The sequence below is a fragment of the Lutra lutra genome, chromosome 6 (genome assembly GCF_902655055.1).
Source record: "Lutra lutra chromosome 6, mLutLut1.2, whole genome shotgun sequence".
NCBI lineage: Eukaryota > Metazoa > Chordata > Mammalia > Carnivora > Mustelidae > Lutra > Lutra lutra.
In genome coordinates, this window is record NC_062283.1 from 144,697,818 (window position 1) to 144,811,981 (window position 114,164).

At 41.0% G+C, this 114,164-nt stretch overlaps 2 protein-coding genes and 1 pseudogene across 11 annotated transcripts; 1 reads left to right on the forward strand and 2 right to left on the reverse strand.

Annotated features, from left to right (window-relative positions):
* Positions 1 to 1,883: 1,883 nt before the first annotated feature.
* Positions 1,884 to 2,815, reverse strand: LOC125103081 (60S ribosomal protein L36-like; annotated as a pseudogene).
* A 7,165-nt stretch (positions 2,816 to 9,980) lies between these two features.
* On the reverse strand, positions 9,981 to 68,731 carry SERAC1 (serine active site containing 1). 8 transcript variants are annotated; one of them, XM_047733920.1, is made up of 18 exons: positions 55,009 to 55,068; positions 54,558 to 54,700; positions 53,902 to 53,993; positions 51,293 to 51,329; positions 48,446 to 48,582; positions 47,195 to 47,284; positions 45,520 to 45,651; positions 43,004 to 43,125; positions 41,835 to 41,963; positions 30,891 to 31,004; positions 28,085 to 28,247; positions 20,006 to 20,156; positions 18,258 to 18,399; positions 16,932 to 17,026; positions 15,592 to 15,689; positions 14,011 to 14,193; positions 12,789 to 12,932; positions 9,981 to 11,037 (listed from the first exon to the last, which is right to left on the reverse strand). In XM_047733920.1, exons 2-18 carry the CDS (start codon positions 54,608 to 54,610, stop codon positions 10,901 to 10,903), a joined length of 2,019 nt encoding a protein of 672 aa, XP_047589876.1. In that variant the 5' UTR covers positions 54,611 to 54,700; positions 55,009 to 55,068; the 3' UTR covers positions 9,981 to 10,900. The 8 variants fall into 8 exon arrangements, with proteins under 8 accessions (XP_047589876.1, XP_047589879.1, XP_047589875.1 ...); XM_047733923.1 differs by lacking the exon at positions 54,558 to 54,700 and adding an exon at positions 54,729 to 54,846 and having other exon boundaries at positions 55,009 to 55,067; XM_047733919.1 differs by having other exon boundaries at positions 54,558 to 54,846; positions 55,009 to 55,067.
* Positions 68,732 to 68,800: 69 nt separating this feature from the next.
* On the forward strand, positions 68,801 to 79,796 carry GTF2H5 (general transcription factor IIH subunit 5). 3 transcript variants are annotated; one of them, XM_047734470.1, is made up of 3 exons: positions 68,801 to 68,924; positions 69,657 to 69,729; positions 79,399 to 79,796. In XM_047734470.1, the coding sequence occupies exons 2-3, from the start codon at positions 69,695 to 69,697 to the stop codon at positions 79,577 to 79,579; spliced, it is 216 nt and encodes a 71-aa protein (XP_047590426.1). In that variant the 5' UTR covers positions 68,801 to 68,924; positions 69,657 to 69,694; the 3' UTR covers positions 79,580 to 79,796. The 3 variants fall into 3 exon arrangements, with proteins under 3 accessions (XP_047590426.1, XP_047590428.1, XP_047590427.1); XM_047734472.1 differs by having other exon boundaries at positions 68,825 to 68,915; XM_047734471.1 differs by having other exon boundaries at positions 68,831 to 68,882.
* The last annotated feature ends 34,368 nt before the right edge of the window (positions 79,797 to 114,164 follow it).

Sequence of the window (114,164 nt, forward strand, 5' to 3'; positions counted from 1 at the left end):
GTTTTCTCCTTATCTTGGTTATTGAGAGTAATCCTGTAATGAACATGGGAATGCAGATATCTCTTTGATATCCTGTTTTCATTTGTTTTGGATATTTACAAAGAAAGGGGATTGCTGGATCATATGGTAGTTTTTAGGTTTTTTTAGGAACCTCCATATTGTCTTATATAGTGGCCACACCAATTTACATTCCCACCAGCAATGCACAACTGTTCCCTTTCCTCCACACACTTGCCAACCCCTCTTATCTCTCATCTCATCAATGATGATAACCATTCTAATAGATGTGAAAAGATATCTCATTGTGGTTTTGAATTCGATTTGAACTGATGATTAGAGACATTGAGTATGTTTTCATGTACCTGTTAGCCATTTGTATGTCTTCCTTGGAAAAATGCTCATTCTAAAATCAAATTGTTTTGATACTTACTATTAAGTTGTATGTATTCTTATATATTTTAGATATGAATCCCACATCAAATATATGATTTGCAAGTATTTCCTCCTATCCAGTAGCCTACCTTTTAGTTGATGGTTCCTTTACTATGTAGCTTTTTAGTTTAATAATATTCCAATTTTTATGTTACTGCTTCTGTTGCCTTTGGTTTTGCTGTCACATCCAAAAAATCATTGCCAAGACTAATGTCAAGGTACTTATCAGCTGTGTTTCCTTCTAGGATTTTTATGGTTTAAGGTCTTAATGTTCAAGTCTTTCATCTATTTTGAGTTGGTTTTTATGTATGGTATACATAGTTCAGTTCCATTCTGTTGCATGTGGCTATCTGGTTTTCCCAACACCATTCACTAAAGAGACCATCCTTTCCCAACAATACATTCTTGGCTCCTTTTCCATAATTTGACCAAATATGTACCAGTTTATTTCTGGGCTCTCTATACGGTTCTATTGATTTATTGTCCTTTTATGCCAATATCATACTGTTTTGGTTACTGAATCTTTGTAATATAGTTTGAAATTGGGAAATGTGCTGACTTGTGTTTTCTTTCTGAAAATTGCTTTGGCTCTTTGGGGTCTTTTCTGGTTCCACAAAAATTTTAGGATTGTTTCTTCTATTTCTGAGAATAAATGCCATTTGAATTTTGATACACTGAATCTCTAGATTGCTTAGGATAGTATGGACATTTTAACAATATTAGATGTTCCAGCCCATAAACATGGAATACCTTTCCACTTATTTCTATTTCTTTTATCAATGTCTTAGTTTTTGGTGTACAGGTCATTCACCTCCTTTTTAAAATTTAGTCCTAGGTATTTTTTGATGCAGTTGTAAATGGGATTGTTTTCTTAATTTCTTTCTAATAGCTTGTTATTAGTGTAATAGAAACCTAATTTTATATGTTGATTTTGTATCCTGCAACTTTACTGAATTCATTTATTCTAAGTTTTTTGGTGGAGTCCTTTGAGCTCTCTAAATACAATGTAGTCTGCCAGTAGAAACAGTTTTACTTCTTCCTTTACACTTTGAATAACTGTTCTTTTTCTTGCCTAATTGTTCTGGTTAAGCCATCCAATACTATGCTGAATAAAAAGTGGAAAAGAAAAACCATGAGATTATGGGCACTCTTGTTCCTGATTGTAGAGGAAATGCTTTTAGCTCTTCACCTTTTCATGATGTCAGCTGTGGGCTTGTCATATTGAGGTACTTTCCTTCTATACCCACTTTGCTGAGAGTTTTTAACATGAATTAATGTTGAATTTTGTCAAATGCTTTTTCTTCCTTCATTTTGTTAATGTGTATCACAGTGATTGATTTGCTGATGTTGGACCATCTTAAATCCCTAGAATGAATCCCACTTGATCATGGTGTATTATCTTTCTAATGTACTGTTGAATTCAGTTGGCCATTATTTTGCTGAGCATTTTTACATCTATTTCATCAGAGATGTTGAGTCCTTGTCAGGTTTTATTTCAGGGTAACCCTGGGCTCATAAAATGAGTTTCAAAGTATTCCCTCCTCTTCTGCTTTTTGGAAGATTGAGAAGGATTAGTATTAATTCTTCTTTAAATATTTGGTAGAATTCACCAGTGAAATGATCTGGTCTGGGACTTTTCTTTGTTGGATTTTTTGACTACCAATTCAATCTCCTTACTAATAATTGGACTGTGCAGATTTTCTATGTCTTCACAATTCAGTTTGGTAGATTGTATGTGTAGGATTTTATCCATTTCTTCTGGGTTGTACACTTCATTGGCAAATAATTGTTCCTATTCTCTTACGATTCTCAGTATTCGTGTGTTGTTAGTTCTAAGTTTCTTCCTCCTCCTCATCCCTCCTCCTTTTTTTCTTTTAAGTTCCAAAAAGGCTTTATTACTCAGAGGGAAGGGGTTCAGTCTTTCTTGGCTACCACTTTTATCATAAGCTGCCAAGATGTTACTCAGCTCCTCTCTCTTCCCCTTGGCATGGATGTGTGTTCCCACCCTTTTCTTGATGAAACTAGAGGGGTGTGCTTGTCCTCGGAGACCTTGAGCAGCTCCACAGGATGCCACTCATATGTGGTGATGCCACACACTTCTTGGATTTGGTCCACACGAACCCGATGTGCTTGGTGAGCCACCTGCCACAGGAGCTGTGCCTCTGCTTGCTCACATTCATTTGGTGGACCTTGTTGAGGCCTATGGCCATAAGGTAGCATGGAGCCATGGCTGCTGCTCTTCAGTAGCTCCCCTGGAGGAAGGGCCTCCTCTTTCATTTATAATTTTATTTGTCCTCTCCCTTTTGTCTTGGTATGAGTAGCTGAAGTTTTGTCTATTTTGTTTATCTTTTCAAAAAACAGCTCTTAGTTTCCTTGGTCTTTTCTATTATTTATTATTTTATAAAGTAGGTTCCATGGCTAGCGTGGACCCCAGTGTGGGGCTTGAACTCATGACCCTGAGATCAAGACCCAGGCTGATATCAAGAGTCAAACACTTAAACAACTGAGCTACCCAGGTGCCCCTCTATTATCTTTTTTTTTTCCCCTCTATTATCTTTTAAGAATCTATTTCCTTTATTTCCACTCTGATCTTCATTTCTTTCTTTCTGCTAACTTGGGGCATAGTTTGTTTTTTCTAGCTACTTAAGATATAAAGTCAGGTTGTTTGAAATCTTTTTTTCTTAATGTAGGTATTTGTGCTAAAAACTTCCCTCTTAGAACTGCTTTTGGTACATCCCTTAAGTTTTGGTATGCTGTATTTCCATTCTGATTTGTCTGAAGGTATTTTTTATTTTGATTTCTTCTTTCATCCATTGCTCATTCAGTTGCATGTTTAATCTCCACATATTTGTGAACTTTCCAGTTTTCTTCTTTTCATACCATTTGATTTCTAGTTTCATACCATTGAGGTCAGTAAAGATGCTTGATAGATTTGTCTTTTTAATTTTATTGACTTGTTTTGTGGCCTAATGTATGACTTATCCTGGAGAATGTTCTGTGTGCACTTGAGAACAATGTGTATTCTGCTACTGTTGGATGGAAGATTTGTAGTAATCTATTAAGTCCATCTGGTCTAACATGTCATTAAGTCCAATGTTTATTGAGTTCTGTCTGAATGATGTATACATTGTTGAAAAGGAGGGTACTGAAGTCCTTGCTACTTTTATATTGCTGTATATTTTACTCTTCAGGTGTGATAATATGTTTCATATATTTAGGTGCTATGTTGGGTGTGTAAATATTTATGTTATTTTCTCTTGATGAATTAACCTTTTTATCATTATGTAATAACCTTCTCTGTCCCTTATTAGTCTGGCTTTAAGTCTACTGTATAGTAGTATATACATATATATATTTTATCATTATTGTTTTTGTTTTATCATAGCTGGCAAATATTCTTTAAGTCTTAAACTTCCGCACTTAAATTATTGGAATGAAGGATCACTAATGAATATGTTTGTATCAGTCATAATACTCTAAGAACTGTCAATGCCCAAGAGTCAGTGGGAAGTTTTTAATCCAGATTTTTAATCAGATAACCAAGTACATCTACATGTTGAACAGGGGATGTCTGTACTATTTTTTAATAGTAATCCATATATATGCATAAAGTTATAATTTTATTACTAATAATATTGATATATAAACTGCTAAGTATTCAAACATGAATTTTTATTTTCTAAAAAGGACTTAAATTAATGTCATCTAGACAAAAAAATTATGGATGTCATAGTCGCTAATCAATTATCAGCAATTCAAATAAATCCCTTAAAAAAAGAGACAGAACTTATGTTCATGCAGCCGTGTTTAACCATATAGCTAAAAATTTTAAGGTCACATGTCGTGTATAAGATTCCAGGGAGACTGGTCAAAGTTCACATTTACATCAAAAGGTTTTTCTTGAAACAGCCACAATGATAGAAAAGGGAACAATTCTATTTTTATATTTGCACTCAAAAATGGCTAGACACAAAGAATGATTCATTTTCAACAACATATGTGAATCGCTCCTAAAATCACTATATCACATCACATCATTTCCACTAAATAGCTCTATAATTTGTCAAAATCTATTATTCTGTTTGGTTTATATCTGATTAGTAATGAACACAGCCTTTACTCTTCATTAGATTAATTAGCATTTGTGTGTAGTAGTATATTAAGTAGACTTCTAAGTAGACTTAAATACAGCTACCCCTGCTTTCTGGTTTCCATTTGCATGGACTATCTCTTCCCATCTTCTCACTTGCAGTCTGTGTGTGTCCTTAAAGCTGAAGCGAGTTTCTTATAGCTAGCATATAGTTTGTTTTTTTTTTTTAAATCCACTCAGTGACACTTTTCTTTGGATTAGAGAATTCAGTCCATTCAAAGTAACGATTAATGAAATGGCAATACTAAGTCCATGTCTAATTGTTTTCTTTTCTCTTTCTCTTTTGTGTATTTACTCTAAGTTGTTGCATTGAGGTCATTGTGAAGCTTACGTAAAACATATTTATGTCATTTTAAACTAACAACTTTCCAGATGTCTACCTAAGCTGTTTTTACTCTTCCCATTTTGTTCTCAATGTCACAAATTACATATTTTTACCTTGTATATCCAGTAACAAATTGTAGTTATTTTTAGTACTTTTTGTCTTTTAACCTTCATACTAGATTTGTGTTTACCCACCATTACATTAGCATGTTCTGAATTTATATATTTACACTTACCAGTGAGATTTATACTTTTGTATGTTTTCCTGTTACTAATTAGCATCCTGTTACTAATTAGCATCCTTTCATTTCAGCTTGAAGGATTCCCCTGAACATTTCATGTGGGACTGGTCTAGTGGTGATGAACCCCTTCAGTTTTTGCTTGTCCGGAAAACTCTACCGCTTCTTCAATCCTGAAGAACTTTGCCAGGTATTCTTGATTGCCAATTTTTTCTTTCAGCACTTTGACTCTATTATCCCATTTTTCTGGCCTATAAAGTTTCTGCTAAAAAATCTGCCAATAGTATTATGGATTTCTCTTGTACATAACCATTTGTTTTTCTCTTGCTACTCTTAAGATTCTCTGACCTTTAACTTTTGGAAATTTAATTATAATGTGTCTTGGTGTGGATATATTTGGATTCATGTTATTTGGTATTCTCTGGGCTTCCTGGTTGGGGGAGAATTCAGCCATTATTTCTTTGAATAAGCTTTCTGCCCCTTTCTCTTTTCCTTCAAAGAGACCTATAATGCAATGATATCCCCCAAGTCCCTTAAGCTATCTTCATTCTATCTTCACTCTTTTGTCTTTTTGGTTCTCTGACTGGATGAATTCCACTGCCATCTTTAAATCTGCTGATCCTTTCTTTCACACAATCCAGTCTGTCATTGAAACTCTATTGAGTTTTTCAGTTTATTTTCCAGCTTTATGATTTGTTTGGTATTTGCTTATATTTTCTAGGTCTGTGTTGAAATTCTCAATTTGCTCATGCATTATTCTTCTGACTTTGGTGACAATCTCTATTTTGAACTCTATCAGGTCACTTATCTCCATATATAAGGTTTATTTCTCAAGTTTTATCTTCTATAGTCCTCTGTTTACTCATTTTTCTCAACACTCTGTTGATTTCTGTGCATTATGTAAAACAGCCACCTCTCCCAATCTTGACAGAGTGTCTTATTTAGGAGATGAATCTTGTCGTTCAGTCTGCTGAGCTCTTGGTTCTCTCTCAAACCTTTGTGACTATCCAAGCCCCCTTCTTTGTTCTTAGTGTCTGCCACCAGTTGAGGGTCTGCCAAAACCTGTCAGTGTTCCAAAGTGGAGGTGGATTTGTCAGTACCCAGAAGCAGGCTGACTGGAAGCTGGACTTTTAAAGTATGTAAACAGACTTCTTGGAAGATGGGTGTTTCTGCCTGCTATCTCCGTGCTATGCCCTGAATGGCTTGTTTTCTACAGTCCTGAGGGACCTGCAAACACAAGCTCTGCTGGCCACCAGAGCCAGGCAATGGAGGTGTGCATTCCCTGCATAGCAGCCACAAAAGCCAGGGCATAAGACATGCATAAACTTCTTCCACAGAGACACCAGTGACCTGGAATGTACCAGAAGGAGAATGCACTTATGGCTCCCTTCTGCCTCCCCAGTCTCCATGGAGAATCAGTCTCTAGATGTGTGTTAAATTAGAAGCCTAAGCCTCAGGCTGCAGCTTTTAAGATATGCAAATAGGCATCCATTAGCTAGTACTTACTGTTAGTTAACTTAGTGCGGTTAGCTAATGGTTACATTCACTGTATCTACATACTAAAACGAGTGGCTAAGTCACTTGTTAGGTCGGTGCATAATTAAGTGGGGCTGATAGGCTTTAGGGGTGATCTCAGTTTACCTTCAGACACTATACTCCAGTTTCAGCTTTGATGATCCCATTCTACAAATGTCTACCATCTTCAAAAGCTAAAGACACAACCCAGCAATTACACTCTTAGTCTATATCCAAGAGAATGGAAAACATGTCCACTTAAAAAAACTTGTACATAAATGTTTATAGCTCCATTATTCATAATAGCCAAAAAAACGAAAAGAACCTAAATACCCATCAGCTGATGAATGCATCAACAAATGTGGTGTATCTCCACACAACTGACTGACTGGCCATAAACAGGAATGAAGTACTGATACCTGCTACATCAGGCTAAGAAAAAGAAGCCAGACACTAAAAGGCCACGCATTGTATGATTTCATTTATATGAACTGTCCATAACAGGCCAGACCCATAGAGAGAGGAAGTAGATTAGTGTCTGCCAGGAGCTAGGGGAAAGGTGAGGAGTGATTGCTAATAAGTACAGAGTTAATTTTAGGGATGATGAAATGTTCTGAAATTAGATAGTGGGGAGGGTTGTACAACACTGTATATTTAAAAGGGTGAATTTTATGGTATGTGATTTTTAAAATTTTTAAATAAACATATAATGTATTTTTAGCTCCAGGGGTATAGGTCTGTGAATTACCAGGTTTACACATTTCACAGCACTCACCATAGCATAAACCCTCCCCAATGTCCATAACCCCACCACCCTCTCCCGAACCCCCTCCCCCCAGCAACCCTTAGTTTGTTTTGTGAGATTAAGAGTCTCTTATGGTTTGTCTCCCTCCCGCTCCCATCTTGTTTCATTCTTTTCCTACCCCCCAAACCCCCCATGTTGCTTCTCCACTTCCTCATATCAGGGAGATCATATGATAGTCATCTTTCTCCAACTGACTTATTTCGCTAAGCATAATACTCTCTAGTTCCATCCACATCGTCGCAAATGGCAAGATTTCATTTCTTTTGATGGCTGCATAGTATTCCATCATATATATATACCACGTCTTCTTTATCCCTTCATCTGTCGATGGACATATAGGTTCTTTCCATAGTTTGGCTATTGTGGACACTGCATAACACAACATAAACGTAAATAACATAAACATAACATAAACATTCGGGTGCACGTGCCCCTTCAGATCACTATGTTTGTATCTTTAGGGTAAATACCCAGCAGTGCAATTGCTGGGTTATAGGGTAGCTCTAGTTTCAACTCTCTGAGGAACCTCCATGCTGTTTTCCAGAGTGGTTGCACCAGCTTGCATTCCCACCAACAGTGTAGGAGAGTTCCCCTTTTTCTGCATCCTTGCCAGCATCTGTCATTTCCTGACTTGTTAATTTTAGCCATTCTGACTGGTGTGAGGTGGTATCTCATTGTGGTTTTGATTTGTATTTCCCTAATGCCGAGTGATGTGGAGCATTTTTTCATTTGTCTGTTGGCCATCTGGATGTCTTCTTTGCAGAAATGTCTGTTCATGTCCTCTGCCCATTTCTTGATTAGATTATTTGTTCTTTGGTGTTGTTTGCTAAGCTCTTTATAGATTTTGGATACTAGCCCTTTATCTGATATGTTGTTTGCAAATATCTTCTCCCATTCTGTCAGTTGTCTTTTGGTTTTGTTAACTGTTTCCTTTGCTGTGCAAAAGCTTTTGATCTTGATGAAATACCAATAGTTCATTTTTGCCCTTGCTTCCCTTGCCTTTGGCAATGTTCCTAGAAGTTATTGCTGAGGCTGAGGTTGAAGAGGTTGTTGCCTGTGTTCTCCTCAAGGATTTTGATGGAATCCTTTCTCACATTGAGGTCCTTCATCCATTGAGTCTATTTTCATGTGTAGTGTAAGGAAACGGTCCAATTTTTTGTAGTGTAAGGAAACGGTCCTCATTTTTCTGCATGTGGCTGTCCAATTTTCCCGACACCATTTGTTGAAGAGGCTTTTTTCCATTGGACATTGTTTCCTGCTTTGTCGAAGATTAGTTGACCATAGAGTTGAGGGTTATTTCTGGGCTCTCAATTCTGTTCCATTGATCTGTGTGTCTGCTTTTGTGCCAGTGCCATGCTGTCTTGATGATGACAGCTTTGTAATAGAGCTTGAAGTCCGGAATTGTGATGCCACCAACTTTGGCTTTCTTTTTCAATATTCCTTTGGCTATTCGAGGTCTTTTCTGGTTCCATATAAATTTTAGGATTATTTGTTCCATTTCTTTGAAAAAAATGGATGGGATTTTGATAGGGATTGCATTAAATGTGTAGATTGCTTTAGGTAGCATAGACATTTTCACAATATTTGTTCTTCCAATCCAGGAGCATGGAACATTTTTCCATTTCTTTGTGTCTTCCTCAATTTCTTTCATGAGTACTTTATAGTTTTCCAGGTATAGATTCTTTGCCTCTTTGGTTAGGTTTATTCCTAGGTATCTTATGGTTTTGGGTGCAACTATAAATGGGATTGACTCCTTAATTTCTCTTTTTTCTGTCTTGTTGTTGGTGTAAAGAAATGCAACTGATTTCTGTGCATTGATTTTATATCCTGACACTTTATAAGTTCTAGCAGTTTGGGAGTGGAGTCTTGGGTTTTCCACATATAGTATCATATCATCTGCAAAGAGTGAGTTTGACTTCTTCTTTGCCACTTTGGATACCTTTAATTTCTTTTTGTTGTTTGATTGCTGAGGCTAGGACTTCTAGTACTACGTTGAATAGCAGTTGTGATAATGGACATCCCTACCATGTTCCTGACCTTAGCGGAAAAGCTTTCAGTTTTTCTCCATTGAGAATGATATTTGTGGTGGGTTTTTCATAGATGGCTTTGATAATACTGAGGTATGTGCCCTCTATCCCTACACTTTGAAGAGTTTTGATCAGGAAGGGATGCTGTACTTTGTCAAATGCTTTTTCAGCATCTATTAAGAGTATCATATGGTTCTTGTTCTTTCTTTTATTAATATATTGTATCACATTGATTTGCAGATGTTGAACCAACCTTGCAGCCCTGGAATAAATCCCACTTGGTCATGGTGAATAATCCTTTTAATGTGCTGTTGGATCCTATTGGCTAGTATTTTGGTGAGAATTTTCACATCTGTGTTCATCAAGGATATTGGTCTGTAATTCTCTTTTTTGATGGGATCCTGGTATGTGATTTCTTTCTTAACAATGCTGTTATTTAAAAATAAAAAGTCAACATGATTTCCTAGTTTTTTTTTTTTTTTTTAAGATTTTATTTTTAAGCAATCTCTACACCCAATGTGGGGCTAGAACTCACGACCCCGAGATCAAGAGTCACATGCTCTACCAACTGAGCCAGATACATGATTTCCTATTTCTCACATGCTCAAGGTCAACTGATGCAACTTTCAAATGAGCATAAAAGAAAGGTATACATTGTTTAGCTAAAGAGAATCTTGATACTAAGTACTGTTAGTATATATAATAGTTTAGGATAGTTTTATTTCATACTCTGATCAATAATGGATTAGCTACATTATCCTTATCCAGGAAAAATTACAAGTATAGGTAGCTACAGTCTGAAAAGAATTACTATAAGCTATAATTCTTTTAAAAAAGAGAAGCATTTGTTCTCAACAATATGGAAATAAAAACTTATAAGGAACTGACCCATGGATGACAACGGGTCTAACAAAGTTAACATGTGAGACAAGGTTTACATCAGTATATATTTTTTAAAATTTAGAGCACATGGAAACCCAGAACAAAAAGTCTTATATTCTAGTTCAGTCTCCTCTCTAGTCTAGGAACTTTCTGAGTGGTATTTTTATGGAAGGTGATGATTGTTCTCCCTTTAGAAACCATCAGTGTTCCTCCTCATGTGAGCTGGAGACCGTCGCAGATGACAAAAGGCATTTTCTATCCCTAGCAGCTTGTTCCTGTACCAGGGACAACATGGCACAACATAAGCTGGCACACACAGAATTTCTTTTAAATCAAAAGAATCCAGTGAGGCCCTTCAATCTTTGCCACTCTGGGCTTTAGAGTGCAGGAACTGAGAACCATATTCCATTGCCTGCAACATGCTGCAGACCAGGTCGATGCCACAGAGACCATGTTCACATGATTGCACAGAGCTTAAAAAGAGAAACAGAACACCAAGTTTCTTGCAAAATGGAAGAAAGATAACTCAGTTTTCAAGGTCTTTGGCTAAAGTTTCACAGATGAATTGTAAGGTACGCTGGTATAAAAAAGCATCCTTTTTCTTTGGCTTACAGATGTTCAAATGGTCAACGTCCACAGGAATTAGATCTCCAATGCCTAAATCTGAAGAAAACAAAAATGTCAACAAAATCTAAGTAAAAATCTAGATCCCCCCCCCCTTGTACTAAGGGACTTTAAAAAGATACAGGAAGGGGCACCTGGGTGGCTCAGTGGGTTAAAGCCTCTGCCTTTGGCTCAGGTCATGATCCCAGGGTCTTGGGATCGAGCCCCACATCGAGCTCTCTGCTCAGCAAGAAGCCTGCTTCCCCCCTCTCTCTGCCTGCCTCTCTGCCTACTTGTGATCTATGTCTGTCAAATAAATAAAATTAAAAAAAAAAAAAAGATACAGGAACTGGAGGTTTGATCATAGCAAAGCTACATGTGACTAATCACATGAGAATGGGTTCTCAGTAGGTACAATTTTAAGCTTTCATAAACTCTTCGTATGTGTTTTGGCCTACTTCCTAATTGATTAGTGAACAGAACCTGAGCAGCAGCAGCATCAAAATCTTTATTCCAATGCATGATACTACTGAATTATTCCATACTTCTTTTAACCACCTCTTTTTCTAGAGTTTATGTTATTAAGCTCCCCTGTCCTGATGACAGGAATGGGAATATCTCACACAGGATCCATTCTTCACCCTGCCAGGTGGAAGGTGATCTAGTGCTTGAGAGCTGTAGCTGAGTTTCTGATGTTTCAGCCTAACAAAGTGCACCTAGATGCAAGTGACAAGAGGTCCCGGTGAGGACTGCAGGGTAAGGAACGAAGGTGGTGGTTAGGAAGGAAGACAAACCTCCTCGTGATCCCAAAGAAAAGGCAGACAGAATTTTGACAAGGCTCTAAAGCTACAAACAGTTGATCCACAGTATTACTTTTACTTTTGCTTCAAGCTTCCACAAAGTCCTTTTTTAAGTTCTTCAACTACTTAAGTTCTTACCATACCAAAGTTCTTACTTTTTTAAGTTCTTCAACTACTTAAGTTCTTACCATACAGCACATTTACTTGGTAAAGCCTCTTTAGGTTCTACTATGGAGTATTACGTCTTTCATTTTCTTCAGATATATACAATGGAGTTAGGCCAAAACTTCTCTTACAGGTTGAAGAACCATCTGGCAGGCTCTCCAGCTTCCTGTCCCTGAGAGCTCTCAGGAGGGCCAAGTGCCACTAAGCACTGAACTCTGCCTCAGAATTCACCAGGTTAGCCAGTTGAGAGAAAAGCATTTCAAGGAGGGAAATGTGTGGGTTATCTACTACATACTGAGTAATAAGGAGTCAGTAAAGTGAATTAAGATTCGGGCCCTACCTTAAAAAGCCTGTAATACATTATAATACACCACAGTAATAGGTATTGACCAGTTCCTCCAACCCCAGGGCTATAAAAGAAATTGGTGCTTAAATATTCCCCATCTAAGATTCCACTGGAAAAAAGTGATGTTAAAAAAAATCTTTCTTTTATTAAAGCTTCCACACCTTTAGCTGCACTATATGCAGCTTTAAAAAATCAAAGATCAGTCTATTAAATGCCCCTTTTGCTGTAGCCGATAGAAGGACTTTGAATTCTTACTACAACAGAGCTCACTGGGGCAGCCAATTAACCTCTGCCAGCTAAAGGAAGGGAGGGAGGAGTAATGCCACGGTTGTATGTCGGCAAAGAAACTGTAATCTATAGCTGAAAGGAACAGACTCTAGATCTTCACATAACTGTCTCCTAAAACTGAGAACCTGAATATACAAATGGGTTGTTTATGATTAACTATAGGTACCACCAACCAGCATCTAATAGCAAACAAACGTCAAATGAAGGAATACCTGCTGACTCCACGGGTACCACGTGCAGTTTAATCATGCTACCGATGTAAGTTGGCAGTGTTTCGACAAAATTCAGCACCTGGAAATTCTTGTCTTTAGCAAATTCCAGAAAGTCATCTTGTAGTGTTTTAAGTGCAGGAGAATCTGTAGAATTACAGGAAACAAGACTGTGACAAATTCTATTTAGCCAATTCATAATAAAATGTACTAAAGAGAAAATTAGGGTTCTAGTTCAAAATAGTAACTTATTTTCTCTCCTTCCTAAGAAGTTGTTAAGATGAGTGAACAGTTAAAGTCACACCAGAAATGATAGAGGCCAGCAGGCCGAGGGAGAGGCCCCACATGTTACTGGCTATGTGGGACCTGGGTCCCTCAGGGTGTTGGCCGGCACCTTCACCCTAAAGCACAGCCTCCCATTGACAAGACCTGTCTATAATCAGAGGGCCTGGTCCCCCATCCTCAACTAGAAAAAGGCAACCGAGACATACCAGACCTTAGAGGATAGCTTATAACCCAAGAGAGACAGACCCAGTGAGTAAACAAAACACCTGCGCACGGAAGACACAGAACCCAGTAAAGAAACAGAAAGGAACTTTAAGAAGAAACTCCAGTTAATATTGTTAAAATGATTCAAAAGAATCAGAGAAGAAGAAAGAGATTCTGGGAAATAAAACTTGACTGCAAAAAAATAAAGTTCAATAGAAGGTTTAGAAGATAAAGTAACTCTCCATAAAGCAGAAGAAAGAGAAAATACGAACAAAAAGACAACTAGCATATTAAAGGCTCAGCCCTGGCCTCCAAATTGATTAACAGGTGTTCCAGAAACAGAGAAAATGTTTATTAATCAAAATAAGTAATAATTAAGATTTTCAGGATATTAAGTTTGTTTATATTTTACCAGTTGATTTTCCAAACTCATGGAAAAAAAGCAGTTCATTGGCAATTTGGAATAATCCTTAAAACATTATATAACTTAAAAGTTTAAGTATTTAAGATAGCATTAAAATTGTTATATATGAGCAAATAATGGCTTAAGGAAAGGTATAAAAGAAAAATCAAGCCCAAACTAAAAATTTTCCATGATAATCTAAACACAATTTATACACAAATAATAAAATGGGATAATATAGCCAAGTTAGAAACCGTCTTCTTTTTCTCCTTCTCTGTATAACTGATATTAATACAATCCCAATTCCCCTTCATGACAGAATACAAATATTACCCTTGCTGAGCTCTTTGACTTCCAAAGAGGGAAAGAGAAGATAGCGAATATTAACAGAGTATTCAGCCAGATGGGATCCATGATGAGGGACGCTATAAAAAATTATTCCTCTGGTATTGTTTATAACAGTACTCATTTCTGGCTTCTTGGAGGCTTCCAACAGCATCTTTTTGACAAGAAGACCTAGCCGCACAAAGAAAATGTGTAAGGTGTTTTTCGTCCCTCCATTATTCTAAAACAAGAGGGGGTAGGGAGCAAATAATAAGAAAGATGTTTTCTTTAAAGTTTAAATAATTCTCTAGAGTCCAACAGACAGGCCTTAAAATACTAGCACTTGGTAATACTGCTGATCTAGAATCCAGTGGAGCCTTGAACAGCATGGTTTGAATGGTACAGGTGCACTTACACACATGGATTTTGTACAGTACTATTATCTGATGATTTTCTTTATTGTAAGAATACATACACAAAACATGTTAATTGAGATCAGTAAAGCTTCTGACCAACAGTAGGCTATTAGTAGCTAAATTGGGGGCAAGTCAAAAGTTATATGCAGATTTCTGACTGCACAGGGTAGTCAGTACCCCTAATCCCCATGCTGTCTCAGGGCCAACTGTATATAATACAAGCCTACAAACAGGTAAGATTCTAGAAAGGCAGATCTTATATTAAAGAATACTCTATCCCACAGAAGGAGCATGCAGCATTGCTATGTTGCATGTCTGTCAATGAAGTAAATATGCAGCACCATGTCTCCCCAGCCTGCCTCCAGTGGCCCACGAATGACCACACCAATAGACAGTACTAAGATTAAAAAAAGACAGTCCCATAAAGTTTATCCACCAGGGAAAACAAAGTTTCTGTAGGCAAACGCACGTAGGAAGGCCCCATCTCTTGGGCCTGAAGTTGATAATACAACCCAGAGGTCACTTCCATGGTAACCATGGATCTCTGTGGGCACAAAGGGCTACATCTATCTCCCTCCCTCTCGCAACTAAAAGCCTTAACTCTGTAGTCTGCAGTCCTGAGCGTTTCATCAGATGAACTAGGCCTGGGGCTGTACCAAGGCAGATGGTGACAACTCCCATGAGCAATGGGCTGGGGAGTGGGCCGAGAAGAACAGACGACAGTTAGCAAGCACACACCAGGACCCAAAGAGCAGACATCTACCATCGCACCGCCTCCTCAGCAAGCTTGGGGCTGTGGGCTCTGCGATGCTTGGGGATGCAGGGAGGAAAGGGGAGCGCAGGGACCAGCCAGGAATGCTGAGGGACAGGCACAAGTCAGGCTCATACAACCCACAGAAAGCTTCTGATGTTTACTGATTATCACTACGTGAAAGCATGACGTTGCCAACCACATGTTCCTTTGATATGGTTTGTTACTAGAGGTCCCCTTGTGGAAAAACAATTAGGATGGAAGGAAAGTATAATTTAAAAACTCTTAGCTATAGCCAAAAGCATTAATTTAGAGGGAAAGGGGGCCAGTATTAAGTGAACCAGGCAGCTCTGGTAACAGGTGAGCCCCACTAGCTGATGATAACCTCCCAGTGCTGGCTTCACAAAAATGCAACATACTCACCTCCCATGCTGTGTGATACCCAAATGACTGGCCTGTCCCCAACGCCAGCAGCTCTGAGCTTCCTTAGAAGTTCGTTGCTCCTGAATGCAATGGACTTTCTGAACAAAATGAAAACAGCAGGCATTTTATGAAGCTATTGATTCTGTACCCCCCCGCCACCGCCAAATTTTACTATCCAAGTTTTTAAGGCAAGAACTTTTATTGGGCCAATACTACACACCACATTTGAGGGTCAGGAGTCCACTACTCTGTTTGATTTCTACAACTGCTCATTCCCCACTTCTAACGAAGTCACAGTGGTATGACTGGGAATACGTAGGCCCAGAACAAGCCACTCACTCCCTAAACAAGCAGGGTGAGAGCACCTATTACGCATCTGGCAATTTTTACAAGTTGGATCTCACACCAGCTGCCCCCACCACCGAGGATGTGTGTCCTTGTTATGATGCGGCCTGAAGATAATGCCGTGTTGTCTGCTGTGAGCTCACCGACTTAGTTCTACTTGTATTATGATGCAGAAATTAAGTTTTCATCATTTTGGTTTATTTGGAAATTCCAGAAAGCTATGAATCTTTGAGTCAGAAAATTCAAAGTAATTTTCAGGCTAAGGGAACTTTGAAACTACCAGAGTTGATAGTTTTGAACTGTTTATCTATAAAATCCTTTCCTTGCAATAAAGATTTGTCAGAGCTCCTCTTGGTGCAATGGGGAAAGACCCCGGGGCTTTGGCCCACTGGCCCTGAGAACACTGCCTCGGCACCTACAAGGAGGCTGCTCAGAGGCGACGCTCAGCTTATTAACACTGATTCAGACCAACACTCTCAGTCTACAGACCAAGCTTCCCAGCAAGTTAAAGACTGAAGACCGCACAGTGGGTCAAAGGGAGAGTCAGGTACCATCCAGGTCCCAGAGTCTAGCAGTCCAGGGCTCCTCCTCCTGTATATACAATCAGCACGTATGACGTACAAGTGACAGAGGTGGACTACATTGCTCAGCATCTTCTCCTTTGCTTCCTGCAGCCAATATACTTGCAGACACAAAAGCAAAAAGCCTCACGTTTGCTTCTGGGAGTAAAGGAGATTTTGCTATAGAACGCATGGTCCTTAGTACCAGAATAGTTATGAATGAACCACTTTAGGAACCCAAGACTGACACTCTATCTAAGCCTTCCCCCAGTTCATTGTTTATATATGACTAACTCCTTCTAGAAGGAAGAGAAAAGAGGTTAGGTTTTCATTTAAAAAATTCTGTCTGTAGCAAGAAAAGATAAAGCTCCCTTCAGTCCCTGAGGGTGCTGGGCCCCAGCCCTTCCTCCCTGTCCACGGTGTCCCCTCTGTCACCTCTCCACAGGACACCTCGTTCTCCAGTCGCTAAGGCTGGTGTCATACTCCACAGATATAATTCGGAGAGCAGGACAGTCCCTTGCCAACCATGTCTATGCAAAACAGAAGGTACAAAAGAACACACATGAATTTCCACCACTCCCAAGGTCTGCTGGTGATTGCCACCTGTAACTAAAGGCCACTGCAATACGACTATAAAACATCACATTAGAATAAAGTTAAAAGGTAACTAGGAAACCAGTTCCAGCATTTTATCTTTTTATGTTTCTGGTCACAAGGAGGCATCAAGATTTATAGCATAAAGCCGCTGCTAGTTTCAAGAGAATGTTCTCAGTTTTAGTGTGCTACAGCCAAAAGGGAGAAGGTTTTTAGAGTCCGGATCAAATGGACTTTTAGAAAGCATTTTATGGAAAGTGGAGATCTCAGGACAGACAGTACAGTCTGATGTTTGGAGGTTCGAGCTGAGAACACAGAGATTCTGATTACAGTCCTGGTTCCACTGTGGCCCCAGGGCCACTTGTCCCCTCCTACATCAGTGTTGCCAGAGACCAAGTGCAAACCATTCATTTTGCAGGCTAAGCCTCCATGAGGCGAAGAAGCTCCGGTGGGACAAAGCTCCAGCAACTACACACGTGTCTGTCTTCGCAGAGCTTCGGGTACATTGAAGGCAGTGCGTTCAGCCCAGAGTTAAGGCTCTTAGAAGAGATATCACCAAGGAAATCCAAAGTAGAATTATTTCTTCCAATTATTTCTATTTTTATAATTATTAAAGTCATAGAACTAGCCAACTATTATGAACGTATTGTTCGTTGTATTTTTTTTTTTTAAGATTTTATTTATTTATTTGACAGACAGAGATCACAAGTAGGCAAAGAGGCAGGCAGAGGGAGAGAGGAGGAAGCAGGCTCCTCAGCAAGCAGAGAGCCCGATGCGGGGCTCGATCCCAGGACCCTGGGATCATGACCTGAGCCGAAGGCAGAGGCTTTAACCCACTGAGCCACCCAGGCGCCCCTTGTTCATTGTATTTCTAAAAGAAGGGAACAAATACTGGTCCTTGCCCATTTTTTACTCAATGAACTATTCTTTGAGAGTTCTAGCTCACACCCTAACCAGAAATGACCCAACAGAAGGCAGGGTGACAAGCCCAGCTGCTCAGGAACGTCCTACAAGTGCCCCTAAGGGGAAAAAAACTGCACGGTAGAAGACTCCCAGGAAAAAGAGGAAAATAAGCAAATCAGAATGCGGCCTTCAGCAGCCAGCGATGCTGTGAGGTTCCCCCAGGAAGGGGCGCCCCCCCCCCTGCCAGAGGCAGTGCTCCCTTACCTTGGGCCAACACGTGGTATACCTGGCTTCGTCCTCTAAAATCTTTTCAGTTAAAATCTGCTCGCTGTCCTGCTGGCGCCACGTTTTGAACGCTGCTCCCATAAGGCCATGAATAAAAAGGACATCTGCTTTAATGGGCTGACTGACGGGGGAGAGAGTTTTAAAAAGAAGCAGAATAAATGCATTACTGCTTTGGTCAGAGTCTACCTAGTATTCTGTGGAAGGCGCTTAGTAAGTTTACATGCAGGAAACAAAACCGTGAGGGCCAGCTGTCCCGGCACGGGTGCGGCAGAGGTGTACACGGAGTGTGCTCGCTGCTCTCTCCATAAAAACAGAGACGGATCTAGCCCGAGCCAACTAGACCAGCCAAACTCAACCGTAAAGAGTTTAATAACCAGTGAGATGACACAGGTCATAGACTGCACTCTATTCTATTTCATGGGAATATTCCACAAATCAATAAAAGTGTTTAAGATATTAACTCAGAAAATGCTAGTGTAGTTTTCAATTGAGTGTGCATGAGAGATTTTTAAGAACTTATCAAGGAAATAAATGTTTATCAGAAATGAGATTTTAAGGGCGCCTGGGTGCCTCAGTTGGTTGTGTCCAACTCTTGATTTCAGCTCCGGTCATGACCTCAGGGTGGAGGGATCGAGCCCCACATTGGGCTCCAGCGGGGATTCTGCCTGAGATTCTCTCTCCCCCCCCCCTCCTCCTCCCCCCAGCTCACTCATTCGCTCTCTCAAACACATAAATCTTTAAAAAAAAAAAATTTTAAAGTAATCCATAGTCTTTAGATATGACTTTTTTTTTTTTAATATGAGGGCAGGGGCAGTGGGAGAGAGAATCTTAAGCAGGCTCCATGCCCACCACAGAACCTGACATAGGGCTCGATCTGATGACCCTGAGATGATGACCTGAGCCGAAATCAAGAGTTGGACGCTTAACCAACTGAGCCACCCAAATGTTCCTAGATATGATATTTTTAAAAACTGTAGATAGCAAATGACTTGTAAGCTATTTACAGGACACACACAATTTATGCAACATATACAAAATACATTTCCATATTATTTTGTTTATAAATTGGAATTAACCACGCAATCCATTTTTCAACTAAATGATTTTGCTATTTTCTGAGGTATTAAAGTACCCGAGAAAAATCCAAGAAATACCTAATTTTTTCATTGTGGTCCTTCCTATATTTGTTATCTCAGCAATGATACAACTGGAAACAGTGACCAGAAATAATCTTAAGAAGGAGCATAAGTTTATTACAGCTTACTCCTTCCAGTGCACGATTTTATATATGGCATAAACTTTGTCCAGTCCTTCTGAGTTCTAAAACCAGGCTAATATAATATGGTCTCCTACATAGGATGTCCTATCTCCTCCCATCCAGAACAACCTCTACAATCTGAATTGGCTATTAACTCAGATCTACAGGAAACAGTCATGAAACAAAGAACTATGCGTTACAAAGTGTAAGGGGGGACACATTACAAGAGGTGAACGTGATCTTACTGAAGGTCAGCCCTTGGTGCAAAATCACACTGATTAATTTAGCTAGTTCCACACTCCCATGACAGCTCGCAATTCTTCTCAGGTGATTACGGACAAACTGTGTCAGGAGATAAGGTTCCCGGGATTATTTGTAAGGTATTTAATGATGGAGAAATAAAGTAAAGTAAGAAGCTCCCCAGGCTTTCCATCCCCTCGGGAGACACGGCGACGGTCCGCTTGCTCACCTCGTGCGGTACTGGGGGTGCAGCACGTACACGCCGTCGTGGTATTTTTCTCGCATTGTCTCTACGTCTAGATTAGCCAGGGTCCTGGCGGCATGTGAGGCCTCCATGATGCGCGGGGACTTCATTGCCTCTGCCAGTATGGAAACCCACCCTGGGGAAGAGAACAAGCCCCTCAGTCCCACACCACTTCATGGGAGACTGTGAGCGGTCTCTGACTGAACACGGCAAGGAGAAAGGCAGACTCCAGAGTCTGTCTCACAGAAAAGGAAGAACACTCCAACTCCGTTCTGTCCCAAGGTCCTCCACATCCCACGGTGCAGGATGTCCCAAGCCAGGCACCCTGTATGGGCGGTTCAAAGAAGGTAGCAGGGATTTAAGAGCCTTTTCCTTTATTTAGAAAATCTAACAAAAGTTGCGATTACTAGAGATGTCGTCAATAATAATACGATATTCTGCTTTTAGCAAGAATTCCTAAACTCATTTTTTTTAAAAAGATTTTTATATATTTGACAGAGAGAGAGACCACAAGTAGGCAGAGAGGCAGGCAGGGAGGTTTGGGGGGCGGGGAGCAGGCTCCCTGCTAAGCAGAGAGCCCGATGCAGGGCTCGATCCAAGGACCCTGAGATCATGACCTGAGCTGAAGGCAGAGGCCCAACCCACTGGGCCATCCAGGAGCCCCTAAACACATTAAATTTTAATATTAGTTATTTCATCCTGATTATCAGACATATTGGCAGCCTTTAATGCACATAAGAAATGATTTCTTAATAATGAGCTTGCTTAGAAATAACAAGTAACAGCAAGGGTGCGGAAAAAAAGGAACTGCTGGTGGGAATGCATAGTCATTGTGGAAAACAATATGGAGATTCCTCAAAAAATTGAAAATATTAGTACCATATTATCTAGTAATGAGAAATGAAAGAAAGAGAAGACACTAATTAAAAAAGATATATGCACCCCTCTATTTACTGCAGCATTATTTACAACACGGAAGAGCAAGATAGGGAAACAACCTCAGTGCCCAACCACAGATAAATGAATAAGGATGTGATATATATGTGCAGCAGAATATGGCTCAGCCTTAAAAAATAATGGTATCTTGCCATTTGTAACAACATGGATGGATCTAGAAAATATTAAAGACTTAAAAAAAAAAAAGAAAAGGGTGCCTGGGTGGCTCAGTTGGTTAAGTGTCTGCCTTTAGCTCAGGTCAAAATCCCGGGGTCCTGATATCGAGCCTTGCTGCTGGCTCCATGCTCAGTGGGGAGCCTGCTTCTCCCCACATCTGCCGCTCTTCCTGCTTGTGCTCTCTCTCTGTGTCAAATAAATAAATAAAATCTTTTTTTAAGAAAAAGATGGGTCTAACTTTTTTGTGTATCTATGTTCTCTGAAGTATTTACCATGAGAATCTATTCCCACGTTATTTATAGAACTTAAAATAATACAACATGGGCCTTGAGTCTAGAGACTTGGGCTCAAAATGTCTGTCCCCTACTTAATTACTGTGGAACTTCGGCCAAGTTAGTTGGCTCCCTGGGCTGGAAGAAGGTTCTAATAAATTAATCCATGTAAAAACTGCCCTTATGAAGCCCAGCAGGCACTCAGGACAAAGCAGCTATCCCCATGTCCTCCTGCCTTGCTCTGTGGCCAAAGTGTTGAACATCAGTGTGATGATAATCCAAAAGAAATCTCAGCCCCAATACTTCTTTAACAATATTCAAATTCGGGGGCACCTGGCTGGCTCAGTGGGTTAAAGCCTCTGCCTTTGGCTCGGGTCATGATCTCAGGATCCTGGGATCGAGTCCCACGTCGGGCTCTCTGCTTGGTGGGGAGCCTGCTTCCTCCTCTCTCTGCCTGCCTCTCTGCCTACTTGTGATCTTTCTCTGCATGTCAAATAAATAAATAAAATCTTTAAAAAAAAATTCAAATTTGTTATATCAAAAAATGTCCCTTTCGAATGTGTAAAGAAAGCTTTATGATAACAATATAATAATGTTTTAAAATTCTACCTATGGAGATAAATGGGTATACTACTAGTATACTAACAAAAACATGGCTTTATTTTTTTTTTAAAGATTTTTATTTATTTGACAGATCACAAGTAGGCAGAGAGGCAGGCAGAGAGAGAGAGGAGGAGGAGGCAGGCTCCCTGCTGAGCAGAGAGCCGGATGTGAGGCTCGATCCCAGGACCCTGGGATCATGACCTGAGCCGAAGGCAGAGGCTTTAACCACCCAGGGGCCCCCATGGCTTTATTTTTAATGGAGTCCCAAGGAAGGAAACACAAGAGTAATCACGGCACAAGCCACTTTTATGGCTTTTTTTAGTTGACCAAGTCTTCTCACAATGCCTTCTACAAAACACCAAATGCCCCTTGGAAACATGTCTTTCAGAGTCAGTGTTTTTAAATTATGTAACATCTGAATACATGATAATTATAAAAACAATTTTTAAAAAATAGCATTTCATAATCAAAGTCCCACTTCAGCACTCCCATCATTTCCCAGCTCCATTTATAGCCTCAGAAGTAACTAGAGTTCAAAGTTAGGTGGTGACCCTTCCAAACCTTCTCAAAAATTCAGTCCTATACCTATAACTTCTACATATACACTATACACTAAAGCGCTATATGCTTTTTTTTTTTTTTTTCCCTGCCTAGATGGAATCGTACTATTCCTACTGTTCTGTGACCAGTTCTGGTACTTTGGTATGGTGCCTTGGGATGCTCTCCGCATACATGAACTTTTCTTTTTAACTACAGCATGTGACACAGTTTGAGAATACCATTGTTTATTTACCATTATTCCTACTGGCAACATTTAGGTTGTTTCTATTTTTTCCATACTGCAAACACCAGTCCAATAAACATTTTTGTACACAAATCTTTAAGAACACACATGAGTATTTAGGTAGGAGAGAGTCCCAGTAGTAGTCTTACTACGTCAATTGGTGTATATATTCTTTTAATAGATACTACTAAGTGCCTAAAAAAAAAAAAACCACTGTATCAATTTACATCCTCACCAACAATGTATGAAAGGAGCAGTTTTCATGCACCATCACCAGCAGTGGATATTACCAGTGTGTGTATATATATATATATATATATTTTTTTTTTTTTTTAAGATTTTATTTATTTATTTGACAGAGAGAGATCACAAGTAGACGGAGAGGCAGAGAGAGAGAGGGAGGGAAGCAGGCTTCTTGCTGAGCAGAGAGCCCGATGTGGGACTCGATCCCAGGACTCCGAGATCATGACCTGAGCCGAAGGCAGAGGCCTTAACCTACTAAGCCACCCAGGCGCCCAGTATATTTTTAACTTTTGTAAATCTGAATGGCAAAAAGTTAGACCTGAAACTATTAAGATGCATATATATACATACATACAGATATATATATATGTGTGTGTGTGTGCATGTGCGTGTGTGTACAGATATATAGTAAAGACAAAGGATACCTAAAGAAAAAATACAACAAGGTAAGGCAGCAGAATTCAAACTGAAATGCTCAGAAATAATGGGAGATGAGCAAAAAGAAGCATAGATAACTTTGAGAAGTTTAGACATAAAATGGAAAAGCAGAAGAGAAAGTGAAAAACCAGGGGGCTGTGATGTTGCGAATTTAGGTGGTTTTTCACACTGTCCCCTAATCTGTGTCGATCAAAGGATCCTGCTGAGAAGGAGCGCGTGACTACACAGATTAGAAAAGACAGGCAATTCCTGAGACAGTGAAAGGAGCCAGGGGCAAGGTGCAGCTGGAGGTCTCATGAGAGATGTCCCTGTTCCTATCATCAAGAGCAGAAAAGGAGAAGACCGGTTTGGTTTTGGTAGTGGGAAACGAGGGAAATTCCTTTCAGGGTCTTGGCTTCTCACTGCCATGGGAGAGGTCATCTGCTGAGAGGCAAGGAGTCTGGGGAAGGTTTGAAGAACATAGAGGAGGTTCGATCGTCATTGCTAGGAACAGTAAAGCACGCCGACCAGAGAAACAGGACTGCTGAGCTGAGCGATACAAAGCTGAGGACCAACCTGCAATGATTCTATGCTCAGCCACAGAAGCAAGACAGAGTAGGTTTTCTCTAGCGCCGGGGTCTTGACCAAGGATGTGCTCAGAGAATGGAAGAGAAAGGGAGTTCCAGGACACTGAAGAGAACGTCAGTGAAATGAGGAACCATGGAATACATAGACACTGCATCAGGAGGGGAGTGCAGATAAAGAGGACGAATGGATGGGGAGAAAATAACAGGGTCAGCAGATAAACTCCTGGAGAGAATAAAACTGGTCACCGTGGGAGCAGATGCAAAGACAAACTTGAACGAGAGGAGGATGTGCTCTGAGGGGCGAATTACTGATTCTGTAGGTGAAGTGGTTTCAGGCCATGACTAAATGCAGGTGTGGCATGGGAGTGGAGCACTAGACAATCAGGAGCAGAGAAGGAAGTCAACGGAGACGAGACGGTCAAGGAGCTGGAGACACCAAGGTGTTCAGTGGGCTGTCTGGTGGACACTGAAATCACCGAGAGGATAAAAGACTTGGGGTAAGAGCCAGGGTTCGGTTCAGGGAAGAGTGTTTTGTGGACTTTTCAAATAAAATACTGATTTGATCAAGGCTCTATCCCATTAAAGAAACCGAAGATAAGTCAACAAAAATTATCCAAAGTAAAACACAGAGGGAGAGAAAAATATTTGAAGAGAAATGAAAAGAGTCTCAATGACTTGTGGAACAGAACCAAGAGATCTAATATCAATGACTGAGGTCCCAATGGGAGAAAAGAGCAAATGGAGACAAGAAAAAGTCTTTTAAGATATACTTGCCGGAAATTCTCCAAATCTGATAAAAAAAAAAACCAAACACAACATCAGCCCACTGATTTAGTCAGCTCAGCAGACCCTGAGCAGCATAAATATAAAAAAGGAACCAAGCACTTCATAGCCAAACTGCTAAAAACCAAACATAAAAACCTTAAAAGAAGCCAGAGAGGAAATGACAAGATACATACAGGAGAACGAAAGCAGGAATTCGACACTTCTCATCAGGCAGCGGTGGTTGCGAGACAATGGAACAGCAGTTTTAAAAGCGCTGACATTAAAAAGAACACACTGTCATCACAGAATCCTTTATCCATGGAAAATCTCTTTCCTGGGATAATCAAAGGCAAAGTAAAGACTTTCAGAAAATGAAAAGTGAGAGAATTTGTCCAGCAAACCCAGGTCTTCAGCCTGAGGGGAAACGACGTCAGATGTAAACGAAGATAAACAGAACAGAAGGAAGAACGCTGCATACTATCAATGTGCAAATAAGAAAGACTTTTCTTCTTTTCTTACAGTCTTTCAATATCACTTGACTGAGTAACAACAGTGTATCACTAAGTCTATAACGTGTAGGAATAAAATACATTATGCCAATACCACAAAGGATGGCAAGGGGTGAAAAATTTCACACATCTCTCGGTAATTCACGCTGCTTAGAGTGACGTAAGCCTTCACTATCAAATGAACTAGACAAAACACAATGAAGACCTAGAGAAGATCTGAGCAACACTGTCAGCCAATGTGGTTTAATTGTTATAGGTTGAACACCTCACCTAACACCCACAGAGCATTCTTTCTTTTTAAGTGCACACAGAACACTCACCACGACAGATCATGCAACAGGCCATCAACTACGTCTCAATAAATTTCCAAAGATTAAAATCATATAGGATATGTTCTCTGAACACATGCAATATTAAATTAGAAATGAGAGACATAGGATATCTAGAAAACAGCATTTATAAACAACACAGCATACTTTTAGGTAACCCATGAGACAAAGAAAAAATTCACGAGAAAATTAGAAAATATGTCAAACTGAATAATGACAAAAATACAATATATCCAAAATGTGAGGGACGCATCTAAAGCAGGCTAGAGGAAATTTACTACTTTAAGTACTAAATTGCAGTGATCTGAAAACACGTCTTCAAATTCTTTGACACTATTGTCCATTAAGAGGTGATGAGTCTAGGGGCACCCGGATGGCTCAGTGGGTTAAGCCTCTGCCTTCAGCTCATGTCATGATCTCAGGGTCCTGGGATCGAGCCCCACGTCTGGGGTGGGGGGGTGTGTCTGCTCAGCAGGGAGCCTGGTTACCCCTCTCTGCCTGCCTCTCTGCCTACTTGTGATCTCTCTGTCAAATAAATAAAGAAAATCTTAAAAAAAAAAAAAAAAGAGGTGATGAGTCTAAAGCCCTTCCAAATCTCCTCCCCTTGGTTGCGAGCCGGCCGCAATGACTAGGTCCTATATCAACAGGCCGTGGCAGAAATGAGTTCCAATGCTTGATTACAAAAGGAAAGAGTTTATACCTGGCCCTCTCTGGGGACATTTGCCCTTTACACCTGGCCACCATGCTTAACAGAAGTTCAAGCTGAGTGCAGAGGCGCCGGGAGAAAGGAGCCAATGTCCCCAGGCCCAGCTGAGAGCCTGCACCAGTCTGCAAGCCAGGTAAGCGAGCAATGGTGGAAGTGAACCCTCCGTCCCACAGCTGAGCTGTCCAGCTGACGCTGCTTAGAGTGACGTAAGCCTTCACTACCAAATCTTGCCCAAGTTTCAGATTCATAAGGAAAACAGAGGATCACTATTTTAACCAATGAATTTTGTGTCTGATACACAGCAACAGGTAACTGAAACAAGAAAAGAGGTTAAAATCATGATCTAAGTTTCTACCTTAAGGATCTAAAAAGTCAGAACAAATAAAACCCATAGTAGGTAGTCCTTTATGGAAAAAGTTGGATGATCCCTGAATGAGACTTCATTAAATTAAAAACTTCTACTGATCAAAACTCTCTTAAATGTAAACCAAAAAACAAAGCAGAAACACAAGAAAAAATGTAAATTCATAGTTTCTAATAAATATGAACATATGGATGTATCTGATGAACACATACGTATGCATATTTGTGTGTGTGTGTATTTGCAGAGATCACCTTGCTTTTTCCACTGAAAGAGCCAAGAAGCAAAGACACTCCAGGACCAACAAGCACACCAAGCACCCAGATCCTGTTCCAGTCGATCTGCACTAAAATCTCTCCATTTCTCCCCAGAGAAATGAGCCCGGAACATGTTGTTATTCCAGATAGCAACGAATGCCTCCCAAAATGAGGTAGGCACATTGCAAGGACACAGGGAGCCAGTTTGTGGGGCTCCCACTAAACAAAACTGAGACAATCTGGCATCAAATGTTCAGTACAGTAGTAAGTTATAAACCATTAAAAAAAAACCAGGAATCTATGTGCCCATACTGATGGGGGGGGGGGGGGGAAGAGAGAGGCAAGAAGGAAGAAAGGAGGGGGACAGATGGAAGGAGAGAAAGAAGGGCTCTTGCTTGTAAGAAAATGCCAAATGCTGGGACGCCTGGGTGGCTCAGTTGGTTAAGCCACTGCCTTCGGCTCAGGTCATGATCCCAGCGTCCTGGGATCGAGTCCCACATCAGGCTCCTTGTTCTGTGGGGAGCCTGCTTCTCCCTCTGCCTCTGCCTGCCACTCTGTCTGCCTGTGCTTGCTCTCTCTCTCTCTCTCTCTGACAAATAAATAAATAAAATCTTAAAAAAAAAAAAAAAAGAAAATGCCAAATGCTGAAAAGCACACAGGGAAGGAGTGCTGCAGTTAGGAAACCACCATTCTGCAACCATCATGCTAAAGGCAAGATGAGGCGAGAATGTTCCATAGACGAGGAACAGGAATTTCCGCACGGTCTTAAGTATCTCCCCACCATCCGTTTATTAGTTGCAAGGCGGGGACATCACTATTTATACCCCGAGTACATCTCTTGGTTAACCAAATCATATCAAAGATGATGTAAACAATTAGACGGTCATGATGGCAAAAACTGCTCCCCCGTGACTGTCCCCGCACCGAGTATCTTAGATACGGGCCATCCACATGTCTCAAGCAACTCCATGCCCCTACAAAAATGACATGCTCTAAGGACCCATAAGCAATCCTAAGCAAAGTCTTAAATCTATTAAAAAATTAATGTATCATGAGGGGTGGAGGCGGGAGAAGAACAAAGGACCAAATCCAAAATACTCAGTACACAGAGGTGTTACCTGAGCGAACTATAGTAGAATGAAGATGTTCATTCAAAGCCATATTTCCAATGATACGCATTATATTTCTCTGTATTTTAGGACAATCCTTGTGAAGTTGGTACAGCCTCTGAAGTAGTTGCAAGCCTCCGTTTGCTTCAATTTGATCACAGTGTGTAGATACCTAGCAGAATAAATTAATGAAAGCTCACTGAACGTTGCAAAGTCACTAACCAGGTGACCCAACATGCTGAAGGCACAGCCAGGGAGCTCCTGGTCAAGGACAGAGACCTACCTGAAACTCTCATCTCTGCTGGCTGAAATAAATAAGCAAACCCTTATCTATGCGAGAGGTGCTTCAGAATCACTGAAAAAATTAAGGCATATATCACCAGGACTTCTGAAATTTTTATTCTTTTTTTTTTTTTAAAGATTTTATTTCTTTATTCCACAGAGAGAGACACAGTGAGAGAGGAAAGACAAGCAGGGAGAGTGGGAGAGGGAGAAGCAGGCTTTCCGCCGAGCATGGAGCCTGATGTGGGGCTTGATCCTAGGACCCCGGGATCATGACCTGAGCCGAAGGCAGATGCTTAACTGACTGAGCCACCCAGGCGCCCTGAAATTTTTATTCTTATTGTGTAGGCAGTGGTAAAATTCTCTTACTGCTTAGCTCTGGATGGGATATGTAACCTGACAATGTCATTATTATAGAATTGTTTCGATTAATAGTGATACTTTGGCTGGCTTGACCTTAAAAAGATTTTCTATGCTTGAGAAAGCTGCCACCTGATAACAGGAAGAAACACTCACTCGAAGTGGCCGAGTTTGCTTTACATCGAGAACTCTTGGAGATAAGCTCCATCTGTGGCCTCGCACCCTGCCCCACACAAGCCCACAGTGTTGGGGTTCTCCTAAAACTCAGGAGTCAGAACACATTTTTTTTTAAAGATTTTTATTTATTTATTTGACAGACAGAGACCACAATTAGGCAGAGAGGCAGGCAGAGAAAGGAAGGGAAGCAGACTCCCCACTGAGCAGAGAGCCCGGTGTGGGGCTCGATCCCAGGACCCTGAGATCATGACCTGAGCTGAAGGCAGAGGCTTTAACCCACTGAGCCACCTAGGCGCCCCCGGAACACATTTTTTAAAGAGAACGATCAAGTGGTGAAAATAAAAAAGAAAAAGGGGGAAAAAAAAGAAAAGAAAAAGGGATGTGAATTTTTAATGGAGAAATAAGAGAAAAGCCCAAGGAAATATGTAATACTATTGTTTAAGTCCTCACAATGTGCCAAGGTCACTGGCACAGCCTTGGCCTCCTCCCATCACTGGTTGGGACTCACTGATACGTCACATGTATGTAACAATTTCCACTCTTCAAATTTTTATTGAATTTTATGACATTTTAAGTGCATTTAAGAGTATGTCTTTTAGACACACATCAGTGAGCTATGTAATGACCTGAGAGGTTTCTGGAAAGCTATTCCACGCACTGTACTTTCCTGAAGATGCATCTATTGCCTTAGAAACTAGTCTTAAGCCACAAAAACTCCAGCTCATTTTCCTACATGCCCTTTTGAACTACAATGCTAATACCTCTACTTTGTACTTAATTCCTAACCCCACTGATGGAAACTAGAGATGACCAGACACTTCTGAGCCATGTTTAATGGTTCCCAAAATTAAATTGGAGAATATAAGAGCTCTAGAATGGGGTTTCTCATGATGTGGGATGGACCACTCCCGGAAGCCTCAACCAGGGATGCCTGTTAAAATGCAAATTTCTGGACACAACCCCGTATCTAAAGGTGACCACGAAACTTGCACTTTTAAGCATGCTTAAAAGTGATTTTTAGACATTCATGTTTGAGCACCACAAAGTTTGTTGTTTTTTTTCTTTTTAAAATCAAGAAGGCGGGGCGCCTGGGTGGCTCAGTGGGTTAAAGCCTCTGCCTTCGGCCCAGGTCATGGTCTCAGGGTCCTGGGATGGAGCCCTGTATCAGGCTCTCTGCTCAGCAGGGAGTTTGCTTCCCCCTCTCTCTCTGCCTGCCTCTCTGCCTACGTGTGATCTCTGTCAAATAAATAAATAAAATCTTTTAAAAAAATAAAATAAAATCAAGAAGGCACCAGGGGGCGCCTGGCTCAGTCAGGTGGGCATCCAACTCTTGATTTCAGCTCAGGTCATGATCTCAGGGTCCTGAGATCAAACCCCATGTAGGGCTCTGCTCTCAGCATGGAGTCTTGCTTGAGATTCTCTCTCTCCCTCTCTGTCTGCCCCTCTCCCTTCTCTTGCTCTAAAAATAAACAAAACCTTTAAAATAAATAAAAGTAAACAAATAAAATAAAAATATGATCATGACAGAAAAGTTGTCATAAATGCCAAAAAATTTAAAACCATTAATATATGCTCTGGTTAAAATTCAAGAGTATGGTCATCCAAATATTTACCTTTTTTCTATATGCTACATCTCTAGCAGATGTTTTACTACCTAGTAATATTATTTGGAAAAATGATCTGAGAAAGGCAGTAGAAGATAGCATAATTCAAAGGTCAATGCTATATTTTAGACAATGGATTGCTTTCTTTATGTGCAATTAAGATTAAATACATTTTTAGAAATGCTTGGCAAAAATGAAATATGTGTATTGGTGCTAAATTATGATTATCAATTCTAATAACTAAATGGGGGGGGAAGCAGAAATTTTAAAACAAGCAAAAAGCTTTTTTTTCTTCTACAAAAAATGAGGATTACTTCCCTTGAATGAGCCAACATGTACAATTTTTTCGTTGTGATCATAGAAACTAAACCGCATTTTAAAATGTAAGTTACCTCAGAATGTTTTACCAAAGCTTCTAAACAGAACATTTCCACTGTAGCTGAAGGAACTTCTCCAAAACTTTCAGCATAAGGAAGTCCATTTCCTCCAAAACACCATAAGCCACCCTGAAAGATAATTAAATGTTTACTGAAGAGAGTGACTCATATTTTTTGTTTGACAAAAAAAATCCCTGAGCTATTCTGGAAGCTGAAAGGGAACTGGTTATGCAAATTGTTGCTTACTAGAACAGAAAACATAAGGAATCATTTCTAGAAGAGGCAATCTTCATGTTTTTCTTCTTTCCTCTGTGTCCTCTTCTCTGAATGTAAGAAGACTAACACACAATTCTTTATCAAGTAAGAAAAGCCCAGGGTTGACCATATGTTCTACTGTAAGATGACGCTGGCAGAGTCTACCTGAAGTCTATTACTCAAAATAATAATAAAGAGAAAAGGCAGTACTGGGAAAGTTTAAAATGAAGATAACCGATGACAATGATCAGAGAGCTTTTAATTCTTCCTAAATTGAAATTCAAGTTCATATGGAAGAATAAACAGAAGAGCTAGGAAAACCATGAGACAGAACAGGGGTGTGTACTAGCCCTATAAAATAGCAAAATATAAGAATGAAGTGCGAAAAGAAAATTTCAACTCTTACTATAGATCGAATGCTAATGTCACTAGTACACAATACTCTCCTACAAATCAGTGGCAAAAATACCAGTGATGCTAAGGAAAAATGAGCAACAGTCATAAACAGAAAGTTCCTAGGAAAGGAAATCTATGACACGAGGCCCAACACCGCTCTCATGGAAGGCATGCACGTGACTATACGTGAGAAACAGTCCCCGTCTATCACAGCCGGCACTCCTATCACCGTGCTTCCTCCGTGGAGGACAACTCAGGACAGCTGTCTACACTGCAGGCCCTTCAACAGTTCACCCTACCGAGACACACAAAGGCAAAGTGATGCAAGTACAGGTTTGTTCACTGCAGCAACGTTTGTAAGCACGAAAGACTGAAAGGACGAACAGGAGGCTGGTTAAATTGTGATGGGACTCCCGTTGGACGGAACGCCAGGTGAACATGAAAATCTGAGTCTGCTCATATATTGATACCAATCTCCAACACAAACCCTCAAGTGAGAAAAAGGGGCAGAAGAGTGTATCATATGCTACAATCTGTGAGAGAGTAAGTGTAACCATGTGAGGGTATGGAGGGGTGTGGGGGAGATGGAAGGAAGACTAATTACTGTACCTCCTTTGAAGCGCTTTGTAGTTGAACGAGGGGCCGTGACTGTGCATAGAGGCCACCTGCTGGTAGAAGAGCTCAACTACAAGGTAATGTTTTTCAAAAATGTGTACAGAAAGCCCAGCGTATCCTATAGGAAACATAATCCCTAGATTTCTGCATTTTGAGCTAATGTACCGGGCCCATGGTTTGGTAAACCTAGTAAACAAAATGTCTAACCATTCTATAATTCTTACTCCTGCCATCCTCTCTGATGTAACATTCTGCTTTTCCAAGTTTAAACATGCTTTAATCTCAAATATTTATGCTCTTTCAATAGAGGCCTGGGAAGGGACTAACTCATTAAGAGTCACTCTCTCCTCTAGCAGACATACGGGCAAATAGTGAAGTGGTGGGTTCTGGGGGATGGGGAACTTATCTTAAACATCCACCACCACAACCTGCCACAACCTGCCTCCCCCAAATCCCTCTCCCTACCTCACACCCTCAAATCATCTGACCTCTAAGCTAAATGCTCCAAGGAAAGAAAAAGAAGAAGGAAAAAAAATTACCTAGGACTCTGCGTTCTCTTGATCATTTTCTAAGTGGGATATAAGAATACAGTTCCAATTCCGACCTCATCGGCAAAGCTTCAAAGTTATTTGTGAACCGGCAGATTGTCTTAAGAAGCACAAGCAAGGGGCGCCTGGGTGGCTCAGTGGGTTAAAGCCTCTGCCTTCGGCTCAGGTCATGATCCTGGGGTCCTGGGATCGAGCCCCACATCGGGCTCTCTGCTCCATGGGGAGCCTGCTTCCTCCTCTCTCTCTGCCTGCCTCTCTGCCTACTTGTCACCTCTGTCTGTCAAATAAATAAATAAAATCTTAAAAAAAAAAAAAAAGCACAAGCAAAAGGAACAAATAAAAGGTGCAAACTCGTGGTATGGTCATATGGATTATATTCTAATTCTTCTTCTTTTTTTTTTTTAAAGATTTCTTTTATTTCAGAGAGAGAGTGAGTGAGCACAAGCGGGGGAAGCAGAGGCAGAGGGAGAGAGAGAAGCAGGCTCCCTGATGAGCATGGAGCCCAATGTGGGGCTGAATCCCAGGGCTCAGGGGTCACGACCTGAGCCAAAGGGAGACACTTAACCAACAGAGCCACCCAGGCACCCCCCTACATTCTCATTCTTTTTTTTTTTTTTTAAATTTTATTTATTTGACAAAGAGGCAGATAGGCAGGCAGAGAGAGAGGGGGGAAGCCGGCTCCCCGCTGAGCAGAGAGCCCAATGCAGGGCTTGATCCCAGGACCCTAAGATCATGACCTGAGCCGAAGGCAGACACCCAACCCACTGAACCACCCAGGTGCCCCCCTATATTCTCATTCTTTTTTTTTTTTTTTAAAGATTTTATTTATTTATTTGACAGAGATCACAAGCAGGCAGAGAGGCAGGCAGAGAGAGAGGAGGAAGCAGGCTCCCTGCTGAGCAGAGAGCCCGATGCAGGGCTCAATCCTAGGTCCCTGAGATCATGACCTGAGCCGAAGGCAGACACCCAACCCACTGAGCCACCCAGGTGCCCCCCTATATTCTCATTCTTTTTTTTTTTTTTTTAAGATTTTTTATTTATTTGTCAGAGAGAGAGGGAGAGAGAGCAAGCACAGGCAGACAGAATGGCAGGCAGAGGCAAAGGGAGAAGCAGGCTCCCCGCCAGGCAAGGAGCCTGATGTGGGACTCGATCCCAGGACGCTGGGATCATGACCTGAGCCGAAGGCAGCTGCTTAACCAACTGAGGCACCCAGGCGTCCCTATATTCTCATTCTTAACACAAAAATAAAACACATAGGTTACTACTGCTTTATCATTGGATTAAGATAGAGCAAGATTACATAAATTTGTAAAAATTTAAGAAATGTCATACATCAAATTCCGTAAAGGCAAACTAAAAAATGATTTTTTTTTTTAAAGATTCTAAGGATCAAAGAAATGAAGAGGAAAGGAAAGAGTGACACTGTTAAAAACAATAACAAGGGTAAGGTATAAAAATTAGAAGGGAATCATTACAATAAAGCGTAAGAGGAAATGTCAACTAATAAAACAAGTTACTAAAGAATTTATATCCATATCACATATTAATTATGTGTAACAAAGCATTTTATGTATAATGGCTTATTATGATATTCAATGAGAGACACAACATAACTGTGTATATTTCAAATGCATCTCAACGAGTTTATAACAGCCAAATGACTTAATACACAATAGAAATTTTCTTACCACATAACCTACAACTCTGATTAAACAGTATCTCCATTTTTGTCTGTCATACAAAAATACTTTCATAAAAGAAATATGCCAGTTTTACTTAAGTATGTATACGTCTGTGCACAGCTGGCTCTCATGATTCATTCATTATTCCATAAATATTTATCGAGAACACATTGGGTGGGAGGCTGTATCTGGTACCGGGGAGATTATTAAAGCCTCCTGGAAGGGAGTAAGAGGATGAAGCAAGCAAACAAAGAAATATAGAGTATAATTATACAATGGGATGAATGCTAGAAGGACAATAAAAGCAATAAACATTTGAGATAAAGAGGAAGGTCTCTCTGTGGAGCTGACAAGCTGAGAGCTGGAGGACAAAGAGGCAGCCATGTGACAAGCTGGGTGGCAAAGAATCCCAGGCAGAGGGAGCGCGAGTGGATAAACACTTCGCAAGTTCAAGGACTGGAGAGGAAAAGCCCGTGTGGCTGGAGCATAGGCGTGGGCATGAGGGAGAGTGAGCCTGCGGGAGGGGACGGTTAGAAAGGCGGTGAAGAAACAGATTCAGGTAAGCTGACACCGAGGGCTGCTAGGAGACGTGACATCTGAGAATGATTACCCATTTTCTTGAAACACTTAGAAATAAGCTGTGTTTGCTTTCTCTGTTACTTACAACTGATGGATTTACTCACAACCAAAGCTGGGAGAAGGGGAGGGACGGGGAGTTTGCGATGACAATGATGGGTTCGTTCCAACAAAGAATCCCCAGTGTGCACAGCTGTACGTCATGGGGAACTGCGGGACTGGCAAAGCCTGTCCAGCTATGGGAAAGCGAGCTTCACAGTTTCCTTTTTTGTGTACGCAGCTGTAGGTTTCTAAATCCTCGGTCGTTAAAGCAATCTCCCATCCTTAAACCAATCTGTCGGTGTCTTTCTCTCAATCCTAACACGTTGCTATGCTTATGCAGATAGATGTCAGAAGTGTCTTGATGCAAGGACTTCAGACCCTAATACCTAAGCTGATTTCAGAGAGACTAGGAAATTACAGGGGCGAATGATAATACTAAAACTGCAGGATTTTTGCTGGGCTGTCCTTAAGCCAAGACCACAAAAGCTTTGTGATGGGACATCATTTCGAGGTACCACATTCACTGTTCTCCTGACTCTAGGCAGCTCATCACAGTAGATGAAAAAGCAAGCACAATCTAAAATGTTCAAACTGGGGCGCCTGGGGGGGGCTCAGTCGGTTAGGAGTCTGCCTTCGGCTCAGGTCATGATCCTGGAGTCCTGGATAGAGTCCCATACTGGTCTTCCTGCTCAGTGGGGATTCGGCCTCTCCCTCTGCCTCCCCTCCTCCTCCCTGCTTGAGGTCTCTCGCTAATAAATAGAATCTTTTTAAAAAATGAATAAAATGTTCAAACTTCTGCATCTCTGGTTGCTTCCTTAGGCTCTGAGTCACAGACACCTGAGGTCCTCTAAGAACGGTTGAAATTTCAGACAAGCTGACTGACTGGAAGTGTCCAGACAGTAACAAAAACAAAACGAGACTGAGAGCTGGATCCTGACACCAAAGAAGGAATGCTCTTGATGGTAACATCTGGGATGGTGGAAGGCCAAGGACCACCCCTCCCTGTCCCCCAAATGCCCAGCAGAATTGTAGTCAGCAAATTCCCTGGGTGGACAGCGGAAGGCTGCGAAGGGTGTAGCCATAAGGAGGGGACAGCAAAGCTGGGAAGTGCTATTGCTCTCTCTGACCCAGCTCTCCCAATGAGCAGAAGGAACAAAAGGAAGGATGGCAGATCACTGCCAGGGGTGGGGAGCAGGGGGAGAGAGAGTCTTGATACTGCTTCTAATTGTGGGTCCCTTTGTTTTAATGTGTGTAAAAGCTAATCTCTAGTGTTTCTGCATAAAAATTCACAACCTCAGAACTCTGCAATGTGTGCAAACCAACTGTGCTTAGAAATGGTGATCATTCTAAAACAGGAATTGTTGACCCAGGGTCCTCCTTAAGCCTGGGGTAGACAGAATTCAGGGTAGGGAGGGCATATGCTTGGAGGGGAAAACATTATGTCTTTATTCCTGATATCTCACGGAAATTTTGCATGGCATTCAATTAAAAACACAGACAGTAAACCGTATCAACAGTAGCAATCTGTGTGGCTCTGTCAGCAACAGAGAGCACAGATGTTTTCCTATCCCATCTCATCGGCTGCAGCTCTCCTAGAGTAACGCCAGGATCTTCATTCCTTTGAATGCCAACTGCCCATGCTCATACTGGTGGCCCAGACGTGACACTGCCATCTAGTGTCCACCCACCAGCAGTTATCTGGACAGACTAGTCCTCAGTTTAATATTATTATTCAACCAAGCAACAACAGCATATACACTGATGGCTTTAAAAACCAAAATTTACATATTGAATTGAACCACAAGAAATTGCAATTTTTCCCAACTCTGTCCCTGAAAAAGTCTAAAAGCAACACCTGCAGCAACGAGCAAACTTACACCCAAAAGCTGGTTTCCAACAACCACTGGCCTGGAAGGAACCAGGGCTTCTTGAAGATCTGGCTGACTCCAGAGCTGGAGCACAGAAAGTTTAAGATGGAGCCTAGAATGTTTTCTAATGCCAGACAATAAGGAGATACTCAAAAAATAATGGAGACAACTTCAAAACACATGGGAGGCAACCTGAAGGAGTTCCCATACCAAATCTGTGACACTGAGCATCAATATGAAAAGTAGTACTGGGTTATAATCTAGTGAATAAAATAATAATCCACGAGCCCCTGGATCCATGTGTCAGGAAGGAAGGAAGGAGGAAGGAAAGCTTTTCCTTACAGGACAGAAGTAAAAGGGGATTGTCTGAGTTGGGCAGGGGGAGATCACCATTTTGCAACCATCCAAGAATAACCATTATCAGGCACAATTTATTCAAAGGATACTGAAACCATCATCTGAAAGTTCGAAGAGGCATAGGATAGACTAATAGCTTCAAACATCCCCTCTCCCCTCAGATCCTATAATCATTATAAACAAAACATGTATTAACATCAAAGCAGAGAAACCTGGCAAGTTAACATCAGCAACAAGGGGACCAACTGGCCTCCTCTGTTTCTGGATGTGGCAGCAGAGTGGGAAGGACACAGGTCACCTCTGCCCTGTTCCTACGATAAATGCAGAAGCGGACTCTGATCCTGAGGACACGTGCGACACACTAAACTGAGGACACTCTGCAAACTGCTACTCTGTAGTCTTCAGAAATGTCAATGACATGAAGACTAAGAAAGGCTGAAGCATTTTTCCAGATTAAAGGAGACATGACCATCAGGTGTGATGTTTCATCCTTAGACACAGATCAGACTGAAAACAAAAAAAAATAAGCTGCTGTGAAAGAATTACGGGGATACTAGGCAAAATTCAACCATGGAGTCTGTATTAGAGCACAGTATTCTATCAATGTTAATTTTTTTAAAAGATTTTATTTATTTATTTGACAGAGAGAGAGATCACAAGTAGGCAGAGAGGCAGGCAGAGAGAGAGGGGGAAGCAGGCTCCCTGTGGGCTCGACCCCAAGACCCTGAAGCTATGACGAGAGCCGAAGGCAGGGGCTTAACCCACTGAGCCACCCAGGTGCCCTCAATGTTAATTTTCTGAGTTTGATATCTGTACTATGGTCATATCTCAGAATGTCCATGTTGTCAGGAAATACATACTTAAGTCTTTAAGAGGCAAAAGGACATCACTTCTATGTCTAACTCTCAAATGGTTCAGGGAAGAAAACAGTAAATGTGTGTGAACAGACATATAAAATATACCCACAGAGAGATGGGGAGTAAATGGGGGGGGGGGTCAGAAAACAAATGGGGCAAAATAGTAATAATTGGTGTATCTTAGTGAAATGTATTATTTCTATAATTCTTAAAGTTTGAAATTACTTCAAAATTAAAAGTTAGAATATTTTTAAAATAAACTTCAACTTTGTTTTAAATATAATGTTATTTTTTTTAATGCATCAAAAAGAAGTACATGTATTATTTTTGGTAAGAGTATTTCAGTATAATCGGTTTCCTTTGTAACCCTACGTATTGCATTTTACGCATCTAGAAATGACTTCACTAAATCACCAGAAGGGGGGTCCATGGTATACAAAGGTGAGGAAGCTTGGCTCTAAAACCAGACAGCTGTCAGTCATCTGCCCAGGCCGAGTAGCCTCCCGAGGAGGTAGCTTTGTACAGAAGCAGCGTATTGCCCCTTGAAAGGTGCCTGGAGACTACAAGGCAGCTTTGGCAGATCTCTAAAAACCAGATGGACAACCCTCCTATCTCTTCACTCACAACTTCTTGGTAAGTTAAAAAAGATCTGAGAAGCCTGACTAAATCGGCAGGGGGGCAGGGAGGAAATGAGAACTAAAATAGAGTTCTTTATTGGTCTGATGAGATGGGGCCTCAGAACTGAAACTAAGTTAAATGTGTTGATATGTTTTTAATGTTTAATTAAAGACGTGCTACTTGGGACGCCTGGGTGGCTCAGTGGGTTAAAGCCTCTGCCTTCGGCTCAGGTCATGATCCCAGGGTTCTGGGATCGAGCCCCACATTGGGCTCTCTGCTCGGCGGGGAGCCTGCTTCGCCTCTGTCTCTGCCTGCCTCTCTGCCTACTTGTGATCTCTGTCTGTCAAATAAATAAATAAAATCTTAAAAAAAAAAAATGACCTGAAAAAAAAAAAAAAGACATGCTACTTTTGTTTTTTTTTTAAAAGGCGTTCACCTCTTTGTTTAGGTTTATTCCCAGGTATCTTATTGTTTGGGGTGTAATTATAAACGAGACTGACTCTGATTTATCTTTCTGCTGCTTCATTACTGGTGTATAGAAATCTAACAGATTTCTGTACGTTGATTTTGTATCCTGCAACTTTACTGAATTTGTGTATCAGTTCTAGCAATTTTTTTGTGGAGTCTTTTGGGTTATCTATACAGAATATCATGTCATCTGCAAATAATGAAAGTTTTCCTTCTTCCTAACCAAAGAGGTGAAAGACATAAAGAACGTAAACCCTCAATCAGAATGGCTTTCACAAGCGAAGGCGGTCTTCCTCCAAAGGTGTGAAGGACCCTCTAGAGCACTGGGAGAGCTCTGACAAGACGGCACGGCACGTACAGCTGGGCATGCTGGCCTGTGCCCTTCTGACCTGTGTCCAGTGTCCTTGTCGCACATCATCTGCCACTACGCAAACTCCATCCTGTAACTGGCGCCTGTCAATTTCATCGCCATTCCAAGGGCAGCCAGTCTGATAAAGAGTGGCCCAGTCCATGCCTTGATCACAAAAAGGAAAGGGCTCAGACGTAGCATGTAACGGGAAGCCATCTGAAAGGCTTAATGCAGGAGCATGAGTGGATTGAATTCATGTCTTTTTTTTTTTTTTTTTAAATCACTCTGGCTGCTGGGAAGCTGTACAACTGGAAAGACATGTAAGGAGCTTGCTGTGGTGTCTGAGGTGATGGAGATGGAGATGTGATAGGAAAGCTTTCTGGATCCAGCACGATGCTGAACGTGGCTTCTAATGAATCCCTCCCACTACAAACATCTAGAAATGTCTAATGAAATATAATACAAGCTATTTTAGGGACGCCTGGGTGGCTCAGTTGGTTAAGCAGCTGCCTTCGGCTCAGGTCATGATCCCAGCGTCCTGGGATCGAGTCCCACATCGGGCTCCTTGCTTGGCAGGGAGCCTGCTTGTCCCTCTGCCTCTGCCTGCCACTCTGTCTGCCTGTGCTCGCTCTCGCTTCTCTCTACGACAAATAAATAAATAAAATCTTTAAAAAAAAAAAAAAATACAAGCTATTTTAAGACACAGCCAAGTTCTAAAGAAAACGGGGAGAAGAAATAAAGGCGAGTCCTCAGGTGACAGACTAAAAGCAGAATCTTCAGCAGAAGCGGTGAGCACAGGGCTGCTACTGTAAAATACCTGCAGGCTCCTTGGACGGGACTTTACCACTTGTTCAGAGCAAGAGATGTGGTTTTGGGTCTCATGTTCAATGGGAATTAAACCTGAGATACCTATAGAAAGGCAAGGCCCTGGAAAGCTTGCCCTCTCTCTAAGAGAATCTACAAAACTCTGCCCACCAGCTCATGAAAGCAATGAGAAGAGTCTGTTTCTCCTTGGGGCTATGGATGAGAAATCAACCCTAAGACTATATCATCCACAGGTGTGTCTGAATTTACACTCCCCATGTGCCACAGGAATCCCAAACCAGGAAATGAATATCAAACTAGTTCAGCAACAGTGAAAACCCTGGGGTATCTGACGGAAGTAAACACAAAGGCTGCTCTGGGAAGACAGATTTACAATCCAGGGTGCTTGGGACTCCCACAGAAAGTGATCTGTTCGGCAAAAGACAAATTCACAGTAAAAATACATAACCCATGTCAACCCGCAATCTTATACAAGAGGGTCAATGCTGCCCCAAATGATAATTAACACCTCAGTAAACTAAAATAAAAGAAGACTCTGGGGGCGCCTGGGTGGCTCAGTGGGTTAAGCCTCTGCCTTCGGCTCAGGTCATGATCTCAGGGTTCTGGGATCGAGCCCTGCATCGGGCTCTCTGCTCAGCAGGGAGCCTGCTTCCTCCTCTCTCTCTGCCTGCCTCTCTGCCTGCTACTTCATCTGTCAAATACATAAATAAAATCTTTAAAAAAAAAAAAAGAAGACTCTGAAAGGGACTTTGAAATTATCTTAAAAACGACAGCAAGAACACAGCCGAGATGAACGAACAGGACAGTATGAGAAAGACGTGATGGCAGCCAGGGGGAGTAGTTACAGCGCAGACCGGGAGGCAGATGGACTCAGGCTGTACTTGAAGCGACAGCTCGCAGGAACCGCAGACGGGCTGAATGTGGAAGGAAGGAAGAACAGGAGCTCCTAGCCGTTAGCTCGAGCAACTAGGGAGCTGCTGGATGCCATGCCATTTACCCAGATGGAAAGGCGAAAGGGAAGAAAGCTTAGCAGAGGAAGGGTGGGCTCAACAAGGCGAGTTTGGGACATGGATTAGACATCTGAGCACGGACAACAAGCAGGAAGTTGAAGATTCAAATCGAGCACTTGGGTTAGAATGTAGGATCAGAGATGATACCCATCAGCAGCATGTAGATGATAATTAAAATCTTATAAGTTAGTATCTATTCATTCTTCCAGATGTGACTTCAGAGTCCCCTCCATGGAGCCCTACATGACTTCCTAAGCAAAGCGAAGGGCTCTCAGAGTGACCTGTAATGTCTCTTACACCTTCTAGGACTTAGTCTATTTCCCATCTCCCCACCATCGCGGACAGGGCCTGGCACACAACCAGGAGCCAACACGTTTAATCTGTTCCTGGTTGGTGACTATTTTAACGTTCTACGTGCTAGCCCCTGGCACGGTATCCTAGAAAGGGTGGGCAGGCACTCCAAAACATTTACTGAATGAAGAAATGAGCTAACCTTCTGAGCTGCCAGACTTTGACTGCTTTCACTCAGAGCCAAAGATGTAAAATACTGGATACACTCATCGAGCTCCGTTTGAGGTAGAGAAGCCAGCAACTGTCTGAGCTCTTCTTCAATGGAAGAATCCTGTCATAAAAGGAAAAGAAAGCCTTCATAATTAAGCTCCACAACTGAGCACAACAAAAGTACCGAAGAATGGTTGCCAAAACAAAAGAGCAGGGATAAAGGAGAACTTTTAGTCTTGAAAACTGTGGCCCACCTAAGCACATAGTGAATCACTTAATTCTGAGTTCTGTACTTCTGTCTGCTGCCTCAGTCTGAGAGCCCTAAGGCAAAGTTTAGCCCTTGGCTCAAAATGGATTATTACACTTTTTCTACCTAAATCTTGCTTCTTTAAATCCAGAACTCATTACTATCTGATTTTCTCTAATAACTCACATCTAGCATAGCCATTTTTCTATTTTTCAACAACTGATTGCAAGTTTTCAGATTTCCTTTTCTAGGAAAGCCTCAGAAAGGTGCTGAAGAAGCATGCTCTAACACCTATTAGTGGTTAATAATTGATATCTATGTGGGCTAACGCATTAATATCTATATGTGGTGGTTAGTAACAACCTATGCAGAGTGATATATTAATACCTACAGGTAGTGGATCTCTGGGGGCTTTCTGCACCCTCAGGAAACAGTCAGCAGTGTCTGGAGATAGTTTTGGTTGTTACAACTGAGGGGATTGCTACTGGCATCCAGTGAGTAGACCAGGGATGCTGCTAGACGTCCTACAATGTACAGAACCACCTTCCACGACAAAGAATCATTGGGCCCAAAATGTCAGTACTGTTGAGAAAAACTGGTCCAGAGCAATATTAGAACAAGTTCATTGATTAGTTCAATATTAGAACTAATTCACTGATGTTGATTGGCTATGAAGTTCCCCACTGGTGTACAGAGACTCACAACGCCCAAATGGGGAAAATAACACAAGAGAAACAACATCTCCTGGTAAATCAAGAAATCTTTGTGTAGGAACTACAATTTCCGGTTAACATCCCGTTTACCGGCTTGTGAAAAGTAGCCGACAGACTACCTTTTGAATGGCTACTGTGCACCCAAGGTGAAGATGAAACATTAACCCATCTTTCACCCACTGGACTATTTTATTTACTTACTTCTTTTAAAGACGGCAAAGGAGGTGGTGGAAGAAAAAAGCGAGGGTCACTCCCTTTGCTTCGGGCCAAACCAATAAGAGTTCTCAGATCACAGGCTTGAGCAATGATCCTGTACTGGTAATCTATTGTAAAGGTATGTTGTTAGCACCCAGATTAGCCTATAGTTGTTTTAAGAATTAAATGCACACTTCATTTTTAGACTACAAGTTTGCGATTCAAAATTTCCCAGGTCTCTTTACATAATTACAACTGCATTTACATACCGGTAACCCAGATATCCAACATATCTGACTGACCTCACAATTCTCCTCAACACATATGTAGGTATATCGCGGTCTAACCTTTTCGAAGAACTGAACTTCAAATGCGAAAACTGATAGGTCAGAACCGGTTGAACTGCTTCTCCTTTTCTTTGTAGTAATTCTAGTGTTTAAAAACTGTTTTGATCACTACTTAAAAAACCCGAGGTTGCACTGAGATCTATGTCACTGGTACGGTGTGGTGCTTTGCAACCCGTCACGTCCATGAGCAATCTGAGGTTCCAGATGGTCGTGCTTTGTCTGAGCCTTCATGATTTAACCAGTCCAGCCTTTATGTATTGCTCTGAATGACTGTGTCCCCACCCCCAATCATAAGTTGAAATTTCCCGATGTCATGGTATTTGGAGGTGGGAACCCTTGGAAGCCCCCATGACTGGGATTACTGTCCTTATAAAAGAAACCCAGAGATATCCCTTGTCCCCTCTGCCACATGAGGACACACAGTGAAAAGCTGGTCATCTCTGAACCAGGAAGCAGGTCCTCACCAGATAGTAAGTCTGCTGGCCCTATGACCTTGGGACTTACCAGCCTACACAACTGTAAGAAACAAATTTCTATTGTTTATAAGCCACCCAGTCGACAGTATTGTTACCGCAGCCCAAATGGACTAAACTATGTATCGAAAACAAAATTACAACCACTGAAGCAGACATTATTTTTTTAATTTTTTTTTTAAAGAATTTATTTATTTGACAGAGAGAGATCACAAGTAGGCAGAGAGGCAGGCAGAGAGAGAGAGGGAAGCAGGCTCCCCGCTGAGCAGAGAGCCCGATGCGGGGCTCGATCCCAGAACCCTGTAGATCATGACCTGAGCCGAAGGCAGAGGCCTAAACCACTGAGCCACCCAGGCGCCCCAGCAGACATTATTTTAATAATGGCAGTTCATAACCTGGGTGAGTTAAGATCAAGTGGGGAACTCTCCCAAAATCTATGTGCCTGGGCTCCAACTCTGATTTTTCTGATATAGTAAGTCTGAAATGGAGTCCTGGAAGGTAGACTTTTTTTAAAGATTTTATTTATTTATTTTGAGAGACAGTGTGTGCACAAGCGGGGGGTGGGAGGAGAGGGGGAAAGGGAGAGAAAGAAGCAGAATCCCCGCTGAGCAGGGAACCCTATGCGGGGCTCGATTCTAGGACCCTGAGAACATGACTTGAGTTAAAGGCAGATGCTTAACTGACTGAGCCACCCAAGCACCCCTACATTTTTAAAAAGATTTTTATTCTAAGTCTCCACTCACAGTGAAAAGGCTTATACGTTATTTAATATTTTATATATACGTATATAAATATATAATAAGTTATTGTAATTAGAGGCACCTGGGTGGCTCAGTTGGTTGGACATCTGCCTTCAGCTCAGGTTATGATCCCAGAGTCCTGGGATCGAGTCTCATATCGGTTCCCTGCTCAAGGTGAGCCTGCTTCTCCCTCTCCCTCTGCTGATCCTACTGCTTGTGTTCTCTCTGTGTCAAAAAAATAAACTTTAAAAAAATATGTCTTTAAAAAAATAAAAATTACAAAAATATGTTACTGTAATTACAGCCACCAATCAATTCAACTTGTATGGAGGCAAAGATATTTTCTCTGAAAATATTTTTTTGTTTACCCCGTTTTATAAGATGACTCTACTGATAGAGTATACTTTAGTCCCTGTACTATAATCAGAGCAGATCTGAACTCTTGCTCATGTACTTTTACTGCAGAACTCGCAATTTTTAAATACAATTAAATATTTTAAATCTTCCTTTAAAAATAACACACACACACACACACACACATGAATCAGGTACATTTGACTCAGTCTTAAAGCAAAGTAACTTGCCGAAGTGAAAACAAGTATAACTCTATGGTGTGGCAAGCAATTAAAATATATTTTGTTAAACATGAACCAAAAGAAAATGCAAATATAGAATAAGGCTATCACTATCAACACCAAGAGTTTCTCTAATCAGGTAAAACTTCGTTCTGGTAGAAAGTTACACAAACACATCTTCCTCAGTTTTGAGCCTGTTCTTATCAAACACATCTGGCTACCAGGCAGCAGTTTCCTACTTTCTCTATCCGTGGAATTTCTTTTTTAAAATTTACATATTCAGATTTCCTGAATCATTTTCCTTCCCCGACATCTCCTTTCCATCCCCTGGTATCAGCAAACAGAAGCTAGCAGGCAGCGCGGCAGGGGCTCGGAGGGCCGTGTTACCGTGCCAGTGATGGGTCTCCGACATTTCCTGCACGGCCTGCAGCCGCGTGGCTCTGTCCCCTGACTGGCTCTTCCTCAGGAGCAGCCACACAGCACACTCGTGATCCTCGACATCAACTGTACTAAAGGGGTCTTCGCAAAAAGAAAAAAGAAGAAGACAACATAAACAGTGTGAACAGTTAAAACATGTTGTCCTCCCACTTACTTAGGATGATAAGTTGTAAGCACTTGAAATCTACAATAAGAGACTGAATTCCATTTCCAGGCACTAATAGTGACTGATAGGTTTGTTCTAGTTCTGTCATATTATTTTGTTAATATTTATTTTGTAGATTATCATGTGCTTTCGTTTTATATACTACGTTGCCTTCACAACCTCGTCTCTTTTTTGTTGCTGCTCTTTTTCCCTAAAAAACTTTCCACTGTGGGGATGCATGGGTGGCTCAGTCAGTTAAGTGGCTGCCTTTGGCCCATGTCATGATCCCAGTGTCCTGGGATCAAGTCCCACATCGGGCTCCTTGCTCTGCAGGGAGCCTGCTTCTCCCCCTGCCTCTGCCTGCCTCTCTGCCTGCCTGTACTCTCTCTCTCTCTGATGAATAAATAAATAAATAATCTTAAAAAAAAAAAACAAAACTTTTCACTGTGAAAAATATTGAACATATGGAAGAATTAAAAGAATAATACATTAACATCCATATGTTTACAACTATATTTAATAAATTTCATGTTTCCATATTTGCTTCATCTATATGGATGTGTATTTTTTCTCTAAAACATGTGAAAGGAAGTTGCAGATGGAACATTTGATCCTTTCTTAGTCAACCCGCATCTCCTAAGAATAAGCCTGCCTTCTCCAATATACTCACAATGCCATGACAACACCCACATACATTAATGAAAATCTTCCAAAACCATCTAAAATCCAGTCTAACTCCATATTCAAATTTCTCCAAGTGTTCAAAATGTACCTTCAGTGCTGTTCTTTAAAACCAGGATTTGATTAAGTCTCTTTAGTATCTTTTTTTTTTTTAATATTTTATTTATTTATTTGACAGATCACAAGTAGGCAGAGAGGCAGGCAGAGAAAGGGGAAGCAGGCTCCCCACTGAGCAGAGAACCCGACGTGGGGCTCGATCCCAGGACCCTGAGATCATGACCTGAGCCGAAGGCAGAGGCTTAACTTCCTGAGCCACCCAGGCGCCCCTCTTTAGTATCTTTTAATTCTTGAAAAACTTCTCACCTTTCTTTTTCATGATGGCAACTTTTTAAAGAGATCAAGTAAGCTCCACCATATCTAGCTCTAATTGTAGATTTGTTTGTAAAATCTATATTACTGATGCAATATTCTCATTATGAGAAAGTAGGGAGTGATTATCTAACAAATTTAAAATTTTAAAGCACTTAAGAGAAAAGGTTATATTTAATGTCAATATTTATTTACAATTATCTAACAGTAATACATCCACAAAGTGGAAAGAAGAAGACTGTCCAAGGCAACAAAATTAAAATCACCCTTAAAATTAAATATAGCCCAAGAAAATAATGTCTCTCAATTTTCCATAGCTATAAAAAATGTCAGTATAAGAAATGGGATAAGAAAAAAAGACCTCAAGTTGATCATCAGATGACTTTCAGATCATTGATAAAGACTCCAAGTTAAATATTTGATACTTACCAGCAAATGGGCCACGTAGTATCTTGGCTGATGTTGCCAATACTTTTCTTACTGCTTTGTGAAGCTCTTTTCTTGCCTGGTAGGTGATTCCTAAGACGATTACAAATTAAGATAAAACCAAGTATATACTCTTAATACTACACTTCCCTACTTTAAAGAAAAATGTATAAACTCTAAATTTTTTAAAAAAATATAAAATAGTTTTTTAGGGTCACTATCAAAACAACTAAAGCCATTATGTGAACACAGAGCTCTAGATCCCAAAATAAGACTGCTCTCCAGGTCCAGAAAAAGGTTAAAAACTAAACAAAAACAAAAACACGAACTAAAGCTAACAAATTCTCAGATGCGACATAATATCAGCTACATTCAAGAAAGTGTCCCTGAACAACAGCCCTTCCCAAACTGAAATTTGGAAATACCTAACTATGTAGATGCCCTACTATGGAGATAAAGCTTTGCTATATGGATAAATTATAAACCGTAAAAATTATCTGTGTAATTGAAATTGTAACACACTAGGTGAGACAATAAATACAAACAGGACAGATGGTGATTTATACAGCTGTAGAAAGGAAAGAGTGGAATCCGCCCCACTCAGAGAATATAACATTGTAACAGACAAGGTTAGTCTGGCCAACACTATAGGAACAGGCAGCTGCAAGTCAAGGGTAGTGACTCACTAAGCTATACATACTTTGATGAAAAGATAGGCCTCTGCTCTAAAAGTTCATGTTCAAGAGGCAACTGTCTGGTTACTAATTAGTTTTCCCTGTGACCTAAATACAGAGAAGAGGAATGTTCGGACTAGTAAAGACAAGTTTTCCAGCCTCCGTGACAAACTCTTTTTTCTCTCTTTAATAAGCTGGTATTCAGATTTATGAATCCATGTCATGATTTTAGTTCGCATGAATAAATCCCTTGAGGCCAAGAATATAACTAAGTGACAAAATCATGTTTCTATACTTGGCGAACTGAAGGCCAGCCTCTGACCTGACCTCCACTACGGTGTGGAATTCCAAGTTTAGATTAAAACAGCCGGCTAGGGAGAGTTGCAAACCTGAGTTAAATATGGAAGTCCAAAATTTGGTCTTCAACTACTTCTTTAGGAATCTGGTTCTCTTAGGATTTGTTGACTCCTAGAATGAGCTAAACCTACCTTGTTAATATTGTATTTTTAATAGTCATTTTAAAAGTTAATAACTAGCTCCCGCTTTTCACAGAAAGAGGATTACTTTACCATAAACTTACCATAATTTTCTCTGTCATCTATAGAAACTGTGTGCACATATATATAGGACTTCATTTTTTCTCTTTCTACTACTTGAGTATCTAACGTCAAAGATTTCTTCAGGGCCCAAACTTCATAGGTAAGAAATAAAGAACCGCTGTAAAAGGAACAAAAAATTCATCATAAATACATGATCTAAAGGTAACACAAGAGCCACTTTTTTTTTCTTTACATGACAGAGTAACAGCATGATATTGGTTACAGAGCTCATCAGATTACTGAGCACCACATAAACTGAATGGCTCGACCCGTGCAACAGCCGAGCTCTTGAACCTATGGGTTGAGAATAATATTTCCTGCAAGTGGTGAAAAAAGGCTGAAGGGCAGAATTTCCCAAAAAAAGGATGGAAAAATAAGTGCTTAGTAAACACTGAGTGAAATCAAGCTTTCGGAATGAAAAGTTTTATGTACACTAGTGATTTGCATCCCATGACGAAGAGAAATTTCCTCAACATATACCCTACTGATTGAGCCAGTCTTTTTTAATAAGCTTTCTGTTGTGGAATTTTTCATTCTCCTTGTTGGGAAACAATATATACACATACATAAGAGTATGTATGCATATAACAGATTCTATATACATACATATAAATGCAAGCACAAATGTGTCTACTTAATGAATAATAATAATTACAGGGGCATCTGGGTGGCTCAGTGGGTTAAGCCTCTGCCTTCAGCTCAGGTCATGATCCCAGGGTCCTGGGATCAAGCCCCGCATTGGGCTCTCTGCTTAGCGGGGAGCCTGCTTCCCCCTCTCTCTCTGCCTGCCTCTCTGCCTACTTGTGATCTCTATCAAATAGATAGACAAAATCTTTTAAAATAATAATAATAATAATAATAATAATAATTACAATATCCAGGCAAAAAGCATTAACAGTACCCCAGAAGTCCACATCGTACCCTTCCCCCATACTGACCCATTTTCTCATCTCTATAGCTAGTTACTACTTTGACTTTTATCACAATAATGTCCTTGTTTCGCTTTATACTTTGCCATCTATACATGCATCCTTAAACAACAGAGCTTACTTTGTCTGTCTGTGGGCTTCATCGGGATGTAGGGACACTGTACATATTCTTCTGCTCTTGTCTGTGACATTTGCTCATAGGGCTGCTGTGTCAGGAGTTCATACATTTATATTTTCATATGGTATGTGACTCAGTGATGGGATGGCTATACCACAGCTTACCCATCCTACCACAGAAGGGCATTCGGGGACTTTCTAGTTCGAGTCTGTTACAAATAATCCCGTTACACACCTTACACATCTACACTGTACACACGTGTATATGTTGCTCTGGGATACTCATCAAAGAAGGAGAATTACAGACCTTCTGACAGTATACATACTATTCAACTTGATTAGGTACTGCCAAAATCCTTTTCTAAAAATTTTAGCAAAACTGTACTCCCATCACCAACATATTTCTCCTAAGAGCTATGCCTAAAGTCAATTTTTAGTTGTGAAATACAATGTTCTTTGTTATGTACCCAAAATGAAGGTGTTTTTTTTTTTCCTGATCAGACTGACATACACACTCCCTAAATCCAGACACAAAGGCTGCACTGTCTGGATTCAGGGCTGTGTAACATCAGTTATACTAAGAATATACCATATATTCTCCTGACCTTTGATTTACACCCCAAAGTTAAAGCAGGTGAGACAGAAGGGACAGACACTGTCCCTTAGAGCTTTAGAAAGCTCTAAAGAATCCTCTCCTCGGGCTGCCTGGGTGGCTCAGATGGCTGAGTATCTGCCTTTGCATGGGTCATGCTCTCCAGGTCCTGGGATCGAGCCAGGTTCCCAGATCAGTGGGGAGTCTGCTTTTCCCTCTCCCTCTGCCTCTCCCCCTGCTTGTGATCTGTCTCTGTCTCTCTCTAAAATAAATTAAAAAAAAAAAAATCTCTGAGAGATCGGAGCACCCAAAAAGAGCAAATGCATTCAATATTTTTATTGTGCTTTCCATGAAAGACAAAATTCTTTACTAGAAATTATGCAATTAATTTTCATTAGATTCCTGAATATAATTGTGAAACAGACAAAGTACATGACTATATCTTTTGCCTGGAATGATTCAAAGGGAAAAGTCATCTAACTGTGTTTTGTCTTGTATTAGTGTCATAGAGAAATGTATATATTTGAATAAAATGCCAAGTGCATCTCCTATAACATTTGAGCATCTCAGAGTTGTATATGTATGTGTGTGTATACATATGATGTTGTATGTATAATAGTGAAAAAGAGTATTAACAAATACAGTGGAATAGTATTAGACATATATTAACATGTATACCCCCTTCCAAAAAAGGGGAAGAAGGTCACTCCATTCATTAAGCATGCGCCTCTGAAGAGCATCAGATGAAAGATATCGAACTGCTGGTTTTCTCGGCCAGCCTCAATCTTCTTTCATGAGAGCTCTATGGTGATTTAAGGGGTTTTCAAAAATAATTTTCGCTACAGTCAATTTTCACCTCTCTGACCCATGTTAGAACCTAACACAAGATGTGATTTTAGATATGGGAAAGCGAATTAGTGAGCCCCTCCCCCATATGGAGTCCAGTGCTCTTCTCCGAGCAACAGTGCCTGGTGGGTAGAATCCTCATTGTACCCTTGGACCAAAGATAAGACACCTCTCAGCCAGTTAAGTAACTGGATCGAGACGACAGTGAAGTGGTAAAACCAGTGATTAATCTGCCTAATTCCAAAATCTATACCTATTTGCCACCCCATGCTACTGTAAACCACTTCCACTGGGATTTCAAATAGCATAAAGAAGCCAATGAACATTTCATAGTTGACACTTACCCTAAAATAAGTGATCCAGTAAACTTTATTACATTTCCTTCAAAAAGAAAGGAAAAAAGTCAATGTGATGAGTTTCATTTTTAAAATGTGACAGGAAATAGGCAACAGTGTCTCTACCTATATTATGTAATTGGGTAAGAAGTTCCTGATATTTTTCCAGGAATAGGATTACTTCAACACAAGGCTTCCTGTCCCCAGATAGACAAAGGAACCAACAAGCACTGGGTACAAAAATACACTCTGTATTTCATACTCATTCTCACTTCCTACTGTTCTCCCTCTCTTGTGTCTCTCACTCTGTCATCCCCAGCAAACCAGCGGAGACTCCAGTGCTACCGCACCCGGAATGTTACCAGGCCTACAGCACTTCCACTGAATGCGACTGCCATGAAGCTAACATGCCTCTGACTCCTATGTCACAACCAATTAAATAAGGGAATGGGGACAATTCTATCGCCACTAGGATGATACTGGGGGGATCATGTTTGCGAAGCAGGGACTCAAAATGACTTTTCCTAAAGTAACTACTTTGCAGTTGGTGTTAAAGTGCCTTATGTATATAGCCCCATTAAAAATACTGGCAGGGAGCCTGCTTCCTCCTCTCTCTCTCTCTGCCTGCCTCTCTACCTATTTGTGATCTCTGTCTGTCCAATAAAATAAATAAAATCTAAAAAAAAAAATACTGGTTACATTCTACAAGTTTACTTAAAAATTTTTTGTTTAGAACTTGGAAAACTTTTGTTTTAATATAAAAAAATATATATCCTGGGGCGCCTGGGTGGCTCAGTCATTAAGCATCTGTCTTCAACTCAGGTCACGATCCCAGGGTCCTGGGATTGAGCCCCACATTGGGCTCCCTCCTCGGTGGGAAGCCTAATTCTCCTCTCCCACTCCCCCTGCTTGTGTTCCCCTTCTCACTGTGTCTCTGTTTGTTAAATAAATAAAATCTTTAAAAATATATATACATCCTAGTGGAAGACACAGCTAACTGTTTTTTCAATACACATAAGCCCCTTAATCCTTACTAACACAACTTAATTATTATCTAAAAATATTCAAATCCCCAACTCTTGCAGCTATGGTGGGCCATGCAACACAGGTGTAGCCCGTCAGATATAGAGGCAGATCTGTAAGTAGAGCTCCCTCCCCAAATAAAAAGACAAAGTTTCATAAGATGACTTTTGGCCTTTCTGCCTTCTTGATGTCTAGAGATTCAGCAACCATCTTGGGACCATAAGGTCAATAAACATCATCGAGCAAGAAGAAAGGAGGATTGCTAACTGTGGTTCCTGCTCTAAATTGTCTCTATCTTAACTCCCTTTTAAATAAAAAAAATGAGAACTTTACTAATTTAAGCCACTGCAGGCAAGTTTCTATTACATGTCCTGAACACAACCTTTACAGATACATTACCCATAAGCATCAGGTCCTGCTACCTGCCTGCAAAACCTACATGACTTTTAACTTAGTGGATGTGTAGAGGTAGCCCATTGTCAGAGTTTCAACTTAAGGCTACTGATAACACATTTATCCTCCCTACAGAGGGATAAGAAACTCAACTCAATCAACTTCTCTAGACATCAGGCAAGGGAGATGGACATTCCTCCCAAACTCTGAGACCTTAGTAGTGGTTCCAGAATTGGGAAGGGTACAGTTCGAGGAGGTCTGAAGGGATGAGATCAGAAGTTGTGACAGAGCTTCCTGACTGTGGGATTCCTCTAGCTTATTTTTCATTCTAAGATGGTCCTTCCCAGCCCCAAACTCCACCCAACTCTGTGGGCCCCAGGAGCAGCTTGTTTCCCTGTCTACTGCTTGCTGTTTCTTCTTCACTGGGTCCTGGGAACACAATACAGTCTCATAGCCTTTCTCCTATCTAGATTCACTACTCTCCCATCCTAAATTCACTGCTCTTCAGTCTTTAATAATGATGAGAGAAGAAAAGCTCCCTTCTATGTCCCAACCCCTTTTTATATTTAGAATACAAAATCATAGAATTTTCCACATGAAAAGGATCTATCCTAAAAAAAGATTTATCTTAAAGAACAAACAAACTCCATGAAAACAGGGACTTTGTCTTAATCTATACTGTATCCTCAGGGCCTTGAATGGTACTGGCACATAGCAGATAGTAAATAAATAATTTGCCAAATGAATGAAAGGTGATCTAGGCCTATCTTCTCTTTTACAAATAAAGATCAATAATAAATAAGGTAAATAAAGATTTACAAATAAAGATAGCAGACCAGCACTAGATCCCAACCTCCCATTGGACAAGCACAACATTTCTGCTCATACTGAATTTCCAGAACCTAATACATGTGTCTGCCTCCTTATTTTGCAGAAACTTAATAATGAGAGTGTAGTGATACTTGAGTTTGAAAGGATGAGCCTGGATCTGACCAAAAACAGGGGAGGAAAAAGATTCCCAAGAAAAAGGAGTATTCGTGGCTCTGGTCCTACAAATTTGGGGTGCACCAATGGTATAGAAAAGACAGAAACAAATATGAGATTTATCATGGATTAAGTAAATTTTTGAGGAGGCCACGTGGAAAACTCAGCCTCCATTCTAGCATAGTTTCTTTAAGAAATACTGTTTCAGCTGTACTCACTGATATCTCTCCGGTATGTGGTACTTTTGGGCGGAGGAGTTAAGGTTCCTATTCTTCTGCAACAGATGATACAATAAGCAGCCAGGGACATTCTGTATATTTAGAACAATTAAAACAAATTTAACTTGAGAGTTAATTAAAAACATTTAACTATAAGAACATGTCACAATCACAGTGGATTGCCTACAGAGTTAGATTTTTCAAGACCAGGAAAAAAACTTTTCCATTAAAAAAGAAATTCCAGGGACGCCTGGGTGGCTCAGTTGGTTAAGCGGCTGCCTTCGGCTCAGGTCATGATCCCAGCGTCCTGGGATCGAGTCCCACATTGGGCTCCTTGCTCTGCGGGGAGCCTGCTTCTCCCTCTGCCTCTGCCTACCACTCTGTCTGCCTGTGCTCATGCTCTCTCTCTCTCTCTAACAAATAAATAAATAAAATCTTTAAAAAAAAAAAAGAAATTCCATCCTTAAAAAAGACATGCTAGAATAGTATTTTGTTAGTACTTTGATTATTATTCAAACTGAGTCCAACTGTGAACAATGATTCTTATGAAGCAGAAAAACACCAATTATTAATCAGAATGTCAATACAGAATTTTACATTTTTTCAATATCTTTTAAAATATATATATGCATACAAAAATAGATATTTATATTTACCTTTGATGACTGAAGGCCCTACTGAAATGAAAGGCGCTCAAAATGGAAGACATACTTAGAACCCATGGAAGTATTTAGCTCTCCTCCAGCTCCCTCATGATGGTACCCAGCATGGCTTAAAATCTTTATCCACTGTTGGCATCCTATCAGAGAAGGAGAACTGTGGCTCAACTAACTTCATCGACTGAGTAACGATGATTGAAATATGATGCAACGGTTTCTAGAACAACTCAGTATTCTAGAATCGTAACAGACTGTCTTTGGAAAAGACTTCTTTCTTTTGTTTTTGCTATAAAGGTAAAGAAGAAAAAGCGCATTGAGGGATTCATGTGAGAAAAGGTCTTTTGGTTCAACATATTAAAAGTTCTAGCTTTATACGGATAAGGGGGAAATTACTTGGTATATATATATGTAATAAATATCTGTTAGAGACAGCACAAAATAGGGGCACCTGGGTGGCTCAGTCAGTTAAGCATCCTGCTCTTGATCTCAGCTCAGGTCTTGATCTCAGGGTCGGGAGTTCAAGCCCTGAGTTGGGCTCCACATTAGGCGTGGTGCCTACTAAAAAAGAGAGAGAGAGAGAGAAAGAGAGAACACAAAATAAAAAGCTTTTACATTTTTTCTAGTAATTCCAGCACATCAATTAATGACTAAGCAAACTGGTTTAGGCAGAGGTAAACTTTAAAGGTCACTATTTTAAAGGTCACTGTTTCTTATTTTATCACTTGTTAAATGGGTTGCTACTACTTCTCCATGAGACATAAGGATATGGTAAAAATGTTGTAAAGACTGCAATGAAGTAGATGCTCATGAAACCAGGGCAGAATGCAACATAAGCTACTTTGAGTTCGCGTACAGATTTGCAATTTCATTACTACATGACAATTTAAGGAAAACAAAAATGCCGAGCAAAACTACCTATTGCTTCTTTTAATCCTGACACTACAAAAGCAATCAACTACAAAACATTATACAAATACTCTTTGCTATTACTTCTCTGGCCTAAAAAACTTCAGTGTTAACTTAGATACTACCCCACCACCACCACCCCAGCAGGCCTCCTTCCTACGAAATCCTCGGAATAAAGCTAAGTCTACTGGCAATATGTCCTCATCTTATTTCCTCCTGGGTTTCCTCAGACGACATCACTGCCCCTTGCTGCTCTCTCCAGAATAAACCGCTCCATCGCTGATTCTCCCTCCATCCCCTCAGAGTGTTGATGGTTTCTCTGCTCTCCAGCCCCAACTAACCTTCCATCCCGTACCTGCCTGGGAGTGCGCAGCCAGAAGGCTGTCCTTCCCTCCCTATACATCACTGTCTGCGTCCTTCCTCAACAGTACTAGACCCCCTCCTTTTTTTCCCGCCCTTTTTATTTATTTTAGAGAGAGAAACTTAAGCAGACTCCCCACTGAGCATGGAGCCTGATGTGGGCCTGGTCCCGTGACCCTGAGATCAGACCTGAGCAGACACCAAGAATCGGATGCTTCAGCTGACTACACCACCCAGGCGCCCCCTAGACGCCCCCTCTTTCTAGTAGCCTGCAACCCTAACCTGAAACATGTGCTTTCTTTGTTCCTACACTGACAGCCAAAATGGGGTGCAGGGAAGGGGCTGGAGGGAAGGAGGGGGGTTAGGGAGTGGTTCAGGGAGAATAAAAGACAAACTGGGAGTGGGCTCTCAGACTCATTTCTGCTGTTCTTAATCAGCTCTCCCCTCACCCCCACAAAGACTGCTCTAAATGACCCAAAAACCCTTCTAAGCCTTCTAAGTCCATCCTCTCAAATGATCTTGTCTTTTATTTGACTGAGAAAGTTAAAACTAGGAAATCCCTCAACCTCTGCCCCCTTACCTACAAGCAAAGAAATATCCAGATATCAAGGGGCTTAACATTTATTCAAGGTGGGTAGGGGGGGGGGCTCTTTAAAACACACACACACACGGGGCGCCTGGGTGGCTCAGTGGGTTAAGGCCTCTGCCTTCGGCTCAGGTCATGATCTCAGGGTCCTGGGATCGAGTCCCGCATCGGGCTCTCTGCTCAGCGGGGAGCCTGCTTCTCTCTCTCTCTGCCTGCCTCTCTGCCTACTTGTGATCTCTGTCAAATAAATAAATAAAATCTTTAAACACACACACACACACACACACAATCACAAATACCAAAGTAGATACTAAAATGAAAGTTATCTAGAATGAGAAAAGATATAATAAGTGACTGGAGTCTTAGGAATTTTGATCTCTTTCTTCTGAGATTCCGTTAGACAATGTGTCAGAAATACTTGTATAGAAATGTTTCTGGATTACAATGTGGCATTCCCTCTCCCCCAGGACATTGAAACTCCTAGTAACTCATAGCACTCAGAGGGGCCCATGCAAGTAAGGCATCACCCAAAGCATAAGGTTCATAACTCCCCAGTAAATCCATCCTGGCCTGCAAATCTGTATTCATCTATATTCGTCTACACTGCCTTTTCCAGATTGCAAATATCTTCTCCTCCATTGTTCTTCCCAGTTTCTGAGGAAAAGATCTTATTCCCTTTCCAAGGGGAAATTGTATTCTAGGTCTCATCTCTCTCACTTCCACAGTGACCCTGATTCATTAATTAGCTGCTTTTCTCTTCTTAATCTTCACTCCCTTTCTTTCAGCTCTCTATTCCTCCTCCCTAAATACTGGATTTCCAATGTTCTCCCATCAAAACACAAAAACAAAACAAAAAACAAATGACTAGGGGGAAAACCCTCCCTCGATCCAAGTGCCTCTTCTCTCGCCTTCCTTCCTAAGATGTTTTCTCCAGTGTCCTCCTCAAGCACTGACAGCACCCCTTAAGGTCACCAGTGAGTGACATCTTTGTACCTAAATCCACTTTTCAGTCATCCTTTTGCTTTCTCTGAAGCATTTCATTTCTCTCTCCTTCTCTTGCTACTATGACTCCCTGTCTTCTAGTTTTACTCTCACAGGTCTGGCTGCTAATACTCATTCAACAAACACTTGTTGAGCACCTATCATCTGTCGAGGAGATGTAAACCTGAGATGTGAATGAGACCGCAGAGACCCTGCCCTCACTGGGCTGGCAGGTGGCTCTGCTGTCTCCACTGGGTCCTTAAATATTAGTGTTCCAGAGGCTTCCACCTACTCTCCTCTTTTTCTCTCGGGCTATACTCTCTGGCTGAGTAATTTCAATTTTTCCTCACAAAGCTCTACCATAAGCTTGTGATTCCCAGATTTCTGTAACTAACCCAGGTCTGTCTGCTAAGCTGCAGGTACATACACATTCGACCGCCTAATGAACACTTCTACTTTGAAGGACCACAAACACCTAAAACCCAGAATGTCTAAAATCAAATAATCATATTCATAAAATCAAACATCCCAAGACCATTTATTTCCAAACCATAGTTTCCTCAGTGATTAGAAAAGTCCTCCATACACCGAGGTCGAACCTACCTAGGGTTCATTTCTGGACAATTTTTGCACAACTGATCTGTTTGTCTAAACTTACATCAATGAGGTAACATCTTTCTTAGTTCCTGTATCTTTAAAATAAATCTTGACAGCTTCTAGAGTGAGCACTCATGGTTTGGCTCCCTTTCTGTTTTTATCTCATTTTATTTTTCCTTCCCTTCCCCTAAGTCCATCTGTTTCTTAAATTCTACATATTAGTGAAATCAGATGGTATTTGTCTTTCTCTGACTTACTTCGCTTAGCATAATACTCTCTAGTTCCATCTACCTCAGTGCAAATGGCAAGATTTCATTCTTTTTGATGGTTGAGTAATATTCCATTGTATATATGTACCACATCATCTTTATCCGTTCATCTGTCAATGGACATCTGGGCTCTTTCCATATTTTGTATCTGCCATCTCTATTCTTTGAAGGGTCCGTTGAAATCTTTTGTCCATTTTTAATAAGGCTGTTTGTTTTCTTATTGAGTTTTAGATATACTTTATATATTCTGGGTAAAAAATCTCTGTTAGATTTATAATTTACAAATATTTTCTTCCAATCTATGGCTTGCTCTTTTCATTGTCTTAACTGTGTTTTTAGAAAGCAAAAGTTCTCTGGGGTGCCTGAGTGGTTCAGATGGTTAAGTATCTGTCTTTGACTCTGGTCATGATCTTCCAGGTCTTGGGATCGAGCCCCAAACTGGGCTCCCAACTCCACAGGGAGTCTGCTTCTCTCTCTTCATCTGCCTCTTCCCCTGCTTGTATTCTGTCTCTTTCAAATGGATAAATAAAATCTTTAAAAATTAAAAAGAGAAAGCAAAAGTTCACAATTTTGATAAAGTCAAATTAATCAATTTTTACTTTATGGATCATGCTTTTGCTATTGCAAAAAAAGAAATCTTTGCCTAACCCAAGATCACCAAGATATTTTCCTATACCTTTCTCTGTAAGATTAATAGTTTTAGGTTTTTACATTTCGATTTATGATCTATTCTAAGTGAATTTTTGTATAGGGTGAAGAGTATTGATCAGGGTTCTTGGTTTTTTTTTTTCTTTTTTGCACACAAATATGCAATTGTTTCAGAATTATTTGTTGAAAAGACTACCATTTCCTTATTTAATTCCCTTTGCATCTTTGCCCAAAAAATTTACCATGTGTATATGTGTCTACTATTACATACTATTTCACTAATTTATATGTTGACCCAATCTTTTCCAATGCCACACTTTCCTGATTATTATAGATTTATAGTAATCTTAAAATTAAATAATGTTTCTTGAACTTGGTTGTTCTTTTAGAAAATTGTTTTTGCTATCCTAGTTTGTCTTTCCATATAAATTTTAGAATCATCTTATTTCTACAAAAATAATTCTCCTGAGTTTGTGATTAATACTGAGTCTTCAAACCATGAACATGGATTACCTCTCCATTTGTTCTGTCATCTTTTTTTTTTTTTTTTTTTTTTTGCACCTATGTTTGATCATTTCCAGCATACGAACACTGCCGGGTATTTTAAAATTTTTATACCAAAGTATTTCCCGGGTTTTGGTACAACTGTAAATAATACTTTCAGGATTTTTTCTTTTTAATTTCAATTTCCAATTGTTCTTTGTTAATATATGAAAATGATTAATTCTGTGTAATGATTGATTCTGTGTATTTCCTTATATCCTGTGACCTTGCTAACCCAACTCATTAATCCTGGGACTTTTTTTTTTTTAGGGGGTGACTATTTAGGATTTCTATATACCCAATTATATTTCCTGTGAATAGAAACAGTTCAATTTCTTCCTCTCCAATCTATATGCCTTCTATTTCTTTTTTTTTTTTAAGATTTTTAATTTATTTGACAGACAGAGATCACAAGTGGGTGGAGAGGCAGGCAGAGAGAGAGAGGAGGAAGCAGGCTCCCTGCTGAGCAGAGAGCCTGATGTGGGACTCAATCCCAGGACCCTGAGATCATGACCTGAGCCGAAGGCAGAGGCTTAACCACTGAGCCACCCAGGCGCCCCTGCCTTCTATTTCTTAATCTTGCTTTATTTGATGGGGTAGGACCTCCAGTAAAATACCAAACAGGAGTAGTGAAAGCAGATATCCTTATATCGTTCCTGATCTTGGGAGGAAATCTCCCAGTCTTTCATCGTTAAGGATGATGTTAGCTGTAGACTTTTTTGTAGATGTCCTTTACCTGTTTGAGGACATTCTCTTCTATTCCTAAATTGCTGAATTTTGACAAAAGCATTTTGTGCATCTATTAAGGTGAACATGTGATTTTCTGTAGTCTGTTAATATGTTACACTGACTAATATTTTAAGAATAAATTGAAATAATGATATACTAGATATGTTTTATTTGATTTGCTAGTATTTTGTTAGGGATTTTTGTATCTATGTTCATGACAGATATTAATCTCTAGGTTTTTTGTTTTTGTTTTTGGTGAGATCTTTCATTTTCCCATGAAGATAATGTTGGTCTTATAAAATAAGCTAATTAAGTATTCCATCTTCTTCTATATTCTGGGAAATTTTATGTGGAACTGGTATTTCTTGTTCCCTAAAAGGTTTTAATAAATATTCCTGTATTATCTTTTTTAAAGTCTTAGGATCTAAAATGAGGCCTTCTCTTCTATTCCTGATTTTGGCAATTTGTGTCTTCTCTTTTTTTCTTATCCTGTATGGCTAGAGGTTTGTCAATTTTATCGATATTTTCAAAAAGCAGCTTTTAGTTTCATTGAATTACCTTGTTTTTCTATTATCAATCTCATTGATCTGGGCTTTATTTACCTTTATTTGTTTTATTTCCTTTTATTAGTCTCTGTTCTCTGCTTGTTTTGATTTCAAATACCTCTTCCCTCTCAAGCATCTTTTTTTTTTTTTTTTTAAGATTTTATTTATTTATTTGACATGGAGAGAGGGAACACAAGCAGGGGGAGTAAGAGAGGAAGAAGCAGGCTTCCACTGAGCAGGGAGCCCTATGCAGGGCTCGATCCCAGGACTCTGGGATCATGACCTGAGCCGAAGGCAGACGCTTAACGACTGAGCCACCCAGGCTCGCCCCCCAACCCCCAAGCATCTTAAAACTGAAGCTTAAATCGCTGATTTAAGGTTCTTTCTTTTCTGTCACTATTTAACACTAAAAACTTCTCAAGTGCTGCTTGGCTGCATCCTTCAAGTTTGGATATACTATTATTTTCCTTTCATTCAATTAAAAATATCTTCTGGGGTGCTTGGGTGGCTCAGGTCACAATCTCAGGGTCCTGGGATCAAGCCCCATGCTGGGAATACCTGCTCAGAGGAGAGTCGGCCTTTTCCTATCCCTCCTCCTCTGCCCCTCACACCATTCATTGCTCTATCAAATAAATAAAATATTCAAAAAATATATTTTCTAATTATATTGTGACTTCCTTTTCAACCCATGGAATATTTAGAAGTGTGTTAATTTCCACATATTTGGTAATTTCCAAATATGTCTGTTGATTTTTAGCTTAATTCCATTGTGGTTGGAGAACAGGCTTTGTATATTTTCAATTCTTGAAAAACTTGGTTTGCTTTATGGCACAGAATATGGTCTGTCTTGGTGCATGTTCCACATGCACTTGAAAAGAATGTATATCCTGGTTTGTTTGGGGGCAGAGGGCTCTACAAAAGTCTATTAGGTCAAATTGGTTGGTTGTGTTTTTCAGATCTTCTCCTTACTGATTTTATGTCAGCTCATCCTGTTGATTACTAAAACAGGAATAGTGAAGGCAGGGGCTAATCAGATCACCAAAGTCCTTCCAGCTAAGTTAAGGTGTCTGAAGTTTACCTTGAGTTATGGGAAGCTGTTGGGAGATTAACCTTAATAAAAAAAATTTTTTTCAAAAAACTTTTTTTTTCAAACTTGACAGGATTGAAAATAGGCTGGAGGAAAGCCAAAGCAGCAGTGGGGAAAACTACTGGGAAGGCATTTAATGATCATTAAAAAGAAACATGTACTTGATTTAAAGCAGTGGCTCTGAGAATGATGAAAAAACAGATTAAGGAACTATTAAGAGAACAGAATCTAATAATCACTTGAAAAAGGTGGAGAATAATGAATACCAGGGAGGAGATGGTTATGGTTCCCAGTTTCTGATTTGGAATACTGGGGTATGCAGGGGTATATACAGGTTAATATTTACCAAAATAGGGAAATACAGGAATGGAAATTGATTTGAGAAGAAGGATGAATTCCCAATTTCAACATGGTGAGATTAAGTTTCCTATAAAATATCCATGTAAAGATGTCCATTAAGTTATCTCAGTTCAGCAGACAGGTCTAAGCTAGATAGACTTATGAGTCATTAGCACATACCATTAATTGAAACCATTTGTTGGAGTGAATTTATTGAAGAATGGCATATATATATAAAAGAGCTTATCCAAATGTCATTTTAGGATTATCAGGTTATTAAAATGCAGATTCTCAGGAACTACTTTAGATTGGATTTCTGTTTTCACCCTCAGGAGGCTGAAACCAAGGTGTCCCAGGGCTGCATTACTTACTGAAAGCTCTAAGGGAGAATGCACTTGCACACTCACTCAGGCTGTTGGCAGGATTCAGTTCCATGCAGCTGTCAGACTGAAGCCCTTGTTTCCTGGCTAGGGGTTGTCTGCGTGCCACCCTCGGATCTCTGTAGGTAGCATTCTACAGTTCAGAACTGGTAATAGTTTATCCTTTTCACATTGCCTTATCTCTGACACTTCTGCTTTCCTATTCCACTTTTAAGAACTCATCTGGTATTAGGCCCTGTCAGATAATCTAAAATAATCTCCCTAGCTTAAGTTCTAGAACTTTCCATCCGCAAAGACCCTTTTTTTGCCATACAATGTAACATATTACAGGTTCCAGGGATTTGGACATGGATATCTATGAAGGGTGTATTCTGCCTACCATAAGCTACTATAAGCATTCTAATATAACACTTCTTGTAGACCTATGTTTTCATTTTTCATTGATCTTGGGTAAATACTGAGGAGTGGAATTGCCGGGTCATAAGGCAGGTAAATGTTTAACTTTATAAGATGCTGCCAGATATTTTCCCAGCATGATTGTACATTTTACACTGCAACCAATAATGAAGGAGTAGGAGAGTTCCAGCTGTTCAACATCCTCACTGATACTGGAGCTATTAGCCTTTCTGGTTTTAGCCATGTTAGTGGGGTATCCCCTTGTGTTTTTAATTTGCAAGTCCCTGGAAACTAATGATGCTGAGCACTTTTTCATATTAATGTTGGCCATTTACATTTATTGGTGTGTGAAGTGTCTGTTCTTTTACTCATTTTTAACTTGGATTATTGGTGTTTCGAATGAGTTACTGGCTCTTTATTCATTCCGGAAACAAATTCTTTATCAGATATATGTACAATATATACTGCAAATATCATCTCCTCTTCTGTGACCTTTCTATTCACTTTCTTAAAGGCACCTTTTGATGAACACAAGTTTTATTTTCATAACGTCTCTTTTATCAGATTTTTTCCTTTCATCGTTATTGCATTCTGTGTCCTGTCTCAGATATTGCTGCCTACTTCAAAGTCACAGAAATTCCCCTATAAGTTTGTTTTATCTTTTACTTTTAGGTCTTTGATCCATCTCAAATTAATTTTTGTATATTGGGCGAAATGGGTTCATTTTTCCCCCATATGGATATCCAATAGTTCAGCATTATTTGTTGAAAACTTTACTTTCGGGGCACCTGGGTGGCTCAGTGGGTTAAAGCCTCTGTCTTCGGCTCAGGCCATGATCTCAGGGTCCTGGGGTGGAGTCCCATATTGGGCTCTCTGCTCAGCGGGGAGCCTGCTTCCCACCGCCCACCCCCCCCCCCGCCTGCCTCTCTGCCTACTTATGATCTGTCTGTAAATAAATAAATAAAATCTTAAAAAAAAAAAAACATTTACTTTCCTCACTAAACTGATTGGTGCTTTGTTTGAAAATCAGTTGGCTATATAAGCATGGGCATATCTCTGGACTCTATTCCATTTCATTGATCCATTTGTTTATCCTTATATAAATACCACACCGTCTCAATCACTAGAGTTCTATAATAAATCTTTAAGCTCGGTAGTACAAGTTCTCTGGTTTTGTTCTTCCTTTTCAAGATTGACTATTCTAGGTCTTTGGCACATTCATATAATTTTAAAGTCAGCTTGTCAATTTCTATTTTTAAAAAAAGCCTTTGGGATTATTATTGTGATTGCATTAAATATGCAACACTGGCTTTAAGTAGAGAACAGAGGAGAAATTATGAGGACACAGAAAGTAAAAATGGAGAGTTTAAAACCAAATGAAACAAATGCTCAAAAATCCCATTAAATTTAACAACAAGGAAGTCACCAGAGCTTTTACAACGGTAGCTTCATTGGCCTGGTTGGAGAAGAAACCAAACTGGAACTAAATATCCATTCCCTCTTCATTCTTACTAAAACCAACCAACCGACCGACCAAACAAACAACAACAAAAAACCCCTGAATTGTAGCCAGGCACACACATAACTGAATAAAGACTACATTATTTATCTTTCCCTCTACTTAATTGTGACCACTAATTAGGAAACAGCTAATGCGCTCTCAGTGGATGTGTCACGTGCAACTTCTTAGAAGTGTCCTTAAGACCATGTGCCTTTCCAAAAGACACCTGGAAAAAGTGCTCGACATCACTCAGCATCAGGGAAATACAAATCAAAACCACAGTGAGATGCCACCTCACACCAGTCAGAATGGCTAAAATTAACAAGTCAGGAAACAACAGGTGTTGGCGAGGATGTGGAGAAAGGGGGACCCTCCTACACTGTTGGTGGGAATGCAAGCTGGTGCAGCCACTCTGGAAAACAGTATGGAGGTTACTCAATAAGTAGAAAATAGAGCTACCCTAAGACCCAGCAATTGGACTACTGGGTATTTACCCTAAACATACAAATGTAGTGACCCAAAGGGGCACGTGCACCCGAATGTTTATAGCAGCAATGTCCACAATAGCTAAACTATGGAAAGAGCCTAGATGTTCATCAACAGATGAATGGATAAAGATGTGGTATACATATACAATGGAATATTATGCAGCCACCAAAAAGACTGAGGAATCTTGCCATTTGCAACAATGTGGATGAAACTAGAGGGTATTATGCTAAGCAAAATAAATCAGAGAGGGACAATTATCATATGATCTCTGATTTGAGGAATTTGAAAAACAAGACAGAGGATCATAAGGAAAGGGAGGAGAAAAATGAAACAAGACAAAACCAGAAAGGGGGACAAACCTTAAGAGACTCTTGGTCTCAGGAAACAAACTGCAGGTTGATGGAGTAGAGAGGGGTGGGAAGGATGGGCTGGCCGCGTGATGGACAATGGGGAGGGCATGTGTTACGGTGAGTGCTGTGAATTGTGTAAGACTGAGGAATCACAGACCTGTACCCCTGAAACAAATAATACATTATATATTAATTTTTTAAAAAAAAAAAGAGTATGTGCCTTTCTTCACCTTTCCCTTTTCCCTCTTGCTATGAGCAGGTGACAGCTGGACTTAAAGCAGCCATCTCAGCCATGAGGTAGCATGCCAAAGAAGGCAGAACAGCAAGGAAGAGGAGCCCAAGGCCCTGATGATCATGGAGCTGCTGCCACACCAGCTACGGCCTGCCTAGCTATGGAATCTTATGCAGAGTTAAGGCATTATCATCATCTGTTTCCTTTGTAATGTACCCAAACCCAACTCTAACCCATCACAGTTTTAACTATCTATATGCCAGTGATCCCAAAGTTGTACCTTCAGCCAGACTCTTTTCAGACTCATCTGTCCAAAAGCTACCGGAATATTTCCACTTGGATATCCAACAAGTCTTTCAAATTTAACTGTCCAAAAACACTGTTCTTTATTTCTTTTCTCCCTAAAATCTTGCTCTACTCATCCTCCCCACTGCAAGCAAATGGCAAATGGTTTGGGGTTATAAATGAGAACTGATCTATCTTGTAGCTCAAGGAAAACACCTAAGTGTTGCCTGATTCCTTGGTTTCCCTCACCCTCTTCAAGTTAAGTTTTGATAAGGGACTTCTTTTGATTTTCTTTCAAAATTGACTTGGCTGTTCTTAGTCCTTAGTCCTTTCCAAATATATATATATATATATATATATATATATATATATATATATTAGGTTCAGCATGTCAAGTTTAATGAAAAAACCATGAACAATTTTAACTGGAATTGTACTGAATTTGCAGAATTGGGGAAAACTGACACCTTTATGATATTGAGTATTACCATCCATGCATATGGTGTATCTCTTCATTTACTTGGGTCTTCTGTTATGTGTTTCAATAGAACATTATAACTTCCTCCCTAGGGGACTATACAGCTTCAGTGTGATCTGTTTCTAGATACCTTTAGTTTTGAACACTGGTACAAATAGTACCTGTTTTTTAAATTTAAAATTCCCAGTTAGTTATTGCTGATACATACAAGTTTTTTTTTAATTCAGAAATCCTTCTGAAGGCCATTTTCACCATTTATTAATACTTCTCTTTCCCTCTTGATTTGTGATCTCTTCCCTTACCTTATAAATGCATGTATATGTATGCCTACACATAGGCACACACATTTCTCTGTTGTTTTGTTTCTGGGATGTTTATTCTGTTCCATTGTTTTGTCTTGTACTACTACCACACTGTCTTGTGCTGTACTTTTATATTTTGATAGGATTACTCTTCTGTCTCAAGCTCTTCTTAGCTATTTGTTAGTTTACTTTTCCAGATAAATACTGCAATTATTTTGCAGCTTTCGCCCCAGAGCCTACCTAAGTTACATCATTTGGGGGCTCTGAAGGCCATTCTGACACTCTGTAAACAAAGCAGCCTTTCCAATCACTCTTTATTACATCACCATCTACCTTCTCGTTAACTGATTTTGCTATCTTTCTCCTCCCCACCCCCAATGAAATAGGTTGCTTGTTAATCACTGTATTCCCAGTGTCTACAACAGTGTCTTGACACATACCAGGTGCACAAAAATGTTTAAATAAATGGATGGAGATTTTAAATCCGGATTCAGAGAAACACAGTAAGAAAAGCAGGTTTTGAAGTAATGGTGAAAGATAAGAACTCGCTCAGTTTAAGAGGAGAGGCTTAGATTACTCACAGGTGATTCATGTGTAGGCCTCACGCCAGCACCTGGGGCCCAAGAGTGGAGGGTCGATGAAATGTTCAGGAGGAGAATGCTTGCAAGGGGGGTTAAAAAAAAAAAAAAAAAAGGAAAGAAAAGATACTTGGAAATAACTAGTGCCAAGGGAGATGTGGGAAAAAAGAAACCCTTGTGCATTCCCCACCTTGGTGGGAATGCAAACTGGTGCAGCCACTGTGGAAAACAGCACAGAAGTTCCTCAAGGGGCGCCTGGGTGGCTCAGTGGGTTAAGCCTCTGCCTTTGGCTCAGGTCATGATCTCAGGGTCCTGGGATCAAGCCCCCATCGGGCTCTCTGCTCAGCAGGGAGCCTGCTCCCCCCTCTGCCTGCCTCTCTGCCTACTTGTGATCTCTGTCAAATAAATAAAAATCTTTTTAAAAGTTAAAAAAAAATGGAATCTTGCCATTTGCAACAACATGGATGGATCTAAAGATTATAATGGCAAGTGAAATAAATCTAAGACAAATATGGTAAGATTTCACTCATATGTGGAATTTAAGAAACAAAAAAAGAAAAGCAGACTCTTAAATATAGAGAATTGGTTGTCAGGGAGAAGGTGAATGGACAGATGCGGGCAATACGTGAAGGGGATTAGAGTACACGTACAGTGATGAGCACTGAGTAATGCACAGAATTGTTGAATCCTTATATTGCACACCTGAAATTAATGCTACCTTCCGTGTCAATTATACTTGAATAAAGAATTTTAAAAATTAAAAAAAATCATAAAAATATTTTAATGAGAAAAAGACACTTTGTAAGAACCATACCTAGGGCGAGCGCAGAACCAGCAATACGGAAACCAAAAAGAGGAAAAAATGTGAGGGCTGAGAAGAGGGAAATGAATATAAGAGCTGGGTTTATTAATCACATAAACACATGTAGTAATGTGCGGCATTAGCTTAACTGGGAAATACAATTTAACCTAAGGACGCTACGCAAGAGCCTCATACCTCCACCGGTAAAAACAATTAGAGAGCTCTATTAAACTACACATCAAAATTTGGGGAGAGGATTAATTCTGGAACCCTCTGGGGTCTTACAGTGACCGTTCGGGGCTTAAAAACCTAACCGCATTCGATCTATCCACCTTCTCGGGTCCCAGTTAGAAGCTGTGGGCTGGCAGGTTCCGATTTGAATGAGACAGTCTCTTACTCCTCATCATCGTTCCGTGACAAGCCAGTGGAGGCTGATGGTACCGGCAGCTGCTTTGAGGGCCTCAGGGAGGAACAAGTGCTGGGCAGCGACCGGGAAAGAAGAGTCGGGCGGCTGCGGCTCCGGAGAGGCCCTCACTCCCCGCGACGGGTCGGCGGGTCAGCCGGTGTGTCAGGGGCCGTGCCCCCGCGCCGTCCTCCCACTCCCCGCCGCGCCGGCTTGCCGACGCCCTCGCCCGCCCCCACGCGCCCAGGCTCCCGTTCCTACCTGCCGGGACGCGAACTCGGCCAGCTCTCGGCCGCTCGCCGCGGACCCAGGCGGCAGGGAGCCCACCTTCCTCGGCGGTTCCCAGCCCGAGCCCTCCAGCCGGCTACCGGCGGCACGTGACGCCGCCCCCGTCGCTCCCCGCCCCGCCCCTCGGCCCCCTTCGCGCTCCGCCTCCCGCCGGCGCGCCCCACCCACAAGAGCGTCGCTGACCGATGACGTAGCGGGCGCAGGCACGCTTGGCGAGGGCAGAAGTGCTGCTGGTTCTGCGGTTGGAGGGACTTGGTGTGTCGGCTCGCCCTGCGAGAGGGGTAAGTGAGGTAAGTGAGGTGCGTGGCAAACCGAGGGCTCCCGAGGAAAGAGAGGAGGAGGAAGAAAGACCTAGAAGCCTGTCCTCCAAGTCCCGCACCTCTCGGGGCCCTTCCTGAAGAGGCTTGGAGGCTGTCCCGCAGTAACGAACCGCGGATTTCGTTACGGGGAGCTCATGGCTCGTGCCCAGGTGTACGAGTGTAAGCGTTAGGCTGGCGTCGGCTGCGTGGGATATGTTCCTGCTTGGGCAGATCATTGGGGAACCTGAGTTAATGTGGTTATAGGGAGACTTCGCTCCGCTCCCCCCCCCCCCCCCCGGAGCTATGGCTCAGTTTCTTCGCCCTAATGAGATGGTCGACCGCACCATCCCTTTCACAGCTCCCATTCTGTGATTTCTGCCTCCCAAAATATTATCTTTTATCGTTATTCTGGGCGGGAATAGAAATCTTGTGACTCATGTTCTAAAGTTGAATTGGGTACGCGGGCATAGAGTTAGGTTGCTTGCTTTCATTAGGACTGACTTGGGTAGCATATGCAAGTAAGATTTCTGCATTAATAGTCCAATAGACTCATTTTAAATTTTAGAAATCAGAATGTCTATGTTTTCTTAATGTTAGCCCTCTTTTTTCATACTTAAATATTTAATGTGACATTTAATATTTTGTCTCATTTCAAGAGGCAAATCTTCAAATATTGAAGTTGATTTTTTTTTTAATTTATTGTCACCTTACCTCTCTTATTAGCATTTTAAAGGTCATCTGCACCTTCTGCCTGGGAAAAGATGGTCAACGTCTTGAAAGGAGTGCTAATAGAATGGTTAGTAGTTTTGATACTCAGTGAAATTTAAATCTCCATATTGAATCTTGATGTATGTGTATCTCCTCTAAAACCCATGTTTTCGTTTTGTTTTGAGATCTAAATGAATCAAGTCTTTCAGCTTTCTCAACTTCATTTTTCTTACATAACAAATGGGACAGATTTCGTTGCATCTTTTCTTCCTGGTGCCAGATTTCAATGTCTCAGTCCAGTTGATGTAATTGACATATTTCCAACCGGTTTTGGTCAAGGGCAGTGTATTTTTTAGATCAATGCTCTTTAGAGGAACAGTGCTCGTTATTGTCCTCCAACCATTAGGGAGATTGACTAGAATTTTAAGGTCTGCCTATGTCTTCACCATCATAAGCTGTGGTCTTAAAAAGAGTAAGAAAATCAAGAGCCAATTGAAGATTTCTTAAACCAGGCACACATTTCATAGGAGAAGCTAGAAACCTTAATGGGCAGCATTGAATTTCTCAAAGCAAGCTACATGGGCTTTGTTACCACGCTATCTGAAAACCTGAACTACTAGACCAGTTCTTGCTCAGTCTTCACTTGTTCGTGATAGCAGGGCTGGGGAAGGAGCAAAACCAAACTATAGGATACTTCTGGCTTGTATAATAGCATTGTCTTATAGAAATATAATGTGAACCACATGTGTAGTCTTAGCTTTTTTATTAGCCATATTAAGAGTACATTGAAGCAGGTGAAATCAATATGTTTTATTTAACCTTGTGTCCAAAATATTTCCACATGTTCTACATCTTCAGAATTCATACTAAGATTTCAAAATTTTGTTAAGTCTTTTTCCATACCATGGCTTCAAAATCCAGTGTGGAGTTTACTTTCACAGCACATCTCACAGGCTGGCCACATTTCAAGTGCTCAGCAGAGTCGTGCAGATTTAGTGTTTGGATAGACACAACAAAGATAAGAAGAAAAGAGCCAGTGATGTAGGAGGGAAGCTAAGAGGGAATCTTTCATAAAAGTGAGTCCCTGGTGATGAGAGATGGACTAAGATGACACACTGGAAGTCAGCGATTTCTTTCTTTCTTTCTTTTTTTTTTTTTTTTAAAGATTTATCTGTTTGACAGACAGAGATCACAAGAAGGCGGAGAGAGAGAGAGAGCAGGTTCCCTGCTGAGCAGAAAGCCCAATGCGGGGCTCGATTCCAGGACCCTGAGATCATGACCTGAGCCGAAGGCAGAGGCTTAACCCACTGAACCACCCAGGCGCCCCTCTTCTTCTATTTTTTTTTTTTTTTTTTTTTTTTTTTTAAAGATTTTATTCATTTATCTGACAGACAGAGATCACAAGTAGGCAGAGAGGCAGGCAGAGAGAGAGGAAGGGAAGCAGGCTCCCCGCCGAGCAGAGAGCCCGATGTGGGACTCGATCCCAGGACCCCGAGATCATGACCTGAGCCGAAGGCAGCGGCTTAACCCACTGAGCCACCCAGGCGCCCCTCTTCTTCTATTTTTAATGAGAGTTTTCGTGGAGAGGTGAGATAGATGTCAGATTGGAGTACTTTGGGAAGAGAAAGGAATGTGAGGAGGTGGAAAAGTGGAGAAGTCTCTTTGGAGAAGTTTTGTTGTAGTAATGAGCAAAGGAATGGAGAAGTGAGTTGATGGCTGAAGAAAGATATGGTAAGGGACTCCGGTTCTTTTTATTTGGTTTTAATGTGAGAGACTAGAACACATGTTGATAAGAATAAACTGCTTAGGGGGTGCCTGGGTGGCTCAGTTGGTTAAGCGTCTGTCTTTGGCTCAGGTCATGATCTCAGGGTCCTTATATAGAGCCCCACATCGGGCTCCCTGCTCAGCGGGGAGTCTGCTTCTCCCCCTCCCTCTGCACCTCTTCCCGCTTGTGCTATCTCTCTCAAATGAATGAATAAAATCTTAAAAAAAAAAAAAAGTACTTAGAGAGGTGTTCACTTGGGAAAGCGAGGGGAAGGGCTCTAGATCCCATAAGTTCTAAAAACAGTGTGCTGTTTTCTTTTGGAAAAGACTTTCAGGCTAATTTTCATATTTTATTTTTCTTAAAACTTTGTCATATCACAGTTTGAGCTTCACCTCTGGATTTAATAAGTCTTCTGTCTTGTAAGATTTTTGTATTTTAGTTTTCGTTAGTGTGTTAAGTTTTATTTTTCTGGACTCTGTTAGGAAGACAGCCATATTAGGTAAAGATCTGAATTTGTACTTGTTTTTCTTTTTTAACTGAACAGTTGTTTCACTGCATTTATTCCTTTCTTTAATCATAGGTATCTCTTTTATCACATTGTTTCATTCTCCTTGCTACTTTCCTTAGTTCTGTCCCACATCCATTCTTTTGTCATTGTTGCCTCTTCAAGAATAACTTTAGAATAATTCAGTCTGTTTCTAAAATAGTCCTTTTGGCATAATGATTGGGATTCTGTTAAATCTGTATTTTAATTTGAAAAAATATGATGACTGGACTGCATTTTAAAGACCAGAACTCTAGGAGACTCATTAAAATCTCAGTGGTAGGCCTTCAGGGTAGCCTTGAGGACAGAGTACAGATTTGTTAGAGGAGCTGAGGTGTTAAGTTTTCTTTCCTGATAGGCTGAGCTGTCTGCCTGGTTTGCTGTCATGTAATCAAACCTCTGATTTCTACCTGGGCTCTAATGGCCCTCTGTCACTTTGCTCTTCTGTGTAACCCCAGGCTAGCAGCAACAGCATCTTCTGGAACTTGTTAGAAATGCAAAATCTGAGACCTCACCCTAAATCTCCTAAATCAAAATTGTATATGCAAAGGAACTTGTTAAGAAGCATTAAAAGTTTGGGAAGCACTTAATTGGCTTAAGGTTGAGCATCAGTTTTCCTGTGGAGAACTGTTTTTGCACCGGGGTCACTAAAATTTTATTTTGCAGATAGTCAGTGCCCTTGGCAGAACTTTAATTTTTTCCTTCAAGGTCAATTCTGAAGTGTAGTCTGCACAATTTTTTGAAAGGGTAACTGTCTTCCCAAAGGTTAAATCTTCCCAAAAGACTTCAGGCCTAAGAAATGACAGACCCATAAAGTGCATGGTCAGGGCTGGTGGGTACTCCACAGTCAGATGCACACATTGGGGTGGTAACTGGAAGAGTCCTTCACTTCCCCTCATGTCTGTATTTGATGCCAAAGAGAAGATTCTTTTTTTTTTTTTTTTTTTTTTTTAGATTTTTATTTGTTTATTTGACAGAGAGAGATCACAAGTAGACAGAGAGGCAGGCAGAGAGAGAGAGAGGGAAGCAAGCTCCCTGCTGAGCAGAGAGCCCGATGCGGGACTCGATCCCAGGACCCTGAGATCATGACCTGAGCCGAAGGCAGCGGCTTAACCCACTGAGCCACCCAGGCGCCCCCAAAGAGAAGATTCTTAACCCCCTGAGCCACCCAGGTGCCTGGAGAAGATGCTTAATAACATAGTATCATTATGTTTATTACCTCATAATCCCCATAGATTATATGGAGCCTCTAGGTGTACTGGAGTACAGAATTTGATAGGTCTGGGGTTCGTAGGCAAACTACTCAAGAGTCTCCTAAAACTATTCCATCATTCCACTTATCTTCCCTCCGGATTCCAGCCACATCACTGTACAAGGTCATCTGTCACAGCACAGATAGTACTGTTCACATATTCTGTTCCAGCGGCCAGCAAAATACTTTCGAGGCATGTGTGGCCTCCTTCAGGAAGGGAGTCTGACTTTGACACCTGTCTTAGGATGGCTTAACTTATTGCCATATTTAAATTCCATGTCAGTTCCTTTTAACAGATTTGAAATCTCTAGTAAAGAAGCAGATAAATCAGATTATGATAGCGGCCATTTAGGCCTGTCAGTGAGCTAGAAAAAGTCAAGGTGCTGGGTTCCAAGAAGACACTTTCCTCCCAAGGCTTATCGAAAACCCAAATCTAAGGCTAAATTGAAATTCTTCTGTTATAAATTTGAGTTTTTATATCAAAATGAGATTGGTGAAACCTTCCTCTTTGTTGGGATCCAGCACTGTCAACTGCCAGCCTCACACCAAGCATTTTCCCAAGTCTAGCCGAGCATGGCAGTGTCGCGGCAGCGTGTGCCTGACAGCGTCTGTCCGATTGCAGGCGCTGGAGCAGACCTCCCGGGTGATAGTTGCCCACGTGGTGTGGCAAGTGCTCCAGCAAGGAGGATTTGTTGCAGAGGTGCAAAGGATTTGGAGAAATAGATATTACTAGACCAGTCTTACCCTTATAGCTTTGGCTTGTAAACCTGTATTGTGTATGAGAAGCAAATAAGAATAAGGCAAAAGCATCTACCATTTTTTTTTTGTTCTTTCACGTCGTTTACATCTCTCTTGTGAGCCTCTGCTGCTTAGAAGGGCTGTACCCACGGAAGTTCCCTGGCCACCCAGACGGTGCCTAAAATATGACTAGCAGGTACTTAGTAAGTATTTTGTTTATTGAGTGAATTTTGTCAACAGAATTAAGGAATATAATCTCAGCGTAAATTCAGGTTATTAACGTTCCATTACATCTCTGTTACCACAGTGATACTAGTGGAGATAAGAATACGTTCTGATAGCTTGGATTCAAGTTTCAGTACCAAAAAGGTTTTTATGCCAGACCTCCTTTTTGGCAAGTTACATCAAAGTAGTTCTTAAGTGACTGTTGTCTTCCAGTCTTAGTTTTTAAAAAGCAGGCTCTCACCAAGCTACCGATATGGTTGATGGAGGTGCAGTCTTTTTTTAATTTTATTTATTTATTTGACAGATCACAGGTAGGCAGAGAGAGGGGAAGCAGGCTCCCCTCTGAGCAGGGAGCCCGACATGGGGCTCCATCCCAGGTGAGATCACGACCCAGCCAGAGGCTTAACCCGCTGAGCCACCCAGGCGCCCCAGAGGTGCAGTCTTAAACGGCTGATCTAGAAAGCAATTTGTAATAGGTTTTTAGCTTTTATATGGTTTAACACAATAATTCCATTTCTAGAAGTTTATCCTAAAGAGGTGACCCTAAGGAAGTGATCAGAACTGCAGAAAAAAATGTAGGAGATTGAGGGGTAGCTCAGTCGGTTACACGTCTGACTCTTAGTTTCAGCTCAGGTTGTGATCTCAGGGTTGAGAGATCGAGCCCTGCTGCGTCAGGGTTCCCTGCTTATTTGGGAGTCTGCTTGGGAGTCTCTGATTCTCTCTGTGCCTCTCCTCCCCACCCCCCAGAGTGCACTGGTACACACGCACGCTCTCTTTCTCAAATAAATAAATCTTTAAAAAAAATGTAGGTAATTGAGTGTGCTAATAAAGTTGAATGTATGATGCTAAGCGAAATAAGGTGGTCGGAGAAAGACAAAAACCATGTGATTTCACTCATGTGGAATATAAGAAACAAAACAAAGAGGGGAAATGTGAGCCAAATAAAGAAATAGACTCTTAATGATGGAGAGCAAGCATGATGGGGAGTAGGGAGTGCGACTCGGAGTGACGAGCACCAGGTGTTGAATCTTTATTAGGACCTTATAAAGGTCCTAATAAAGATACCTATATCTCAAGCTGGACAATAGGCTTATTCCAAAAACACTTTGGAAAATGCTCCTAAGAAGGAAATAAACTTAAGCAAACAAAGCCATTTCATTTCATTGTTTGATAACAATTTTCTAAAACATTCTTTTCTCAGGGCATACAGAATTTGGATAAATACTTTTAAGATTTTTAAGTAACTATACCTGTTAGCTAATTATTTTCAGGAAGGGTAGTTTACCGTTGATTGAGCCGAGATTATCATTCTGACGGGACAGACAGTGCTGACAATTTTGTGCAGGTGACCGGTGAAGTCTGTGATCTGTTTGACAGCAAACTACATCATCCTAGTAGAGCCTTTGTGGTGTAATACTTTTTAGAATCATGTATTATAGGAGTTTTACTGACGTTATGTAGGAAGGAGTCGATTGATTCCTGCTTTCACGTCTCTAGGACCAAGACATTTTTCCCTTGCTCACTAACCCTGAACCCAGGACTTCAACCAAGTATGTCTGTGAGCACTTGGTTTTGTTTTTCTTTCTTACCAGCAGGTTCTCCCATGGACTCTTCATGAAGAAGTAGAGTAAATAGCCCTGTATTCAGGCAAGATACTCCAGTTCCCTCAATGTTTCATGATAAAAGTCCCTTAAATTTTGTCATTTTGAATCATTATAAATTATATTTCAGGTACATGCTTGAGAATTCAGTCACAAATTGCTGTTTCCTTTCAAAAAGTTGAACTGAGGCGATGAAGAAGGGAAGTAGTTACTTCAGTGTCTCACCAGCCAGTCACTTTCTAAGTATCTCCTTTGTCAGTGAGCAGGTTTCCCCAGGTATGGGGAATGGCGCTGGTGTTCAAGATGGTTCACAGTAGAACACAGAAGGGAGGGGGAGAGGGGCGCCTGGGTGGCTCAGTGGGTTAAGCCTCTGCCTTCAGCTCAGGTCATGATCTCAGGGTCCTGGGATCAAGCCCCACATCGGGCTCTCTGCTCAGCGGGGAGCCTGCTTCACCGCCCCCCCCCCCCCGCCTGCCTCTCTGCCTACTTGTGATCTCTCTGTCAAATAAATAAATAAAATCTTTGAAGGGGGGGGGGGAAGACACAGAAATTGTTTTTATATGACCAGTTTGATTTATTTGAGGATGAAAACACTTGGGATGACTGGTGATTCATGCCAGGCGAAGTCAAGCTTAGAAGTTGATTTCAAGGCAATTTAAAGAAAAATAATAAGTAATATGTAACTCAGGTGTTACAAGGGGTGCTAAATGAGCAAGGATAGTATGCAAATGGCAAAAATTTTGAAAACACCATGCTGATTCAAAGCGCCAATATGAGTCCTCCTGGCACTTAGGTCTCAGTCCTTATCTTACTGTGCCTGTTCCCAGCCCCTGACACAATGGACCACTTCCTCTTCCTGAAGGTCCTTTGTTTATTTATCTTCCAGGCAGGGTTTCCTTCCTACCTCAGTGTCACTGCTTTATAGTCTACTTTGCTGATTGTCCATTTCTTCCTAACCTTTTATATTGGGGAGTCTGGGGCTTGGTCCCTGGTCTCTTCTCTGTAGCTATGTTCACTCCCTTGTCAGGGCTTGATGACTGACATTTTCTCTTCAGTCTGGACTTTGGCTGCCGAAATCCAGAATTGTATATCCATTTTCCTACTCGGTTTCTTCTCTTGGGTGCCAGGAGGCATCTCGCATGTAACATGCCTAAAACCCAACTCTTGATCTTCCCAGCAAACCTGTTCCTCCTACTTCCTCCTCATCTCCGTAAAAGGCAACTCCACTTTTTCATTTGCTCTGACCAAAAATGTTGGGAGTCTCCTTAATTCCTCTCCTTCAAAGCGGGGTCTAGTCTCAGCAAATTATGTTGGCTTTACATTCAACATATGTCTAGAATCCAAGTACTCATCATCTCACTTTTACCACGTAGGTCCAAACCATTGTCATCTCTTGCCTGGGTCATTACAGTCACTTTCTAATCAGTCTCCCTGTTTCTGCCCTTGCCTCCACTACCCTTCAGGCTTTTTTTTAATCCCCGCGGGCAGCATGATCCTTACGTCTAAAATTGAAGTCAGTCTGTAAGTTAAATCATGGCACTCAGTAAAAGCCAAACTTGCTAAAATCACCTCCAAGGCCCTTTGGGATCTGGCCCGGCTACAACTAACTTTCTGACCTCACCTCCCACTTCTGTCCCCTTTGGTCACCCCTCTCCAGCCTCCATAGCCTTACTGTTCACTCTGCCTAGGATCTTCTTGCCTGAGTCACCACACGCCTTGCTTACTCCCTCCTCCTGTGTGTTCAGATACTGCTGCTTGGAAAGGCCTTCCCTGCCTCCCCCGTTTAAACTTACAGGACCTTATCACTTTCATCACTGCCATTTCTCATCCTGCTTCCCTGCTGCTTGCGTGCGCGCGTGTGTGTTTATCGTAGTCCTACAGGTAAAATGTAAGCTCCATAACAGGGAGGATTCCGAATTGTATTGTTCACTGCTGAATACCCAGGACCGGGATAGTGCCTAGCACATCCAGGTGCTCAGTAAATATTTATTGAATGCATGAATAAAGCTTAAAGTAGCAAATTTACTTCTGAACCAATCAATTCTGCACATTAGAGTGGTCATTCTAATTCTGCAACAATAGAATATGACTGAATTTTGCCAAACCTAAGTGGACAAGCATAACGTAGGTGTTCTGAACCTATGTGTACGATGACAGGCATACTAGAAACTCAATTTAAAATTGTGTCGGTTCTGATGTGTGCAGACCTATTTATTCACATCATTTTATGGTGTAGTAAATTGTTAATAAAATCACTGCAATGGTTAAGTTACTGAAAATAATTTAAACATCTTTTCAGGAAGACTTGATTTTATTAATAGTTAATATGCCATGAACCATACTCATGTCGTGCTTGAAATCCTTTACCTTTGTTAGCTTCACTTAGGCCTAGTTTGTATTTAAAAGACGTAAAACTTGTTTTTAATGTTTTCAGGAAATTACACTGACCTCTTTTGAATTGTCATCTTTGTAACTGATGTTGTCATTCCTTAAGAAACAATAAGATTTTGTAAAGTTACATGTTCTCTAAGATTTAAAAAAAAACTATATGCAACTTGACATTTTTGTTTTCATCTGTTGCTGACCACATTGTTGTACATTATATTAGGTGTAGAGAGTGTCCTTGTGATTCAGGGTTTTTTTGACAGAGATATGTTTGGGTACATCCTAGAAATAGGGTTTTCTTTTCTTTTTCGATTTATTTATTTACCTGAGACAGAGGCAGGGGAGAGTCAGGGGAGGGGCAGAGAGAGAGGGAGAGAGATCCGCAAGGAGCCTCCCCACTGAGCACAGAGCCCAACAAGGGACTTGATCCCAGGACCCTGAGATCATGAACTGATCTGAAATCAACTGTTGGACACTTAACCAACTGACTCACCCAGACACCCCATGTAAATCCTAGAAATTGTATCCTTCTTTTCCTTGTGACTTACTCTACTCATTCCAAACTAAAAATCACGAATAAATAGAATTAAATTATGTCTCTTCTTTGAGCTCAGTATTCTCGAGAAGATTTTGGTAGAATTTCCTTTAAAGGATTCTAAGTGATAGTTTAAACTTAAAAAGTTCAGAATTTTAAGGAAGAAAAAGAACTTGAGAACCTGCTGCAAGCCAAACACTACCCTTGGCATTATTCTTTAATTTCTCTAACAGTCTGTTATGTAGCCTTATTTTGTGGCGTTAGAGTTTAAGTACATGTTAAGGTCACAAGTGATAAAGCTGGGATTGACTTTTGCTATTCACCCTGCTTTATCACAGTGACTGTTTAACTGGTTTTGTCAATTAATTATTCCCTGGCAAGATAGTGAAAGTCTATTGACTTCTTAGATGTAAGGGTCATAGGCAAGTAAGGAAATTCATTTTTTGAATCTGTTAAGGGAGCTGTGATTCTAGGCCCTAGTAACTGCAAAGCTCTGAACATTACTTTTTCACTTGTCAGTGACAAATTAATCTTTTAAAATCTCATCACTGGCCTCTTTCTCTAAAACTCTAATGCTTGAGACAGGAAGTGCGGAATTGAGTAACAATTTAGAACTTTTACAGTTGCCCTAAAAATCCTGCATGCCCAATTCTAATTGCTCAGGTGTAATTTGACAGCACAGTGTGTCATTATTGTGTGTTTCTTTCTGCAGTGACCCTGCCATGAAGCAGTTCCTGCTGTACTTGGACGAATCAAATGCTTTAGGGAAGAAGTTCATCATTCAAGACATTGATGACACTCATGTCTTTGTTATCGCAGAGTTGGTTAACGTCCTCCAGGAGCGAGTAGGTGAATTAATGGACCAAAATGCTTTTTCTCTTACCCAGAAGTGAAGATACTCAATATTGACCACTTAGGAATTACAAGTAACAAATGTGAGACTGTCACCATTCAGTGTCCTGTGTGACAGATGAGACTTAGTGGCTTAGGCGCATATCATGGGGAAAACTGTGATGTCGTTTGTTCAGAAAAAAGTCCCTGATTTTCTTGTTTATTTTTTTTCCCCGTTCATGTACCCTAGAATTTAAAAAAAAAGGAAAAAAAAATTCATTGGTTGTCTGTAATTTGGCTTTTATTATCCTACATTAAAATGTAAATGGTTTTCCTACCTTTTTAATACCAATTTAATACAGTAAGAATATAATGGAATATGCCTTTACCAGTTTAACCTAGGTGTTTTGCTTGTTCCTGTTAATGTGGGATTTTGTAGTGTGGTTATGGTTTGTTCTGTTCTAATTAGAAACTTGATTACCTAGATAAATATGCCAAGATGGGACTTTGGTAATATTTATGTCTTTGCATTTAATATCTGCATACTGGTCAGCTCTACTGGTGTAGAAGATGGGGAAGAGAACCATGTTACATTGATGTAAGCTACAGTTTGCATTTCCCTAAAAATGTTTTTAAAGTACAGAGGGTTTGGGGCGCCTGAGTGGTTCAGTTGGTTAAGCGTCCGACTCTTAATCTCAGCTCAGGTCTTGATCTCAGGGTCATGAGTTCAAGCCCCACATATAGAAGATTAGAAATAACCAAATGGGAAGGGGGAATGTTGCATTGCAAGCTTTATCTTCTCCGTGTTTAAACTTTTTCAGTCACATTTTCCTTTCCCATCAGGGAAAATGTTTTTTTGTTTAAAAAAAAAATTGTTTTATTTGTGCCTTATTCCATATGAGAATCCATTTAAACTCTTTTTAAAAAGAAATAAGGACTGTAGAAAGAGTACAGCATAAGGCATGTAGTCAATCATACCGTAATAACGTTATATGTGACCGTTAACTAGACATACCATGGTGAGCATTTTATAGTGTATATGTCAATTCACTATGTTATATACCTATAACTAACAGAAGATTGTGTATCAACTACAATTTTAAAGAAAGGCAAGTAAAAGCAGATAGAAACAAAGTGAGTCTTCTGGGAAGTGGGATGATGAGGTTCAGATGTATTGCATATGGTTTTATGATTGTTTGGAGGCAGAAAAGTGTTAACACTGATAGGAGCTTTGCTTCCCTTCCTGAAGATAGTGTTAACCAGGATGGGTTCATGTGATGAGAATTTTCGAAGAGAGAAGAGGACTTTTGTGATGCTATAACCCAGTTTTCTTCCCTCCTGTGGTGTGCTTATTCAAAGCACCTGTGTACCATTTTCAGTCACACAAGCTGGACACTGCCACCCTTTGGTACAGTAGGTCCTCGCTTATCCACGATTTCCCTTTCCACCGGCAACCAACGTCCAGAAGCAGATGATTGTCCTTCTCACTATTGTCAGAGGGTAGTAACCTAATGCTGTCATGATGCCTATGCTATTCACCTCACTTCTCATCCTTTGGGCATTTTGTCATCTCACATGAGGAGCCCACAAGAGGAAAGACAATGAGTACAGTACAGTAAGATAGCTAGACCGTATTCACATAACCTTCATTACAGGTTATTCTGTTTTATTATTAATTATTCTTCGTCTCTTACTGTGCCCCATTTATAAATTAAACTTTGTCATAAGGATGTACATACGTCTTAGTCTCCACGGGGCTTAGTACTTCCTGTGGTTTCAGGTGTGCTCTGGGGGGTTTGTAATACAGTTCTCCATCTGTCATGATTCCCATCAATATAAATCAAGCTACGGAAGTTTGATTCTCATATAACAATGCAAACATTTTTGTGGCATTATTGATACATTTGGTACTAAAATGTGTTAAGTAGAAAATATATTTCTTTAGAATTTCCAGCTGTACTGAAATGGTACTGAATCTTGTATTTCAGGCATATCTAAATCAATTTCAAATAAAACTCAGATATTTGTCCGCTGATACCTTTGATATTAACATGAAACCTTACAGAAATTTTTCTTAGAATCCCAGTTTAAAAGATATGGAAAAAAACGATTTTGAACAGTGAATGCAAAGAGTCTTATGTAAAGGAAAATCTTTCATCAGCTCTCATTTTTTTTTTCTTCCAAAGATTGATTTTATTTATTTGAAAGAGGGGGAGCAGAAGCACGGGGAGAGGGAGAGGGAGAAGCAGACTGCCCTGCTGAGCAAGGAGCCCAACGCGGGACTCGATCTCAGAACCCCAAGATCATGACCTGAGCCAAAGGTAGAGACACATAACCAACTTAGCCACCCAGGCACCGCAGTTCTCATTTTTTAAAAAAGTCCTCTTGGAGCAAATGTTAAATATTTCTCTCCGGACACTGCATTAAGAAAGACAGGACACTGTGACACAAGGAAGCCCACTTGCAGCTGTTTAGTTGACTTGTTCAACTTCGAGAGAATAGGACGTAACCAAATGACATTTTACCCAGACCTTCCTTCTTAGAATCTGACCGACATTTGATTTGGCACATTTTAGATGTTGAGAACAAGAGACACAGGCTGCTTGGTAGTGGAGAAATTGACTACTGTCTTTTTTAAAGATGAAGTCCTGAATATTATGAAAAGGTAGTATTGACTAAATTGTCTTACCTGCAAAAAGAATCACTTCAATTCACAGAGGTTAGGTGACCAGTCACAGATATCTGTGTGCTAAAATTGTGATATTTAGAGTTATACTAACTTCTAACTTCTCTCTCTCTCTTTTTTTTTTAAGATTTTATTTATTTATTTGACAAGTAGGCAGAGAAACAGGCAGAGAGAGAGAGGGAAGCAGCCTCCCTGCTGAGCAGACAGCCCGATTCGGGGCTCGATCCTAGGACCCTGAGATCATGACCTGAGCTGAAGGCAGAGGCTTAACCCACTAAGCCACCCAGGTGCCCCTAATTTCTAATTTCTTGATAGTGGTTTTTTTTTTCCTTAAATACTATATCAAGTCAAAAATGCTTAATTCCTTGAACCCTGATTTCCTTGTGAAATTTCATGGGATTACTTAAAAATTCCAGGCATCCTAAGTATGCATCACAGTTAATGTAAAAATGTATATTGGGAATAAGTTTTGGTGAACAGTAACGGAACACTACTAATAATAGGCAACAAAGACTACTCCCCTTTATTGTTGATAGACACCATGGGTGGTAATCAAAATTATTAATTATTGTATTGCTCTTAACATCAGCTGAAACGGGTGATTCGACATATCTGTTATTTTCTGAGAAGATAGTGTGTACTTAACTCTAGTTTGTAGTTGTTCAGTAAACCTCATTTACCTCAAAGAAACTAAATAAAAGCTCTGGTGTGATTCCTTCTGATTTAACTAGAATGCTGGGATCATTCTCTCTTTTTTTTTTTTTAAGATTTTATTTATTTATTTGACAGACAGAGATCACAAGTAGACAGAGAGGCAGGCAGAGAGAGAGAAGCAGGCTCCCTGCTGAGCAGAGAGCCCGATGCAGGACTCGATCCCAAGACCCTGAGATCATGACCTGAGCCGAAGGCAGCGGCTTAACTCACTGAGCCACCCAGGCGCCCCTGGGATCATTCTCTTAACGTTCTCCTATTTTAACAGATAGGAAGAGGATATATTTTAAAGGTGAATAAATTATGCAGTTCACAAATATACTCAATAAACATTCTCACGCGTGTGTAACTCTACCTCATTTGCCGCAAAGATGATAGTGAAAGGTCTGTTGGTGAGGTTCCTGAATAAGCGTTTTAAATACTTTATTCTCACTATCAGAAGGTGATTAAGAGACAACCTGCATGTGCATGTCTGCTCCCTGCTTGCTGGCTCCGAGATCTTGGGCAGGTCACTGAATTTCTCTCTGAAAACAGGAATTACCTGTCCTCAAAAACAGTTTGAGTGATTGTAAGTTAATGTGGCAAGCACATGATTCTGAACTTCAGCTACCTTGAGTCTAGAAGAGCACAGTGGAGGGGAGGAGGCGGATTTCAGCACACGCCCACAGGTGCACACATGTCCATGGACACTTTTTTAAGAAACTTCTTCATAATCAAGGGAGGGAGAATGAGCAAATAGAGGAGGAGGGGAATTCTTAGAAAATGAGCATCGGGTACATAGCATACTGGTGGCCCACTACCTCCACTGACCTAGAAGCTGCTCTTCAGCAACTTGAATCTTGTTGGGAAATACCCAAATAGTTCATTTTTCCGAGACCGTCCCCAGGGCCCAAGGGTGCAAGCGCACCCAGCCCCAGGGGTCCCAAGCTAGATTCGCCTCCTGGCCGCTGACAGAACCCGAAGGCAGAGACAGTGTGAAAGACACAAGGGATTTATTTCAGTGCGGCCGACACTGGGAAGACAGCGGACTAACATTTCAAGGAGGGTCTCTAAAGTGCTGACAATACTTCTGGGCTCATATAAGGAGAATGTGGGACAAAGGTAGGTGGGTCCGTGTAGGCGGGACAGTACAGGTCAGGTCACTCATTTTGTTGGGGTCAGGCATGTGGGGTCTTGCTGGCTTCCAAACCAACGTAAACAGATTAGATCACGTAACATCTGTACCGTTCAATGTTAACATTCGTATTAGCTCTGTTGATTTAAGAGAACTAAAGCAATTACAGGATTGAAGTCCTGTTTTTCTTCCTCAATCACAATCTTCTTTTTTTTTACTTTCCCAATATAAGTGTGACCTTGAAGTTGATGAGTTGTCATCCGTGGCTTTTACCATATTGCTATTTTTTTTAAGATTTTATTTTATTTATTTGACAGAGATCACAAGTAGGCAGAGAGGGAGGGAAGCAGGCTCCCCACAGGGCAGAGAGCCCAATGCAGGGCTCAATCCCAGGACCCTGGGATCACGACCTGAGCAGAAAGCAGAGGCTTAACCCACTGAGCCACCCAGGTGCCCCTACCTGTATTATTATGTATCCATCAGAAATACATACTCTTGGGCGCCTGGGTGGCTCAGTGGGTTAAGCCTCTGCTTTCTGCTCAGGTCGTGATCCCAGGGTCCTGGGATCGAGCCACGCATCGGGCTCTCTGCTCGGCAGGGAGCCTGCTTCCCCCTCTCTCTCTACCTGCCTCTCTGCCTACTTGTGATCTCTGTCTGTGAAATAAATAAATAAAATCTTTAAAAAAAAAAAAAAGAAATACATACTCTTGTGTTTTAAACATAAACAATACATAAGAGGTATAATCATGTAAACCATCATTCTGTAATTCTTTTCACACTAGTTTTGAGATCTCTCTTGTTAAACATTTGGTTTCATTTCCTTCATTCTAACTTACTACCGTCCAGTCATATGAAGACATACAGTTTCCACATCTCTTCTTTATTGTTGAGCTGTTAGGGGATCTCCAAATGTTACTACAGTGAACACTTCTATGTGCATCTTTTCCTGCGCCTGTGCAAGTGTTCTACGTTGTTTCTCAGAAATAGAGTTACCGGGTCAAGGTTAGACATGCTTTCAACTTCAAGAAATCTTGCCAGATTATTCTCCGAAATAGTTGTATCAATTAAAACTATACCAGTGATATGTGAAAGTTCTATTTCTCCACATTCTTGCCAACACTTTTGCTAATCTGATAGATTTAAAAACTGCTTTTATCTTTTTATATTTATTTTCGAAAGTTCTTTCAGTCTCGCGCATGCGTCATGGGTCATTAACGCACCTCGTGTTTAGTGGAAAATTGATGGTATTTCGGCTCCATCATTATTCTTACAGGTTGACCTTTACCCTACCCTTTATTCTAGGACTAAACCAGCGGGCAAATATCATTTGTAGCAACTGACTTGTGAGCGAGCTGTTATACAAAGACCGTTTATGGCCATCAACTGGAGACTTCCTACAATAATCTAGTTCTCCCTCTTCGTCTGCGTTTTGCCACAGACAGCGAGCCACGTGTGGCGTCTGTGGACAAACACAGCTTAGGAGCTGGAGCTGCCCCAGTTGATCAGTAAGATGCGATAGAGGTTTTCAGGTTGAATTTTTCTTTTTCTTTTTTTTTTTTTTTAATTTTTTAAGATTTGATTGATTGATTTGAGAGAGAGCACATGAGAGGGGGAAAGAGTACGGGGGAGAAGCAGACTCCCTGTGGAGCCGGGAGCCCGATGTGGGACTCGAGCCTGGGGCTCCGGGATCATGACCTGAGCCGAAGGCAGAGCAGCTCAGGGTTAAATTTTCCAGGCAAACTTTTTAATTGAAGTGTAGCACAAACAAAAACTGCGCAGACCGGAAATGTACAGGCCTCTGAATGTTCACAAACTGAATACACCTCTGTAATACACCAGGTCAAGCAAAAGAAACTTAAACCACCATCCCAGAAACCCTTCCATACAAACGCCTTCTGTCACAACCTGCCCAAGGGTAAACGCTGTCCTGACTTTGAATAGCCGAGTTGTCTCCTTTTTAACTCTGTATCATTGCGATCCCGCAGCATGTCCTCCCGTGGCTGGCATCTGTCACTCGGCATTATATTTCCTCTGTGCTCCTGCCTCATGTAAGACTGTCTTATTCTCATTGTTGTATGAAAAGTATTCCATTGTTTCTCAATGACACTGTAGATTTGGTTACTCTATCCTAAAAATTAATAACTATACATGTATTAAACTTCAATTTGAACTTGACAAACAACATAAAATGTCATCACTGTGAAGTAGTCATGCTAACAGGTTTTTTTCTGCCAATGCCAGAATGTATATAACTTTGAGAGAAGAAATGGGAGTACAAAGTGTAACTGCAAAATATGTTAGCATTAGTTACATTGATACTCTGTGGTGATTATACTAGCTTTTTAGTTCATTCAGTCCCTCACTTATTCATTCAAAAAATAAGTGCCTACCATGTCCTAGATGTGGAGGATAGACACAGTTGTAATAAAGATAGATGAGGCACCATGTATCAGAAATGCTTGACTTCTAGAACCAGAACACCAACTAAGAGTGACTTAGGCAATAAAGAAGTTTAATTGTTCCAGATAGTAAGTCTGGAGGCAATTCCAGGGAGTTCAACCCTCTTCTACTCTGCTATCCTAATAATGTTGGCTTTTCATTCCTGGTTCAGTGCCTCAGGGGCACAAGATGGTGGCTGCTGCTCCAAGGATTACATGTTCACAGCAGGAACGCAAGAAGGAAGGTTCCACTTGCCTGCAGACAAGGAAGAACTTCCTTCTGGTATAACTGTTTCTTCTTATCAGAAAAAAACATCTTTCCTAGAATCTCCCCACATGTCCTTCCCTAGACCACTCACTGGTGAAGATGAGTGGAATAATCATAATTGGCTTAGACCAATGATTCTTAACTTTAAAAAAATCACCTGACGTCTTTCTTACAGAAGAATCCCAAATAATTTCTATAGACTCTGTCCAGTCCAGGTGGAGCTTAGTCCCCTGCCAGTAGTGTGGGCTGCTCTATTAGTGACTTGTTTCCAAAGAATAGATTTGGACAGGCTTAGAAAGTAACTGTAGAGTAACCTGGAAAATACTACATTAGCCAAATAATCAGAATTAACATCAGACATAAGTCAGGTTGAGAGCACGTACCCCTAAAGTGATGTGACGAGAAGAGCACCTGATCACTATAGTTTTCTTCCAAAAAACAACATGATCCCAGTCTTAACCTTGAGAACAGCATCAGACAAACAAGGGAATTCTACAAAACACCCGACTGGTGTTCAAACCCATCAAGATCATGAAAAACAAGTCACGACTAGGAAGCTTAGTCGTCTTCTGCAATGTGAAGTAGATTGCAGATGGGATCTGGAATAGGAGAGGAGTGTTGGGTGAAAACAAGATCTGTGTAAAGTGTGCAGTTTAGGAAGTTACCAACATTGGTTTTTCGTTGTGATAAATGGACCATAACTAACGTAAGACTGATGTTAACTATGGTGGGGGTGGGGATGGGGCTAAGTGAGCCAGGATTGGCGGCATGTCGAAAATGGGTCACAGGTCACTGGGGCCGTCACGCTGTTCTGTCTGCTTTCGTTTATCCTTGAAGATTTTCATTAAAAGTTCTAAAATGTGAATATTTTCTTCTAGTGCATAATATGCCTACATTTGTTTCAATAAATAATAAAGTATAGGGTAGTGGTTAACAGCACGGATATTAGGATCAAGAATTCTGTATTTGAATCTCAGTTTTGCCATTTAATAGTTGGTGACTTGGGGGAGACCTGGTTGGCTCAGTTGGTTAAGCGACTGCCTTCAGGTCACAATCCAGGGTCCTGGGATGGAGTCCCGCATCAGACTCCCTGCTCAGCTCGGAGTCTGCTTCTCCCTCTGCCTGCTCCTCCCCCCGTCTCGTGCTCTCTCTGTCTCTCTCAAATAAATAAAATCTTTTAAAAAAAATAATGGTGACTTGGGGCAAATTCCTAAACTTTTCTAAATCATGGTTCGTGTGGAAATGTAGGTAATATTATGACAAGCACTGGACAATTCGGAGGTTTCCTCACCAGCATATAAACTTACCTCCTTCAGTTCTAATTAACTGAAATATATTTCAGTTAGATGAAGCAAAAAGAAGAAGAAGGAGGAGGAAAAGAAGAAGGAATTTATTATGAGGTGTGTCTGATATAAAAAACAAAACAAAACAAGGATAGGATGTAGCTGATCCTCATGTATGAGCTAAAACCAAAGATCTCCTGGCCCCTCTCTAAGCATACCTTCCTTCTTCCAGTGAGGATTAACTTTCTCTGCTTCTCACGCTTAAATTCAAGAGGGAACCCTGGTGACCCACAGATAGGTTCGTATCTGTCCATTCAAGATTCCTGCCAGACCTATGCTAAGCTCCCTTGCTCCCAGTGCCTAATTTCCTAGGAAGGACTCACTGCTCCCAGCCAACTGTGGCCAGGAAAACCATTGCATTGTATAGGCATAAGAAGTAACCCCGTGGATGGATGTGGACAGCCCGGAGAGGAGGTGTTCACCAGAACCAGCTAATTTACAACCATGGGCTTTGCAAAGTACGATATCTTCACCAAATTCTCTATGTTGAAACATTAGACTACAATAAAACCCAATTAATACCCATGCTTTGGGGGCACCTGGTTGGCTCAGTGGGTTAAAGCCTCTGCCTTCGGCTCAGGTCGTGATCTCAGGGTCCTGGGATCGAGCCCCGCGTCGGGCTCTCTGCTCAGCGGGGAGCCTGCTTCTCTGACTCCTTGTGATCTCTGTCTCTGTCAAATAAATAAAATCTTTTAAAAAAAAATACCCATGCTTTTTTCATTCATTCAACAAATGTTTATCGCACACCTGCTAAATGCCAGATACTGCATAACAAGCTCAGAACAAGTGCCCCTGGGTGGCTCAGTCAGTTAAGCATCTGCCTTTGGCTCAGGTCATGATCCCAGCATCCTGGAATTGAGCCCCGCATAGGGCTCCTTGCTCAGCAGGGAGTCTCCTTCTCCCACTTCCCTTCCACCTGCTCTTGCTCTTTCTCTCAAATAAATAAATCTCTTTTTTAAAAAGCAGCTCAGGATATATTAACTGAGTCAGATTTACCCCTCATTTAGCAACATGGAGAGCAGAATTCAGTTATTTACTTGTATGTGCCTGAGACAAAAGTGTGAGCATTCAAAACTCTTCCAAACTCTTGAGAAAAATTGGTGTTCTGAGACAGATGTGGGGGTGTTGTGTTCACCTGTGACACCCGGGTATTCTCTAGCACCTTACAGTGTGCTTCCCAGGAGCACACATACCCTAATTTCAGAGGCATCGAGTCTGGTTATGTAGATAAAATGAAGGCCATCTTGTTGCCAAGTCTCCCTGTGATGTTTCTTGGGAACATTGGCTGCTTTGTTCTAATCCCATCCTGAGCGGGCAACCCTCTGACCTAACGTTTGGCCACCAGGGGACAGTGGTCAGTGCATACAGTTGTGGTTGTTAGCGGTTGTCCTCTTGCTCAGCTTTATTCTAGAACCAGAGACGACCTGCTTGAGCACTGCAGGTACGTAAGGGAGAAGCATAATCTTAAGGTTTGAAGATGTCTCTGTCTGTAAATAAATATATAAATCTCTAATTTCTGGAGAAAATAGTACAGCCTCAAGTTCTTGTTTTAAGGACTTTATATATGAGAGAGAGTGCAGGGGAAGGGCTGGGGGGAAGAGGAGGGACAAGCAGAGTCCCATGCAAGCTCCATCTCACAGCCCTGATTTTTGTTTTCTAAAAACCCAGATGAGGGCCAATAAGGTATTTAATAAAGCTCATAAGAAAAATAGAAGTTTATACTGTTTGGTGACTCTCACCCACCATCTTCTTTACTCACATGACATATTTGGGAAGAAAAAAGTCAATTTGACACATTAGCTCTTCAAGTGTGTGTGTGTGTGTGTGTGTGTGTGTGTGTGTGTGTGTGTGTGTGTGTGTGTGTGTTTTAATATTCGTTCTAATGTCATATCTTGAGAGCCACATATGGCCAGGTGGCAAAACGGTATAGAAGGGCTTCCAAATTCCAAATGCGCAAGGAGCCAGTTGAGGTCATTTTAAAATAGTTACACCTCAGGGAAAGGAAGTGCCTGGTCTTTTCCTCTTACAGTCTCCAGACAAGCAAAACCCATCAGAACCCTGGGCACTCCCAAAGCCCCCAGACTCCACGAGCTCAAGCTGATTAACAGAATTCCCTCTCTCCCTCTCCCCCTGCGCCTTCTCTCCCTGTGAGGCTGGAGCCTCAGAATAACCACATCAGTGGCCTCTTCTTCCCCCAGAAAGCCAAATTTCAGCAGCGGCTAAGCTTCTAGGATGCCCTGATGAGTCCCCAACCTGCTCTGGAAGGATCTGCTCTGGGTCAAGGGAGAGGACTTGAAAACTGACTTGGGGAGCCACAGGAAGAGCAGATCAGGGGGTCAACTAGGGTCTTCCCAGCACTCATCTTGTGCCTGTTGATCAACCTTGGGCCTTTCATGCATGTGACCTGAGACTGTACCTCCTGCCACCCTCCCAGTCTGGGGAGAAACGTAGGGATTAAAGACACACGATATGGGGGTGGTGTTTGCGAGGAAGATCTATAATGTCACCCAGTCCACAGAGGAGCAAATACACTTTTACCAGCACAAAGCCAGGCTCATTACGTCACAAGAAATAGAGCCAAATTTATGTTAGTAAAAGAAATACAAAAGGAAATCTGAGATGCCTCACTTCACAGATGGCAGGGACAGAGCTGCTCTGTCCGGTGCCTTTGTGCAAGTTGGCAAGAGGTGGCCGGTGCCTGGTTTTGCTACTGGTCAGTGCCTTTGGATGAAGAGAAAGGGTGCCCTTTCTTCCCTGAGTCTTCACAACTCTAAGTAGGGACCTGGAAACCCTCAGCAGAAGAGAAATGACAACATGTGACAGGACAGTGGGGTGGCTGACTTTGCCTACCAGCTCACTCAAGTTCCCTCCAGCCATGGCAGACAAGTAAACCGCTTTATTGGCCAAATCATATACAAATTCTATGACAATTTACCATTATTGCATCGAGAGTCATTAGATGTCTGCTTCTTATTTTTAGATGCTAATTTCCCCCTTTCAAAGGCAATATGTCATGGGGTGCCTAGGTGGCTCAGTCTGTTGAGCATCTGATTTTGGCTCAGGTCCTCACCTCAGTGTCCTGGGATGGAGCCCCAGATTGGGCTCCAGCCTAAGCCAGGAGTCTGCTTGTCCCTTTCTCTCTCCCTCTGCCCCTCCCACTCCCTCTGCTCATGCTTGCTCTTTCTCAAATAAAATCTTTTTTTTTAATTTTATTTTAAAAAACAATATATCGGGGTGCCTGGGTGGCTCAGTTGGTTGGGCGGCTGCCTTTGGCTCAGGTCGTGATTCCGGAGTCCTGGGATCGAGCCCCGCATCCGGCTCCCTGCTTAGCAGGAAGCCTGCTTCTCTCTCTCCCTCTGCCTGCCGCTCTGCTTACTTGTGCTCTCTATCTCTCTGTCAAATAAATAAATAAAAATCTTTTTAAAAAAATAAATAACAATATATCATATAACATGAAAATAAAAAATATTTGCCACAACCTCACCACCCTAATCCAGCCAAAACTAGCATTTTAATGTATTTCCTGCAAATCTTCTCCAGTGTGCTCTACAGCTCTGTGGACATCCCCTGGCCCAGGGAAACATCCCAGGCCATGCATTTGGGGAAGATGGACCACATTCTAGAAACCAGTGTCCGAACTGGGCTTCAAACCCCCTGCACGTTGATGTGGGCTCCACCCAACTATTCCCACACTGTCTCCAGGGGGTATCTTCTCACTGCCCCTGCTCTTTGAATTTAGTGATATGTAAATCAACAACTTCCGCTCTTGTTCCAACTTGGGATACCCCCTTCCCCTGACCCCACCTCCTGGTTGCCAATCCTCTTTCTCCCCCGAGTCCATCTGTAGGCCCCTGAAGAGAGTTCCCTCTTGGCTAAGTCCCAAACCCATCTAGCCATTAAACTCTACTTTCACCAAACGGTATAGTCCAGAACAATGCCCTCTCTGCCTTCAACAGGAAGGTAGAATTTGTCCATTATGTGTTTGTCACCGTATTTGATTACTGTCGGCCTTATCCTGTGCTATAATCGCAAGTTCATCTCAGCTTCTCAAATTCCTCTCAACTTCAAGGCCCAGAAGACCAACAGTGTTCACTGCAAATGCCTGAACTCTCCTGTTTTTACCCATTCTGCTTTCATTGCAGCCACTGATCCTCCCCTACCCTTTACTTTTTAAAGATTTTACTTTTAAGCAATCTCTGTACCCAACATGGGGCTCAAGACTTACAACCCCAAGGTCAAGAGTAACATGCTCTACCAATTGAGCCAGTCGGCTCTCACCAATACCCCTTTTTAAGATTGTACTGTGACTTTTTAAACTAAGAGATTGTACCTTCTGGCTTCTGACTTTCAGTTCCCCTTAAAGGATATTGGTTTACACTCCAGTTGCTATCTCTGCCTATCCCAGACCATTCTAGCAGCAGACCTAGTCTTAGCTAGGTCCTGGGGCAACACTTGGGGGACCATTGTAACTGGAGTATGCATGCAAATGCATGCCCAATGGTGTTATAAGCAATTCTCCATGCCCAATAGTTCCGTTAATAAAAACTGTAGATTTTAATGACTGATGCCTACCTTCATGTATCATAATTTGTCTAGCCGTTTCTCTATTGCTGGAATTTCGGTGGTTTCCAATATTTTGAGTGTCTAAATAATACAATATGAATAAACTATACAAAAATTTAAGACTATTTCCTTAAGAAAGATTCTGAGATGTAGAGTTACTGGGTTTAAAAATTAATATTTTTATGATATGTCTTGATATAGATTTCTAAAATTGCTTTACAAAATGATGGTACCCCCTGATAGTGCTACCAGCAGCATCTGAGTGACCTAGTATCACAGTACACCGATCAGAATGTCTTCATTTCATCCTATAACAAACAGGCACTGTTAGGGACTGATTAGGGCTTGGGAGTTAGAAACAAATTCTCTTCTGCCACAGAGCTCAGACTCTAGGGCAGCAAAGAGATGACAACATGATAAACACCATAAACTTATAACATGCTGTATGAGGGATGGGAACATCTAATTCATTCCTTTTTTTTTTTTTTTTGAAGATTTATTTGTTTGACAGACAGATCACAAGTAGGCAGAGCAGCTGGCAGAGAGAGAAGGGGAAGCAGGCTCCCCGCTGAGCAAAGAGCCTGATCCCAGGACCCTGAGATCATGACCTGAGCTGAAGGCAGAGGCTTAACCCACTGAGCCACTCAGGTGCCCCTAATTCATTCTTTAAAAAAAAATATATTTATCCCTTATTTGAGAGAGGGCAAATGCACATGCACATGCACACACGAGCATTCAAAAGCAAGTGGAGGGAGGGGCAGAGGGAGAGGAAGAGAAGCTTCAAGCCCACCGCCCGCTAAGCCCAGAACACGGTGCAGGTGTCCAGCCCAGAACCTTGCCGTCATGACCTGAGCTGAAATCAAGAGTCAACGCTTCACCGACTGCCCTACCCCGGCGCCCCAGGAACATCGAATTCTCCCTGAAACTTTACAGAGGAGTGGCATTCTCTAAAGATGTACTCATCTCCAGGCAACTGGACAGGAGAGGGGTTTCCAGCATAAAGAACCACATGGACAAAACAATGAGGTGCGCAAAAGTGTGGCATGTTCAAGGAACTGCAAGCTATTCAATAAGATGAGAGGACAGGCAGGGTGTGTTCAGGAGAGTGGCTGGGGAGGAGATCCCACCTGACCTGTGTTTGCATGATAGCATGTCTGAATTCCATCCTGGAGGCAATGGAAGCCACAGAAATTTGTAAGTGGAGTAATTTCATGATTTGCCCTCATTTATGCTGATAGAGATTCCTTTCTGGCGCCTATTAAAGAAGGTCAAACGGGGGGGAAAAAAGGGTCAAAGGGGCCATTGGCAGGAGTACGGAAAATGAACTCGAGTGGTGTGGACTGGCAGCAGCAGATCTGGTTAAGAAGTCATCACATTGTACCAAGTGAAAAGTCAAGGGTTCTCTAATACCAAGGTTGCAATGGAGCAAAGGACCTAAGAGGTTGGGTTGATAGGAGTTGCTTAGTAATTGCATGTGGGGGGTGCCTGGGTGGCTCACTAGGTTAGGCATCTGACTCTTGATTTCAGCTCAGGTCATGATCTCAGGGTCCTACAATCGAGCCCTGTGTTGGGCTTGCTGAGTGTGGGGCCTGCTTAAGATTCTCTCTCCCTCTCCTTCTGCCTCCCCCACCCTCATTTGCATGCACTAGCACACACACTCTCTCTTGTTTGTTGTAAAACAAACAAAACATAATTGCATTTGGGAGGAAAGAGAAGATGGATTAACCCAGAATTATGGAAGAAGATGTGCTTGATTTTGGAATGTATAAGCTGACTCCATGCAGATGGGGAAGTCCAGGGACACAAGGCTATATGTATGGTTCACTATTCAGGAGAAAAAAAACAACAACAGGGTAGCTCTGTGAATTTGGGAGTGAGTATAAGGGAGGTAGCTGTAGTTTCGACCATTTCCTCCTGCGTTTTATCTAGGTATGAGGGTCTTACTTATAAGTTTTGGTGAGCTTGTTTTATGTTATTATCTGTCCTGTTAGTCCAAAATTAGATGTCCCTTTAAACCTGTACTTCCTATTTTAGTCCTTTCATGTGGAGGAAAAATAAAGGTTTAAAAAATTAACATTGTCCACGTAGACAATAAGCTATGTGAGTTGCAAATATGGTGAAAGAGATAGGAAATAGCTACTAACATATTTTAGCCAAAAAAAAAAAAAAAAGGCAGGAGAGATGAAGATTTATAATACACATCTTACACTCAGCCACAAAAGAGAACAATGCAAAGTAGAATGACACCAGCACAGGGCGTAGAATTGTAGCTGCTGTCAGCGAGCTGGGTCATGTGTTCTCGATCGACAGGTAGCATATGGTAGAGACTGGAGCTTATGAGGTAACCGGTCTTATGCAATAACCCAAAAACCCCCAGCTTGCTCCCTCCACCCACTCCTGTCATGGTATCCTTGTCTTCACACAGAACTGCGACTAGGATCTTTGCCTCATTTTTATTTCCTTCCTCCGGTGGTGTCTCCCTTTGTTCCTCTAATGATGTGGAAGCTTTGGACAATGAAGACATAGGACCAAAGACCGCTTGTATTTTATTTTATTTTTTAAGATTATTTATTTGAGAGAGTGTGTGGGAGCAGAGTTGGGGGGCAGGAGCAGAAGGCGAGGGAGAGCGGAAAGAATCTCGAGCAGGTTCCATGTTCAGTGTGGAGCCTGATGCTTGGCTCGAACTCAAGACCCTGAGATCATGACCTGAGCTGGAACCAAGAGTTGGAAGCTTAACCAACTGGGCCACCCAAGTGGCCCAAGACAGCTTGCATTTTAATAAAAGTTTCCTCTCTGGGTGAAATTTGAATCTGATTATAGTAATTTAATGTTTATAAATATATATATATATTTATATTCATATTTATATTTATAAATTCAAAACTAAATGCAACAATATGTTTATCATAAACATGTTGCTTATGATATTTTATTATTTTATTATCATAAAAGAGCAAATAAAAATTTAATATTAAAAATAATTGTAAAAAAAATGGGGTGCCTGGGGGTTCAGTGGGTTAAAGCCTCTGCCTTTGGCTCAGGTCATGATCCCAGGTCCTGGGATCGAGCTCCACATTGGGCTCTCTGCTCAGTGGGGAGCCTGCTTCCTCCTCTCTCTCTACCTTCCTCTCTGCCTACTTGTGATCTCTGTATGTCAAATAAATAAATAAAATCTTTAAAAAAATAATAATTATAAACTTCTAGTCCCATTTAGTAAAAGTTGCAAGACAACATCACTCTTGTCCTCCCAATGAGAAATAAACTAGGTATAGTACCAAATCATTTGTTTCATAAACTCATCAGCAATCTGAGGCCACAAAGAAACCTGACTGAACTAAATTCCAGAAAGTGATGAGACCTTTCCAGACAGAAGAGATCTACAATCATTGTCTTTCTTGCCATTGCAGTAAGAATCCTCAACGAGGAATCTGCCATAGACGGAAGTATGGAGAAATGAGCCTAACTTTTAACAAATTTTAATGGCTCTATGTGGGACAGCATGATGGATTGAACTCCAGTCATCTGGACAATCTGCATCCCTCAAGCACTCTTCCACTGGTTTTTGCCAACATGCACAAGGGGAGTACGGGCCAGAGACCTGAGAAAAATCCCACTACAGCTGTCTGGGCCTTTACCTAGTGGTGTGCCTGTCCGAAGGCTGGGGACAGAGCAGGAGAGCAGGAAGCAATCCCTCTAGTAGATTTCGGGCCTTACCAAGTACACTAGAGTAGCCTTCTGAAAATTGAGGCTAGGGCAGCAGGGTGAACAGAGACCTCCCAGGCACAGACATACCAGAACAGAACTGGAGAAAATAGAGAACCTTCTAGCAGCACCCCAAAGCTGGCAGCCAGGCTATTAATTAACCATAAATCACAAAGACCTATCATTCATGGAGCTGGTGATTGGGTTGCAAATTATCAAGAGATCTCTGGAGTCCCATTGGTGCTCAGATTCCAAACCCTATCAAAAGGAAAGTCTGAATTCCAATCTCAATATATTAAGATAGGTGAAAATCTAAAGCTGTCACAAAGCCCACACCCAGCTTATCTATATATTATTTTCAGCCTCCCCCTCCTTCATTAGTGGCATGACAGGAGAAGCAGCATGGTCTTTTCTGAGATTAAATGACTTTTCCATATCTACTGTTCTTTTGCTCATACTGTCATTCATACAGTAAAAATGATTACACATGCAAAAAGAAAAATGTGACTTATGGTCAAAAAAGAAATGATTAATAGAAATGGACATAGAGATGCCAGACTATTAGACTTAGCAGGTACAGAACTTAAACATACTATGATAAATGTGGTAAACGATCAAGTCAAAAAGGTGGGCAATACGCATGAACAAATGGAGATATTCAAGCAAGAGATAGAAACTAAAAAAGACCAAATGGAAATGCTAAAAATAATTTTTAAAAGTACATCAGAAATTAAAATTCAATGGCTTTAACAGAAAAACTATATACAACAGGAGAACAGATCAATGAACTTGAAAATAGGTTATGGAATATATTTAGGGCTGAAATAGTAAGAGAAAAAGAATTTTAAAAGAAAAAAAGGAAAGAACTCCCAAGATCTGTGAAACACAATCATATGGTTTAACATATGTGTAAAGGGGAAGAGGGAGGGGATTGGGCAGAAGAAATATTTGAAGGGAGAATGGCTGAATTTTTCAAAAATTGATGAAGGATATCAATCCACAGATCTATCTTCTTAGACATAGACGCAGATCTATCTTCTTACATCTGTGGATTGATATCTCCCTCTGTCCTGCCTCTCTGCCCTCTCCTAAAAAACAACAACAACAACAACAACAACAACAACAACAAAACCCTGAGGTCAAAATAAAGACATTTTCAGACAGACAAAAGCAAAGAGAGTTGTCATCAGCAGATCTGTATTTCAAGATATCCTAAGATATGCTCTTCAGGCTGATGGGAAATGATGCTTGAAGAAAGCCCAGATCTGCTGGTAAGAATGGACACCAGAGAGAGTCGATACATGGACAAATATAAAAGATCTTAAAAATTTATTTCTTTTCTTTTTTCCCTTCCCATCCTCTTTTTCCCATCCCTCCTGACACAGAAACTTTGGCCTTGGAGGAAGTGAGGCAATGAGGGAGAGGGAGTGCTGCATGGAGCCTACAGCACAGAATGCCCCAGAGTTCCAGAAGAAGGGTCATGGTAGAGGGATAGGGTGCCATACAGAAATAGTAACTGATGCCCTGGTGGCCGAGGACATGGAGGAATGAGGGAAGGATGTCATGCAGAGGCTTTGGTGGAAGAGTAAAGTGAGCAGTGGAGGGAGGGTGCAGAGATAGTTAGCGGGAGGCAGTGGAGACAGTAGTTGGGAGATTGGCTACATTGAGTCCAAAAGTCAATTGGTTGAGCAAAGAAGTAAATATACTGGGGATACTAGGAGCCAGGTTTCTCACTTTCTGAGAAGATACTTACAAACATAGAAAGAGGGAAGGCTAGAAAGAACATAGGAATGTTGAAGTGGAATTAGAAATGATATAAACTCAGGGCACCTGGGTGGCTTAGTCAGTTAGGCGTCAGATTCTTGGTTTCCGCTCAGGCCCTGATCTCAGGGTCATGGGATGAAACCATGAGTGGGGCTCTGTGCTCAGCTGGAAGTCTCCTTGAGATTCTCTTTCCCTCTCCTTCTGCCCCTTGTCCCCCAAGCCCCCCCCTCTGTCAAATAAATGAATAAAAAAAAGAAATTATATACATTCACGAATATATATACAAACCTACCTACATATATTTATTTTATTTATAAATTTCATAATATAAATTTTATATCCAGATACTTCTAAAAATAGTTGTAGATGTGTTTACAAAATTTCCTATCTCTGTCTCCAGAAAGGGCCTAGGAAGCAACGACAGCCTCATTGCAAAAGAACCTAATATTGGGTTCAAATGCTATCCTGTACTAAAAAGAAGAAGCGTTCTTTGGAGAAATGGCCAATTCAAGTCAGAGCTCAGAAAGTATAAGATGAGTAAAGATATAGAACATTTGGACAACACTCTTCACCTATTTGGTATTTACAGAATACTTCACCTGACAAATGCAGAATACAAGTTTTACCTTAGAGATATGGCAAATTCCCTTCCAGATCACCACAATAAAGCCGATATTGCAATACAGTGGGTCAAGTGAACTTTTTGTTTTCACAATCTTTTTGTGAAATCTTTTTGTTTTTGCATCCAAAAGTTACATTTGCCTTATAATGTAGTCTATTAAGAGTGCAATAACATTATGTCTAAAAAACAATGTTATTAATTTAAAATTACTTTTTAAAGACTTTATTTATTTATTTTAAATTTTATTTTGAATTCTCCTTTTTTAAAAATTATTATTAACATCTAATGTATTATTTGTTTCAGGGGTGCAGGTCTGTGATTCGTCTATCTTACACAACTCACAGAGTTTACCGTAGCACATATGCTCTCCAATGTCCAACACCCCACCACCCCATCCCTCCCACCCACCCCCCAACTCTGGCAACCTTCAGTTTGTTTCCTGAGATTAAGAGTCTCTTATGGTTTGTCTCCCTCTCTGGTTTCTTCCTGTTTCATTTTTTTCCCTCCCTTTCCCTATGATCCTCTGCCTTGTTTCTCAAATTCCACATATCAGTGAGATCATATGATAATTATCTTTCTCTGATTGATTTATTTCACTTATAATAATAACCCTGTAATTCCATCCACATCATTGCAAATGGCAAGATTTCATTTTTGATGGCTGCATAATATTCCGTGTGTGTGTGTGTGTGTGTGTGTGTGTGTGTGTGTGTGTAATACACACACACACATATACACATCTTCTTTATCTGTCATTTGTCAAAGCACATCTGGGCTCTTTCTGTAGTCTGGCTATTGAGGACATTGCTGCTATAAATATTCAGGTGCACATGCCCTTTCGGGTCACCACACTTGTATCTTTGGGGTAAATACCCAATAGTGTAATAGCTGGGTCTTAGGGTAGCTCTATTTTTAACTTTTTGAGAAACCTCCATGCTGTTTCCCGTAGTGGTTGCACCAGCTTGCATTCACACCAACAGTGTAGGAGGGTTCCCCTTTCTCCGCATCCTCGCCAATATCTATTGTTTCCTGACTTGTTAATTTTAGCCTTTTTGACCAGTGTGAGATGGTATCTCACTGTGGTTTTGATTTGTATTTCTCTCATCCTGAGGAATGTTGAGCACTTTTTCATGTCTCTGTTGGCCATGTGGATGTCTTTGCAGAAATGTCTGTTCATGTCTTCTGCCCATTTCTTGATTGGATTATTTGTTCCTTGGGTGCTGAGTTTGGTAAGTTCTTTATAGACTTTGGATACTAGCCCTTTATCTGATATGTCATTTGTGAATATCTTCTCCCATTCTGTCCATTGTCTTTTGGTTTTGTTGACTGTTTCCTTTGCTGTGCAAAAGCTTTTGATCTTGATGAAGTTCCAATAGTTCATTTTTGCCTTTGCTTCCCTTGCCTTTGGCAATGTTTCTAGGAAGAAGTTGCTGCGGCTGAGGTTGAAGAGGTTGCTGCCTGTGTTCTCCTCAAGGAATTTGATGGATTCCTTTCTCACATTGAGGTTTTTCATCCATTTTGAGTCTATTTTTGTGTGTGGTGTAGTTTCATTCTTGTGCATGTGGCTGTCATCAATTTAAAAATACTTTATTGCTAAAACATGTTAACCATCATCTGAGCGTTTGTGAGTCAGAATTCTTTTGTTGGTGGAGGGTCTTTTCTCCACGTTGATGGTTGTTGACTGATATGCGTGCTGGTTGCTGAAGGGTGGGGTGGCTGTGGCAGTTTCTTAAAATAACACAGCAATGAATTTTGCTCCATCAGTTGACTCTTCCTTTTGCAATTTCTCTGTAGTGTGTGATGCTGGTTGATAGCATTTTACCCACAGTAGACCATTTTTAAAAAATCTCTAACCCTGCCATTCCTTATTAACTAAGTTTATATCATACTCTAAGTCCTTTGTTGTCATTTCAACAATCTTCACAACATCTTCACCAGGTAGATTCCATCTCAAGAAACCACTTCCTCTGCTCAGCCATCAGAAGCAAACTCTCATCCGTCCAAGTTTCATCATGAGATGGCGACAATTCAGTCTCATGCTCAGGCTCCACGCCTACTACTAGTTCTCTTGCTATTTTCACCACATCTGCAGTGAAGTTGTGAACCCTTCCAAGTCATCTGTGAGGATTAGAACCAACTTCTTCCAACTCCTGTTAATGTTGGTATTTTGAACTTCTTTCCATGAATCACCAATGTTTTGAGTAGCATCTAGAACCCTAGAAAGGTGCACCCTTTCTAGGAGGTTTTCAATTTGCTTTGCCCAGATCCATCAGAATTATTATCTGTGGCAGCTGTAGATTTAGGAAATGTATTTCTTCAATAATAAGACTTGAAAGTCAAAATTATTCCTTGATCCATGGGCTACAGAGTGAATGTTGTGTTAGCAAGCATAGAAACAACAGTAACTTCATTGTATGTCTCCATCGAACCTTGTGGGTGACTAGGTGCATTGTCAATGAACAACAGTATTTTGAAGGGAATCTTTTTTTTTTTTTTTCCTGAGCAGAAGGTCCAACAGTGGGCTTAAAATATTCAGTAAACCATGTTGTGAACAGATGTGGTATCATCCAGGGTTTGTTGTTCCATTTATAGAGCACAGGCAAAGTAGATTTAACATAACTCTTAAGGGCTCTAGAACTTTCGGAAGAGTAGGTGAGCATTGGCTCCAACGTGAAGTCAACAGCTGCATCAGCCCCTAGCAAGAGAATCAGCCTGTTCTTTGAAGCTTTGAAGCCAGGCATTGACCTCTCCTCTCCAGCTATGAAAGTCCTGGATGGCCTCTTCTTCCAAGAGAAGGCTGTTTTGTCTACATTGAAAATGAACTGTTGAGTGTAGCCACATTCGTGAACTATGTTAGCTCTATCTTCTGAGTAACTTGAGCTTCACCCTGCACTTGTACATCATGGAGACGGCTTCCTTCCTTAAACCTTGTGAACCCACCTGTGCCAGCTTCAGCCTTTCCCCCCCAGCTTCCTCACTCCTCTCAGCCTTCACAGGAGCAGTGAGAGTTAGGGCCTTGCTCTGGGTCAGCCTTTGGCTCAAAGGAATATTGTGGCTGGTTTGATCTTCCACCCAGACCACTAAACCTTTCCCGATATCAGCAATGAGGTTGTTTCACTTCATCTTCCTGTGTTCACTGGAGTAGGCTTTTTTCCTTAAAGAACTTTTCCTTTGCATTCACTGCTTGGCTAAGAGTTTGTCACAAGAGGCCTAGCTTTTTGGCCTATCTCTGCTTTCAACATGACTTCATCCCTAGATGTATTTTTTTTTAAGATTTATTTATTTATTTGAGAGAAAGAGAGAGAGAGGGAGAGAGAGAGACAGAGAGCACAAGTGGAGGGGAGGGGCAGAGGCAAAAGCTGACTCCCCACTAAGCAGGGAGCCTGATGCAGGACTCGATCCCAGGATGATCATGACCTGAGCCAGAGGCAGACACTTAACCAACAGAGCCACTCAGGCACCCCCAATCACTAGCTTTTTATTTGAAGTGAGTGCAACTCTTCCTGTCACTTGAACACTTAAAGGCTATTGCATGATCAATAACTGATCTAATTTTTATATTACTCTGTCCCAGGAAATAGGGAGGCCTGAGGAGAGGAAGAGAGATGGGGGAATGTCCTGTTGGTGGAGTGGTCAGAACACACACAAGACTTACGAGTTAAGTTTGCCATCTTATACAGGCACGATATGTAGCACTCCAAAACAATCACGATAACATCAAAGATCACTGATCGCAGATCACCATAACAGATAAATTAATAATGGAAAGTCTGAAATATTACAAGAGTTAGCAAAACGTCTGAGCAAATGCTGTTCAAAAAATGGCACTGATGCAGGCTTGCCATAATCCTTCAGTTTGTAAAATAAAATAAAATGCAACATCTGCAAAGCAATAAATAAATAGAGCAAAGTGCACTAAAACGAAGTGTGCACATACGTTCTTTTCAAGGGCATGTGCAACAGTCACCAGAATATAGGATACACATTCACCTAAAACAAGTCTTGATAAGTTTGAAAGTGTAGAAAGAAAACACAAATTAGAAATATCAGGGATGGAAGAGCAAATATCATTACAGAGCTTACCAACATCAAAAGGTTAATGAAGAAAATTACAAAGAACTTTGTGCCAATCAATTTGAAAACTTAGAAGTCATGCACAGATTCCTTGAAAAAATACAATTTATCCAAAACAGATGCAAGGTAAGATAGGAAAGCTGAGCGCCCTTTTACTCTTAAAGAAATTGTTTAATCAAAGATCTTCCCACAAATAAAAGTCCAGGCCCAATTGAAATTCCATCACACATTTAAAGATGAAATAATACCTTTCTTAAACTCTTTAAGAAAATAGTAGAGGAGAAAACACCTCCCAGCTCATTTTATGAGGTCAACCTGACAGCAAATCTGAGCTAATATTATAAGAAAGATGATCAAGTAAGGTTTCTCATGAGGATAGATACAAATATACTTACAAAATATTATTCAGTGGAATCTAGTGACTTATAATAAGGGGAATAGACACAGATATAGACAGATATAAAATCTGAATTATACAATAAGGATAATATATGACCAATTGAACAAGGTTTGTTCAATAGTCAAAAATCAATCAGTGTAGCTCATAACTCACTATGTTAATAGAGGAAAAAAACGATATGATCATCAAATATGGACTGAAAAAGCATTTGACAAGATTTAACATTCATGATAAAAAAAAAACTCTCCACAAATTAGGAAAACATGGGACCTTCCTCAATCTGATAATTGCATCTATTGGAATAATAACAATTAATATACAATGATAAAAGACTTGTGTTTCTGCCTAAAAATTAGAAACAAGGCAAGAATATGTGCTTTGGGGCGCCCGGGGGGCTCAATCAGTTAAGTGTCTGCCTTCAGCTCAGGTCGTGATCCCAGGGTTCTGGGATCAAGCTCCGCATCAGGGAGCCTGCTTCTACCTCTCTCTCTGCCCCTACCTATCCCACACCAGTATGCGCTCTCTCTCTCTCTCAAATAAAGAAATAAAATCTTTTAAAAAAATAGTATCTACTTACTATTTCTATTCAGCATTGTGCTGGAAGTCCTAGCTGGTGCTCTAAGTCAAGCACAAGAAATGACACGTATGCAGATTGCAAAGGAGGAAGTAAAACTGTGGTATTTGCAGACTGCATAATTGTGTATGTTGGAAACCTCATGAAATCTTAAAAAGAAAGACAACTGATCATTGAATTTATTATTGATACTACATCAATAAACAAAAATCAATTATGTATATAAATTAGCATTATATCTCATATAGAAAAAATAAAAATTAAAAAATGAAAATTTAGAAATGCCATTTACAATAGCATTAAAAATGTCAAATACCGAGAAAATAGATCCATACATGTATCTCCGTTTCCTCACGCATGAAATCAAGATGATGGCAATCCTTCTCTCATATAGTGGTTGTGAAGGTTAAATGAATGAATACTTAAGAGTTCTGCCTGGCAGGTCTTAAGTTCTTTGTAGATAGTAATCAAAACCTCAATGTACATATCAGTTGTAAGGTAAGTGGAAGCTGTGACATGGATTTTTAAAAGTCACAATGAGAAGTCTTTCCCGTTTCACAAAGAAGGAATATGTGATTTATTGATTATGCAACTCTGTGTTAAATCTGTGAAAGTGTGAATCTTGACCAGGAGTATAAGGGTACTGAATAAGTTTTTCCAGTAGGGGGAGCTCTGACCAAGCATTTTAAAAGCACAGACACAAGCTGTCTCCGCTTTGGGGATCCAGACTGTCGGTGCCCTAGAATTTGTCCTCCCTTTGCTCCTTGTGTCATGTGAGTGAAATAAAGCACTGCTACAAAATATATTTTTTTCTCCTTAAGAGCAGTCTATTGTAATAAATGAACTTGATTTGGATTTCAGACTTAATTTCTACCAGAGAAAGAATGCATTTATCTTTCATTGGCAAAAAAGTATAGTTTCCTACTGTATAAATATCTACATTTGGGGATTACAATGGCATCTTTGCTATTTTTTCCTTCTTTGGAGACCACTGTACGGAAGGTTTTACAAAGGCTTTCTTGGCCCGAGACTTCAAATTTACCCTTTTGCTTCCATACTCCCTTTATTATTTAAAAAAAAAAGAAGAAGGGGCGCCTGGGTGGCTCAGTGGGTTAAAGCCCCTCCCTGCCTTTGGCTCAGGTCATGATCTCAGAGACCTGGGATCGAGCCCCACATTGGGCTGTCTGCTCAGTGAGGAGCTTGCTCCCCCCCGCCCCCGCCTGCCTCTTTGCTTACTTGTGATCTCTCTGTCAAATAAATAAATAAAATCTTTAAAAAAAAAAAAAAGGAAGAAGAAGAAGAACCCCTGCCTCCCCCTACCACAGAGACTCTGGAGAAACATGTCTTCATCAGCAAGAGCCATTCTTTGTTGTCATGTTTTAATTTTATTAAATTCAAAATATTTTACCAATTTTCTTTTGACTTGTTTTTTTTTACCTGTGTCATCCCTAGAAGTGCAGGGCTTTTGTTTTTATTGAGGTATATTTGACAATTAAGAACTATGTATATTTAAGATGTACAATTTGATGTCTATATATACAGTAATCACATTAGAGCTGAGTCACCTATCCATCTCTTCAAATATTTGCCACTTTGTAGGACACATTTATTATTTATTTATTAATTTTTAAAAGTTTATTATTTTTTTAGTAATCTCTACACCCATCGAGGCTCCGTCTTATGACCCTGAGATCAAGAATCACTTGCTTTTCTGACGGAGCCTGCCAAGCACCCCGGTAGGAGCCATTTTGAGTAAGTTTAGTCGTTACAAGGAAAAGATAGAATATTCCAACTAAAATTACTATTTCCCAAACCAATCTCAATATCCTAGCATGTGGACTACATATAGAGCCTTGTTCCTAAAGCTCACTGCATGGCGCTAGCATTATGAATTTTATATTTTTGTCGTTCATCTCATAGTTGCCCTTGAAGAGCTTGATTTAAAATCAAGTCCATGAAAAGGGACATGTCTCACTAATTTCAGGTTGCTAGGCAACTAGTCTACTGGGTAGTGTCTGTTCTGTTCCCCAGGAGATTGGGGAGAGTTAGCAGAAAACCTGTACCAGGGACGCCTGGGTGGCTCAGTTGGTTAAGCAGCTGCCTTCGGCTCAGGTCATGATCCCGGCGTCCTGGGATCGAGTCCCACATCGGGCTCCTTGCTTGGCGGGGAGCCTGCTTCTCTCTCTGCCTCTGCCTGCCATTCTGTCTGCCTGTGCTTGCTCGCTCTCCTCTCTCTCTGACAAATAAATAAAATCTTTAAAAAAAAAAAAGAAAAGAAAACCTGTACCATTTAAGACCAATACATACATATATATTCATTTACATATCACAAATGTGTATTTGTATTTGTATATTTTAACTTTGGGGATTTTTTGTTTTGTTTTGTTTTTGTTGTTTTGTTTTTTTGGAGAGAGAGAAAGAGAGAGCGTGCGTGGGGAGGGGCAGAGGGAGAAGGAGAGAGAGAATCTCAGGCAGGCTCCAGGCTCAGCACGAGATGGGGGGCTCCATCCCCCCACAGTGAGATCATGACCTGAGCCGAAACCAAGAGTCACATGCTTGTCCGACTGAGCCACCCAGGTGCCCCATATTTATATGTTTTAAAAAGTACTATTTCTAGGAAAACTGTTTAACCTGCAGAGTTTGTGTTGTCTTATTTTTCCAAGGAAACTCCCTACTCCACCTTTTAGTCTTATTAAGACAAGTAAAATTAATATTTAGAATTCTAGTTTAGGGAAATGAACGAATGTCAACCGTATATTTTCCTCTCTCATTCCCTGAAGTTTTTTGTATAGGATCTAAGTTTTTCTTAAAACTAATATCAAAACCAAATATTTTTCTTACTGTCTTACCAACTGATAATCATTATTATCACTGTATGCATTTAGGGTTGCAAGGGCAGAATTCTAGAAGTTGATAAGGTCTTGTAGGGTACCTTGCCTCTAATTATATGTACTTAATTTAGAATGATTACTTTGGTGTGTAATCTGAAAACCATTTAGAGTTACAGGTTTCTTATGTCATCTATTTTTACTTCTTAAAATAATAATTTAAAAATCTAAAAATGTACCCATTATTAAAATAGCTGAATATAGAATACTTAATTAGTATATCTAATCACTTTATTTAATAGATCAGAGAATATCAAGACAAAATTAGTCCAATTATCTTTCCAAGCTAAATTTTTTCTATCATATGTCATACTCTCACCAAGTAATTGCCAGAAATAAAAACTAGATAACATATGAATCTTTTCCACAAATATTTGGGACAAATATTTTCCATAAAAATTCAGTATTATTTTATTCTAAAGTATTATAGCTTTCATATGAATCCCTAATTTATTTATCTATTATCTATTGATTGATTCATTCATTCATTCATTTAGTCATCGCAAATTAACCACTACCTGCCACTGTTCTAGACACTAGAGATGGAGATACGATAGTAAACATGAGGTTGTTCTTTTTTTTCTCCTAAGGTCAAAAAGTTTTCTGATGCCTCCTTAGAGCTTCAACGCTTTAAAATAGCTTAGAATCTAAGTTCACGTGAGCTGCATTTTTCGGAGGCTTACCAGGATGAAACTCGTTTTGTACGCCTTTAGCAGCCTCACGGAGGCATTTCTGTCTGGCAGTCAGCTCCCCATCAGGACCGATTCAGAAATCCAGGCCTTTAAGTCTGGTGGCTTTGATTCCTGGGGCCCCGGGCTCTTTGCATCTAGCCCACAGAGGATGGCAAAGCACACTCATTTAAATGCCTTGACCAGAAGCAGCCCCCGTGACTTCTCATGCTCCACTGGTGAGCACTGGAGCAAGGAGGGGAGGAGGCTAGGAAATATTGTCCCAGGCGAAGCCACCCAGACACCCCTGTAGTCCTATTCTTAAATAGTGCTTAATACTTAAGTCTTCCAGAGATGGTCTCCCTCTACCTGTTTTTTGTTTTTTGTTTTTTTTAATATATGTAACAAAAGTTACTAAGTTTCTAAAAAGTGATTCTCTTTGGAGCAATGCTGGTCCTACTGTCCCGGTTGGTCCTACTGGTAAACATCACTTTCATCATCACTGTGATTCTCAGAACTTGCAGCTAAAAAAAATCTAAACTTTTTACTGAGTTAAACTAAAAATGGCTAGCATTAACATTACATAGCAATTAGCATAAAATTAACTTGTGCACAAAATTGGAATTACAGGGGTCCATGGGTGGCTCTGTCAGTTAAGCTTTCTACTATTGATTTTGGCTCAGGTCATGATCTCAGGGTCATGAGATCAAGCCCCGCATTGGGCTTTGTGCTCAGGGTGGAGTCTGCTTGAGATTCTTTCTCTCCCTCTAACCTCCCCCAACTCATGCTCTCTCTCTCTCAATAAAATCTTAAAGGAAATAGGAATTCCAAAATTTAAGCACACAGTCTTTTTTTTTTTTTTAAGATTCATTTATTTATTTGACAGAGATCACAAGCAGGCAGAGAGGCAGGCAGAGAAAGAGGAGGAAACAGGCTCCCTGCTGAGCAGAGAGCCAGACGCCAGGCTCAATCCCAGGACCCCAAGATCATGACCTGAGCCAAAGGCAGAGGCTTTAACCTACTGAGGCACCCAGGTGCCCCTAAACACACAGTCTTTTTTTTTTTTTTTTAAAGATTTTATTTATTTATTTGACAGAGAGAGATCACAAGCAGGCAGAGAGGCAGGCAGAGAGAGAGGAGGAAGCAGGCTCCCCGCTGAGCAGAGAGCCCGACACGGGGCTCGATCCCAGGACCCTGAGATCATGACCCGAGCCGAAGGCAGCAGCTTAACCCACTGAGCCACCCAGGCGCCCCTAAACACACAATCTTAATCAAAGGTTTACTTTCCTAAATGTGTGTTGGTTCCAGTATATTTTCATTATGTTTTTCCTGGGTTTTGGCCTCTGTTTTTAGAGAGCTGATGATTTCTGTTAACTTCCTTTACCTGAATCTCAAATCTTTTTTATGGAAACAAACCAAACAGATGTAAAAAGTCGCTGAGGTCCTCAGAGCTAAATGTAAATTACAATGGTTGGGAAAATTTTTCAGCTTCTAAGAAGAAACTCGACTTGACACTGCTAAAGCGGAAAGAGGACGTCTCATCTCAGAGAACAGGAAGCTTCCAGACAGTGAAGGTGCATAGGATTCACGCCAAGGTTGGGTCTTCAGAGGGTCAGAGGGACCTCAGAAACTGGTTCTCTGGGCCCCACCCTCCTGGCTGTGTGGGCAGTACCTCCCGTGGTCACAAGATGGCAGCAACAAGCCCCAGCTGCCACTGTGTCCTGGGGAGAAGCCCCGCTCAGACTTCCTTAGGACTTCTTCCCTAAACACTTAAAAATTGAAGGACCTCAGAGAGCTTGTCTTTTTTTTTTTTTTTTTTAATGTGGGTTGTATTGATGTTTACCAATTTTATAAATTAGAACTGAGAAAATGGAAGCATTTTTATCAATTTATTTATAATACAAATAAACCTTTAGGTGTTAACATAAATCACCATTTTTATGAAAATAACAAGAACACTATCTAAAACAAATGTAGTGAGAAGAGTGGCATTGTTTTACATTTGTTATAAGGCTCTGTAATGTCTGGCTCAACAGAGAGCAGGTGGGTTCTCATATCTGCTTCTGCACGCCATCGGCGGGGATACCCCACAATGTGCAACCTCTGGAAAAGACCAGGGTACGTTAATGAGACAATGTGGGTATACATGCAAATGACATCTTGGTATTATTATGAAAACAGATACCACAGGTTCCCTGAAAATGGAGGGTCCTTATGTTTTTTTTAAGAGCTAAGAAGCTGTTCCCAAAAGGCTTCCCTACTCCCCCAACATTCCCCTTGTGATAACTAACCAGCGCGGGATCACTTGCCTATTTCTAAGGGAAGAGAATCAAATTGGCAGGACTGGCTTATGCCAATGATTCTTTCATGCGCATCAGAATCTGTTAAAACAGATTGCTAAGCTCCCAACACCAGGGTTTGTGATTCGAGAATTTTGGGGTGGAACCTAAGAATGTGCATTTCTAGCAATTCCCTTGTAGGGGTGCTGCAGCTTGTCACCGTAGGGCACCTGTTGTGAGACCCGGACTTGGACCAGTCAGGGAGTTGGGGGGGGGGTTGGCCAGGCTTCCTGGAACACGCTGGGATGTGGAGGGCAGGGATAGCTTAATAAATTGGGGTTCGGTAACACACAAGAGGGGAGATGGCTGTTGGTACAACCAACGGCGTTTGCTGTACTTATATTCTCAGAAAATTCATGGTAGATTCCTCCAAAATAGAGAAATACCTGAACACTGGTCCTGTTAGGTGACTTATAGGAGGTCGGTACAGATATTCCAAATTATAGAGAAGCGCAGGGTAGGAAAGGGCCCTTTCTATTCCTAGCAGTGGATTTCACTGAAAGAGCTAAGAGAATTTGGGAGGTGGAAAGGACTGCCAGTGACAACAAAACCTCTGCGTTGTAGAGTTGGAGGAAAGGAGGCCGGAGATGGAGGGAGGCCCCCAAGTTCCCCCAGTCACCAAGTGGCGCTACAAACCATACCCAGCCCCTGGGAGCTCGTGTGATCTTCGGAAGTTCTTACTTGGTCTTCCACACGGTGGCTGAAGCAAAGAAACCAAAACCAAAACCGAGATAGGAGGAGCAGGTTTCCCTTCTTTTTTCTTTTGCAAAGTCAGTAGAGAAATACTTTTGGTCCTAGACAGTGGCCCTGGGGTTACCTTTGCCCAGGAGGCATGCGGCCTGGGGGGGAGAGGACAGCAGTAGCTGAGAAGAGGTTCTCCTCTGCGGGGAGACAGCTGGCGCAGTCACTTCCGTGTGTCCAGAGAGACTCACCAGATGAACAGAGAGGCCGGGGGCCGCTCAAGGCCACTTTACAAGGCTACCACTCCCCCGAAGGACCACTCTAGGACAAGGCCCTCCCTTATCCGAACCAAATCCCCCTCCTGTAAACCCACACACACTAACTTTTGATTTGGAATGTGTTTGGTCCAAAGTAAGGAGCTTAATAAATAATTTAAAAGGAATTTTAAAACATACAAAGTTCACCAGCATCATCTTCTGGGGTTTTTGTTTTGTTTTATTTTGTTTTCTTCAGGTTAAACATTCTTATTTTCTTCAACAGCTATTTATAAAACTGGGTAACATCGTAATAGAGCTTCTAGAGTCCCCCTGCCCCCCATGGTTGTCACCCTTCACAGGTTAGCCGCAACTTATCAATGTCCTTCTTAAAATGTGACAGTGGTAGTCACCAGACCTGAGGGAAATGGTCTGGATGCGGTTAGCTATCCTAACTAGAGTGCTGGGCACCATGGGCATTTCCTTCCTTATTCTGAACGCTGTGTTTCCATAATGAAACCAAACTGCCTCTGGCATTTTTGGTTCTCAGGACATATTAGAAGACAAAGGCTTGATCTTATTCTCCGAAGGATCTAGCTCCTTTGCCATGGACACTTTCTGGCTCTCTGTACCCAGGATCCATTTTCCTAATCCCTGTGCCGAGTGTCTTGGTGGTTGAAGGGCTTGAGCCAGTAGAAACTTTGGGCTCAGAATTACGTTGTGGCCGGAAGGGAGGGAGGGAAAATGTGACCAGATTCTGGGGGATAGGGAGGCAGGAAAGAGGCCAGGAAAGAGGTCTCTAAGGAGAAGAGTTTGGGATTGTCAGTATCTGAATGTCTTTGCAGGAGGCGTGCAGAGAAGGTGGGTAGAGAAGGGCAGAGACCAACCCAGGCCCCCGGTTGTGACTTTTGATCCCTTGTTCCTTCGGGCTCTGCTTAGAGTAGCCCAGCGGGGCTCAGAGGCTGTGTTAGCCCCACTCTCCTTCACAGGTGCACAGCTGAATCTTGAGTGTAAAATATTTATGTCACAACCAGGTTGTCATAATGTTACCGAGATGCTTCTCAGATAGCATTGGAGCTTATCGTGTGACCCAAGGCAGATGTAAGGATCGCAGAACTTTTAAAGAAAGGTCATGTATTTCTCAGAAATTTTGGAAGCTTGAGCATGGTAGTAAGAAGTTTTTCTCAAGCTCGAACCTAGAGGTAAAGGACAGCGGTTAACAGAGTCAAATCATGAATGCCATATGAGAAACACTTTCTTTTAATAACTGTCATTTAACAATTATTGCAGATTGGTTCGTTTCTTCAAATGTGTTGCCAAACATTCTACTATTTAAACACAACAAATACAAACACAATGAAACACACAAAATGAGCCAAGAAACACAACGAAATGGGAATTGTTGACCCAGAGGGATCTCAAAGGCTGGTGGAAGGGTTCTTCTTTTTTTTTTTTAATGGTTTTATTTATTTATTTGACAGAGACACAGCAAGAGAGGGAACACAAGCAAGGGGAGTGGTAGAGGGAGAAGCAAGTTTCCCCCTGAGCAAGGAGCCCAATGCAGGGCTCGACCCCAGGACCCTAGGACCATGACCTGAGCCAAAGGTAGACGCTTAACCAAGTGAGCCACCCAGGCATCCCTGGTGGAAGGGTTCTTATCACCAATCTCCTTTCAAATGGTTCCCAGTTGCCTCAGATTTCTAAACAAGAAGCAATCATTTTCATTTCATAATTTAAAAAATTTTTTTTAAAAGCTCAAAACGCAGGGACGCCTGGGTGGCTCAGTTGATTAAGTGTCTGTCTTTGGCTCAGGTCACGATAGCCGTGTCCTGGGATCAAGCCCTGCATCGGGCCCCACATGGAGCTCCTGAATCAGGCTCCCCACTCAGCGGGGAGCCTGCTTCTCCCTCTCCCTCCGCCACTCCCTGCCTGCGCAGGTGCCCAGTGTTTGTCCTGTTGTAAGCATTTAATAAACCTGATCTATTTTTGATTGGGTACCTTTTATGCATACAGCACTATGCTAAGTACTTTACATAAATTGTTCCATTTTATTCTTCCAACAGCCCTGTGAGGTAGATATTCTTGTTTGGACGTATGGTTAAGGAAATAGCGTCAGACATGTTGTTCTGGTTGTCACTTGTTCATAAGCAGTAGAAGCAAGACATCAATGAAGACCCTTGCTCCCAAGACCATTCATATAGCCCTGGACACTGTGGGAAGCCACAGAGGCAGAAAATAAGCTTGAGGGCTTTTACAGTTTTGCAGAGAGTTGGCTGTATGCATGCCCAACAGTGCTTGGATAAAAGAGTTTATACATGTAGGCCCTAGGGAAAACCATGGTATTGGGAGAGTGGATTCAAGGTTAATGCTTTTTCATTTTGCAGAAGAAAGTAATGCTGCCTCCTGACGGTACCCGTTACATCATATTTATACTGTTTTGTAGATGGCATTCGTTAGGTCAAGGAAATTCTTCAACTGCATATTTTCATCTTTAATCCCTTCTGCTGCTAACTTTTACAAGTCTGACAGTAAGGATCAGATTTTTCATGATTTGTTCCAGGCCCTGCTTGCTGATCCCATTAGTGTGTGTGTGAGAGAGAGAGAAAGAGAGGCTTTAAAAAATACATTATGTATATATTTTAAAGTAATTCTATTTAGAAGTTGATTATTTTGTGGGAAGGACCATCCTGGATAATTCCTTTAGTTTCTCCACAATCTTAGGTATAATATTGAATTGTCATTTGAAGCATAATGGTCATTACCTTGAATTGAGTGAAGGCTATCTTTTATGTCTAAGGTACTCTGAGACCTAAATAAGACTGCTTATAAAATATTATCCAATAATGCTGATATAAATACTTCTATTAAATGTTTTATATTATGCACATACATGGAGGCAAATATTATCATTTAAAAATTAACTTTTATAAAATTAGAAGTCTAGGTAGCACTTTCCAACATTTGCAAAATCATAAGCATGGAATTTCAGGACACCTTGTCCAACTCCCCCCTCCCCTTTTTTTCTGAATCAGAAATTCACAGAAGCAGGAATTCTTAAAGCTGAAGCTGACTCAAAGATTTGGCAAATAGGCAAAATAGAAGAAAGTGCAGAACCCATGCAAAGAGTGGCTGCTGTACTTAACTACATAGGACATTTATGCCTTCAGCTAGAAAGGATGCCGATCGTATTTTTTAAATTAATAATAATAATAATAATAATTATTATTATTATTTTGAGCAGGCTCCAAGCCCAGCCCAGCCTGGAGCCCAACAGGGGGACTGAACTCACGATGCTGAGATCAAGTGTGGCAGGCTTCACCGACTGAGCCACCCAGCCGCCCCTGATCTTGTCTATTCTTTTTTTAAAGTGCACATATGTGAATAATCACAATCAGCGTTGTTATTTCTTCGTACAGACGGAAAAGGAAGGATGGATGCATAAAGTTTCCGTTCCTAGCAGGACATCAATTTAATAGGGGAGGAAAACTGTGAATTCTTTTTCTCTGATGTTGAAACGACGGACCCGTCTTTTCTCTATGAGACCAACCGAGAAAGAGA

What these genes read in the sequence shown, in the direction of transcription:
- SERAC1 (XM_047733920.1), bottom strand. Translation starts at nt 54,610, where the DNA reads ATGTCTTCCATTTTGAGCGCCTTTCATTTCAGTAGGGCCTTCAGTCAT. An exon ending in AGATGACAGAGAAAATTATG is followed by an intron (nt 47,285 to 48,445) that starts GTAAGTTTATGG and finishes TAATCGTCTTAG; the next exon opens with GAATCACCTACCAGGCAAGA. An exon ending in CACCCCCAGTACCGCACGAG is followed by an intron (nt 18,400 to 20,005) that starts GTGAGCAAGCGG and finishes CTCCCCCGTCAG; the next exon opens with TCAGCCCATTAAAGCAGATG.
- GTF2H5 (XM_047734470.1), top strand. Translation starts at nt 69,695, where the DNA reads ATGGTCAACGTCTTGAAAGGAGTGCTAATAGAATG. An exon ending in AAAGGAGTGCTAATAGAATG is followed by an intron (nt 69,730 to 79,398) that starts GTTAGTAGTTTT and finishes TTCTTTCTGCAG; the next exon opens with TGACCCTGCCATGAAGCAGT.